Source organism: Plasmodium gallinaceum (assembly GCF_900005855.1).
Source record: "Plasmodium gallinaceum strain 8A genome assembly, contig: PGAL8A_v1_68, whole genome shotgun sequence".
NCBI lineage: Eukaryota > Apicomplexa > Aconoidasida > Haemosporida > Plasmodiidae > Plasmodium > Plasmodium gallinaceum.
Window position 1 is genome coordinate 14,479 of NW_021628229.1, and position 141,359 is coordinate 155,837.

General features: G+C 18.4%; 11 protein-coding genes across 11 annotated transcripts, besides 27 other annotated features; 6 read left to right on the forward strand and 5 right to left on the reverse strand.

Moving 5' to 3' along the window:
- Positions 1–687: 687 nt before the first annotated feature.
- Positions 688–1,381: a repeat region.
- A 73-nt stretch (positions 1,382–1,454) lies between these two features.
- On the reverse strand, positions 1,455–2,095 carry PGAL8A_00179500 (surface-associated interspersed protein (SURFIN), fragment; the record flags this gene model as incomplete). Its single annotated transcript, XM_028670479.1, has 2 exons — positions 1,455–1,733; positions 1,928–2,095. The coding sequence occupies 2 exons, from the start codon at positions 2,093–2,095 to the stop codon at positions 1,455–1,457; spliced, it is 447 nt and encodes a 148-aa protein (XP_028527227.1).
- A 177-nt stretch (positions 2,096–2,272) lies between these two features.
- Positions 2,273–2,776: a repeat region.
- Positions 2,777–3,275: 499 nt separating this feature from the next.
- Positions 3,276–3,779: a repeat region.
- A 161-nt stretch (positions 3,780–3,940) lies between these two features.
- Positions 3,941–4,519: a repeat region.
- Positions 4,520–5,212: 693 nt separating this feature from the next.
- Positions 5,213–5,835: a repeat region.
- A 6,192-nt stretch (positions 5,836–12,027) lies between these two features.
- PGAL8A_00179600 (fam-e protein) lies at positions 12,028–13,280 on the forward strand (the record flags this gene model as incomplete). The annotated part of the gene is made up of 2 exons (XM_028670480.1): positions 12,028–13,171; positions 13,267–13,280. The coding sequence occupies 2 exons, from the start codon at positions 12,028–12,030 to the stop codon at positions 13,278–13,280; spliced, it is 1,158 nt and encodes a 385-aa protein (XP_028527228.1).
- A 726-nt stretch (positions 13,281–14,006) lies between these two features.
- Positions 14,007–14,408: a repeat region.
- Positions 14,409–16,785: 2,377 nt separating this feature from the next.
- Positions 16,786–17,295: a repeat region.
- Positions 17,296–17,439: 144 nt separating this feature from the next.
- Positions 17,440–18,111: a repeat region.
- Positions 18,112–23,204: 5,093 nt separating this feature from the next.
- Positions 23,205–27,992, forward strand: PGAL8A_00179700 (surface-associated interspersed protein (SURFIN); the record flags this gene model as incomplete). The annotated part of the gene is made up of 2 exons (XM_028670481.1): positions 23,205–25,256; positions 25,380–27,992. 2 exons carry the CDS (start codon positions 23,205–23,207, stop codon positions 27,990–27,992), a joined length of 4,665 nt encoding a protein of 1,554 aa, XP_028527229.1.
- A 462-nt stretch (positions 27,993–28,454) lies between these two features.
- Positions 28,455–28,868: a repeat region.
- Positions 28,869–29,260: 392 nt separating this feature from the next.
- Positions 29,261–29,681: a repeat region.
- Positions 29,682–38,925: 9,244 nt separating this feature from the next.
- On the forward strand, positions 38,926–40,102 carry PGAL8A_00179800 (fam-e protein; the record flags this gene model as incomplete). The annotated part of the gene is made up of 2 exons (XM_028670482.1): positions 38,926–39,979; positions 40,089–40,102. The coding sequence occupies 2 exons, from the start codon at positions 38,926–38,928 to the stop codon at positions 40,100–40,102; spliced, it is 1,068 nt and encodes a 355-aa protein (XP_028527230.1).
- A 779-nt stretch (positions 40,103–40,881) lies between these two features.
- Positions 40,882–41,581: a repeat region.
- Positions 41,582–42,906: 1,325 nt separating this feature from the next.
- Positions 42,907–44,025: a repeat region.
- A 1,976-nt stretch (positions 44,026–46,001) lies between these two features.
- PGAL8A_00179900 (surface-associated interspersed protein (SURFIN)) lies at positions 46,002–52,461 on the forward strand (the record flags this gene model as incomplete). Its single annotated transcript, XM_028670483.1, has 3 exons — positions 46,002–46,018; positions 46,207–48,265; positions 48,373–52,461. 3 exons carry the CDS (start codon positions 46,002–46,004, stop codon positions 52,459–52,461), a joined length of 6,165 nt encoding a protein of 2,054 aa, XP_028527231.1.
- A 3,132-nt stretch (positions 52,462–55,593) lies between these two features.
- Positions 55,594–56,019: a repeat region.
- Positions 56,020–56,380: 361 nt separating this feature from the next.
- Positions 56,381–56,788: a repeat region.
- A 229-nt stretch (positions 56,789–57,017) lies between these two features.
- Positions 57,018–57,447: a repeat region.
- A 185-nt stretch (positions 57,448–57,632) lies between these two features.
- Positions 57,633–58,147: a repeat region.
- A 170-nt stretch (positions 58,148–58,317) lies between these two features.
- Positions 58,318–58,873: a repeat region.
- A 1,280-nt stretch (positions 58,874–60,153) lies between these two features.
- PGAL8A_00180000 (gamete antigen 27/25, putative) lies at positions 60,154–60,774 on the reverse strand (the record flags this gene model as incomplete). The annotated part of the gene is made up of 1 exon (XM_028670484.1): positions 60,154–60,774. The coding sequence occupies one exon, from the start codon at positions 60,772–60,774 to the stop codon at positions 60,154–60,156; it is 621 nt and encodes a 206-aa protein (XP_028527232.1).
- Positions 60,775–64,583: 3,809 nt separating this feature from the next.
- Positions 64,584–65,173: a repeat region.
- Positions 65,174–68,694: 3,521 nt separating this feature from the next.
- Positions 68,695–69,149: a repeat region.
- Positions 69,150–71,900: 2,751 nt separating this feature from the next.
- Positions 71,901–72,849: a repeat region.
- Positions 72,850–76,827: 3,978 nt separating this feature from the next.
- Positions 76,828–77,186, forward strand: PGAL8A_00180100 (hypothetical protein; the record flags this gene model as incomplete). The annotated part of the gene is made up of 2 exons (XM_028670485.1): positions 76,828–76,974; positions 77,094–77,186. The coding sequence occupies 2 exons, from the start codon at positions 76,828–76,830 to the stop codon at positions 77,184–77,186; spliced, it is 240 nt and encodes a 79-aa protein (XP_028527233.1).
- Positions 77,187–78,197: 1,011 nt separating this feature from the next.
- Positions 78,198–80,659: a repeat region.
- Positions 80,660–81,388: 729 nt separating this feature from the next.
- Positions 81,389–83,589: a repeat region.
- A 670-nt stretch (positions 83,590–84,259) lies between these two features.
- Positions 84,260–84,669: a repeat region.
- A 2,620-nt stretch (positions 84,670–87,289) lies between these two features.
- Positions 87,290–87,701: a repeat region.
- Positions 87,702–94,514: 6,813 nt separating this feature from the next.
- Positions 94,515–95,463, forward strand: PGAL8A_00180200 (Plasmodium exported protein, unknown function; the record flags this gene model as incomplete). The annotated part of the gene is made up of 2 exons (XM_028670486.1): positions 94,515–94,706; positions 94,825–95,463. 2 exons carry the CDS (start codon positions 94,515–94,517, stop codon positions 95,461–95,463), a joined length of 831 nt encoding a protein of 276 aa, XP_028527234.1.
- A 4,739-nt stretch (positions 95,464–100,202) lies between these two features.
- Positions 100,203–100,621: a repeat region.
- Positions 100,622–107,624: 7,003 nt separating this feature from the next.
- ETRAMP (early transcribed membrane protein) lies at positions 107,625–108,251 on the reverse strand (the record flags this gene model as incomplete). Its single annotated transcript, XM_028670487.1, has 1 exon — positions 107,625–108,251. One exon carries the CDS (start codon positions 108,249–108,251, stop codon positions 107,625–107,627), a length of 627 nt encoding a protein of 208 aa, XP_028527235.1.
- Positions 108,252–115,682: 7,431 nt separating this feature from the next.
- Positions 115,683–118,012, reverse strand: PGAL8A_00180400 (hypothetical protein; the record flags this gene model as incomplete). The annotated part of the gene is made up of 4 exons (XM_028670489.1): positions 115,683–117,273; positions 117,371–117,529; positions 117,602–117,772; positions 117,870–118,012. The coding sequence occupies 4 exons, from the start codon at positions 118,010–118,012 to the stop codon at positions 115,683–115,685; spliced, it is 2,064 nt and encodes a 687-aa protein (XP_028527236.1).
- Positions 118,013–127,213: 9,201 nt separating this feature from the next.
- On the reverse strand, positions 127,214–127,822 carry ETRAMP (early transcribed membrane protein; the record flags this gene model as incomplete). Its single annotated transcript, XM_028670490.1, has 1 exon — positions 127,214–127,822. The coding sequence occupies one exon, from the start codon at positions 127,820–127,822 to the stop codon at positions 127,214–127,216; it is 609 nt and encodes a 202-aa protein (XP_028527237.1).
- Positions 127,823–137,762: 9,940 nt separating this feature from the next.
- Positions 137,763–139,727: a repeat region.
- Positions 139,728–140,280: 553 nt separating this feature from the next.
- Positions 140,281–140,692: a repeat region.
- Positions 140,693–141,359: the final 667 nt, after the last annotated feature.

Genomic DNA, 141,359 nt, shown 5'->3' on the forward strand with positions numbered 1-141,359 from the left:
AATAAAAATAAAGATCTGTTAAGAAAAAAATGATATTAAAAAAAAAGTTGTATTAAAAAAAAAATGATAATAAAAAAAAACTTGTATTAAGATTAAAATTCTATTAAAAAAAAGTTGTAAGAAAAGTAAATTTATTTTATTTTTATTAGTATTTTATTTGATTTGTATGAAGATTGATTATTTTTTTTAAGGGAATATTAAAGATGAAACATTTTTTTTTATGAATATTTATAATTATAATCATATTTATAAATTTTAATTATTAAAAATTTAATAATTATTTAAAATTTTTATGATTTTTGTTATTTTTATATATTTATATTATTAAGATGATATTACGATTAATAATTGAATAAGTATATTAAAAAAAAAAGAGAAGGTAAAAGATAAGTTGACTGTATGAATATTATGACATAGTACAAATTTTATAAAAATTTTATTGTTGAATTTTATAATATTTATTTTGAATATGCATGTTGTGAGGAAAAGGGTAAAGGTTATGTTTAAAGGATATAAATTTATTATGATTATAGTTATTGGTCGTTTGTTGATTTAAATTTTTTGTAATTCTATTTGTTCAGCATGGATTAATTAAATTCTGGTTATCGGTATATATTTAGTGCTTACTTTTAAGATTATTTATTTTAAAGTAAACAATTTTATTTTTATTTATTATACATTTGTGCATGTTTTATTAACTGGGTGTTCGGTGACTTTACCGGAGTACCGAACAAACCAATTAATAAAGAGCATGTAGAGGTGTCTCTACTATTTTGTTGTATTTATACGTATTTTATATGCTTTGAACGAGTAACTCTTAACTATGTGCTCTACTTCGTTCAACCTTCTTTACTTTTAATAGGCTTTTATTTACTTTAATAAAAATCCTTATTTTTATTAAAAATTTAAATTCTTATTGAATATTGACTAATAATTAAATGTAACTTAATTATTTCTTTGTTGTGAGTTATATTCAGCAATTTACATATATTACTGTTGAATTCGCAAACATAATTGTTAAAAATGCAAATTAATTATATGAATATTAATTACATGAAAATTGTATTGTCATATGTATAAAATTTTCACTCATAAATTCAAAATATAAATATTATGTAAATTAAACTCTTTCACAAAAAATTATTATCTTTTGTTAAAAAAAAAATCTCTCTCTTCCCAAAAAAAAAAATTAAATCTTTTTATTTTTTTTTTATTTTTTTATCTTTATCCTCTTAAAAAGAAACATTTCTCAAAAAAAAATTCCAATAATTTTTTTTTTTTTTTTTTTTTTTTCTCGCGTTAGCACAACAAACTACGTATTCTTCATATAGCTAGTTCTTTTTATTACCAGAAAGGTTAATGAAGCCTTTTATTAACCATATATCTAAATATATACCTTTTTTTTTTAATTTTTCCAGATATATATTAAAAAATACTTTCCTGTTCTTTTTCCATTACTCCTTTTTACATTTGTCTATTATTATTATATATGTTTCTATTATAATCCTCGATTTTAATTTTTCTCTTATTATCGCAATATCACTTTTTGTTTTTATATTAATTTCTTTTTCTTCTGATTTTTCTGTAAGTGCGTTACTTAGGTTATTTTCAAATACAATGCTGCATAATGAATTATTTGTTCTGTTACATACATTATTGAGTTGAATATTACTTTCTAGTAATTCATATGGAATATCTGAAGGCGTTATTATAAAATTCATTGAATTTCCTTTCTGATATTTCTTTTTGTATGTTTTTTCTTTTTCTTTGATGCTTTACCAGGTAAAAATCTAATAGGATTATACTGTTATATAAATAGAAAATTTTAAGTATATAATATATACATTTTTAATGACAATATGACAATAAATAAGACAAATGATTAAAAGGAATTCAGTAATATATATATATAATAATTTTATTTTACCTTATAATGAATAATGAAAAGGAAAATAATTAACAAAAGTGATGCACCAACTAGAAAGGCAATTAACAGAGGGAAAGTTGATGTATATATGGAATTGTTAGTATTATTAGATGTTACATTTGCAGTAACATTTTGGACATATAGTGAATGGTTAATAAAAGGCTTCATTAACCTTTTTGGTAATAAAAAGGACTGGATATATGAAGAATACGTAGTTGGTTGTGCACATGCGGAAAAAAAAAAAAAAAAATTATTGAATTTATTTTTGATATTTTTCTAGAAAAAAAAAAAACAGAGATAGGAAAAAAAAAAAATATATTCATTTTTTTTAAATGATTTTAATTTGAGAAGAAAAAGATTGGTAAAATAAAAATCGAGAGTACAATTTAGTACCAATAAAAATAAGATCTTAAACAGATAAAAATATTTACATAAAAGAGTTTAATTTGCATCATATTTATATATTTAATTTGTGAGAGAAAATTTTATACATATGACAACAAAATTTTAACGTAATTAATATTCATATAATTAATTTGATTTTTACTAATTGTTTATGTTTGTTAATTCAACAGAAATATATTTAAATAGCTGAACATAACTCATAACAAAGAAACAAGAAATATACATTTAATTAATAATAAATATTCAATAAGGATTTAAATTTTTAATAAAAATAAAGATTTATTTATTAAAGTAAATAAATTCCTATTGAAATTAAAGAATGCTCAACGAAGTAGATCACATAATTAAGGATCACTAGTTTAAATCATTTAAAAATATATATAAATACATAAAAACCGTAGAAGCAACTCTATATGCTCTTTATTAATTTGTTTGTTCAGTACTTGGTTAATAAAAGGCTTCATTAACCTTTTTGGAAAATAAAAGGACTAGTTAAATGAAGTATACGAAGTTAGTCATGCACACACACGCACAAAAAAAAAATTGATGATTTTTTTTTTTTGTACTTTTTAAAAAAAAAGTACAAAGACTGTCAGGAAAAAAAATTTGATAAAAAAAAAATGTAAAGATAGTCAGGAAAAATTTGATTAAAAAAATGAAATTTTTAAAATATTTGTTACAAATAAATAAATAAAAAAAAAAAAAAAAAAAGAATTTTTTTTTGGGGGGAAAANACATATAGTGAATGGTTAATAAAAGGCTTCATTAACCTTTTTGGTAATAAAAAGGACTGGATATATGAAGAATACGTAGTTGGTTGTGCACATGCGGAAAAAAAAAAAAAAAAATTATTGAATTTATTTTTGATATTTTTCTAGAAAAAAAAAAAACAGAGATAGGAAAAAAAAAAAATATATTCATTTTTTTTAAATGATTTTAATTTGAGAAGAAAAAGATTGGTAAAATAAAAATCGAGAGTACAATTTAGTACCAATAAAAATAAGATCTTAAACAGATAAAAATATTTACATAAAAGAGTTTAATTTGCATCATATTTATATATTTAATTTGTGAGAGAAAATTTTATACATATGACAACAAAATTTTAACGTAATTAATATTCATATAATTAATTTGATTTTTACTAATTGTTTATGTTTGTTAATTCAACAGAAATATATTTAAATAGCTGAACATAACTCATAACAAAGAAACAAGAAATATACATTTAATTAATAATAAATATTCAATAAGGATTTAAATTTTTAATAAAAATAAAGATTTATTTATTAAAGTAAATAAATTCCTATTGAAATTAAAGAATGCTCAACGAAGTAGATCACATAATTAAGGATCACTAGTTTAAATCATTTAAAAATATATATAAATACATAAAAACCGTAGAAGCAACTCTATATGCTCTTTATTAATTTGTTTGTTCAGTACTTGGTTAATAAAAGGCTTCATTAACCTTTTTGGAAAATAAAAGGACTAGTTAAATGAAGTATACGAAGTTAGTCATGCACACACACGCACAAAAAAAAAATTGATGATTTTTTTTTTTTGTACTTTTTAAAAAAAAAGTACAAAGACTGTCAGGAAAAAAAATTTGATAAAAAAAAAATGTAAAGATAGTCAGGAAAAATTTGATTAAAAAAATGAAATTTTTAAAATATTTGTTACAAATAAATAAATAAAAAAAAAAAAAAAAAAAGAATTTTTTTTTGGGGGGAAAAGTGAGGAATTAAATGAAATTTTTGGATGATGAATTTTGTAAAAGAAAATTTTATACATATAACAATAAAATTTTCATGTAATTAAATTTTATATAATTTATTTTGTATTTGTCAATAATTGTTTATGTTTTGTTAATTCAACGACAATATATATTAATTGCTGAATGTAACTCATAACAAATAAGCTAGTAATTTACAATTAATTAATAATTAATGTTCAATAAGGATTTAAATTTTTAATAAAAATAAGGATTTTTATTAAAGTAAATAAATACCTATTGAAATAAAATAATGCTGAACGAAGTAGAGCACACAGTTAAGAGTTACTGGTTCAAAGCATATAAAAATATATATAAATATACAAAAATCGTAGAGGCATCTCTACATGCTCTTTATTAATTGGTTTGTTCAGTACTATAGTAAAGTCCCCGAATACCCAGTTAATAAAACAGTACTCTAGCAAAGTTACCTAACATCCATTTAATAAAACATCTGTTCAATGACCGTGTTAGTATGGAATAAATTAATAGAGAATATATATAAAAAATTATACTTATTTTATTTTTACTAAATTAAAACATTAAGCAAATTATTCAATTTTATTAATTAATATAAAATATTAATTATATCATTCAAATATTTTTGTTGTTAATTTACACAATATCTCATGTATGTCACATTTTGCCTTACACTTTTAATCTCTCATGAAAAAAATATTCTACATTATCGTTCCCAAAAGAAAAATTTTATTGCTTGAGATATATTTTTTTTTAATAAAATAACAATGAGAAAAATCATTACCAAAAAAAAAAAAATATTAATTTTTTTTTTAGTCAGAATTATAATAAAAAAACAAATTTAACAAAACATATCTACATTTTTTTTAGTGTATTTGTCATTAAAGCGATCATCTTTTTTTCTTTTTTTTGTACATATTTTGTATATTTATTTTTTTTTATCTTGCTCATTTTATTCGTATTTTAACATGAAAAAATGCAAATGTTTTTACTTATTTTATTTATTCAAATATCATTTAAGTTATATTGATAATGCTATTTTTACACTATTAGGAGATACTAATTATTATATGAAATATATTAAAAAATTTTATTCGTGTATTTCTAAATTAGTTTCATTACTAATTATTCTCAGATTTTTTAATAAATAAAAAGAAAATGGTTTAAATAATTTATTATATCTTTGATCCAAAAAACCGAATACTGTTTTACTGAAGTCTCTTATAATGCTTTGGGGTCGCATTAACTGAAATAGATAATGATAATGGTTGCACAAAATTTATTTATTATACTTTAAAAAAATTAAATGATGCTAAATGGAAATGGAGAATAATAGAAATAGAACTATTCTTAATAATTATATCTTGTAAAACATTTGATTATTATATTAAAGGATCTAAAGTATTTATAAAAGCAAATTGTAATGGTATAATAAAAGTTGATTCTGCTAGTACTAGGAAATTGTAAAGATGGAAATTAGACTATCCGAATTTTGCTCAGTATTTGAACACATTAGAGGAGTTTAAAATAATTTAGATTATTGGATTTCTAGGTCAATAGATGATTAAAATGTTATTCTTAATCACATGTTATATGATGATATAACGTTAAAAGAATATGAAAACTTTCATGTATTCCTTCTTGACAGAAAATAGATGTTGTTAGTGAGGATATAAAAATAATATTCCTAGAAATTTTGTGGAGAGAAATAACCTTCCTATTCATTATAAGAAAGTATGATTATATATATGATTTATTAATTGTCCCTTCAATGACTTTACTAATGTATTGGAAATACTAATTAATAAAGAGAATACAATGTTTCTCTTACAGATTACATTTAATATAGAGATATATCTGAGTACAAATGTTTATTTATTTTAAACAAAGTTTGAATTTAATTTATATACAATATCTTAAAATATACTATACAATAATTTAATAAAAAATGTAAAAATAAATCCTTTTGTTTTCTTTTTAAAACATTGAAATTCAATTTAATTTACTTTTAACATACAACCACTAAAATATTTTTGATAAAAAATTTATGATATATAGCAATAAATATTGAAAAAATTAAAAACAAGGTATCATAATCTTATTTACATTTGTGGGTATAATGGTAGTTTTAATTAAAACAATAATAAAAATGTAATTTACATAAATTTGTATTTATTTTAATTATGATTCAATTTCTTACATAACAAATTATTATTGGAGGAATTAAATTTTAGAAATTATGAAATGCATTTTAAATTATAAATTCACAGATAGGTGTGAAATGTCCTATTCAGGGAAATAATTTGAAATATATGACAATAAAAATCTGAAAAAAAAAAAAGAATTTAAATAAATATAAAAATTATCTTAATTTTTATAATTTAAGTAATAATAATATATAAAACTCAATAAAAATAAACAATACACTGAAGTAATAATTTTTATTACTTAATGATATATAATTAAAGCAAAAATGTGTGTACATATTTTGCTAAAAGTTTCTACATAAATATATTAAAAAGCAACAGAAACAATTATGAAAAAAAATATTTTTAAATATGGTGAATTTTAAGTTATAATAACAATAATTTTAACAAATATAAAAACTATTATAGATAGTATTTCTTATGAAATATGTTTAAAAAAAAAATTTATAATATATTTATTAAATTATATATATTACATATATAATAATTTTAACTTAAATTATATATATATATATCTAGTAATTGAATTATCTAAAAATAATTCAAAATATTGTGTAAAATATTTTTATAATGTTTTTTATAAATAATAAAGGTAAAAAAAAAAAAAAAAAAAAAAAAAAAAACTGTAATGTTCACGTATAAATATGCTATTTATTGTATATATTAATGTTTTTAGTTTAACTTAAATTATTTATTTTATGTTATTTTTCTACGGTTTTAAAAATTTAAATTTATTCATATTATGTGCACAATTTAACTACAGTTAAAAACAATTCAGATTAAATATAATGACAAAATATTTATATTATAAAAGTTAGAAATAAAATACAATAAAATTGAAGTGCATTTAAAAAAAATTTTTTTTTATGATTTTTTTTTTAAAATCATATATATAAATCATAAAAATTTGGTGAAACAATTATGGTATTTATTTAAAGAAATATATATATTTTTTTTTTTTTCTTAAAAAATATATAGCATAAATAAATTTTTTTTTAATGAATTAATATTATAATTTGTAAAAATAGCATGTTTAGAAATTTTCTAATTTATTTAAAATATTCACATAAAAATAAAGTACAATATTTTATTACTTTTAAATTAAAAATATACATTTTTATGTTATTAAGGTCTAGAAGTAAATTAAAGGATTTAAAATATTAATTTTTGTCTAAATTTGAGTTTTTCTGAGTTTTACTTTTTTTTTTTTTTCATTATAAATTGTAAATATTATAATATATTGTATTAATATGTATCATTTTTATATACATTTTGGGTAAACCTATTATTAAAAACTTATATTTTCTAATACAACAATCAAATTGAACACTATTTTTTTTTTTTGTTTTAAAATATATATACATGAAAATAAAAGATTTGTGATTTAAAGTAAAAGTGAAACATATATGTATATTAAAAGTAGAATTAATATTTAGATAAATTAAAATAATGTGAAAATATTTATATTAGTTAAACATTTTAAATAAATTTACATAGTTTCTTATGTTATGAAAATTCAATATTTTATTATTTTTAATAATTTTATCTTCAAAAGTCACAATGTTAATTTTTCTAAAAAATAAAAAAATATTAGAATACTGAAATAAAATATTTAAAATACAATAAATTTTATATATTTACATTAAATGAAGTTTCTTTTATTAAAATTTTATTTATTTTATGAAATATATATAAACGAATAAAATTAGGAAATACTAAAAAATATAAAAATATTTAGATACAACACTATTCTTTATAATGTTATATCTAAATTAAGAAAAAAAATATCTTAATGAAAATAAGAAAATAAAATATAATTGAGATATTAAAATATGTTTTAACTTTTTTTACCTTTTTTTTTTTTTTTTTTTTTTTTATAAAAAAATAAAGTACTTAGAGATAAAGAAAATGAAATTAGAAGTATAATAAAAAAAACAAAAAATACTATATTAATTTTAAAATGATAAGAAATNAACTTACCAAGAGACGTAGTATGGAAGGATGGTTTCTCATTTCATTATAGAACAGGAAGATTATATATATCAAAAAAATATAGAAATCATTAAAAAAAAAAAAAAAAAAAAAAAAAAATAAGAATTTAAGAAAGTGCTAATTTTTTTTTTTTTTTTTATTTTTATAGAATATAAAAAAATAACTATTCTTATTAAATTAAATATATAATTTAAGAAATGTTGTTTTTTTTTTTTTTTTTTTTTAAATTTGTAAAATAAAATAGAAATATTTTTATGAATTATGTAAATCATTTGTTTCTATATGTGAATAAATATTTTTTATATTTAATTAATTTTAGGAATAAATATTTAAAGTTTTTAAAAATTTAATAGTGATAATTATAATCCATATTTTAAATTATAATTAAACTTATATAATCATTCATACTGGTTTATTTATGTATTCTCATTGTGTCCATAAAACATATTTTAAAAAATTTTTATTATTGTAATAATGATAAAGAAATAGTAATTAAAATTTTGAGTATTTTATTTTTTTTACTTTTTATTTTAACTTTTTTTTTTTTTTTTTTTTTTTTTTTTTTTTTTAAAGTGTAGAATATTTATTACTTGTTATATATACTTCCATGAAGTTACTATATGTTATTCCAAAAATGTTAATAATATATTTTATTAACCAAATAATGAACAAACAAATCAATATTAAGTAGACTATCCTCTACAAATTTTAATAGTTTTGAAAGCATTTTTTTATCAATAATATGTAATATTTATATAATTAAATTAAATAACATGAAATATATAGCTTATATTTGATGACCTATCTTCTTAATAAATTATAAGGCTTAATATATTATTTATTCCTATTACATCAGTTAATTTAAAAAACATTAAAATAAGTTAATTAAATATAACTTATTTAAACATCTAAGCATTTAACATAGATCATTGATTGTATGTGAAATAATTTTATTACTACAGTAACTTTCTATAAAAGTTATTTAAAAATCCTTTTAATAAATTCTAATTTTTTATTCAAAATATAATAAATTCATTCTAAAAATTTTTTCTATGAACAAAAATATATAACTATTATTTTTTTTTTTAACTGCTTATGTGAAATATTTTTTCAAATGTCAAACATTTATATCTATCTTTTTATTTTATTTATACTTTACTAATATTTAAAAAATTTTAATGATATTCTTTATTAACCTAAGAAAATGCAAATATTGAGACATTGATTTGTTAATTATTTGTTCAAAAACATTTGTATAATATTGGTCAATAAAAGATATAATTAAAATTTTACGAAATGAGAGATATTAAATTGTATGGAAAATAACATATTTGTTGTTTAAGAGTTCCATTTAATTAAGTAAATAACAAAAAAAAGAAAAATGAAAATTTTTGTTCTTTATATTGTATATAAAATTTTGCTAATTATGATGATTTTATTTTAATTTAATGAGAAAAAATTATTTTTTTTTAAGTTGTTAGAAATTTTTATTCATTTAGAAATTAAATTTAATTAAAAAAACTAATTTTTGGAAACATCAAAAGTTTAATTAAAGTTTAAAAGAAAACAAAAATGATTTAATTTTTATTAACACTTAAATTTAGTGTATTTTTATAAAGTTTCTAATTACTTTGAATTTATTTATTTTAAAATATTATTTTGAATATAATTAATAGCTTTAACGATAATTTAAGCTTTAATAGAAATAAAAATAACTTTATATTAATTATATAAACGCCTATAAAACAATAAATATTCTTTTATGTAAATTATATGTATAAAATTTACTTTATTATAATAGAAATATATATTTACAACAGGTAAAACTAGTAGAGACTAAGATATATATTCTTAGTTCGTTCATTCTATATATCAGTATATTAATATTAGTGTAATATGATGTATAATGTATATATGATTTATTAATCTATTCAATTATTTCGACATATCATCGAATGAACATAATAATAAAGAGCATATATTGTGGTTCTTACTAGTTTTAACTGTTATAAAAATATGTTTCTATTATAATAAATTAAACTTTAGACATATAGTTTAAATAATATAATATTTACTGTTTTAGAGGCATTTAATTAATTAATACAAGGTTATCTTTATTAAAAGCTTAAATTATCATTAAATCTATTAATTATATTCAAAATAATAATTTAAAATAAATTAAATTAAAGTTATTAACAACTTCTAATAAATATATTAAATTTAAATATTAATAAACCCTAAATACGTTTTGTTTTCTTTTAAGTTTTCAACTTTATTATTGATGGTTTCTAAAATTGACTCTATTATAAAATTTAACCCATATACAATAAAACGTATTATTTAACAATCTAAATAAAAAAAAAAAATTGAAGAAAATATAAAAGAAAAAAAAATTATAAAATGTCAAGAAAATTTTTTTTTTCATTTATCTATTTCTTTAAATATCAATTATAACGAATAACTTATTTCCTCATAATTTACTATTAAATCATAAAAGGTTAATATCATTTATTAACCAGATAGGTATTTTAAACTATATATATTTTATAATATTTTACATGCACACAAAACTCATTTTTGCATTTTTATTCATCGTATTATAAATTCAAAAACCTCAATAATATTCTTTATTAGTCAAATGTCAAAGATTAAGGTTTAATCATATGTAACTTGGTTTTAACCTCTTTATCACAATCACTTCAACATAAATTACATTATAAATAAATAAATTTTATATTGTCATTCAATTTTTTTTTTTGTACTTTTTATATCTCTCTTGCCGATTTTTTTTAGGAAGCATTATTTTATTTGAACAATATTTATTATGTTTTCGTTTTTTTTTTTATTTTATACTAATATTTAACTTATAAATTTCTTATATAATTATAAAAATGAATTAAATATTTTTTCAATATTATCATTATTATGTAAATTCAAACTTAATTTAGGTATATTTCAATTATAATAATAAAAAAATATATATATACGAATTCTTTTATTTTATTCTTTTATTTTTTATTTTTTATTTATATATTGTTATTTGCTTATAAAAAGACTATTTGCATGTGAAATTTTATTTTTTTTCTATTTATTTTACCTAAACATTAGCTGTTATAACAAATTAATATATTATTGTTAATTATCTATTGACATTGAAACTATTATAAATTTTATTATATTATATATACTTTTAACATAATATTATATAATTGTAATTTTAATTAAACTGCAAGCACTAATACTATGCCATTTTTATTTATATTTCTTAGATAATTAAGAAAACATTTCGTTATATATATTTAAAATTATTTTTTATTTTTTTAAAAAGAATAAATTATTACTGGAAAAATCTTTGAATAAATATTGCAATTATTTTATTTTAAAATTACGATAAAAAAAAGCTTTAAAATTTTTTGTTTATGTTCTGTAGAAAAAAAATCCTAACAATAATATGTATTAAAAATATATATCCCATAAATGTTAGATTTTATAGTAACATATCTTTAAAAAAAACATATACATAAACTTTAATATTTAAATAAGAGGTTAGAAGAGTTTTGAATTTTTGTAAATATTATATATTGTACTAGAAACTATATTTTTCATAAGAAGTAAAATAAAATTTATAAGAAAATGAAATATTAAAAAAAAAAAAATGATTCTATAAAAGCTATTAAGGAAAAATTCACAAAAATCTTAGTAAAAAGTAATAAAAATATATATGCCTTATTTTAATTTAAAAAATGGCATTTTTAAATAATGACGGATGTGAAGATTCTGAAGGAGATTTCACCAAATGTTTTATGACTATATGTGAAATACAGCAAAAAAAATTTGAAGCATCATATTGTAGAATTGAGTCACCAGTAGTTGATATAAAGAAGACTTTAAATAATAATTTAAATGATCTTTCAAAAAATTTATTTACTTACGAATTTACTCCAGCAAATTTTCATTCTAGGATAATTATTCTTTCAAATAATGATAAAGATGGTATTTTGCTTCTGTATGAATATAATCCAAATCATAATAAATATCCAGATAAAACATATTTATGCCGCCTTAGAAATATAAATCAAAAGTTAACATTATGCGAATCCATTAATATAGAATATTTTGGAAGAAGTCTTACGTTTAAATCTTATGACATTTTTAATGAAGAAAATAAAAAAAATAATATGATTAGTATAGAAAACCCCAATCATAAAATTATTAAATCAAAATATGATGAGTTCATATTTAAAGAACATTACTGCCATCCTATGAAAACAAAATACATTTCATATTGTAATAAAAGGTATACCATATGTAAAAAAATGAATAATGATCAATTACATTGTTCCGATGCAAATTATAGTGGAAATTTAATTATTTTAGATAATATTAATTTTCCTGTTTTAAAAAGAGATTATGTGTATCTTCCCAGTGGTTGCTTAAAAGAAAATTTAAATCCTGTATGCACTCCATATATATGCACAAGCCGTGGTTTTGATAAATATTTTGAATGTAAATATGAAGAAATAAGTGTTATAACAAACATAAGGCCAATAAATAACATAATGCCAAAAAAAAATATAATGCCAATAAAAGACATGAGGTCAATAAATGAAATATTACCATGTAATAACCTAATACCATGTAAACACATAATGCCACATAAACACATGTTGCCACCAAATAACTTAATGCTAATGAAAGACATAAGGTCAACAAAAAACATAGGGTCAAATTCAAAAAATCCACTCGCCATATCATTAAATCATGAGGATATTTATCATGAAAATCGTTTGAGTAATGCTGAACTCTTTGCAATGTCTTTTATGTCTTTTCTAGTTCTATTCACTTTTTTTTTTTGCCTTATATATAGGATTTTTAGAAAAAAGAGAAGTAAGTTATTTATAAAACATTTTCGTATATTAATGCTTATATTATAATTATATACATTATATTTTTCAATTTTTTAATATATAAAAAATGAAAAGGTAAATATATATGAGTGTATATTAAATTAACAAAATTTTATATTTTTTTTTTTTTTTGTAGAAAAAATAAATTAATGATAAAAAAGGAAAATCATTACTTTTACTAAAAATATCAAGTATTCTTACAAAAGAAATACAAAATTAATAATAAGGAATTTATATTTTATATTTCATATATTTATTAGAATCCATAGGAAAAATTTTTATTATAATAAATAAATTATAAATATTCAAAAAATTTCATATCTAGGTATGCATATATGATATACAAAATTGAACTGAAAATTTTTTTATGGTTAAATTTCTCAATTGCTATATGCTTACTTGTTATATAAATGGGTTTAAATTGCCTATGTGTTGATTTATTAATTTTATGTTAAAATATTTTGTTAAAGTAATGAACATATGAATTAATAAAGAAGAATTAAAATAATTTTTATTTTTATCTCTTGAGAAAAATATCTTGTCATAAATAAGTGAACATTACATGATTGAGTATTAAAAGAAATTATTAATCTTTTTGACAATAGAATGTAATAGTTGTATGAAAAATTAATAGTTAGCTATGTAAACACTAGATAAAAAAGAAAAAAAATTAACAATTTTTTTTCTTTTTCTTTTTAAAAATTAAAAATACACAAAAAAGTTTATTTTTTTCTTAAGAGATTAAATAGTTGAAAAATTAAAAGGAAGATTGTTGACTAAAAAATTTTTTCATAATATATTTTATTTAAATTTATATAAGAAAATTTTATATAAACGATGATAAATTTTTGTATTTTGTATTATTAATATAATTTATTTTTTATTTTGTTAATTTAGTAGATATATATATTTGAATTGCTAAATATTACTTATAACATTATAATGCTAATATAATTAAAATTGATAATTAAAGAGGATTTAAATTTTTAATAGAAATATAGTATTTTTATCAAAATAAATAAATGTCTCTTAAAAACAATAAACATTCAATAAAGTAAAGTAAATATATACATTTTACTGGTATATAGCATTAAAGTTATACTTAGATTCATTGAATTAGTAGAGATAACTCTACGTACTTTTTATTAATATGTTTATTCAATACTTTAGAAAAATCATTGCATATGCAATTAATAAATCAATAAATGCAATATACAATATTAAATCTATAGTTTATTTTATATGATATTCTTAACACTTTAAACAAAAATATATCAACTTAATGTTTTTATTACTGTTTAATGGGTAATAAAAACTACACTAACTTATTTTTATATTACATATGCACTTAAAAACGCTGGACTTCCTGATATAGAAAAAAATCGTAAGATAAAATTATCAACATGAATTACAACAATAAATTCAAAACACTTCAGAAATTTTATTAACAATAATTATATTAACTAGTTTTTGCAGTAATGTAGTGTTTAATAAAAGATATTATTAACCTCTTATAGAATATTAAAACATTACATGGAAAATAAGTTATATATCCCAGAAAATTTCTAACAAAAAAAAAAAAAAAAAGAATCTTATTTTTATCGTTAAATGTTTTTATTAGTTGTTTGTTACTTGATTTTAATTAAAAAAAAGAAAAAAAATTGTTTTTTTGAGTTATTGATGGGATTTTTATTTATTTAGATATTAAATTTTGTCAATTGAATTGATCATAGAATAATTAAAAATTAAAATCACATTTTAAAGAAATATAAAAAATATATTATTTTTATTAATATTTAATATTCATTTACTTTTAATAACTTTAATTAAAATTATGATGTCTCTTTAAAAAAATTTCTTTTACAAGTGATCGACAATTTTAAAGATGATTAAAGTTTTTAATCAAAATATGGATAAATTTTCAATAAAGTAAGAAAATACTTCTGAAACAATAAACGTTTATCTATTTTTTAATAAAAAATATTAATAAGTTTATTTGAAACAATAGAATCTTATAGAGAAAATAGAATGGCATGAACATTCATTAAATAAAAAAAAAATAAGGCTATTGATTATTTTTATTTTATATATTTTACTCTATGGCTATAAATGTTCTGTTGAATTTTATCAGTTGATCTAATTTTTAAGCTAACAAAAAATAAATTAAAACTTTAAAAAGAAAAAGAAGAAGAAAAAGGCTTTTTTTTATTATTGTTATTTAATTTTTATATATTTTTAAAAAACAGTAACTTTAATTTTAATTTTGTTAATTTATTTTAAAAGAATATTTTACACACAATAAATAATTTTAAAGAAGATTTAGATTTTTAGTAAGAATAAGGGCAATTTTTATTAAATTAATAAATTCCTCAAAAAATCATAAATGCTCATTTATCAATTTATTAATTGCAGTTCAATGATTTGAAAGAGTATTGAACAAAAGGATTAATAAAAATTATGTATAGTTTCNAGGGAAAAAATAAAATAAAATACAAGAAATCAAATATTTTGAAATTTCTTTTTAAGAGGTTTGATAAACATTAAGAAAATAAAAATTAATGTTTTAACAGAGAATATAGGATTATTCATGCGCAAGTCTAGTAAAAAAAAAGAAAAATTAATATTTTGTCTAAATTTTTTTTATAGAAATATATTTTACCTTTTAAAAAAAAAAAAAATTAAAAGAGAAAAATTTTTTAAAAAAAAAAATTTCATGAGAATATTTTTTAATTTTTAAGAATAAAATTTTCGTTGTGTGATATTAATTTAATTAAATTTTTCTTTTTATTATTTATGTATTTTTATTATTTTTAAAAGCAGTGAACTTAAATTATTGAAAATTACTTATAAAAAGCAATAACTATTTTGTACTTAAAAATTAATAATTAATGAAAATATATGTTTTTAATAAAAATACATAATTTTTATCAATTAATTTTAATTCTGCAAACTAGTAAAATTTATATATGTAACCTACTTCAATGAATATTTATTTTTAAGAAATATTTATTTACTTTAACCAAAATCCTATACTTTTACTAATAATTAAAATTATCATTAATTATCGATATTTAATTTAACATGCCTTATTTATGATGTTATGTACGATGTTTAGAAATTCATATCTTTCTTTTAATATAAATGAGTAATTATTAGAACACAAAATTAACTTACATAAATAAAAAAAACATGAAAAATTAATTAGTGTTAATATAACATTTTCTTTTTCAAATAATAATCAGAATTAATTCTCAAAAATTATATGCATCACAAAAATTAAATTTTAATAACCTAAAATTATTCATCAATTCTCAAAACTAATTATTTCTCCTTCAAAAAAAAAAAATTTATAAAAAAAAGTTAACTAATTTTTTTTTTTTTATCCAATGCTTGTATGGTTAATTATTATTCTAAAAAAGGTTAATAAAGTCCATTATTAACCAATTATATAATCAATATGTATAAAACTTAATTATAGAATATATATTTTCTTAAACCAGCTAAAATTAATAAAATCCATTATAAATATTTTTTATTATATTGTATGTTTAATACTTGATTTATGGTTTTTATATTTCTTATTGAATGACTTTGTGAATAATTGGTTGACTGTTCGATAACTTTGTTAGAGTACTAAACAAATAAATTAGTAAATTACACATAGAGTTGCTTCAACGGATTTAATGAATTTAAGTATAATTTTAATGTTGTAAACCAGTAAAGCGTGTTATATATGGTCTACTTCATTGAGCATTTATTAGGTTTTAAGAGGTACTTATTAATTTAAAAAAAATTGCATTATTCTTATTAAAGACATAAATTCTCATTAATTATTTATTTGTACTTACGTATATTTTTAATTATAATGTTACAAATAATGTTTAACACTTAATTACATTGTATTAAAATTAACAAACGTACACAATTAATAAAATACAAATTAAAATTACATAAATAGTAAACACATGAAAATTTTATTATACTTCTTTTTTTAAAATATCTCTTTAAAATTCATAATATAAATTCCATACAAAAGTAACTCTTGTCAAAAAGAAAAAAAATACTTATATATTTTTTTTTTGTTTTTTTTTTTTTTTTTTCTTTTCAACCTATTTTTTTTTTTTTTATCTAACGCTTGTATGGTTATTTATTTTCCATATAACTATCACGTTTTATCCTCAAAAAGGTTCATAATCCTTTTTATTAATCATTCTGCTATAATATTGAACAGATTAATAAAGTGCATGTTGGTTAATAAAAGGCTTTACTAACCTTTTTGGAAGATAAAAGGACTAATTAAATGAAGAATACGAAGTTGGTCATGCACACACAAAAAAAAAAAAAATCATGATCAATTTTTTTTTGTTTGTATTTTTTTTAAAAAAAAGTACAAAGACCGCCAGGAAAAAATTTTGATAAAAAAAAATCAATAGGAAAAAGATTTGTTACCATTAAATAAAAAAAAAAATTTTTTTTTCGGGAATGAAATATGATTTTGATGAATTTTATAAAAGAAAATTTTATACGTATAACAATAAAATTTTCATGTAATTAATATTTATACAAATTTTTTGTATTGCCATTAATTGTTTATGTTTGTTAACTCAACAGTAATATGTATTAATTGCTGAATGTAACGCATAACAAAGAAACAAGTAATTTACATTTAATTAATAATCAATATTCAATAATGATTTAAATTTTTAATAAAAATAAGGATTTTTATTAAAGTAAATAAATTCCTATTGAAATCAAAGAATGATGAATGAAGTATATCACACAATTAAGGATCACTCTTTCAAAGCATTTAAAAATATATATAAGTACGTCAAAATCGTGGAACCAACTCTACATGCTCTTTATTAATTTGTTTATTCAGTACTCTAGCAAAGTCACCGAACACTGAGTTAATGAAACAGGGAGTGTGAAAAAGATTACATTGACATATAGAATAATAATTATGAGGCTTTAAAGGGACACATTATTTTCTTATGTTTGAAATGGATTGTATATGTTCTGATTATTCAAAATTTCCCCTGTAAATTATGTCATAAATGAGAATAGTTTATTTAAATGAGGGATAGAAAAGAACATGCAAAGATTTAAATACATTAAAAGAAAAATAATTGATAAATATCGAAAATGTTAATGCACGTATTATTATTTTAAATGAAATGTCAATGTATTAACAAAATCAATTAAAGGATAATGATTCTAATAATCAATTCAAGCCTTGTTTGTTCTTTCTATAATAGGTAACTAAAATTAAAATTAAAAAACTAAAAGTAGTATCTATATATATGGTGAATAAAAGTCTTCATTTACATTTTTGAGAATGCATATAATGATAATTGCATATTTTAAGGATTTTTCTACTCATGCAATACAATTAACACACATGTATATATATATATTTACGATAACATGTACAAAAAATTTCATTAGGGACAGAAAAATGATAGAGTAACTTAGAAAAATTATATCTTATGAAATGTAGTATAGGTATATTTATAAAATATGCGTGATGTAAGTGACAAGTTTACATTAAAAAAAATTAAATTTTCTTTTTTTTTTTTTCCTTTTTTTATATTTAGAAAATAGTAAAATAAATTTTATTTAGTTTTATAAGAACTATTAGTCAAATTGATGAAAATTATGAGATATAATATAAATATGTTCAATTTATTATTAACATGTAGTTATATATAAGTTATAAAATTTCTTACAGAAATTAATTTTATCATAAATAACATAAGATATCTCTACATGTTATTTGTTAATTTGACTATTAGTCTATAAGTAGTTTTATAGATATATTTTAAATGTTACTTAAGTGAATAAGATAAATAAAATTATTTTTTCTTATACATGCTAAAATGTAAAAAAAATTCTCTAATTTAAACGCATACCCCAAAAGTACTCCAAAAAAAAAAATACAAGTATATTTTGTTATATTTTTTTTTTAGGTGTATATGAACATACAATTATAAAAAAAAAATATTTTATAAAATTTTATGATATTTTTATTTTTTTTTTTATAGAACAAATCATAGTAACTTATTTTCTTTTTTAGATAACAAATCATAGTGACTTATTTTTTTTTTTGACAAATATTAAAAATGAAGTGTTAAAAATTATATTCATAGAGTATTGAGTAAATAAATTTAAATTGTAATTAACTAATGTAATTAATATTTTATTATGATTATAGTAAATAATTTGCTTATTGTTTTATTTTAATTTAAATAAAATTAGTATAGTTTTCTCCACATACTCTTTATTAATTTGTTTGTTCAACGATAGCATAATCAATGAACATACAATTAATAAATCTATCCGAAGTACTATAAATTTCATTGAATTGTCATTTAATAAACCAATGCTATAGAGGTAAATCAATTCAAATTTAACTTAATAAAATGAAATTATTACATATTAAGGCTAAAGAGATATATGAGACTCAAATGAAAAGTTCAGTATATATCACTGATTTGTTAGTTCCACATTTAGTGACCTTGCTAGTATTTAACAAATGAATTAATGAAGAAAATGTAGAAAGAACTCTATTTGTTTTATGCTTATTAAATTAAAATATTATGAAAATTGTTTAATTTTGTTAATTCCAAATATTAATTACATTAGTAAATCACTATTTTTGTTAATTTGTATAGTATTTCATGTATATCACATTTAAAATTATATTTTTAATCTTTCATAAAAAATTTCCTATTCATTGTCCTCAAAAAAAAAATATATATATTTTTTATATAGTTGTAAATACACTAAAATAAAAATATGATGAAATGTATCTACATTTTTTAGTGTATGTACTTTTAGATCAATTATATTTTTTTAATGTCTTACTTTTGGTGCAAATATTTTTTTTTAGTGCATGTACCTTTTGTGTACTTTTTTTATTAGGGTACGTGTTTAAACATATATAATTTCTCTGTATATTAGTATATATAAAATAAAATCTTTTTACGAATTTCATTTATTTAAATATTATATAAAACAATTAGATAATATTATTTATAGATCAATAACTAGATGGAATAAAAAGAAATCATAACTTATGCAATGGTTGGAACTCAGAAATTGTTTGGATATTTATAAAAGAAGAATTATAAAGCTATATGATTTGAAAGATAATAGAAATAGACGAATAGATAAATATATATGAAAATGTCTTAAGGTCGTAGAAAAGGGCAATGAATATAAAATAAAATAATATTATTATTTTTCCAAAGGTCATCTATTATATTCCATAAATGTTATTATTAGTCTATTTTAGATAATATACAAATGAATGAAATAAATATATTACTATATGTGCATACTGTATATGCGGAAAAAATGTGCACATTTAAATCCTCTCAATAAAATTAATTGCTTAAAAAAAAATTTTTTTTTTTTACATATATATAATTTTTTCTTGAGGAAATTTAAAAAAAAAAAATTACAAATTTTTTGAATGTATCTCGTGTGATATTTTAGTTAAAAAGTTAAAAACGTAACATTTAATATAATATTTTATAAACTATTGAACAAATTATCTTAAATATTAAATAGAATAATAAATTTAAATTTAACATTAACTATATTAAATAAATTGAGAAATATTTTATTTTATATTCAATAAAATAGAGTTTTTTCCATGTTCCTGTTATTAACTAATTTGTTCAATATTGCAAATTCTCTTAACATAAAATTAATAAAAAAAATAATGATAAAAAATTTTTATTAAAAGAGAAAAAAAAATTGTTGAAACTAAAGGAAAAATAAGAATGAATATAAATGATCGTATAAATATTGTAAAATAAACATAAAAACAAAGTTAAAAAAAAGAAAATTAAACAAAAACCTAATAAAATTAAGTCTAGAGAATTTACAAACATATCATTTTAAAATTATTTATGACAGAGTAACAAGATATACATAAAAATGGAATATCCTAATTTTATTTTTTTTTTTATTTTTACTTATTTTGTTAAAGAATATCTAATTAATAATAAAAAATAGAGATACGTCTTTAAAAATATAAGAATATATTACATGTTTAACAAATTTAAATATTTTATGTTTTTAAAACTATAAGTATATGAATATATTTTAAATATATAAAAATTAACCTTTTTTTTTTTTTTTATATTAAAATGATATTAAATATTGTTTATAAATTTAATTCACATGTATAAAATATAAAAAAAAAAATGAATTGCTATTTTTTTTGAAACTTGTTTTACTATACATTTTAATAAAAATCACAGTTAGAATGAGAAAAAAGGAATCATAATTTTTTTATTTTTTATTTTTGAGGTTAATTATGCGCGTACTTTTTCTAAGTTCATATCATATATGTTATAATTTACATTATTATTTTTTCAGAAAAATATATGAACTTTCATTATTTTATACTTTCATAAATTAATAGACCAGTTTTTATTTTTTTTAAAAATTATTTTTTTAATTGATTTTACGTTATTTTTTAAAATTTATCTATGTATATATTAAATAAATATTTAAAAAAGTGTAAATTTGAATTTAAGAACTTAAATGTTCTAAATAGCTAATAAAATATATAACTTACCTCTTTTAAATTTTATTAAGGTAAAAGTATACTACGTACGGAAGTTGCCATTGCATGCAAAACATTAAAAAGGTGCATATATAATATGATTATAAAGGTACATGCACAAAAATATTCATAATCAAATAGTTATAATAGAGTGTAGGTATATTTATTTACGTTTAAAAAAAAAATTATTTTTTTTAGAGTAAAACCATAAGAAAAAAAAATAACTTCAATTTTAATGTAACATTAATGTATTAATAATTTAAGTTTTAAAAATAGCAGATAATATTTTTATATGAGCAATAAAAATTGTGATTAAAAGATAAAATTTTTTTATTATATTTTATAAAGTATAATTATATAAAAGGTTTATGATTATCTATAAATTATTTTTCAGTAAATAAAAAAAAAGGAATTTTTTATTTAAGCTTTTTATTATTTTTACTGCTTAGAGCACTATAAAATAAGTCAAATTACAAATTGATGAATCACAATCTAAAAAAAAGTGTAAAAGTTATAATAAAAAATAGAGATAAAAGAGAGAAAAGAAATGAAAAAACTAGAGTAAAGTAGTTTTTGAAATAATTGAATTAAAACTAAATAATAACTCATATAAATAATCCTTAAATAATTAAAAAAAATTCATCCATAATTACACTAGTTTTCTTATATATATTTTTAGCTTAAAACAATTAAGTTTAAAATTTTTTATTCCTTATATATTTTATGATTATTAAACTAAAAATAATTTAAATTTTCCTAAATAATTTATTAGAAAAATAAAATTTTTTTTAGTAATAAATAATGACACTTATTTAGAATTTATTAAAAAAAAAAAAATTGAAATATTAATTGTTCTACACTATAAATTAAAAATATTTTATTAAATAATGTAAAATAATAAAAAAATATGTTACATTTATAAATGGAAAACTTTTATGATATTTTTTTTCTCTCTTAATTTTTTAATTTTAATTATATCACTTTGTAATTTTAACTATCATTCCATTTTTTTACTTAATTATATATATTAGTTTTATCTGAAAATAACTACATCATTATAAAATACGTTAGGTGAAAATTAAAAACTTGTTTTCATTAAAAAATACTTATTTTTATTTTGGACATATAGAAACATCACAACCTATTAATATATTAAATAATATAATGATATCTTATTAAAAAGGAAAATTAAATTAAAAATTTAACTAATTTAATTAATAAGCAATAATATGTGGAATTCAATGTTATAGTGTAAATAAAGAATTGTTCATTTTTTATTAATATGACCTTTATATTGTCTTAATTTTAATATATATGTAATCCTAATATGAAATATTCATTTAATGACAATATAAATATATATGTTATAGTTTTTTAAAATTATTTATTAAAAAAAATAATAGAACATGCCAAGATAATTACAATTAAATATATAATGGATACAGAAAAAGAACCAATTAGAAGAAAACGTAGAGACCTAACATCTCGTGCATTACCAAAGTATCATCTTAGAAATTGGAGGCAAACATTCTATAGAACTGTTGACTCAAAAATTCTCAAAATTAAAGATGAAAAGTCTCCGAAAATGAAAAAGAGACTCTGTAGATATTTTAATTATTGGATGGACGATAGGAGGGATGCATTCATGAATTTTAGAAATCAATACCGTTTATTGGGAAGTATTAATAATCTTTGGGCAGAAAATCAGGAATGTGTAGTTAATAAATTAAAATCATCAATCAGTGATTCATGTAAAAGAAAAGAGAATAAAGATAAGAAAGTTATAAGAGATAAAAAAAAAGTTATCGAAGATTTTTGTGAGGATAAAGAGGAACATTTACAAGAATTAAATGAAAATATAACAGAAGAGAAATGTACAAATTACAATAATTGGTTAGATGAGAAAAAAAAATTTTTTGTAAATAAAAATTGGATTAATGAACAAGAAATGACATTTGATGAAAATTTAGAAATTTCTGAAAATTGTACACTTAATGATATGAATACATTTGTCACTAGTTTAGACTGTATTAGAATTAATAAGAAAGAAAACGATTCTTGTGATTCTAAAATATCAGAAAACTGTAATCAATCCCAACTTTTAACTCCTGATAGTTCATTTGCTAATGCATCTGATCATTCTTCAAGCGAAACTATTACAATAAAACCAAATGCTACTACTAATTTATCTACCACTACAATAAACTCCACAACTAAAATTATAACTCAAAATACAGCAAATCCTTCAAATGAATCTACTACTCCAACACCAGGATCTACACAAAAGTTAACATCAACTATTGCGTCTATACATTCAGATCCAAATTCACCTATACCTTTACCTCTAAAAGCAAGTGTATCTGAAATCCCACAAACAGATGTGTCTCCTACTACTCCAACAACAAGTTCTACACCAAAGGTAGCATCAACTAATATGTCTACACATTCAGATGAAGATTCACCTATAGCTTTACCTGTAAAGGCAATGAATCCTACAGAAAAACCAGTTACAAATGATATTATTTTAACATCTGGAAATAATGTCGAATTGCCAACTGTTAGCGATTCAAGTGAATCTTCAATCTCTCATACATTTAGATCTACAAATGCAGATATATCTGGAAATTCACAAATAGAATTGTCTCCAACTACTCCAACATCTGCACTTAACATCACTTTACCATCCAATGCTATTCCGATAAATATACCTACAAATATTCAAGCACCTATAACTAATTCCACATCATCATCTTCTAACACCACTTTAAATATACCGCCAATTTCTCCTACATCTGCAAAAGTAAATGAAACTCAACTAGAAACTATCTTTGAAACTACTGCATCATCTGGAAATACATCCACACCTACATCTACTATCATGACTGCGAATATATCTACAAATTTATCTATAACTTCGCACGCAAATACAAATTCATCTACAGATTTATTTACACTTACACCTACAAATTCAAGTATATCTACAACTCAATCAACTATACCTAGTACTATTCTAACATCTGAAACTAAACTACAAACAAAAAATATGTCTTCTCATGTAGACAAATCCACAAATACAACTGGATTTACGTTAGCTGTATCTACAAATACAACTAAGACTATTTCAAGTACTATGGTATACAATTCCCCTTTAATTACTAATAAATCTACATTTAATTCATCTGTGAATACTTCTCTTACAAATACAAGTTATTATGTAAATGGAAACCACTCTAATGATAATATACAAAATATTGCATCTAATAACACTCTAACTGTTACTCCACTACCTGTCCAAAATGCTACTGCAAATGTAACATCTAATAACATTCTAACTACTACTCCGATACCTACCCAAAATACTACTACAAATGTAACAACTGATAATCCTAACACTCCCATATGTACATCAAATATCCCTGTGTTGATTGCCCTTTCATTGGGTGCATCACTTTTATTAATTATTTTCCTTTTCGCTATTCTTTATAAGGTAAGATGAAATTATTATAAATATATATTACTGCATTCCTTTTAATTATTTTTCTTATATATTATCTTATTATCATTAAAAATTTATATATTATATACTTAAAATTTTCTATTTATGTAATAGCATAGACGTACTAGATTTTTACCTGGTAAAGGATCAAAGAAAAAGAAAAAATATACAAAAAGGAAAAATTATAAAGAAAGTTCAATAAGTTATATAAAGACGCCTTTAGATATTCCATATGAATTACTAGAAAGTAATATTCAACTGAATAATGTATGTAACAAAACAAATAATTCATTATGTAAAGTTGTATTTGAAAATGAAATAGATAATACACTTAAAGAAAAATCAGAAGAAAATGCAATAAATATAAAAACAAAAAGTGATATTGCGATAATAAGAGAAAAATTAAAGTGGAAGATTATGACAGAAATATATACGATAGTAATAGACGAATGTAAAAAGGAGGAATGGAAAAAGGACAGGAAAGTATTTTTTGATATATGTTTGGAAGAATTAAAAAATGAAGGTATGTATTTAGATATAACATTAGAAAATGAGAAAAAGGATAATGTTACTATTATGTTAGAAAAAAAAAAACTTCTGTGGAAACAGTATAAAAAAGAACATGGAAAGATATTAGAAAAATGGAAAAAGGAAAAATGGTTTGAAAATTTGAAGAGAGAATGGAAAGAAGAGGAAGTTAACTATTCGGAAATAATAAAACAAGAAAGGATAATAAAAAGTAGAGAAAATGATTTAAATAATCCTTCTATGAAAAAACAAAAAATAATATGGAGGAATTGGGTAAAAAAGCATATAACGTGGTTGCATGATTCTGATGACCAAAAATGGTTTAATGAATTATTAGAAATATACAAAATAGAAGAAGAAATAAAAGAAAATATAGAAGGAGAAGATAGTGAAGAAGGATATATTAAAATAGAAAGAGAAGAGAAATCAGATAAAGATTCAAAGAAAAACAATTTAAAATTGAAATTATGGATTGATGTACATATGATGATATTAAAGGAATGTAAAAGAGAGGAGAGAATGATTATAAAAAATGAATTTCTTAAAACATGCATAGAAGAATTGAAAACAACGATAAATCCAGAAGAAATATTGGAAACACAAAAAGAAATAACAGGAAATATTATATTAGAAAATAAAAAAGAAGTATTAGAAAAATTAAAAAGAGAAAATTGGTTTATTGAATTGAAAATAGATTGGAATAGCAAAGAAAAAAAATATATGGAAGAGTTAATTAAAAAAAACTTACCACAAAATAATGAAGAAAGAATTAAAAATTTTATGATAAACGAGCAAAAAATTATATGGAAGAAATATTGGGAAGAAATTAATAAGAAATGGATAGAAAATGAAAGCATGGAAAAATGGCTTATAAATTTGATAGAAGAAAATGTAAATGATAATAAAAACAAAGTGAAAATAAAAGAAATAAAAGATGAACTTGAAGAATATAAAGAAAAAACAAATACGAGTAAAGAAGGACGAAAAGAAGAAGAAAAAAAAATGAAAGACGAAGAGATACAAATAAAAAATAAGAAAAATTTTTTTACATTAAAAAAAAAGCCAAAGTGGAAAACTATGATAGAAATACAAATGATTATAATGGAAGATTGTAAACAAAAGGAGTGGGAATTGAACAGAGAAAAATTTTTGAAAATTTGTTTAGATGAATGGAAAGGTGACGAAAGATTATATGGAAATATAGTAGCAAAAAAAAGTAGAATGAATACAGAAGAAAGTATTATTATTGCATTAGAAAGACAAAAAACGTTTTCTAGGAAATTGATAGAAAGACATAAGAAGATGATAGAAAAATGGAGAAAGGAAGAATGGTTTAATAGTTTAATGGAGGAATGGATAAAAGAAGTAAATATACATGTAGAAACATTAGATGAAAAAAAATCCATCGAAGGAACAAATAACATAGAGAATAATATTACATTAGAGAAGAAAAATGAAATATGGAGTCAATGGATAAAGAAACAAAGAAGATTATTTACACAATATGAGAAGGAATCATTGTTTAATAGGCTGTTAGACGAGTATAATGAGGAAGAAGATATGTATGAAAGAGAAGATGAACAAACAAAAGAAAAAAAAAATAATATAGATAACATGGAAAGGGATCCAAAAACAGATAATATAAAAGATGAGGTTAGTGAAGAGATAGAGAAGATAAACTTGATATCTGAATTGTGGATAGAAATACATATGTTGATATTGGATCAGTGCAAGAAAGAAGAAATAGAATATATGAAAAAAGAATTTCTCAAAACATATATAGAAGGAAAAAATTGCTACAAAGAGTTAGATGAACATGAAATAACAAAAAAAGAAATAAATGAAGAAGAAAAAGAAGGAATTATAAATGATATGATAGAGAGAAAGAAAGAACAATGGGAATCCTGGAAACGAGAGGAATGGTTTCAAGAAATGAAGTTAAATTGGCATAAAACAGGACATACAAATGATATAGAAGAATCAGATATATTAGATGATACAAAAGTGGGAATTACAAACTTTATATTTGAAAGACAAGTGTTTGACAGACAATGGCTAGAAAAACAGAGAAATTTTTTAAAAAAATGGAATAAACAAAAATTAAAAAAATCCATGAAAAATCAATATAAAGATGAACAAATAGAAGAAGAAAATGAAGAAAATGTTCTAAATGATAAATGGGATATTACCATATTATAAATCCTAGTACAATACATGCTCTACATGTGTATGTTTAATATATTAGTACTCTTTTTATGCACATGAATTAATATATTATTAATCCTCTACAATCTAATATCCTGTTGTATGCAAGTAGGGATAGAGAGCTAATCACACATATATTATAGTTCTAAAAAATAAAATTAATTTTTTTTCTTTTTATATAGATGTTTTTATTAATTATATTTTTTTAAATAAAATTTTAATTAAAAAAAAAAAATTATAGAAAAATAATTTAATTTACAAAGAAATATATTTTATTTAAAGGTTAGTTTTTATTGAAATAGTTTGTATTTGTCTTTTAAAAATTTTTTTTGTTAGATTAATTTTTAAACATAAAAAAAATGATTTCGAAAACTTTAAAAAAAAAAGGATCTTATCCTTTTTTGTATTTATATTAATATGTGTTTTAATAATTCACTAGTTGCCCGTTCAATGACCTTGAGTTTATTAATCGTCTATTGAATGACTTTGCAAGAGCATTGAACAAACAGATTAATAAAGAGCATGTAATGTTCTATTCATAAATTTAATAAATTTTAATTTAGTTTCAACTCTATGAACCAATAAAATGTGTTTATATAGTCTTCTTTCTTGAGCATTAATTTTTAAGAGGCATTTATTTACTTTAATAAAAATATTAAATTTTTGTTAAAAATATAAATTCTCATTAACTATTGATTTTAATTACACAAACTTTTTTTATAATTTTATGAATTATATTTACCAGTGAAAATTCGTTGCTCTCAAAATAATAAACATAAATAATTAAAAAAATACTAATTAAATTATATAAATACTATAAAATATGAAAATTTTGTTATCGTAAATATATCGTTTCCTTATATAAATTTAGATAATATTTGTCTAAAAAGAAATTTTTTTTTAAAAACTTTTTCTTCTGTTCTTCAACCATAAATCAATTTAAAAAAAAAATAAAAATATTTTTTTATTTATTTTAAATTACAAAAAGAAAGCAAAAAAAATTAATAACTATTATTTTTTTTTATCTAGAGTTTGTACGGATAATTATTTATTTTCTATATAGCTAATTCTTTTTATTCTCAAAAAGATTAGCAATTCCTTGCTGGATAATAAAAAGAATTATTAACTTTTTTAAGAGTGAAAATTGATATCTATATGGAAAATACATGGTAAGCCATGCAAGCGATAGATAAAAAAAAAAAAATATCAAAAGTATTTTTTTCTTTACAAAAGAGCATCTTTTGTATGGAATTTGTTCTTTGAATTTTAAAAGGTAAATTTTTAAGTAAAAAGAATAGTAAAATTTTCATTTGTGTACTATTTAAATAATTTTAATGTGTACTTTGTTAATTTTGTACATTTGTTAATTTTAACACAATATACATAAGTGTTAAACATGATTCGTAAGACTGTGATTAAAAATATATATAAGTATAAATAAATAATCAATGAGTATTTATATTTTTAATAAGTATAATGTAATTCTTATTAAATTAAATAAATACCTCTTAATAGCTAATAAATTTTCAACATAGTATATTAGATAGACACAGTTTACTTGTTTATAACATTGGAAATTGTTCATGAATTCATCAAATCCGTAGAGAGAACTCTACGTACTCTTAATTTGTTTGTTTAGTGCTCCAAAAAAGTCACTGAACAGAAAATTAATAAAACATATTTATAATTATTAAATATATTTGTATTAATAAATTTTATATCATTTGATTGTAATTTTACTGCAGTTACTGCAAATTCAGAGTAATTATTTTTATATATATTTTTCTTAGTTTTGAAAATTTCTATTTTTTATCATTTTTTTTTTAATTTATTGCTTTTTTTTTTTTCTTTTTTTTTTCTTTAATAAAATAGTTCACTTTAAGCAAAATTATTTTATTCATTTTCTTTTGTTTATAATGTAATATTTCTTTATCATTATTTTATCACATCATCACTAAAATATACATATTATAACTTACATCTCTACTGTATTTATTTTTATATTTATTTTAATTTTTTCTTTTTAACATAAATCTTTTAGTAATAATGTTTAAAAATGTAATGCTGTATTTACACATATAATCTAAAATTATTTCTTTATATTATTAGAATTTAAATTTCAAGTCAAATCGCTTTTTAATCAACGTTCAAACATATATAGTGTGCATTTAATATAGTTACGACAATAGTTGTAAATCATTTTTCATTATAAATTGTAATTTTAATAATTGGGTTTAATTTTTTTTTCATAATTTTTTTTATAGGATATCATTATTGTATGTACATAAGTTTCACTATATTCTTATTTTATTCTATTTTTATTGCTAAAATTGAACCAATTTATAAAATTATTACGTAATTATTAAAATAAATCCAATATGTTTTTTATTATTATCATTGTTAAATTAAATATAATTTAATTCAGATATATTTTATTTATAATAATAAATTTGTATATATTTTTTTTTTTATATTTTTCTCATATTTTTTATATAAGTAATGTTGCACGTGTAATTTTGTTTCATTTCTATTTTTTTTTTTTTTTATACAAAAATTATCTTTCATGTAGTATAATTATATCATCTCTATCTATATATAGATATATAAATAAAATTATAAATTTTAATAACATTATATATATTATTTTTTTTTTTAACATAATTTATATTATATAATTATTATTTTAATGATAGTTCTAGAAGCAATAATATTATAGCACATATTATATTTTTGTTTTCTTAATAACTCCTAAAAAAATATATTTTTTCATTGATATATTTAAAATTTTTTTTATTTATTTAAGGAAAAATATTACTCTTTGTTAAAATTTTTCTCGAATAAATGTTACTACTTTTTGTAAAATCTATAGTGAAAAAATTTTTTTTGAATGTTTCTTTTTTTTTTATAATTCAAAAAAAAATTATGAACAATAATACATGTCTAAATGAGTATGTTTTATGCACGATAAATTTTATGACAACACATTTTTTAAAGAAAGAGAATGAATATGGTTAAATTTTAATAATAAAATAAATGATTAAGAAGACTAATTTTAATCATTTTATAAATATTGTGTATTTTATTAGAAATTATATTTTTTATAAGAAATAAAAAAAAATAAAGTTATGAATCTAAGCAGATAAATCTTTTAAATATATTAAGAAAAATACTTACAGAAATATGAGGGATAAGGATTATTCAAAATAAATAAATCTTATATAAATTTTAAAAATGTCACTTCTATGCAACATGATATATATAAAAATGTAATTGAAACTTTACTATTTGCAATTGCTTGTATGTATTATACATAGCTGTAAACTTCATACCGCACATTGTAAGTCTTCTTTTGAGTCAATTAAAGTAAAACTTCTTTCAAGTGACTTTTCAAAAAATGAATTTACATATAAAAATTTAGGTCCTATATCAGATAATTCTGGGATAATTGCTCTTTCGGAAAATATTGTTTTTCCATTTGAATATATTCAAGATATTCATGTGCATTTGAGAACATATTTATGTTGCCTTAAAACAGTAAGCCAAAAAGTAAAATTATGTTATTATGTTAATGTAAATTATTTAGAAAAGTGCCTTTAATTTAATTATTTTGGAATTAACAGTAGAAAAATACACGAAATCATCAAGTTATTTTAAAAAATTTTAAAAATCCAAAACATGTAATCATTAGGTTAAAATACAACGATATATTTTTTAGTAAAAATTCCTGCCACATGGAATAGATATGATCTCTTTTAGATAATGTTTGCAGATGTTCCATGTGTAAGAAGGATCATAATGGTTATAAAACATGAGTAGATACTTAATTTAATGAAAAAGTGATTCATTTACAGGATCACTAAAAATTTCACAAAGGAAATGAACAAATGATATGTCTTTCAAATAGTTAAATAAAAAGTGATTTGAAGTTTGAATTTCTTCTTTATTTGTGTAAATATGAGAATATTAATAAATTAATTACATGCAAAAATCTAAAAATTAATTAATAAAATAATATAATAATAAAACCAGAAAGTTTAGTCATAAGGTTTATAAACTCTAGAGATACGCCTGATCAAAATAATATAAGTTTTTCCTCTTTTTTAGCATTATCTTTTAGGCCACTTTGAATTATTATAATTTTTTTTATGTGTTATATATATAAAGCTTTTGGATGAAATAGAATTAAATTACCCATAAGAAATTTATGTGTTGACGCTTTCATTGTGTTTATTTATTCATATGCATATATTTTCCTCATTTTTTCTAATATTTTGTCAATTTATAAAAAGTAAATATACGAAAAAAATTGCGTACACATTGAATTTAATAATTTTTCTATATTTTTTTAATTTTTCTTAGAGAGTCGATCTATAAGTAATACTGCAGACCTCTTTTATATGGTATTTAGATCAATAAATAGAGTTAACACATTTTATTTTGTGCATGATGAATCATGGGGACAGCGCACAATTATAAATGAGCATACTAATATAGTTACAATGTGTTCACATTAAAAAAAAAATACTTACACTAAGGTAAGTGCACTAAAAACTAAATAAATAAATAATTATTTTTTTTTTGTGTGATATATTTAAAATTAAAAAAAGAAAATGTCATATATATAAATTTTTTTTATGGTATATGACGCTGACTTAAAAAATATTTGGGAACATATTTTTTTATTATTTTCTTTTTGTTTTTGGGATTATATATGTATTACTAAGGAATATATGAGTTTTTTTTTGTTAAAATGTAATATTAAAGAAATTACATTTTATAGTTTTCAATGAACTAATTTAAAAAAACAATCAACTAATAAGCAGTATTTTATGTTTAAAAATAATAAATATATTAAGTTAAAAATTAAAATAAGTAATGTTTACATGCTCTTTATTAATTTGTTCCTTTGATACTAGCATAATCATTAAACAGACATTTGATAAACCAAGGGCGGAAATAAAAGAAAAAAAAAACATAATTATTACTTTATTAAAATCTGATCTACAAATGGTATTATCGATATATTTTAAATAATATTTAATTAAATAAAATGATTAAGAATATTTTTAATTGTACATCTAAAACTCAGAAAAATGTGCACACATGCTTTATTAATTGCCTGTTCAATTACTTTGCTAGTATCAAAAAAGAAAATTAATAAGGAACACGTAAACATTATTTATTTTAATTTTTAATTTAATATTTTTATTATTTTTAATAAACATCAAATACTACTTATTAGTTTATTTTTTTAAGTTAATTTATTAAACGCTCTAAAATGTAATTTCTTTAATATTACATTTAATAAAAAAAAAAAAATATATTTTCCATAGAAATTCACATATATTCTCGAAAAAAAAAAGAAAATAAAAAAAAAAAATGTTATCATAATATTTTTTTTTTAAGTCAGCATCATATGAAAAAAAAAAATACATATATATAATATTTTTTTTTTTAACTGCAAATATACCCACCAAAAAAAAATAGTTATTGTTTTTTTTTTTTTTTTTTCGTTAGCAAAACCAACTATGTATTCTTCATATAGCTAGTCCTTTTTATTACCAAAAAGGTTTATGAAACCTTTTATTAACCACAATAAAAATAAATGCATCTATAAAAATAAAGTACTCGTCTTAAAAATAAATACATTAAAAAAAAATGAAGATATATGTTATTATTTTTTTTTTTGTGTACATAAAATTATATATATAAAAATACATATTTTTTTTTAAAGAAGAAAAATATAATACCTTAAAAAAAAATTTCTTTTCTTTTTTATGAAAGATTAAGAATGTAATGCATGATGTCGTACACATGGAATACTGCATAAATTGTTAACAATGGTAATTAACTAATGCATTTAATACTTGATATTAATTAATAAAAGTGAATAATTTGATTAATATTTTAAGTTCATAAAAATAAAATAAGTAGAGCTTTATCTACATACTCTTTACTAATTTTTTTGTTCAATACTAGCAAAGTTATTGAAAATCCAATAAATTAAGTATTAATCAGTCATTAGGTTAAATTACATATATAGGATATAAGACAAAATTTTATTTTTATATTTCACGCATTCCTTTTTATTCCGATGTACAAAAATTTGGTATAATGATCAAATTATAAGCTTAGGTAATAAAAGATATTATAAATATTTTATAAGATAATATTTAATTATACATAAAACATAAATAATCTTTGTATAAAAAAATTACCTAAATAAAAAAAGAATTTTTATGTTTTTTTTATTAATTGATTTTTTTAATTATATTTTATTTAATTTAAATTTAAAAAAAAAATGTATTTTTTCTATTATTACCATAAAAAATTTATATTTGGTAAATAAATTATTTTAATAAAACCAATTAGGGAAATAATTAATAATTAAAATCATAGTTAAAAGAAAGAAATAAGAATTTTGTTTTTTTAATATTAAATTTCTCTTCATTTTATTTTAAAAGACAAATAGTAACTTGATTTTTAATATATTAATTTATTTTTAAAAATTATTTAACATATAACTGTTTTATTAATTAACCGATCAATAGTTTCATAAGAGTAATGAACTGATAAATTAATAATGAACATGAGGAGCTTTCCTTATTATTTATGTTTTATATAGATATATATCTAAGCTCAAGTGTTTATTTATTTTAAACAAAGTATAAATTAAAATTTTTTACTATATTTTAAAACATATACATACACGAATTTAATAACCAAAATAAATAGAAAATTATTTTTTTTTTATTTTAAAACTTTTAAATTCAATTTAATTTTCTTTTTAAATTAATTAGAGTTAATTAAATTACATGGTAAAACCAAGATATATTTCACAATAAAAATATATTGTAACCTACAAAAAATGTTTTATTAAAAATATTTTTTTTTTAACGAGCATCAAACAAAAAAAAAAAATAAATTTTAAGATAAAAATATGAAATAATTTTATTTTATTTTTTACATGCATCTATTAACAATTATTCTAAAAAGGTGTAGAAATCCTTTATTAACCAATATTAAAAAAGTAATTTATTATTTCTCTGTTTAATTAATTTAGTAGTATATTGATTTGTTAACATGATTTGGAAAGACTTGATTAGAATACTGAATAGATAAATTATAAAAGAGTATAAACTATTTCTTATTCTAATTTAATTGTTGTAAAAATTACAATGACACTACAAGATAGTAAAATTGATATTTATAGCTTATATTATTGATAATTTATTACTTTTATAGAATTTTATTTACTTTAATGAAGATTATAATAATTAATAATATAAATCTTTGTTAACTACTAATTTTATGTCAAAATCTTTTAGTAATATTTTTATGAAAAATAATTTTAATTATTTGTTTTTATTTATTTCAAATTAATTAAAATATATAAAAATAAAAACACAACTCAATTTCTTTTAACTTATATCTCTTAAAAAGAATATTAAAAAAAATCCTCATAAAAAAAAAAAAAATTAAAAATAACTTTTTTTTTTTAAACTAGAAAATGTTCATCTTCGACTTTGTGCATTTCCATGTATCTACTAGCTATTTTTCTAAAATGGTTAATAAAATATTTCATTCATCAACTAATGAATAAACATAACAAAAGGACACTAGATTCTACAAATATTATTAATTTTGAAAGTATGTTTTATTAATAATATATAATATTTATATAATTAAACTATATAATTTGAAATAAATTACATATATCATGTGACCTTACTATCTTCTAAATAAAATATATAGCTCAATATTTTATTTATTTCTAATAAAATAATTAAATTATAAGATATTCAAATAGGATTAATGAATTTAACTTATTTAGGAGTCTAAACATTTAAATTAGATCGTTGATTAAGTGTGAAATAATTCTATTACATTAATATATAAGAATTATTTAAAAATATTTTTAATATATTCTAATTTTTTATTCAAAAAGTAGTAAGTTTATTTTAAAATTTTCTTCTATTAATATATATTTAACCTTCATTTTTTTTTAATTAATTGTTTGAAACATTTTTTAATGTATCAAGCATTTATGTCTATCTTTATATTTTATTTATATTTTCTTAATATTTAAAAAAATTTAAAGATTCCTTTTATTAATCTAGGCAAATACAAATATTGAGGTATTTATTTCTTATTTAGTCCTTCAAATAATTTTGTATAATAATTGTTAGTAAAAGATATAATTAAAATTTTACGATATGATATATAATGAATAATATAGAAAATAACAAATCAGTTATTTACGCTTACTGTTTAATAAAATAGATAATTAAAAAAAGAATAGTGAATGTTCTCATTTTTTGATATTTTAAATTATATTTTTTAATTATAATTATTTAATACTATTTAAAAAAAAAAAAAAAAAAATGTTATTTTTTTTTTTTTTTGAGATGTTAAGGGGATTTTTATTCATTCAGGTATTAAATATTGTCAATGCAATTAACTTTTGAAATCGTGAAAAATCAAATTCAAAATCTAAAAGAAAACAAAAATAATTAAATTTCTATTATTATTTAAATTTTATGTATTTTAAAAATTTTTTTAATAATTTTAATTTGTATTTATTATTTTATTTTGAAGTATTATTTAGAGTATAATCAATAGCTTTGATGATAATTTAAGATTTTAATAAAAATAAGAATAAATTTATATTAATTAAATAAATTCCTCTAAAACAATATATATTCTTTATGTAAACTATATATATATAATTTGCTTTAATAATGAGATATTTCTATAACAGTTAAAACTAATAAAGATCACTGAACATACTCTTCAATAATTTTACTAAATATCCTCGTATATTTGCTGAACGATCAATTATTAGATCGGTATGTTAATGTTCGTATAATATGATGTATATAATAGAGTATATATGCTTTATTAATCTATTATTCAATAATTTCTATATATTATTTAATGAAAAAATTAATAAAGAGCATATACAGTAATCCCTATTAGTTTTAATTGTTATAAAAATATATCTCTATTATAATAAAGTAAATTTTATATATATAGTTTACATAAAAGAATATTTATATAGAGGATTTTATTTAATTAGTACAAATTTATTCCTACTTTTATTAAAAGCTTAAATTATTATTAAAGCTATTGATTATATTGAAAATAATATTTTAAAACAATATAATAAATTGAAAATGTGGTTACTAAAAAATTTTTAAAAATACATAAAATTTAAATAATAATAAAAATTTAATCATTTTTGTTTTCTCTTAAACTTTGAATTTAATATTTAATGATTCCAAATATTGATTCAATTTATGAAATATAATTCCCAAATAACGAAACCCATTATTCAATAATCTAAAGAAGCAAAAAAATTAAATAAAATATAAAAGCAAAAAAAATTAACAAAAGAACAATAAAAAATATATTTTTTTCAGTGATATATTTTCTTAAATGGCAAGTATGAGTAACAATTTGTTACTTATAATTTACTATTATTTCATAAAAAGATTACAATATCTTTTACTAATCGTATACGTATTTTAATATATGTATATTTTTGAATATATTGCATGTACATAAATAAAACTATTTTCTTTACTTTGGTCATCACATTAAAAATTCAAAAAGATTAATATGTTCTTTGTTAGTCACATATCAAAGCTTAATATTTAATCTCATTTAATTTGAATTTAATCTCCTTTCCACAATAATTTTAGCGTAAACAGCTTTACAAATAATTAATATTAAATATTCATTTAATTTTTTTTTTGGAATATTTATTTTTTATCATTTTTATTATGAGGAAACACCGTTTCTTTTAAACGAATTTTTCTATATTTGCATTTTTTGTTATTTTAATATTAATATTAATATTTTACTAATTTACAAAACAGTTACATAATTATTAAAATAAATTTAATATTTGTTCACTGTTGCCATTTTTACGTGAATTCAAACATAATTTTAGGTATATTTTATTTATAACAATAAAAATATGTATATATATATATATATTTTATTTTTTATTTATATTTTATCATTTGCTTATAAAAATAATATTGCATGTATAATTGTGTTTCATTTATATTTTTTTATTTGCCTAAAAATTGTTATAAGGTTTTAATATATCATTGTTAATTATCTATTGTTATTAAAAAAAAATTGTTAGAAATTTTATTAAGTTATATATACTTTTTTGACAATTAATATCATATAATTGTGATTTTAATTTTTATATAAACAATAATATTATACCAATTTTACGTGTATTTTCTTTAAATTATTAAAAAATTATTTTACTGTATATATTTTGAAGTTTTTTTATTATTTTTTCAAAAATAAATAATTATTTAAAATATTCTTGAATAGATATTATTACCATTTTATGTTATATATTTTATAAAAAAAATTTATTTTTTTGTTATGTTTTATTTAAAATAAAAAATTAATTATTGAAAATATTACTGAATAGGTGTTACTACCATTTTATATCAAACATGTTAAAATTTTTAAATCTTTTGTTTACTATATGTTTTATTAAAAAAATTTAATTTATTACCTGAAAAATTCTTGAATAGATATTATCACTTTACATTAAACGTATTACAAAAATTTTTTTTTTAAATTTTTCTTTTATTATATGTTTTGTAAAAAAAAAAATCTTAATGATAATATATATTAAGAAAGAATATTCAATAAATGTTAAATTTTAAAAAAATATATTTTTGAAAAAAAAAATATAAATGAACTTTAATATTGAAATAAAAAGTTAAGCCTAGTTTTAAATTTTTATAAATATTATGTATTGTATTAGAAACTATATTTTTTATTAGGAATAAAATAAAACTTATAAGAAAATGGATTTAAAAAAAAAATAGTCCAATAAAAATATAAAGAGAAAAAGTAGGAAAAACATATACATCTTATTTTAATTTTAGAAATGGCACTTTTATATAATAGAGGATGCGATGATTTTGAGGGAGACTCTGTCACATGTCATATGGCTATATGTCATATAAATCCATATAAATTTGAAACATCACATTGTCCGGTTCAATTAAATTCAATTAAAGTATATCGTCCTTTAGATAATGTTTCAAATGATATTTCGAAAAATATATTTAAATATAAACGTTATGGACCATATAAATTCTCTAGGATAATCATTCTTTCAAACAATGATCAAGATGGTATTGTGTTTCTTTATGAATTAAATCCATATATGGATAATTTCCCAATTAAAACATATTTATGCCGCCTTAGGAGTATAAACCAAATGCTATCGTTATGCGAATCCATTGATCCATATTATTTAGATAAAAATCTTTCGTTTAATTCTTATGATATTATTAATGAAAAAAATGATGTAGGTAGTTTAAAACATATAAAAAACCCCAGGCATCAAATTATTATATCAAAATATAAAGATTTATTTCATAAAGAACATTCCTGCCATTTGATTAAATCAAAATTTTTTACACAGCTTCGCTGCGTGAATTATTTATGTGAAAAGAATAATGAGGAATATAATTTGTGTACTGATGCGAATTATAGTGGAAAATTAGTATTTTTGGATTATGATCGTTATGATAAAAAAATTCAAGACCTTATATATCTTCCAGAAAGTTGCTTAAAAAAAGATTCTAATTTTGCATGTACTCCATATTTTTGCCAAAAAAGAGATATAAGTCAATTTTCTTCATGTGAATATCAAGAAATTAGTGCTATAAAAAATATAGCAACAAATTCAAAAAGTTTAGATGTTATAACAACAAATTCAAAAAGTTTAGATGTTATAACAAGAAATTCGAAAAGTTTAGACCTTATACCAAGAAATTCAAAAAGTTTAGAAGTTATATCAACAGATCCACATAATGTTTATCATGAAAATAATTTGAATGCACCTGCTCTCTTTGCAATGACTTTTATGCCTTTTTTAATTCTTTTCGTTTTTTTTTGGTGCTATATATATAAGCTTATGAAAAAGAAGAGAAGTAAGTTATTTATAAAATATTTAAGTATATTAATGCTTAAATTATATAAATACATAAAAATATTTGCATATTATGTATGTTAAATTTTATATTTTTTCTGTTTTTTTAGGAAAAATTTATTAATGGTAAAAAGTTATAATTAATACTTTTACTAAAAAGATTTTCTTACACGAGGTATACAAAATTAAAATTATAGAATTCATATTTTCTATTTAACATATTCATTATAATACTTAAGCAAAACTTTGTTATCATAAATGAATTATAAATCTTAAAATTTCATATTTGTATTTAAATACATATATACAAATATATAAATTAGTTGAAATTAAAAGTTTTTCACGCTTAAATTTTTCAAATATATTGTATTTTTTTTTTAAAAAAAATGTTTACATTTTTTTATATGTATTAATTTGTTAAAATTTTACTTTAAAAAATTTTGTCAAGATAATGATTTGTTATTTGTATATTCATTGATTTTGCTGTATTAATGAACAAACTAATTAGTAAATAATGTGTAAATTTCTCCCTACTAATTAAATGAAAAAAAAATTAATTTTAATTTTATAAGCCTGTAAACAGTTTTATATACATAGTCTACTTCAATGAGAATTTATCATTTTTAAAGGGCATTTATTTTCTTTAATAAAAATTCCATATTTTCATTAAAAATTTAAATACTCATTAATCATTGCTTCAATTATATATATTTTATTTATAATGTTGTTATTAATATTTAGCAGTTCAAATCCATTATATTAAAGCTAACATAAATAAATGACAAAATTAAAAATACATTATATAAATGCTACACAACAAGAAAATTTTATTATCGTTAATATAAAAAATTATATAAATTTAAACAAAAATATACTACAAGAAGCTTTTTGTTGAACGGTCTCTGCTTGATTTATTAACTGGGTGTTCGGTGAGTTTATTATAGTACTGAACAAACCAATTAATAAAGAGCATGTAGAGGTGTCTCTACGATTTTGTTGTATTTATATGTATTTTTAATATTCTTTGAACAAGTGATTCTTAATTATGTGATATACTTTGTTCAGCATTCTTTGATTTCAATTGTCATTTATTTACTTTAATAAAAATCCTTATTTTTATTAAAAATTTAAATCCTTGTTAAATATTGACTAATAATTAAATGTAACTTAATTATTTCTTTGTTATTATTTATGTTCAGCAATTTACATATATTGCTGTTGAATTAGCAAGCATAAACAATTATTAAAAATGCAAATTAATTATATGAATATTAATTACGTGAAAATTTTATTGTCATATGTATAAAATTTTCACTCATAAATTCAAAATATAAATATTATGTAAATTAAGCTCTTTTACAAAATCATTATTATCTTTTGTAAAAAAAATCTCTCTCAAAAAAAAATAAATTCAATCTTTTTTTTTATTTTATTTTTTTATCTTTATCTTTTTCAAAAGAAATATTTCTCAAAGAAAAATTCCAATAATTTTTTTTTTTTTTTTTTTTTTTTAGTTAGCACAACTAACTACGTATTCTCCACATAACTAGTCCTTTTATAGCCAAAAATGTTAATGAAGCCTTTTATTAACCACTGCTCTATCTTTTGACCATTTAAATTTATCTTTTAAAAAATAAATATAATTTTTTAATTTACTTAAAATTTACAATAAGAAAACAAAAAAAATTAACAACTCTTTTTTTTTTTTGTCTAGAACTAGCATAGTTATTTATTAATTGCCTGTTTAATTACTTTGCTAGTAATGAACAAGGAAATCAATGAAGATAATATAGATCGAACTCAATTTAATTCTTATTTAATTAAATTTTAAATTTTTAAAATCTTTTAACCCAAGTGAAATGTACTTTCTAACATAATTTTCACATATATCCCATTTCCCAGAAGAAAAAATATGTAAAATTTTTTAAGATTGCCATTTTTATTAAAAAAAACTATATTATCATAATATATTATTTTTTTTAATTCAGGGTCATATACCAAAAAAAATAGGTAATGTATCTTTTTTTTTTTTTTAAAATTGTAGATATACATGCAAAAAAAATAAAAATTATTATTTATTAAAAAAATTTTTTTAAGTTTACAAGCTTTTAAGTAACTATTTTAGAACATACACTTATGAATGCACATTATTTCCGAGATTTAGCATGCACAAAACAAAATGTTTTCATTCTATTTATTAATCTAAATATTATACAAAAGATGTCTATAATATTATTTATAAATCATATGGCTAATTATTTATTTTCTATTAGCTCTTACTTTTTATTCTCAAAGATGTTAATAATACCTTTTATTAATCAGGTAAAAAACAAATGAATAAAGAACTATTAAAATGGTTTTTCCTATTTTTGTTTATTGAGAAATATATTTTGTTTTATAAGAGTAAATGTTTTATAATACAATGTACAACATGAAATAGTATATTTATATAATATTCTTAATTATTTAAATAAAAATATTTTAACTTAATGTTTTCGTCATTATTTACTAGATGAAAAAAACTATATTAACCTATTTTTATATTATATTTTATATATCATATATTAATATAACATTGAACTTTGTGATATAGATAAAGATTTACAAGGTAATATTCTTCAGATCCATGGACTACAACACACATTTCGAGACACTCTAGAAGTATTTTTTTTTTGATATGTTTAAACGCTTTCAAATGTTCTTTTCTCAATTTAAATTTTGTCTTATTGTTAATAGTGGAACTAGTTTGGATATTCATTCTGAAAAACCCTTAATATAATTTCTGTAATAACTAGCAGATTCTAAGGATAACTTTTCCTACTTTTTTACATTGCATCTCTCTGCTTAGTTAATAAAAGGCTTTATTAATCTTTTTGGAAAATAAAAGGACTAGTTAAATGAAGAATACGAGGTTGGTCATACACACACAAAAAAAAAAAAGATTTTTCTTTTTTGGGGAACGAAATATGATCTGAATGAATTTTGTAAGAGAAAATTTTATACATATAACAATAAAATTTTCATGTAATTAATATTTATATAATTTTTTGTATTGTCAATAATTGTTTATGTTTGTTAATTCAACAGAAATATATATTAATTGCTGAATGTAACTCATAACAAATAAACAAGTAATATACATTTAATTAATAATCAATTTTCAAAAAGGATTTAAATTTTTAATAAAAATAAGGATTTTTATTAAAGTAAATAAATGCCTATTGAAATTAAAGAACGCTGAATGAAGTAGATTACATAATTAAGGATCACTCGTTCAAAATATTTAAAAATATATATAAATACATCAAAACCGTAGAGGCAACTCTACATGCTCTTTATTAATTTGTTTGTTCAGTACTCTAGCAAAGTCGCCGAACACCCAGTTAATAAAACACTGTATGAAGAATACATAGTTGGTCATGCACACGCAAATAAAAAAAAAAAAAATATATATTATAAATTTTTTTTTATTTTTCTTTTTATAAATTAAAAGATATAAAAAAAATGGGAGAAATATTTGTCAAAAAAATTAATTCGAAAAAGATTTGTTACCAATAAGAATGAGATATTAAACATACAAAATATATTTACATAAAATAGAATTTAATTTACATAGTATTTATATTTTTAATTTGTGAGAGAAATTTTTATACATATATTGATAAAATTTTTACATAATTAATATTCTTATAATTAATTTGTATTTTTACTAATTGTTTATATTTGTTAGTTAAACAGTAATATATTTAAATTGCTGAACATAAATCATAACAAAGAAATAAGTAATATACATTTAATTAATTATTAGTGTTCAATAAGGATATAAATTTTTAATAAAAATATGGATTTTTATTAAAGTAAATAAATGCCTATTGAAATTAAAGTATGCTGAATCAATTAGATCACATAATTAAGGATCACTTGTTCAAAATATTTAAAAATATATATAAATACATCAAAAATTGTAGAGCCAACTCTACATGCTCTTTATTAATATGTTTGTTCAATACTCTAGCAAAGTCACCGAAAACCCAGGTAATAAATCAATAGTACACAAAAGTAAATTAAATAAAATTAAAATTGTTTCCTTTAAAATAAATAATCTTCAAAATAAGTACTAAATATATACCGATAACAAGAATTTAGTTAATCTATACGCAACAAATAAAATTAAAAAAAAATTTGATCAAACAAACTTCTAATAAATATAAACTTAATAAGTTTATAACTAATGAACATAACTTTCATCCCTTTTCTAATAAATTGCATATTCAAAATAAATTTTCTAAAATTCAACAATAAAATTTTTATTAAATTTATACTACTATATCATAATATTCATATAATAAACTTATCTGTTATCTTCTCTTTTTTTTTAATATACTTATTAAATGCTTAATCATAATGTAAACTTAATAATATAAATAAATAAAAATAAAAAAAAATTACAAAAAATGCTAAATAATTAATGAATTTTTTATAATTAAAATTTATAAATATAATCACAAATATTCATAAAAAAATGTATTTTACTTATAATACTCTTATAAAAAAAATAATCAATCCTCATAAAAACCATGCAAAATTCTAATAAATATAAAATGCATTTACTTTTCTCACGGATTTTTTTAGTACATAATTTATTATAATCTACCTTGTAAAAAAGCAAATATAAAAAAATAAAATTTAATAAGATAATAAATTTTATTTTATTTTATTTTATTTTTTTTTTTTTTTTCAATATAAATAATATCTACTTTCTAAGAAATTCTTATTTTTAAATTATTGTTATTTTCATTTTCTAAAAATATTATGAGAAATAATTTTAAAGAGAATAACCAAAAGATAATTTATATTTCTTTGTATTCATATAAAAAATTCTAAAAAAATAAATAAATATTTTCTCAAATAATGTTAAATATATATATATATATAATACCAAATAAAAATTATAAAAAAAATAAAAAGTTTAATATAGTTATAACGAAAAAAAAAGTGCATTATTCGTTAAACTAATTTTTTTTTTTAATACATATGTTTCTTCATAAATAAAACTAACTTATAACGCACTAATTTGTCACCAAAAATTTAAATATTAAAATAAAAAAAATAGTAATAAGTTTAATCTGACCTTAAAATGTAATAATTCAACAACAAATAATATAGCTTTTTGTAATTGTAAATACTTCTATTAACTTAAAATAATTTATGTTAAATATATATGAAAAGCTAAAATAGTATATTATAATTACCACTTTTAGAATTTGCATATATATCTATATATATATATTTTTTCTTTTTTATATATGTTATATTTTATAAAAATATTAGATCCTTCATAATAATAAAAATTATAAATTGTTCAGATCATTATATTGTTTGAATATAAAATATATTTTAATCTTCATTTTTTTAAATTTCAACTTTACAAAAAATCTGCTGTAAAAACGTTATATAATTATCAAATTCTTTATTCAAAACGCAAAAAATAAATAATCATATTATTATTTCAAACTCATATTTATAATCATATAATTATATAAAAAATTTAAGGGAACACAAAAAAAATCCTTAAATATTTTCTTTTTTTCATACTAATTTTTTTTTTTTAATTATAAATTCAAATATAAAATAATATTTTACTTTATCTATTTTTTTCTTTTTTTTTTTCTTAATTTTAATTTTATAAATTAAATTTTTATTTTATTTATTATGCTTTTTCATGTTTTTTAAAACTAAAGTTATTATTATTACATGAAAATAATAATTTGATACTCCAAACAAAAATCAAGCAAAAAATTCCTTTTACTCCGAATTAATTATTTATATTACGTAAAATGACAATATTAAATATTAATAAATTTATGATATAGTTATCACAATACAAACATTATCATTTCTCTACAGAAATTATAACAATATCCTAACATAATTCAAGTGTATAATGATGTCACAAAATAACAAAAATAGCTATATTCAATATTTTACTCAATTTAAATTATTTTTCTTCTTTAATTGGATTAATGAATGTTTTTTTAATGTATGATAAAACCATAATATATACATATATGCGTATTACCCTTTTCTTATCTTGAAATTTTTATATTTATTTATAATTTATATAAAAATTTGTTCCTTTTAATAAATAATTTTTTAGATATTATTACAAAATATTTTGAGGAAACCTTGTGGCGATATCATAATCGTGAGAAAATTGTCAGCCTTAAGGAAGATAAGATTTTTATCACAAACAGATGAAACTTCCTGTATATTAGATCAACAAAATGGTAAGGTAAAAGAAAATCAAGGTAATTCACCTAATGAGATAGTTAAACTTAATAATGAAATTCAAGTATTTATGAATGATACTTATAATGAAGTTAATTTTTATCTCGAAAACCAAGAAATTAATAATTCTACAGAAAAATGTGAAAAGTCATCCAAATATATATATTGGAAAGGAATGGACTACGTTAATTTAATATTAAATAAAGAAAAAAATTATAATATCTCAAATCTTGTTGACTGCTGGAATGATAAACAAGAATCTTTTAAAACACATATACTTAAAGAAACAAATTCAACGTGTAATTTTAGAACGTTTGATTATTGTGCTCTTTTGAATAAAAATAATAAATGTTCTAGTCCTTATGAAAATAACAATCTACTAAAAAGCACATCATTAACATATGAACAACTCAAAGATGACAATTATGATAATAATAAAACTTATATCATTGATATAAGGCGTTCTCAATTTTACAATATTACTTATGATATGTTTAATTACTATTTCAAAATGTATGAAAATGATAGGTCTGAACTTAATTGTGGAAAATGGAGTATGTATGTATATAAGAGAGGAAAACAATTTGTTAATATGATGACAAATGAAATTAATTCCGATGAACCTTATGTGCAAAATTATGTTAATGTATGGAATTCTTTTAGTCAAAGTTTGGAACAATATACATTAGATGAGACACAAAATCAATGTAATATGACAGCATTACTTCATAAAATTAATGAGAGAGAAAATTCAGATAATCCGTATGATTTATCATGGATTAAATTAGATAAGAATCAGAAAAAAAAAAATGAAACTTTAGGTCTTAGGACCTCATTACCATATAATATACAATCCACAAATCGAACTACCAATGTTTCAGATGATGCTGCTGCAATGAATTCAATAGATAATAGTACGAGTAATAATAAAATCGCTATAAATACACATATAAATACTACTTTAGAACCATTAATTGTAGAAGATCAAACTATGCATGAAACTATAACTACAATTTCTTCAGATGTTACAACACAACCTAATTTTTTAACTTCAGGTTCTACGCCTAGATATGACTTGCATACAACTGAACCATCAGCTTCAACTTCTTCTATAAGTGGTGATACGTCTTCTGCAAGTAGTAATACATATTCTTCAAAAGATAGCTCTAAACATACAATTAGTGTTGAGCCCCCAACTAGTAGTACAACTTTTTTAACAACTGAGTATCAACTTTCACCTTCTGTAAATATAGTTGAACCTAATGAAAATGATTCTACGTCTCCTCCGGATGATAAAACTACACTCCCTACTATCACCGTTCATCCATTAACTAACAATACTACACCTTTTAAAACTAATATTACAACTACTACAAATGGGTCTTCATCTTCTCCTAAGACAGAATTTCCCTTTACAACAATGTCTTCTATGGATCCAAATTCATCTTCCTCAAATATTTCTACAACTCCTATAACTAAACCTACATTAAATAGCGCAGTAGTATCTACAAATAATTCAATGTCCACTGCAAAAGATAACACTATTCATCCTACTATTAGTAGTAAATCTTCTACATATATTAATAGATTTTCATCTATGTCTGATAGTAATTCTAATAGAACATTATCTACATCTTTAGAATCTATAATTTTCAACACAACTAATAATGTAACTAAATCTCCTATAACAAATAGTGGCATATCATCATTGGGAATAAATAATACTATAACACAGAATCCGCAAAATACATCAAATTCTTTCATACTAGCTAAACAAATTTTACCTTTAAATAATACTCAAAATAGCACATTAGGAAATAATGCAAGTGCCAATCATTCGAATTTCATAGTTCCAAAAAATACCATTAAACCAACCAAATCAGATAATCCCATTAATGATACACCTGAGATTACACCTACAGGAAATGTATTAATAACAATCGTTCCAGTAGGTATATTCATTTTGGGAATTATTTTCCTTTTAATTCTTCTCTGTAAAGTAAGATAAAATTAATAATTAAAAATACAGAAACATATATATTTAAAATCTTTATAACTTTAATAAGAAATTTTTTATAATTGCATAATTTTTAATTTGAATTATAGTACACTTTTATTGGATCTTGGTTTCGCAAGCGTAAATCAAAGAAAAAAAAAATAAGAAAAAAGATGAAGGAAATTTCAAAGGAACCCTTACTAATGTCTTTAAATGATATGGAGAGTGAACCGATATATAGTGGAAAATATTCGTTATTGAACCATGAAAAACAAATGCCTTTATGTGAGATTATTTTAGAAAGTGAAAGAAATTTGAAATATAGACAGATGAAAAAATCAAAGGAATGTGGAGATAAACGCGTATGTGAAGTTGTAGAAGAAGTATCAAAGTACAAAAATGAACTTCCAATAAAAGAGGAAAAATTAAATGAAGATGATTCTAAAAATGAAATTGAAGAAGGTGAATTAAATAAAAATAAATCTAGAAGTAAAATTAGAAAAGAAAAATTGATTAAAAGTGGATTAAAAAAAAATGCGGTTCATATTGTAGGATACATCAGGGAAAATACATTAAATGAAGAAGAAACAAATGAAATAAATGTAAAATCTGAAAAATCTACATATGAAAATGAAATGAAAAATTCAGAAAATAAAACGTCATTCATGGATGAAGCGTGCAACTGGAATACATGGGCAAATATACATATTATAGCATTACTAGAGTGTAAAAAAGAAGAATGGGAATTGATTAAAAATGAATTTTTAAGAATTTGCATAGAAGAGTTTGAAAAAGATGAAGAAACTACTTATCTAAAAGAATTGGGAAATAATTTAGTAAAGAAAGGAGAAGAAGAAAGTAGTACAGTTGTAACAGAAAAAAATAGTAGTATTCCAGAGAAATGGAAAAAAGAAGAATGGTTTATTAATTTGAAAGAGGAATGGAAGAAAGAAGAAGAAAAACATTTAGAATATTTAAAAGAACAAGAAATTGAGAAAATAACAGTAGAAGGAATAAGAAGTATAGTGTTAGACAAAAAAAAAGAAGCATGGAAGAAGTGGATAGAAAAGCAAAGAGAGCGTTCGAATGAGTATAAAAAGCAGGATTGGTTTAAAAAGATATTAGATGAATATGAAAAAGAAGGAATTCATAAAAATATAAAGGAAGAAAGAACTGAATATAAAAGTGTAAAAAAACGAGAGAAACAAAAAGATAATAAAATAAATAAATATGAAACGAAGAAAATTTTGACACAAAAAATGCTAATAGATATACATATGATGCTGTTAGAAGAATGTAAAAAGGAAGAATTAGAAAAAGAAAAAAATGAATTTTTTAAAACAAACATAGAAGAGTTAGGAATACGAGAATATTTAGATGAAGTAAATATATTAGAAAAAATAGAAGAAGAAAGAAGTTGGAATTCTATATTAGAGAAAAAAAAAGATGAAATGGAAAAATGGAAAAGAGAAAAATGGTTTATAGAGTTAATGTTAGAATGGAAAAATAATGAACAGAAATATGTAGAAGAATTAAATAAAAAAATGTTGGAAAAAAAAGATGAAGAAATAACAACAAACATTGCATTAGAAAGGCAAAAAATTATATGGAAAAAACATTGGGATGATATTCGTAAAAAGTGGATAGAAAATGATAACAGAGAAGAATGGTTTACAAAATTGGTTGATGAAGTTGAAAGTAAAGAGAATGAATATAGAAGTGAAATTACTAAAAAGAATATAGAAATGAAAAAGGAAAATGAAAAAAATAGAGAAAAAGGTGAATCAATAATAGAGATTAATAGAAAAGTAAAAGAAGTGAAAAAATATGAAAAGACTCATCTAGAAGATACAGATGAAAGGATTAATTCCATAATGATGAAAAAAAAATTAATGTGGAAGACTATAGTAGAAATACATATGATTGTATTAGAGGAATGTAAAAAAGAGGAGTGGATGTTGAATAGAGGAAAATTTTTAGAAGCCTGCTTAGAAGAATTTAAAAAAGAAGAAAAAGAGAAATATACAAAAAAAATAGAAAATGATTTAGAACTAATGGGAGAAGAAGAAGAAAACATTAGTACAATAATGTTAGAGAAACAAAAACTCCTTTGGAACAAATGGGTAGAAAGAAATAAAAGTATGTTAGAGAAATGGAAAAGAGAAGAATGGTTTATTAATTTAAAAAAAGAATGGGAAAATGAACAAAAAAGTTACGGAGAAACAATAAATGAATCAGAAATAATAGAGATTAATGTTGGGGAAAATCCTATGTTAGAAAAACAAAAAAAAATATGGAAACAATGGCTAAAAAAACAAAGAAAATGGTTTATAGAGCATAGTAAAGATAAATGGTTTAATGATTTGTTAGATGAATATGAAAATGAGGAAGAATATAAAAATGAATTAACAAAAAGAAATGTGAAGAAAAAAAACAAATTTCATAAAAATATAGAGAAATCAGAACAGGATATAAATTATGGAGTAGAAAAAGCTAGAAAAAGGAAAAAGTTGATACATAAAGTGTTGATAGAAATACATATGAAGGTATTAGAGGAATGTAAAAAGGAAGAATTAGAAAAAGAAAAAAATGAATTTTTTAAAACAAACATAGAAGAGTTAGGAATACGAGAACATTTAGATGAAGTAAATATATTAGAAAAAATAGAAGAAGAAAGAAGTTGGAATTCTATATTAGAAAAAAAAAAAGATGAAATGGAAAAATGGAAAAGAGAAAAATGGTTTATAGAGTTAATGTTAGAATGGAAAAATAATGAACAGAAATATGTAGAAGAATTAAATAAAAAAATGTTGGAAAAAAAAGATGAAGAAATAACAACAAATATCGCATTAGAAAGGCAAAAAATTATATGGAAAAAACACTGGGATGATATTCATAAAAAATGGATAGAAAATGATAACAAAGAAGAATGGCTTACAAACTTAGTTGATGAAATTGAAAGTAAAGAGAATGAATATAAAAGTGAAATTACTAAAAGAAGTATAGAAAAGAAAAAGGAAAATGGAGAAGATAGAGAAAAATTTGATTCAATAATAGAGATTAATAATAAAAGAAAAGAAAAAGTAAGAAAATACGAAGAGATCCATCTAGATGATGCTGATAAAAAGATTAATTCTATAATAATGAAAAAAAAATTAAAGTGGAAAACCATGATAGAAATACATATGATTGTGTTGGAGGAATGTAAAAAAGAGGAGTGGATGTTGAATAGGGGAAAATTTTTAGAAACCTGTTTAGATGAATTTAAAAAAGAAGAAAAAGAGAAATATACAAAAAAAATAGAAAATGATTTAGAACTAATGGGAGAAGAAGAAGAAAACATTAGTACAATAATGTTAGAGAAACAAAAACTCCTTTGGAACAAATGGGTAGAAAGAAATAAAAGTATGTTAGAGAAATGGAAAAGAGAAGAATGGTTTATCAATTTGAAAAAAGAATGGGAAAATGAACAAAATAATTACGGAGAAACAATGAAGGAATCAGAAATAATAGAGATTAATGTAGGAGGAAATCCTATGTTAGAAAAACAAAAAAAAATATGGAAACAATGGCTAAAAAAACAAAGAATATGGTTTATAGAGCATAGTAAAGATAAATGGTTTAATGATTTATTAGATGAATATGAAAATGAGGAAAAATATAAAAATGAATTAACTAAAAGAAATGTGAAGAAAATAAACAAATTTCATAAAAATATAGAGAAATCAGAACAAGATATAAATAATGGAGTGGAAAAAGCTAGAAAAAGGAAAAAGTTGATACATAAAGTGTTGATAGAAATACATATGAAGGTATTAGAGGAATGTAAGCAGGAAGAATGGAAAAAAGAAAAAGAAGATTTTTTTAAAACTATTATGAAAGAGTTAAGAATACGAGATAATTTAGATGAAGAAGTAAACCTATTAGAAAAAATAGAAGAAGAAAGAAGTTGGAATTCTATATTAGAGAAAAAAAAAGATGAAATAGAAAAATGGAAAAGAGAAAAATGGTTTATGGAGTTAATGTTAGAAATGAAAAATAATGAAAATAAATATATGGAGGAAATAAATGAAGAAATACTAGTAAAACATAACAAGGGTGGAATTGAAAATCCTATGTTAGAAAGGCAAAAAATTATATGGAAAAAACATTGGGAAAATATTCTTAAAAAGTGGATAGAAAAAGATAATTATGAATGATTTGAAACATTAATTTATTAATAACAGAATAGAGATAGGGAATAAAAATGTTAAATTTATAAATAGAGCATAAAAGAGGAAAATAGATATGAATAACTCGAAAAATATGTGAATAAAAAAAATTCTAGAAATGATCAATAAATAGAATTATTTATCTTTTTGAATATTAATTATGAATTAAATTTATATATTTTCATATGTTTCGTTATTTATTTATTAAATGCTAGTTCGAAGATTTGGTTAGAATTATTGAACTATTAATTTTCTGTTTAATAACTACCTAATATTAAATAAACAAATTAAAGAAAATCATGTAAGAATATCAACGCTTACTTTATTTAGAATAAAATAAATTATTACATACATCATTTATTTTTATTATTATTAAATTTTAACTTTATTATTTAAGTTAATTAATACGATAGAAAATAAATGTAATATTTAATGTTACATTTTTTAATCTTCCATACAAGAAAAAATAATACACATCACATCACGAATAAAAAAAAATTATTATTTTTATTTTTAATATGAGGTTTTTCCTACTATTTAAAAAAAAAAAAATAAAATTCTCACCATTTTTTTTTTTATTAAAATTTCATAAATTGTCAAAGTCATAAACCCAAAAAAAAAATAAAATATTTCTTTTCATAATGATAAATATGAACAAAAAAAAAAAAAATAAATATAATATATCTGTTTTTTTTTTTTTTTCAAGTGTAGTGACTTCTTAATTCCCATTTCAATGGAATTATGATTTATTAATTAGATATTCGAAGATTTATATAGCGCTTTAAATGGTCAAATTAACAAAAAGCATGCAAAACGATATTTACTTTTTCTTTTTATTATAAAATTAGTTTATGAGTATAATTATATACTTATTATACAAATATTAATTTGTAATAAATATAAAATACTTATTATAAAGTTCATAATTTTTAGCATTCTTAATATTTTTTAGATAAAACTACTTAAAATTGTAACGTTTACTCATTTCTCAAAAAAAAAAATTAAAAAAAAATTAATTTTTTTAAAAAATAAAAATGCATACGTAATATTTTACTATAAATTTATTACTAATATCACTCATATTAAACAAATATGCTTCTATATCTAAGATCGTATGCATTTAACCTCAAACTATTTTGTATTTTCTCATTATACATGCAAAAATTATTATAAGTTTTTTCATATGTATATCTCTGCACATGCCTTTTAATTATTTTACATGTGTCAGCAATACTCTTAAGTAAACCTCTGTTATTTTATAAGTTATTAAAAAAATCAATAAATTCATTTATTTATCACATTCCATGTATTGAGCAAAAAAATTAACAAAGAGAATATAAAAAGTACTTTATTCATTTTATTTTAGTTAAAATAAATACTCTATGTGTATCATATTTAGTATAACATTTTTAATATTTCATAAAAAAAAATAATACTCCACGTTGTTATAATCACAATTAAAAAAAAAATTATATAATAATGTAGAATATTTTTTTTTTTTTTTAAATTGGTTACACATGCAAAAAAAAAGATAATATAAAATATATCTTCATTTTTTTTTTTGTATACTTACTTTTAGAGAGAGCATTTTTTTTTAATGTACATACTTTTTGTGTGCTTGTTTTTTTAATTTATACATTTGTAAGTGAATATTTTCCCTGTTTTTTGTCGTGCACAAATAAAAATGTTTTTACTCATTTTATTTATTTAAATATTATTCAATGTAAATTGGTTATATTCTTTTTAGAACAACCACTATAAGAAAAATAGTTGCGCTATTTAATTTTATTTTCTTTGACTTATTTTATAATCTCGAGCTTTTTTTTCATATCTTTATTTTACAGTATCCATTATTTACAATTCAACTCATATATTATTGTAACATTTCTTTTATAAAAATCAGAATAGTTTTCTGGTTTTAGTTCACGTATAAGTTCACACTTTTTATTGCTCTTTTTAGTAATTTCTACTAAAATATTGGCTAATAAAAGGAATCATTAACCTTTTTTGAGAGTAAAAATTACTAGCTGTGAGGAAAATACATAGTTAGCCACTCAAACGCTAAATAAAAAAAAAAATTATTTGTTAATTTTTTTTGTTTTCTTTTTATAAAGGACATACGTAAAGAAATATATTTATTTTTTTCTAATAAAAGATTTAATGATCGGAAAAATTATCTTCGAAAAAAATAATTTATTGACGACTGAGTTTCTTTGTAGTGAATTTTTATTTTGAATTTTTTTTTTCAGAAAATTTTATATATATAATAATAAAATTTTTATGTTTGTAATGTTTATATAATTTAATTTGTATTTTATTAATTATATTTGTTAATTTGTAAGCAGAAGACTTGATAAGCTTGACATTATTCATAATATTATAAGTAAAGATATATTTCATTAAAATCATTGTTCAATGAAAATTTAAATTTTTAATAAAAATATATATTTTCATTAAATAAATATCTCTGGGAAGTAATGTATTATCAATGATGTAGACTACATAAATGCATATTACTTGTTTTATAGTATTTAAAATTATATATAAATTCATTAATTTCATAGAGGTAAATTTACATACTAATTATTAATATGTTTGTTTAGTACTCTAACAAAGTCTCCTAACAAGCATTTAATAAATCACTTCTATAAGAGAAAAACAACGCACATGTTTATCCCCTAAGAAAAAAAAATTTTTTTTTAAGGCGTTATTTTTTTTTTTAAAAAAAAATAAAAAAACAGTAAAATATTTATCATGAAACTTTTTTTTTAAGTCATCAATATATACGAAAAAAAAATATAAAATATATCTATATTATTTTTTCAGTTCACATATTTTTTGTATACTCATTTTTTTTAGTATGAATTTTTATTTGTGAACATGTATCCTCCTGGTTAAGGTATTATTAACCCTTTTGAGAATAAAATGTAATAGTTGTATGGAAAATAAATAGCCTTACAAGTACTACATAAAAAAAAAAAAATTAGCTGTTAATTTTTTTTTGTTTCTTTTTATAAATTTTAAAATTACTAAAATGTATTTTTTTTCTTTAATAATCATTTAATTATCGAAATATTATAAAGAAAAGTTGACTAAAAAGTTTCTTGTAGTATGTGTTGTTTAAATTTATATAAGAATTTTTTCTATTAGAGATAATAAAATTTTCACATTTTGTAATATTTATATAATTTATTTTGTATTCTGTTAATTATTTATGTTTGTTAATTTTAAAGTAATGGATTTGAATTACTAAACATTACTCATAATATTATAAAAAAAAATATATGTAATTAAAATAAATAATTAATGAGTATTTAAATTTTTAATAGAAATATAGGGTTTTTATTAAAGTAAATAAATGACTCTTAAAAACAATAATCGCTTAATAAAGTAAATTATTTAAATAACATTTTACACAATTATAACATTAAAATCATATTTAAATTTATTAAATTAATAGAGGCAATTTTATATACTCTTTATTAATCTGTTTGTCCAATGCTTCATCAAAGTCATTGCATGGAAAGTTAATAAATCAACATGCAAGATAATTGATAAACATATACGGAGATGTACATAAAGACATGTGCACTAGTACTTCAGATACTCAGGAAAAACACAAAATGTTTTACCAAAAATTTATGTCTTTCGAAATTGGCTAATAAAAAGAATCATTAACCTTTTTTGATAATATACATAACTAGCTATATGGAAAATATGTATTTATCCAGGAAGCCTTTGCATAAATAAAAATAAAAATTTTTTTAATTTTTTTTGTTTTATTAATACAAAAGATATACGTAATATAATATGTCTATTTGTTTAAGAAAAGATTTAATGACCAAGAAAAAATAATGCTCCAAAAAGATAAGAAATAATTTGTTGACAAGTTGTTTCTTTGCGGTATATCTATCAATTACCTGTTCAATGACTTTGCTAGAGCACTAAACAAACATATTAACATAAAGCATGTAAAATTATTTCTACTAATTTAATGAATTTATTTATAATTTTTAATGATATAAAATATGCAAACTGTATTTATGTAGTCTCCATCGTTAAGCCTTCCTTATTTTCAAAATATATTTATTTACTTTTATAAAAATCTCTATTTTTATGAAATAATTTAAATCTTCACTGAATAATGATTTTAATAAAATATATTTTTATTAACAATGTTATGAATAATGTTCAGCAACTTAAGTTCACTGCTTCCATGTTAACAAGTATAATTGATGAAATACAATTTAAATTATATAAATATTACAAAAGAGAAAATTTCATTATTATGTTTATAAAATTTTCTCTTAAAAAAAACTATAAAAATTCTTTTGCAAGGTAAGTCGTCAACAAATTACTTATTTTTTTCGAAGATAATTTTTCCCACCATAAAATTTTTTTTTTTAGAAAAAAATAAATATACTTCTTTATGTATATACTTTATAAAAGGAAAATAAAGAAAATTAACAAATAATTTTTTTTTATTCATTTAGCACTTGCACTACTAACTAGATATTTCCCTCAATGCTAATTATTTTTATTCTAAAAAAAGGATAATATATCTTTTTATTGGCCAGTAAGGAACTTTTATTTTGAATTACTTTTTTAAAGAGAAAATTTTATATACATAATAATAAAATTTTCATTTTTTGTAATGTTTATATAATTTAATTTTTATTTCATTATGTTTGTTAAATTCGAAACAGCATACCTGAGTTTTTCTTGACATTATTTATAATATTGTAAGAAGAAATATATTTTATTAAAATTAATATTAATGTGAATTTAAATTTTTCAATAAAATGGAGATTTTTATTAAAGCATATAAATGCTTCTTAAAAATAAGGAATGCTCAACCAAATAATCCATATAAATACATTTTACTTGTTTTATAGCATTTAAAATTATACGTAAATTTATTAAATTAATACAGATAACTCTACATTATTTTTGCTAATATGTTTGTTTAGTACTTGGTTAATAAAAGGCTTCATTAACCTTTTTGCTAATGAAAAGGACTAACTATATGAAGAATATGTAGTTGGTAACGCACACGCAAAAAAAAAAAAAAAAAATTATTGAATTTTTTTATTTTTCTTTTAATAAAATGAGATACGTAAAAAAAATATATTTATTTTTTTTTTAAAAGATTTTAATTGAGGAGAAGAAAAAGATTGGTAAAATAAAAATCGGAAGTAAGATTTAGTACCAATAAAAATGAAATCTTAAACAGATAAAAATATTTACATATAAAAGAGTTTAATTTGCATAATATTTATATTTTTAATTTGTGAGAGAAAATTTTATATATATGATAATAAAATTTTCACGTAATTAATATTTATATAATTTATTTGTTTTTGTCAAAAATTGTTTATGTTTGTTAATTCAACAGCAATATATTTAAATTGCTGAACGTAACTCATAACAAAGAAACAAGTAATTTACATTTAATTAATAATCAACATTCAATAAAGATTTAAAATTTTAATAAAAATAAAGATTTTTATTAAAGTAAATAAATGCCTATTGAAATCAAAAAATGCTAAATGAAGTAGATTACGTAATTAAGGATTACTCATTCAAAACATTTAAAAATATATATAAATACATCAAAATAGTAGAGGCAACTCTACATGCTCTTTATTAATTTGTTTGTTCAGTACTTTGTTAATAAAAGGCTTCATTAACCTTTTTGGAAAATAAAAGGACTAGTTAAATGAAGTATACGAAGTTGATCATGCATACACACACAAAAAACAAAAAAAATTGATGATTTTTTTTTTTGTTTGTACTTTTTAAAAAAAAGTACAAAGACTGTCAGGAAAAAAAAATTTGAAAAAAAAAAAATGTAAAAATAGTCAGGAAAAAAATTGATTAAAAAATCAATTTTTTAAAATGTTTGTTACTAATAAATAAATAAAAAAAAAAAAAAAAAAAAAAAAAAATTTTTTTTTTAGGGAAGGAAATGAAATAATTTTTGGTGATGAATTTTGTAAAAGAAAATTTTATACATATAACAATTAAATTTTCATGTAATTAATATTTATATAATTTATTTGTTTTTGTCAATAATTGTTTATGTTTGTTAATTCAACAGAAATATAATTAATTGCTGAATGTAACTCATAACAAATAAACTAGTTATTTATAATTAATAATTAATCTTCAATAAGTATTTGAATTTTTAATAAAAATAAGGATTTTTATTAAAGTAAATAAATACTTACTGAAATAAAAGAATGCTGAACGAAGTATATTATAATTAAAGATCGCTCGTTCAAAGCAAATAAAAATATACATAAATATACAAAAATAGTAGAGACACCTCTACATGCTCTTTATTAATTGGTTTGTTCAGTACTATAGTAAAGTCCCCGAACACCCAGTTAATAAATCAGTACTCTAGCAAAGTCATCGAAAACTCAGTTAATAAATCAGTACTCTAACATAGTCACCGAAGAGGAAGTTAATAAACCAGAAATGCAATAAATATTTTAATTATAATAATAATAAAAAAAAATATAAAAAAGCTTATGCTTTTTTTATATAGTTTTTCACAAAAATTGTAGAGAATAATGATTAAAACTATGAAATGTAATGCAGATATGTTTATTTCACTATGAATTGATATGTACGTAAAAGTTATATGATTTTCCTAGTGTTTTCTATAAAAAACATTGGTTTTTTGAGAATAATAATAGATGAATAGAAAATATAGAATTAGCCATGCGCAATCCTTAATTAAAAAGAAAAAAAATATTATATTATTAATTTTTTTTCATAAGATATTTTCATCCTTTTAAATATTATTTTTTTTTTTTTTTAATATTTAATGAAAAGCTTCAAATATTTTTTAGAGAAAATATTATATTTTCAATATAAAATATCTGTTGATAATAATACACTTTGTATTTATACTTTGATAATTATTTTTTCCTGTTAAAAGGAAATGACTTGAGCATATGTTATTCATAACATTATAATTAAAATATTTTTACTCAAAAATAGATAATGGAGACTTATGTTTTTAATAAAAATACAGTTGTTTTTATTAAAGTAAATAATTACTTCTTAAAAATAATAAATTCCCAATGAAGTAAACTATAAAAATATACTTTACTGATTTATAGAATTAATTTAATGTATAAATGAAATTAGTAGAGGTAACTCTATATGCTTTTTATTAATTTATTGATTCAGTATTCTAGTAAAGTTTTCTAACAATTATCAATAATATAATATACATATAAAAAAAAAAAAATAAATAAATTTTCATTTATCATTCTAAAAGAAAAAAGAAATCTTCATTTAAATGAAGACTCACTTCTTTTATATGAGATATATAATAAGGTGATGTTATAAAGTTAAATAAAAACTAAGATGAATTACTTAAAATAAATTTTACATTTTTAAATTACATAACTACATTAAATGTACAAAAATATTTTTAAGATTTAATTTTTTCATGTATTATGTAAGTAGATTTATTTCCACATGCACTTTATTAATTGAACTACTTTAAATACAACAGACATGAAAAAAAAGGTTAACTAATAAATCATTTATCTAAAATAGATTGTAATGATTATTAAATTGCAAAACATATTTTAATATCATTTGATAAATTTTTTCATAAATTGAATATTATTTGAAAAATAAAAAATTATTCATAGAAAGTTAATTATGAGGTGGTGGATTATCGTCATCAGGATGTAAAGGAAGGTCTTTCGATGGTATAATATTCAATGCACTCGTAAAGAACATAAACTTACTCAATCTCACTGATATACTATGTAATTTTCGTTCGGACAAATCAATCTTCGCAGCTTCTGCTTCTTTAATAACATATGATTTTATTAAAGTTAAATTACTCATTAATAGTCTTCTTTCTAAATCACCTTTATTTGGTAACACTTCCTTAAAATACTTTAAAATTACATCTTTCTCTATCCAAAAAGCTTTAATAATTTTTGCGCAATATGTTTCAGTTAGTGGTTCATCATAACAATAGTCACTAAGGCGATCAGCTACTCTATATGCCACATCGTCATGTAAAAATGACTTATATCTTGTATGTTCATGTTTCTCAGTTTCAACAATTTCTTCAACAATAGCTTTATGATCTTCTATAATTTTTCTTATTTCTTCAGCAGTTTTTCCCTTCTTTACCTTGTCTAAATAACGAACTGTTACCGTTATATCAAATTCTATATCCATTTTAGCCAAAATATAATTTGTATTATCATCTCTCTTAGGGGCTCCCTGTTCTACAAGGTTATTTTCTTGTAATCCAACCATGGTTAAAGTTTCAAATAAAATATATTTATGTATATATGTTATTTATATATTTATATAAAATAAAAAAAAAAAATAAATAAATAAACTTCCTGTGTTCTCACTTTAAGAAATAAATAAACGTAAAATTATAATTTAATAAATTCTAAAATTTATAACGTATATTTGTATATCTATAATGCAAATACCTTATTAAAAAAATTAAATAAATAAATAATGCATAATTATTTATATTACTAAAATAAAATTTATTTTATTAAAAGTTATTTTAATATTTTTTAAAAAAAAAAAAAAATATGATTTGAAAAATGTTTTTTCAGTTAACTTTTTTTTTCAATCTCTATTTATAATAATTATAATTAAAAAAGTTCTAATAATATAAATTTCTAAAATAAGCTCAAATTATGTACACATTTAATTTTATTCTTAATTTGCATGCTGACATACTAAAAACTTTACCTAGAATATATAAATTTTACCTAGCATATCAAAAAACTACTTTTACATTAGTTTTTTAAAAAATAGTTTTAAAAAAATAATTCATTCCATTAATACTATTTTTAATTATATTTGTAAAATTAAAATATTGTAAATTTAAATAAATAATGCAAATTCTATTTCATTTAAATTAAAATACATTCAAATGCTTTGTGGATTTAAAAAGATATTTGTTAGAATAGAGTAAATTAAATAAAAGAATTAAAATATATATTAAAAAATTATATAAAAATTAAAGATGCGTTAATTTTAAATAAATATTAGAATAATAAAATGGATATAATTTCTAATACATAGAATGTAATGTAAAAATTATATATTTAAGAATATTTTTTGTTTTAGTTATTTTTATAGAAACTATTGTTTAATATACATATTTTAAATTTTCTATTTTGTATTTTTATATAGATTTTTTAAAAATACACATAGGTGGTCTATAAATTGCTGATCCATCGAATTTTTTTCATTATAAAGCAAATTAATAGAGAACACCTAGAGAGATTCCTCTATCAAATTAGTGAATTTATGTATGATTTTAAATTCTACAAAACATTAAAATGTATTTATGTAGTCTACTTCAATGATAATTTATTCCTTTTAAAGGGTATTTATTTACTTTTGTAGAAATTTTTTTTTTTTATTGAAAATTTAAATTTTCATTATCAATTTTTAATTAAACTATATTATATATAAAATTATGAATAATAATTAATTATTAAAACTCATTACTTTAAGTTTAACAAAAACAATCAATCCATAAAACTCAAACTCAATTATTGATTTATTAATTACCCATTCAATAGCTTTACTAGTAATGAATTAGCATATTAGAAAGAATATGTAAAAAAAATTTACTTATTTTTATTAAAGTAAAATATTAAAAAAATCATTTATTTTTGGCAATTAATATCAAATGTTGATTACATTAGTAAATTACTATTTTAGTTAATTTATACAAAGTTATTTAAATGTAATTTTTAGCATTATATTTTTAATCTATCATAAAAAATTTTTTTTAGAAATAATAAAACCACTGTCATTATATTCTTTTTGAGCCATTGTTATATGCAAAAAAATGTAATTTTTTTTTTTAATATATAACCGTATGTACACACAAAAAAAAAAATATAATAAAATATATCTATTATATTGTTTTTATTTTTATTTTTTTTTTTTTTTGCATATACTTAATTTTTGTTCAAGTATTTTTTTTTTTTAGTATAAATTCATTTTGTGTACTTACTTTTTTTTAGAGTATTCATTTATGTGTGTGTATTGTCTTTACATATTAGTATGCACGAAATATTTTTAGTCATTCTATTCATTAAAATATTATTTAAAATAGATTTATAACATTACTTATATACTAATTAAAGAACAGTTATAAACATGAAATTTTATAATCTTCCAGATAAAATTTTCTATTAAAAATTCAAATAAAAATTAGCTACAAAGATGGTTTTTGTCAACAATTTTCCTCAATCCTCGATCTATAAATATTTTTGAAAAAAATAAATGTATTTCTTTCTTATATATATTTTAAAAAATTATAAATAAAAATAGGATTTTTTCTTTTATTTTAATCTACTGATTTGTTAATTATATGTTCAATGACTTTCTAATAATGAACAAACAAATAAAAAGCATGCGGAGAAAACTCCATTTATTTTTTTTTTAATAAATTAAAATATTAATAAATTGTTCTCTTTAATTAATTAATATCAAATATTAATTTCATCATTTAATTTCTATTGTTTTTAATATATACAATATTTCATTTGTATCACATTTTACATGTTATTTTTAATCTTTCATAAAAAATTATTCTATTGTCCTCAAAAAAAATATATTTTTTTTTTATGATATCATATACTTTTTTCTTAAAAAAAAATAATAATAATAATTCATTATAAAAAAAAAAATTAATAATATTTTTAAGTCAAAGTTACAATAAAAATAATATGTTTTTTTATATAAGTACACAAAAAAAAAATAAAATATAATGAAATATATCTACATCTTTTTGGAGTAATTACTTTTAGAGCGACAATTTTTTTTTTTTAAATGTACTTTTATTGCAAATATTTTTTTTTTTTTAGTAAACATGTTTATGTGAGTATATTTTGTACGAATTTCAAAATTCACACATAAAAATGTCTTATTTTATATAATTAAATGTTATTTAAAATAAGTTGATGACACAATTTATATACCAGATATTTAAATATTATTTTGTTATAATAACTTTTTTTTATCGTATTCAATAGAGTCTTACTATTTAGGAACCATGAAAATTCAAATTAACTTTTTGTAAATCTCATTATATAAAAATCACAAAAAAACTTTTCTTTTCTATGAAAAAAAATACTAAAATCATATTCTCCTTCACTATTTTTTTTGTGTTATATACTTTCAAATGTTCTTTATAATTCTTTAAAAATATTTAATATTAATAGTAATTCCATATTTATTAACTCTCAATATAGAATAATATTAACATTTTTGAACTTTTAATGAGAGGGAATAAAATGTAACTGAAAGTTCAATTAGTGCAAAGTGTTTGTGGAAGTACCAACATTTTAATAAATATTCTCAATTTAATATGTTATAATGCATACATTAAAACATACATAAGTACATAAACAAAGAAAAAAAACAATAAGTATGTAATTTTTTTTCGTATTATATTTTTCTTTTTTTTCTAAAAAATATACTATTTTACTTTGTTTTTTACTATATAATTATTTAAAATAATAATTTTTGTAACAAATATTAAATATAAACTATATAAACATAATAATAAGTTCTTAACAAAAAAAAGATAACTCTAGACATTCATTTAACATATCATTAATTAAAAAATTTCTAAAATAAAATTAAATAATTTATTTATCATATTTTTATAGCATAATTACATAAATAGTACATAATTATTTTTAAATGCCATTATAATAAATAAAAAATGTAGAAATTTCCACATATGCTCGTTCTTAATGTAGCCATCTAAAATTCTATAAAAGTATTTAAAAAGTTAACTAATAAATCAATTAATAAAAAACTTGTTCAATTTACCATGAATCAACTAGAAAATATAAAAAATAATCAAAACAAAAATAATACATATTCTCAACACTAATTACAAATATAATAATTTAATATAAAAATAATAACAAAAGAAAAAATGCAATGATTATAAAAAAGCACCTATCTATAATACGTACAATACTTCTGAAGTTATAATAATACAGAATTCCTTAAATATTAAATAGACATCATAATTAAAATAGAATTTTTCATCATTAATATATACACATTTCCATATATGATTTATTAATTGGGTGTTCGGTAACTTTGCTAGAGTACTAAACAAACAAATTAATAAAGAGCATGTAGAGTTGTCTCTACGGTTTTGATGTATATATATATATATATATTTAAATGCTTTGAATGAATGATCCTTAATTACATAATCTACTTCATTCAGCATTCTTTAATTTCAGTAGCATTTATTTACTTTAATAAATAAATCTTTATTTTTATTAAAAATTTAAATCCTTATTGAACATTAATTATTAATTAATTGTAAATCACTATTTTATATATTATGAGTTACATACAGCAATTAATATATATTGCTGCTGAATTAACAAACATAAACAATTATGTACAAATATAAAAATATTATACAAATATTAATTACATGAAAATTTTATTGTTATATGTATAAAATTTTCTTTTACAAAATTCATCACCAAAAATTATTTCATTTCCTTCCCTAAAAAAAAAATTTTTTTTTTTTTTTTTTTTTTTTTTATTTATTTATTAGTAACAAACATTTTAAAAAATTGATTTTTTAATCAATTTTTTTCCTGACTATCTTTGCATTTTTTTTTTTATCAAAAATTTTTTCCTAACAATCTTTGTACTATTTTTTAAAAAAAAGTACAGACAAAAAAAAATCATCAATTGTTTTTTTTTGTGTGTGCGTGTATTACCAACTTCGTATTCTTCATTTAACTAGTCCTTTTATTTTCCAAAAAGGTTAATGAAGTCTTTTATTAACCAATATAATAACGTCTAAATATTTTTAAGAATAAAAAAATAAAATCATAAAAGTAAAAAAACATTCCCTTCTTTCATAAACATAGAAAATATATATAAAATTTAGATATAATATAAAAAAAAATAACTATTCCATTTAATCATTTCTAAACAAAAATAAAAAACGAATATATTTTTTTGCTAAGGTTTGTCGAAAAAATATTATTCTTAGAAAATTTTTCATTATTGTTTAATAGCAAATTATAACACATAATTAAATGTTATGATAGTGACATATTTAACTTTTTACTTTTCAATTTTCACATATTAAATAATTTACTTTTATTTCTATTTTTTTCCACTGTTTTAGAAGCTAGTTTAATTGATTCTCCTTTTTTCATGCTATTATGTTTTTTTTAATAATACTTTGCATGAATTATAATTATACAATTTATATTCGATAAAGCTAATATATAAAAAGAAAAATTTTACCTCGCGTTCTTTTTTCGAAAATTTACATAGAGATATAAAAAAAAAATTTTTAAATAAACAGATTATGTAATTGCTTCTATAAATGTAACTAAAAAATACTCTTATATTCATAATTTATATTATACATTTTGTTTATGAAATATTAAAACTTTATTATTTAAATATTTTTTCAATGTTTCTTTATTTTTTATTTTTATATTTATTTTTATTATATATTTTAATTATTTTTTTACTGTATTTTAACAAAATATATTTTTAAATTTTCAATGTATTTAATGCATCTGAATTTATTTTAACTGAAATGAAATTAGCACAATTTAATGAAATATTCAATGTTTTAATTTTACAAATATAATTTAATTAAAAATTCCCCAATGTATGCTATAAAACATCTTTTTTTAAGCTATTATTTAAAAATTACTACAAAAATAATTTTTTGATATTCTAGATAAAATTTTAAAATTATGTGTAAAGTTTTTGATATGCTAGATAAAATTTAAAAATTGTGTGTAAAGTTTTCGATATGCTAGATAAAATTTAAAAATTATGCGTAAAATTTTTGATATGCTAGATAAAATTTAAAAATTAAGTGTAAAGTTTTTGATATGCTATGTATGCATGCAAATTAAAAATAAAATAAAATTATATGTGCATGATTTAAGTTTTTTTTAGAAATTTACATTTTATCATAAAAAATTCTTCTAATTATGTTTAATATGTACAAAAATTAAAAAAAAAAAATAACCCAAAAAAAGTGTTTTTCATGTATAAATTATTTCTTTTTTTTTAACAGAAATATTAGAAGTAATTTTTAACAAAAAAAATATTTATTTAGAGTAACAACAATTATAAAACATTTATATATAATTTAATAGTGTAAATGCATTTCAATACTTTATAGATGTACGGATATACATTATGAATTTTAGAAACCTAATATAATAAATTGTATTTTAAATATTATTCATATATTTCTTAAATTAAATTGGCGATTTAGAAAACATTTTCTTTTATCTTTTTTAAATATGTAAATAACATATAATAAGAAATATAGTTTGTACGAAATTTTAATTTTGGATGAATTACAATGAGATGACATTTGTTTATTTTTAAATATAAAAGAATTTAGGTCCATGTTTAGAGTTAGGAGCAACAAATAAATATTTAAATAGGGTTACAACACACTGCTGAAAATATAAAAAAAGTTATAAATAACAAAGAAGATGTGGTAAAAGATGTTATTGCAATTGCATATTGCTCAAGGATAAAACATATTTTTTGGTTAGAGAAAAAAGTAATTGAATTTTTTTTTTTTTTTTTTGATGTAGAAAAAGAGAAGAGTGATACAGAGAAAAAATTAGTAATAAGTAATATAGATTTAATAAAAATGTAAGTTAATAAGAATGCGGAAAAAGAGAAAATTAAATTACCTGAATAAAAAATCCATAATGATACAGTTAGAATAAGTCTTTATTTTGTGTGAATTGAGTATAATATTTTCTAAAGATATTTCTTTAACTTGTGATGATAACCTACCCCATAGTTAACTATTTATAAGTTAATTTTCTTAACAGAGCTCACTTTTTTATGAATAATTTTATCAAGAGGTAGTAGAAGTTTAATAATTTAATTATCACTACCTAGTAAAAAACACTATAGTAAATGGAAATTAGGGAATTTATTTTGAAAATTTATCGATAATATTCATCAAAAAATAAGATAAAATAAAAAAAAAACTATCTTAATTGAAAATTTAGTCACTACATTAGATTATTTTGTTATTATTTATAATAAACTTTGTATATTCAAAATTTCTCTATTGTGAAATTCTTTATATACTTGGTTTATTAATTACCTGTTCAATAACTTATCCAGAGTGCTGAATTATTATCTGTTCAAGGATTTGTATAGTACTTTGAATAAACAAATTTATAAAGATCATTCAGAGAGTTTTTTATTTGCTTATTCTGATATAAATTTCCTTAATTTATATAATTTTATTCCTTTAATAAAATTATTCACTATAATATAAAGAGGTATACACGTAGTAATTATATACCTTTTTATATAACTATCTATTACCATAAATTAAATATATATGTTTTATATTTCATAGTTTTAATCGCATTTTCCAATAATTATATCTAAAACGAAAATTCTTAAAAGTCATTTATTTTTCAGAAAATTTAATGCACATTAATTTTTTTTTTAATTTTTATTGTTATTCATATATTTATAAGAATAACACTTTTTGTAAAATATGAATTTTTGATAATATATTTAATGATTTTAAGTATAAAACTTTGTTATATACATCTTTAGATGTGTCTCCATGCATGTCTATTAATTATCTTGCATGCATAGAAACTCTCTAAAATAATCTTATTATATAAAATCTCAAAAAGTTCAATGATATCGTTGTTTAAGAATTTAACAGAAAAATTAATAAAGAGAATATATAATTGCATTAGTAATTTAATTATTGTAAAAATTGTATTGATGCTTCAAATAAGACAACTTTATACATGGTATGCATTATTAAATACTTATTTTTTTAAAAAGAATTTATTTGCATTAGTAAAAATCACCTTATTTTTATATTAAAAATTCAAATCCTTACCTATTATATGTAAAAATCTCTTAGTATAAGAAACTATTTAACAATTTTTTTCCATTTATTTTGAATTAATCAAATATATTTCTAAAAAAAAATAGAAATGCAAATCAAATCCTTCATTTCTTTTAAAAAAGATAATTATATAAATTGAAAAGAAAAAAGAAAATTCAACAAAAAAAATAGTTCACAAAAGTAAAAAAAATAGAATTTATTTTTTTCATTATAATCTACAATATTTACATTTAGAACTTACTACTTTTAGGGTAAGTCACTAATACTTTATAAAAAGTTAATAATATAGTTTATTAGCTATATTCCATTATTTAGGGTAACTAGTAGTATTAGTTAAGGTTGCTTTTTTCAGATAATTTTTTCAACTTAAAATCCTCATATCTTTGAATATATTTTGTTTATAATTTCAGAAGGTGAAATATTGCGTTATTCATAAATATCAAAATAAATTTTAGGTTTCAATTAATGTTTATCATTTGACTTCCTTTTATATACATTAGTTACATGTATAAAATTTGTTAAATTTTGTTTCGTTTATCTCCCTAGTTTTATTTTTTAACAATTTAATTTTCCATTAATCAATCTGAATTTCCTTATTTTTATAAGAAATAAACGTTCTTTTTGAATTTTTATCTTCAATTTTAGTCACTAGATAAGGGAAAAGATAATTTGTTCTTTTTTATATATTTCCATTATAATGATTCATTTTACTTCCCTTATAAAAATCATAAGATATTTTTATTTTTAATTATGGATTTTTCATTATCATTATTTAAATTATTCTAACTATTTCCATAGATAACTTAAATGATTATAAATTTCACTGTGATTTCCAGTAATGTTTTTGAAAAACTTGTGTATATCCAATAAACTCCAAATAGGGAAAAATATGGTTTTTTTTTTATTATACTATGCGGGATATTATTATGTGCTAAATTACATTTTATTCTATTTTTTTAAAAATTAAATTTATCTTTTAATATAAGATTTTAGGTGTATAATAAAAATTTTAGAATTCTCATTTATATCTATCCCTTCTTGATTTATTAACAAGATATTTAAATAATTTTAAAGTAATAAAATAATTATACTAATAAATAACAGGTATATTTAAATTTACTCATTTATTATATCCAAGTATGAATTACAAATAATTTTAGACTCTTTATAATATTATCTTTATTTTAAATAAACTTTTAATTTATGTAAATTAATCTTAGTAAATTGATTCTACAGAATGAATTTAGTACTAATTTTCTTTATGAGAAATTAGTATTAACTACTTTTTCTTTTAAAAATAAAAATTTATATTTTTAAGAGCACACTCTAGAACAATAAAAGATTTATGTGACTTCAAAGAAAAAATTTTATGAAGCTTTCTAAATTAATAAGGAAACATTCCACAATATCTTAGATTTTATTATTATGAATAAAAACAAATAAAAAATATTATTTATTATTAACATGTAAATAATATACTGTAGTATTATATAATTTTACTTACTATACCATAATAATATATTTTTGAAATTCTAAACTTATATAAATTGTAATATAACCTATTAGTATGCTTCTTGGATATATTATTTATTAGTTAACTATATAATAACTTTCGTAAAATATTAAATAATCGAATCAATTAAGGCATATAAAATGATCTCTGATTAATTAATAAATTTAACATAAAATGTTACTTACATTTTAAATGTTTAATTATTTCAATTAATATAACTTTTAAAATATAATAATAAAATATATTTTATTGAATATTCATTTAATTATTCTTTTAAATTCTACTCATAAAAAAAATTTTTATGACAAAATTAAATTTTATAAAAATATTTACCTAAATTTGCACTAAATTTAATGAAAAAGAAATAATTAATTAAGATTTATAGCACACTTTCTATTTCCAAAATTCTCCACTAAAAAAAAATTTTTTTTATATTTTTTTTTTCTTCACACTAATAAAATTATATCTTAAAAAATATATATTTACCCTTTTAAATGTACAAAATACATAATTAAATATCCATCTATATTAAATATGTATCATTAAATGTTCAAAATGGTCTATAATATTAGTTATTAACTAGTGGCTCAATATAGATTATGATATTGAAAAATATATTACAATTTGTTTAGTTTGTAAAGTAATGGACAATAAAAAATTTAAGAGTGATAAGAACCAAAATTTATAAAAATCTAATTTATTATGATTTCAATAAATATTTTGGAACAGAAAGCATGAAGAATTGGTTAATAAAAGATATTAATTTTTCTAAAATAATAATTAGTAACTATAAAAAGAATATAAAGATACATATGGATGTTCACTAGTAAAAAAAAAAATATTTTTTTAAAAAAAAAACATATATTTTTTTTTATTTTTTAAAAATAGTTATGTCATTTATTTGAAAAAAAAATGAACTAAGAATTTAAGATTCCACTTTTTTTAAAAAGAGATTTGATGAATTAAATTCAATGGAAATAAATTGTTAAATAATTTCTTATAAAGTATTTTTAAGAGATTTCCATATATTATCAATAATTTAAAGAGTATTTCTATTTTAAATAAAGGCAAAGTTATTTTTATTGAAGTAAATTAATGTTCCTAAAGGAAAAAAATTATTATTAGTAAAAACTTCGTGTATATGAAATTGATTCATTTGTATGATTAATGTTATTTTTACACTATTAAATTAGAAGAGAAAATTCGATGTATTCATTATTAATTTTTTTGTTCAATACTACAGAAAAGAATTTGAGAAATCATCTAATAAATCAAGAAAGAAATGTTTTATACAAGTAGAACTAAATCGTTATTTACGTTTTATCATCACTAAACGAATCTATTCAGTCAATGCAATTTTTATGATAAAAAATATTTGGCTATGTTTAAATGTCCAAAAAATATTTTAACATATTGCGTTTCTATTTACATGAATCAGTAGTTTCAGGAGTATTATACTAAGGAAAAAAGATAAATTATAATACACAAGTTCTTCTTATCATGAAATAAATCATATCATTGAAATATCTCATAAAATTATTGATTACATACTTAAAATTATATATATATAAAAAAAAATACCTTTAAGGAAATAGATTAAATGAATTATTGATCCATAATAAGATACCTTATGGATATATTAGAAAAGTGATTTATTAAATGCCTATTCAATTACTTTACTAGAATATTGAACAAATATATTAATGAAGAGCATATTGGAAGTTAAATGGCATTTAGCGGATATGGAACACTATATAAAAAGAATTATTTTCAATAATTATAGCTGGATAAACTTTTGATTATTATGTTAAAGGATCAAAAGTGTTAATCAAAAATGACTATAAAATCATAAAAGGAGTAAAATATATTAGTACAAAAATATTACATTGATGGAAGTCAAGACAATATGAATTTGATTTAGAATTCGAATACATAGATTGAATTCGAATACATAGATAGAATTCGAATACATAGATAGAATTCAAATATTTTAGTTGATTGGATAACTAGATCAATATATCATGAAATTTATCCCCCTAAATACTTGACACTACTTTATAATAAACCATTGGAGAAACATAAAAACTCATATGTTATTCCTTCTTTCCAAGAAGTATATAATGAAGCCCTAAAAGAGGGGAATAATATATCCAGAAATGTAATAGAGATAAATAACTTACCTATTAACAATAAAACAAAACTGTTTTATATACAAGAATGACATAGGATTCATTTAATGAACTTATTTTATATAGTAAATTTTCTTTACATTGTAGAGTCAATAAAGCTTTAAAGAAAATTCATCGCACCTTTTGAGTCCCAATATTATTTGTAATATTAAAGAATATATTATAAATTTTTTAGTTTGTCAAGTAATGCATAATCAAAATTTTAATCCTAATATTAATTATCATCTAAACATAATATATTTAACATGGTGTTATTAGATATTTCTGAACCATAATCATGAGGATGGTAAGAATGCTTTATATTGGTAGTAGTATATCATTATTTACATTTCATCCTAAATAGTGTTATTATAAACTCACTAATTATAATGCAATTTCTATGATGAGAAACATTTCGATTTCTCTATTTGGATGCCCTACAAGAATTCTTATGTATCGTAGTTTTATCTATATGAGTCAAGAATTTCGAATATACTTCAGAAGAATTTAAAATCAAATTATACTACACTAGTGCTCATTATCCTCAAAGGAATTTAACGAACGAAAGTTCTCATAAACGTCTCGACTATATACTTAAAGTTATATGATGAAAAAGATATATCCATTGAAGAAATGGTGAAAAATGAAATGTATATATATAATAATACATATCATGAAACTTTAGGAGAAACATATTATTTTACTATGTTCCGAATATAATGCATATATTCTTGATTAATAAATCCATTACTAACCTTTTTGAGAATAAAGAATTAATAGCTGTATGGGAAATATTTAGTTAGCCATAAAAGCACTAGGTAAAAAATAAATAAAATATTTTATTTGAGAAGATAAAAAAAAGAATAATCCTGATTATTTTGTTGAATATTTTGAAAGAAGATTTTATATAAATAATTAAATTATTCTATTTTTTAGTATTTATATAATTTATTTTGTGATTCGTTAATTATTTATGTTTGTTAATTTGAGAGCAATGGATTGGGGTTGCTAAAAATTACTCATAATATTATAGGTAAAATATATGCAATTAATAATTAATGAGGATTTAAATTTTTAATAAAAAAATAGGATTTTTATAAAAGAAAATGCATCTTAAAAACAATAAATGCTTATTAATGTATATTATATAAATACATTTTACTGATTTATAGCATTTAAAATTATAATTAATTTCATTAAATCAACAGAGATAATTGTGAATGATCTTTATTAATACGTTGGTTTAATACTCTAGCAAAGTATTTTAATGAGCATTTAATTCAAAAATGAAAAATTTAAAGTAGTATTTATTCAATATGGAGATAAGAGGATTTAAATTCCACTCTCTAAAATTAATCTACTAGGTAGTAAAACTAAGAAAATATACACAACTCAAGAAATTTGTTGCATATCACTGAAAAGAATAAGAAAAAATCATAACTTATATATGAATTAGAAATAAAAACTATTCTGATATTTATAATAGAAATATTACTATATCATATGAGTTGAACTGTAATGGAAACTGTAAAATAAATAATGGTATAAAAAAAGGGATGAATATTGCAAAACAAGCCAAGGAAAATAAATTTAATAATATCATTATTTTTAATAAGATGGTGGAATGTGGTCTATAAATAGAATTATCAACCCATTTTAAATAATAATTGCATAAACAAAATTTGTAAAAATGTATTTATTTGTGCTACTAAAATGTGAGGAATATTCGCACACATATGCACGTATCCTAAAAAAGATGATGTTAAGGCATTTTTTTTATTGAAAAAGTAATGCTAGAGAAATTTACATAAATAAAATATCGTGTAAATTAATTAAAAATAGTAATTAGTTAATGTAATTATTGTTTGATATTAAAAAAAAAAAAAAATAAATAATATGCTTAAAATATTATTATGATAAAAACAGAACAAGTAAAGTTTTCTCTATATGTTTTTTATTAATTTGTTTGTTCAATAATAGTAAAGGCATTAAATAGAAATTGATAAATTACTACATTTTTTCTATACCACTATTGACCTTTTGTTCCGAAAAAAGATAATAATTTTTTTTATTGACTTATATTAAATTACTTTTTATTTATAATAGGAGAATTATTTAATTAGTATACATAAATATATATTACCTTTTTAGAGAGTTAAAATATATTTAATTTTTCAATAGAAAATTTCCTTTTATTTATGTAAACATTTATATATTATTTTTCTTATAATATGTAAAACAGTAAATTTTTCTATAAAAAAATATAAATATGGTTTTATATTTTAAGATAAATTAATTATGCATTTCAATAAAAAAAAATAACAAGAAATCTTAAAAAAAACCAGAATAATTATCATTTAGAATATTCATATATATAAAGTATTAAGTCTTCAAGGACAATAATGTTACTGTATTTTATCTATAGAGTAATATGTAATAAAAAAGATACATAAATTTTTTTATATGCCAAAAATAAGAATTCTTAACAATCAGTGGATAATTATGATCTTTGTATAATAAAAATAAAAGGTAATCAGTATTAATCTTTCTATTACTATTATTAAATTATTAAATATCATAACAATATAATAATATTGTTATTTTTATAAAGCTATAAGCATTTTCATTAATATTTCTACGAAATATGTTTCCTAATCTTATTAAAAAGAGTAATGCATACAAAAAATTTATGTTGCATTTGTATTTCCACATATTTCCAAGTTTTAAGTAATAATTATGTCATAACATTAAAATAAAAATAAAACATCACTAAATATTATGTTTTTAAAAAGTGTTTATTATTATTAATTTTATAATTTTCACTATTACTAAACTATTAAATTTTATAATGTTGAAATTCCACTTTTATTTTTTTATATAAAAATAATTATTAGTGTGTTTCCATGATATCTATGTATCACTTTCAAATTGTAAAACTTATTTACAGCATTATAACAACATTACAATTTCAAAATAAAATACTCAATAATTCAGTACTATCATTAATTATATGTAAAATTATTCATGCTTTATCATAATATTTGAATATGAAATAATTTTTAATTTCCCTTAATTTTATAACCATATTTATATATGTATTCATTATTAGTAATTATTTTTTTTTTTTGCTTTTTCTTTTCTCATTCTTATTTTTCATTACAATTTTTTATATTTTTTTTTTTTTTTTTATACCTATCTTGCTTTTTTTCTTAAAATATTTTTGATTCTTATTTTTCATGTTTTTATTTATTTATATTTTTTTATACATTTTTATTATATAGTTATCAATTTAATTATTGCAATTTTAATAATTTTCATATATTTATAAAGAAGTTTTTGCATGCATTAAATTACATTATTAAAAAATTTTTTTTTATTAGATTATAATTGTACATGCACATGTTTATTTATGCTCATAATATAATATTATTTCTTTTATTATTAAAAGAAAATTGTTATAATCATTTTAAAGAATAAAAAATGATCATAAATTATGACATTTTTATTTTTATTTAAAGAAAGTTTTTTTTTTTAAATTTTATTATATATAAAATTAAATTCTTCTATATGTTATATTGTTATATCCATATTAAAAGGAATGATATTTAAGAAATATTTAAGATTTTATATTATTATATTTAAAAAAAATTCAGGAATTATTTCTATTTTTTTTTTTTCTTGTGTTAAACTAAAAAATTTATTAAATTAAATTTATATTCTATTAATTATTTATGTTAATTTAATATATCAAAAACATTTTATTAAAAAAAATTTATTTGGTTAATAAAAGAAATTATTAACCCTTTTTAGAATAAATATTAATATGTGTATTTAAATTCTATAGATAGTTATGCAAATGATAGACAAAAAAAAAAATTTAAATATTTCTTATATTGTGTTTATAAATTAAGAATATAAAAGGAATATGTACTTATTTTTTATTTTCTACTATATTTTTTTCGTTGTTGAAAATTCGAAGTACAATTGTTTATAAAAACAATTTCTTCGAAAAGTGAATTTTATTTGATAGTTTTTTAGAAAAATCTATACATTCAATAATGAAATTTTTGTGTTAATAATATTTTTATAAGTTAAATTTGTGTTTTAATATTTATTTATTTTTGTTAACTTAAAAGCAATAAAGATTAATTAATTAATATTATTCTTAATATTTTCAGTAAAATATATTTAAGAATCAATAATTAATGAAGATTTAAATTTTTCATATAAATTAGGGATTTTATTAAATTAAATAAATAGATCTTAAAAACATTAAATATCCATTGAAGTATATTACATAAATATAATTTATTAGTGAGTAGAATATAACATTATATTTAAATTCATTAATATAGAAAAAGTAATTTTACTTGTTCCTTATTAATTTTCTAGTTAAGTTCTATAATCATAAAGTGGACAATTAATAAATCACTGCTTATATAATATTATATTGTAAGAAAATCTATTAAATTAAATATGAATTTTAAGAAACCCTAGTGGTAAAAAGAAATAAAAACAAAACTATAATAATTAGAATTAAAATTTTAAAATAACTAAAAACAATGCGTTCAAACAGATTTCCTATAATTTTCTTTTAAAAAGTTGAAAATATCCATTTATCCTAAAAATAAATACAATATTTTTATATATGTATAAAACAAGTGAAGGATAACATATTAGTAAAAAAAAATTTTATATGAAGAAAGAAATTAGACATGGATCCAGAACATAATAAAAATAATAGTTTTAATAAATCAACATGTAATATTTCTAAAATATATGATATGTTATCTCCATATTTAATTCCTTTATTAGTTGGAATAAGTTGTACAATTTTGGGATTGTGGATTTACATAGCATATGTAAGATATAATCAATTATAAATACATAATACTTTTATTTTTTTTATAACACAATTGAATGAAAAGTTTAGTAATGTTAAAAAAAAATTCCTTATGTTAATTTTTAATTTTTTCTATAGAAGAAAATCCAAAGAGCTAATAATAATATGGATAATTTATCATTAGATTCAGGATTTGCAGAATATGAAGTTTATGATGCTGAAGTAGAATAAGGTTCCATGCAAGAAAAATATTGGAGTACATTTTGAAGAAGGTAACGTTTCACTTATCTTTTTATATGCAAAAACACAGTAAATATATTATATTATGTCTTTTACAAGTAAGTGTATTATTTTTATTATTTTAGTTATCTTTTTCCTATATAATTTTTAGAAAACTATTAATTTCTGTTATACTAACAAAATAAATTTCCTTTTTAAGATTTTCAAGTATTAACCTAACAATTTCATAAGGAGTATATATAAAAATATTTGTTACCTTTTTTAATTAATACTTTTTCTACGTTTTTCCAATTGTGTTATTTAGCTATTTGTTTAATAAGGAATACTATTAATCTCTTTAAATTCATAATATGGAAGTGTAAATCAATATAAAGAGCTTTCTATTCATCCATATTAAGAGAATACCTAATTAAGAACTTAAAAATATTATCTTATATTTATATAGTCAATAAAATAGATGTTAACCTTTTTATTTGAACAAAATTACAATATTCTCCTAAACCTCTATATTTTAGAATTCCAAAAGTATATGTAAATTTAAATACTCTATATTATTGAGATATTTAAATTAAGTATATGCATTCTATTTACATATATTTTTTTTTATGCTAATTCTAATTTATACTTTATACTATCATTGAAAAAAAATAAGAATAATTATTTTTACGTATATTACATAAAATAAAGATGAAAAACAAAAATATTTAGGGATTGGTTAGTAAAAGGTATTCTTAGACTTTTTGAGAATAAAAAGTAGTAGCTATATGGAAAATAAAGTATTATACATATAATAGCTAGATAAAAAAAAAATTAGTTAATTTTTTTGTTTTCTTTTTGTAATTTAAATACATGAAAAAATATATTTTTTTTTTTTTTTTTTTATGATTTAATTGTCGAAAAATAGAAGAAAGAATTGTTGATTAAAAAGTTTTTTGTAATATATTTTTGTTTAAACTTATATAAAAAAACTTTATATTAACAATAAAATTTTCTCTTTTTGGAGTATTTTTATAACTTATTTTTTATTTTGTTAATTATATTAATTTGAGAAAAATGTGTTGAAATTACTAAACGCAATTCATAACATTATAAATAAAATAAATGTAATTAAAATTCATAACTAATTAGGGTTTAAATTTCTATTAAAAATAGTGATTTTAATTAAGGTAAATATCTCTTTAAAAATATTAGATTCTTAATAAAGTAAAATATATAAATACAGTTTATTTTTTTATAACATTAAACTAATTTCATTAAATTAGTAAAGGAAACTCAATATGCTCTTTATTAATCTGTTTGTTCATTACTTTAGTAAAGTAATATAATAGATATTTAATAAATCAACTGGAAATAACGGAAGATATCGAACCTCTTGATATGAACTCAATAGTTCTGAAATCTTAATAATTAACAAAGAAATAAATTAATTATAGCATATTGTATTTAATGGTGTAGTACCTCAAAACAAAATATACGTATCTAGAATAAAGATAGATAAGAAAATCCTAAAATTACAATGCCTGAAAGACTATCAAAGTTGAGGGAAGTATCTTCTGAAGAGCATTCTAAATGGTTTGATAATTTTAAAAATAAAGCTAAAAAGTAAAGATTGATCAAGATAGAACCCGTATGATATTGGAATCTCTGTTACCAAAAACTTAGAATGTATAAATGAATTATGATATGACAATGAGATACTACAATGTATGAGTTAAAGATTAAATTATTCAGAAAATTATATAAAAATGGAGATTAATGTGTCAAGCACATAAGAAAATTATTAAAAGAACAAAAAAAAAAAACCCTATTAGAGGGTGTGAATTAATTCAATGCATACTTTAAAAGGTATTTTGATAGTTATTTATGTTTTGAAGAATCTGATGGATTTAATATTAATGATCTATTGAAATTCTTTAGATTAAGAATTACATATAATTTTTTAATAAAGTCACCCATTAAATTATCTAAAAATGAGAATTTCATGGATAAAATATGGTTAATACTAACATTGTATAGTATGTAGAAAGAAGATAATAATCATTTTTACTTGAAAATATGTTCAGTGAGTAAGGGGAATAATAAAAATTTTGGAAAAAGAATAAATCAATATTATAATAAATGTTATTGTATCGAAGAAAAAGGTCAGCTTAAAAAGGATTTTATGCATCATAAGAAAAAATGTAATAATTATAGCAAGTCATTTAGTATCACTATTTAAAAATAAAGCAATAATGGATAAATAAGGTGAAATTAGAGGACTAATAATGAATAAGAGGTATAATATTTGTTTTTAGTTAATTAAAAGTGAAAACAATTTAAAAAAAAATTTTATTAATGAGAAAATATTTATATAAGAAATAGGAGATCTTTTGAAAAAAAAAAAACAGAGAGCAAAAGAAAAATCTCAAAATAACAAACTTAAAGCGATGAAGAATTTTTTAGAAAAAGAAATAATATCAATAGGATACATAAAGAAAAAGAATATTAAATGAAAGTACAGATTGAGAAAGATATTGAAAATCCGGCAGAGAGTGTATTATCTGTTAATAAAGTACAAGATGTTGAAAGTGTTAAAGGATTTTGTATTAATGCAAAACACATTTTAGAAATTAATGGAAAGAATTCTAATGCGTCGTTAGATACCTTAGTAAAATTATGTACTATATTATTTTTCTTGTCAAGAAAACTAGATATAAAACGGGGAATTTTAATTCCACTAATTAAAGTAAGTGAAACACTCAATGGAGAAATGGAAAGAAAATTCAAGAAGATTATGATTCATATAAAATCTACTAGTAAAAAGGCATAATCATGTTTGCTATTATAAATATAAAAAAATCTTTTATATTAGTGGTTTTGTAATGAATAAATTAGGATATTATGTTGCTAATTATAGAAGTAATCATATTTATATTATGGAAGTCAAACGTAAAAAAGAGAAGAAAAATGAAAAAATTGAATAAAGAAATTATTCGGGGCTTTATTGAAAAATTTGACTTATCTGACCAGAACAAAGACAAGTTGAAAAAAGTATCAGAGAATCACACAAGATTTTGGGAATATGGAATTATAAAAGCTACAGATAAATAAAAGTTTATATTAGAGCACAAGGGAAACCTTGGCTTTATAACCTTATACCTATAAGTAAAGAAATGTTACTTGTGTTACATAAAAAAAAAAAAACAAAGTGTATCTATTAAAAATAATAAAGAGAGTTATTAATGTTGACCGGACTTCATCTATTATAATGATTATCAAGAAAATTGGTCAGCGGAGAGTTATACTAGACTGTCGCCATTTAAATAAGTTTATACTAGGTGATTTAAATGTCATTCTATATATGATATATATATTTCAAACTTTTCATGGTACTAAATGGTTTTCTAAAATAAATCTTAAAAATGGATCTTGAAACATAGAACTAGATGGAAATAGTAAAAGGTATACATGATTTATAGTACCGATTTGTTAATTCCCTGTTCAATGACTTTTCTAGTATGGAACAAACAAATTAATAAAGAGAATATAGGGTAAACGCTAATTAATTTAATTATTGTTTAATTAAAATTTTAATCTAAAAATAAATATTTTTATTAATAAGCATCAAATATTACTAACCAGCTATTTTTTTTTTACATGAATTTACATAATATTTTAAAATGTTATTTTTTGAATATTAAATTTTAACTTAAAATAAAATATAAACTCCATAGCAATTCACATATACTCATTTCCCCAAAAAAAAGAAAAAAATTATTATTTTTTTAAGATTACATTTTTTTTAAATAAAAAAGAAAGAGAAAATAATAAAAAAAAATATTATCACAACATACTTTTTTTTTAAGTCAGAATCATATTCCAAAAAAAAAAAAAAAATAAATAACATTTTTTTTTGGAATTATGGATACAATCATAAGAAAATAAAAAAGAAATAAAATAAAAAAATTATTATTCCTTATATAATTTTTTTTTTCGTATACTAACTTTTAGTGCAAGTAAATATATATATATATATATACACATATTTTTAGTGTGCATACTTTTCAATAACTATTTCAATTTACCCATTTATGATTGCACATTGTAGTCATGATTTAGCACGTACAAAATAAAATGTTTTAATTCTATTTATTTATCTAAATATTATACAAAAGAGATATATAATATAATTTATAAACCAAGGACTCATACTCGGGATACTTGTATTTAGTATACTACCATTTGGGTTAAAAACTAGTCCCATATAATTTCAAAGAATAATAAAAAATATCTTTATGGACTTAACTCGAAAAAACTATGTAATTGTGTATATTGATGACTTTATCATTCTAACAAAAATTATATTTGAATATTTTTATGTATTAGGAAAAATAAATAAACTTCTTATTGACAACAATTTAGGGATAATTGCGGACAAACATAAGTTAAAACATTTATAACGTATTTAGAATAGATTATAAATTATGAAGGAATTAGATTTTTGTTATATAAGATCAAAACAATCAGCAAAGTAGATGACCTAGATCTAAGAAACAAATGAATTTATTTTTGGGAGCTGCTAATTATTATAGAATTATATTAGGAATTTTTTAGAATAAATATCTAAATTAATTTTATTATGAACTAAAAGGAAAATGTTTATTTAGAATGAAGAACCACCTCAGGTATTTGAATGAATAAAAAAAAATATGGTTGAAATAACTTATTTATCCTTTCCTAAACCTCGAAAATCCAATATCATTTATACTGACTAATCATATTATACTATAATAGTTGTGTTAATCCAATTAAATGATAATGGTCAGAAAAAACTTATCCATATAAATCAAGGATATTAAACATCCAACGAACATAGAGTAATGTATAAAAAGAATTATTTTTAATAGTTATAGCTTGTGAAATATTTTATTATTTTATTAAAGTATCTAAAGCATTAACCAAAATTTAAAGGTTTTAGAGGAATATATTTTATTAATATTGGGAAATTATATTGGTGGAAATTAAGGTTATCAAAATTTAATTTGGAATTTGAACATATTGTATAAATTCAAACTAATCTACTAATTGGATAATTAGATTAATATATGATGAAACTAATATTCCTAATTACATGGCTCCAATTTGTAATAAACTGTTGGGAGAATATGATAACCCTTATGTTATCTCATCTTTCCAAGAAATACTTACTCCGTTCAAGAAAGAAAAAACAATATTTCAACAGATGTGATATTGACAAGTGGATTTCCTATTCACTATAGCATAGGACAATTATTAAGCCATAATGATTCAAAACTCATTTAATGAATTTACTTCATAATAGTATATTTTCTTAACATTTTGGAATTAAACTTTAAAGAAAATCCATCTGCATCTTTGGTGACTAAATTTTAGTATTTATATGGAAGAATATATCACAAATTGCTTAATTTATCAAGTAGTACGTAATAAAAATGTTTAAACCTAATAATAATCAGGCTTAATCAAAACCTAATTTATTGACATGGTTACATTAGGTCTTTTTGTACCTAAAACACGAAGAGGAGAATATTTTATGTAAGCAATAGTGAATCATTATCCTCGGATTATGTTAACTAGTGTTATTATAAGAATAACAATTGCTAGTGATGAAATTTCTATTATGAGGAATATTTGGATAACTATATATAAATACCCTACAAATATTCCTATAGATCATGGTTCTATTTATAAGTAAAAATTTTCAGAAAATATGTCATAGAAGAATTACAAATAAATCTATACCACACTAATTCTCATTATTCTCATGAGAGATGTGTTAATGAAATTTCTAATAAAAGTCTTTGTTATATACTTAGGACAATATATAAAAAAAAGATACATCTACTGAAGAAATAATGAAAAATGAAGTATTGATATACTATAACATTCCTCACATAGATTTAAGAGAAATATCTTATTTAATACGTTTGGAATACATTATATATATCCTTGTTATTCAAAATGATTACTTGAAAATACCCTATAAATTAGAACCATTTATTTAAATAATATATGGAAACAAATACATTAAGATTAAAATAGATTGAAAGAAAAACCATTGGTAGAGACTGAGGATATCAGTACTGAAAGTATTATTTCATATGATTTATCATATTATGAACGAAATAAATTGAAACGTTATGGTAGTAATAATCAATAAAAGTTTACTAGTTGCTTCCACATAAACTAAAATTGAAAACGAAAAATTGAAAGTAGTACCTATTTACTATAAAAATAAAGAAATAAAAATACCACCTTCTAATTTTAAATTGTTACGTTAACTAAGGAAATTTAGGAATTTAAATTGAAAAATTAAATACAAATCAATTAAAAGAATAAGAAAGAATTAGAACTTACACATGAATTGAAACCTAAAACTATTATGATATATTTGGAATAAATATTACAAAACCTTATTAAGAGACAACGAAGATAATAATTTAGATGAAGGTGTACAAAAAAGGATAGAAATTATCAATGGAAATAAAATAAAATAAAATAATATTATTATTTTTCCAAAGGTGTTGGAGTATAGTCTATAAATATTATTATCAACATAATTAAATAGTATTTACATAAATTTAGTAAAAATATTTTTATTTGAGCTAACTTAGGTAGAATAATAAAACATTAACATGAAAATGAATATTTTAAAAATATGTAGATGCACATTAAAAAAAAAATTACTTACACTAAAAGTACACAAAAAAAAAAGGATATATATTATTTTTTTTTTTGTTATATGTGTATTTACAAATTTAAAGAAAAATATATCTTATTTTTATTTTTTTGGAGGTTCATATGACTCTAGTTAGTAAAAGACATTATTAACCTTTTTTAAAATAAAGAGTAATAACTTCATACAAAATAAATAGTTAGACATACAAATGCTAGATAAAAAAAAAAAAAAAACTGTTAATTTTTTGTTTCCTCTTTGTAAATTTAAAATACAAAAAATAATTATTTTTTTTAAAAAGATTTTAAATTATAAAAAAAAATTAAAAAGGAGAATTATTGACTATAAAGTTTCAGGTAGTATACTTCATTTAAATTTATATAAGAAAAATGTATGTTAACAATAATAAAAATTTCTTATTATGTAATATTTATATAGTTTAACTTCTATTTTATTAATTATTTATGTCCGTTAACTTGAAAACAATGGGAATGAGTTGCTAAATATTATTCAAAACGTTATAAGCTAAATACAATTAAATATAAATCAATAACCAACAAGGATCTAAATTTTTAATAAAAATAGAGATTCTTATTAAAGTCAATAAATGAATCTTAAAAATAATAAATGTTCAACGAAATATACTATATAGATTCACTTTACTGGCTTATAGCATTAATATTATATTTAAATTCATTAAATTAATAGAAGTAACTACACATGCTCTTTATTAATATATGTGTTCAATACTCTAGCAAAGTCGTTGAATAGACAATAAATTAGATTTTCACTTAAAAAAAAATTTTTATAATAAATAAAAAAAATATAGTGATAATTTTTATTTTTATTATATTTTTTTAAAAAAAAATCATCTTAATTTTTTGTTCTTGAAAAGTGTAAAAAATGTAATGCTTAAAGCTACATTTAAAGAGTACTGTGTGAATTAACTTATATAATAATTAATGTGATTAATTTATAATATTAGTTAACAAAAGTAAATAATTTACGTGATAATTTATTTTATTTTAAATAAAATAAGTAGAGTTTCTCTACATCCTCTTTATTAATTTATTTGTTCAATACTAATGAAGTTACTAAATGGGCAAATAATAAATCAGGGACATATCTATTAAAAATTTTCCAAAGATCTTTTCTATTACTACTATTTACTTCATTAAAACAGAAACATCTAAGGGAATATACACTAAAACATTTGTTGAGTGAATTCATAGCTTCCTATATTCTTGTCTTTCTTTCAATGGTATACGACTTTATCATTTTGTTCTGTGTATAATATTACAAACCCTATTTGTATAATATTTAGATAAATAAATAGAACAAAAAAATATATTTTATTTTGTGCATTCTGAATCATGGAGACAGTGTGCAACCATAAATGCAAACAGTAAAATAGTTATTTAAAAATTATGTACACTAAAAAAAAAAATATTACACATATAAATTTTTTTTTTTTTAATGATATATGGATTGGTGTGAAATGTATATTTTAAGTTAAAATGTAATATTATAGAGAGTTTACATCTAGGAATGTTGTATGAATTAACTTAAAAAAAAAATAACTAATAAATAGTATTTGATGTTAATTATTAAAAATAAAGATTTTTAAATTAAAATTTTAATTAAATTAAAATTAAATTAAGTAGAGTTTACAAGGTCTTTACTAATTTGTTTGTTTGATACTAGCAAAGTCATTGAAAAAACAATTAATAAATCACATTCGAATGAATTTCTTATCCATGTCTTCAAAAAGAATCCAGCTATCTCAATTTGCAAATGTAACATATAAACCATTTTATCATCTACTATTAAATTAATTATCCCACTAAAATATATGCTTGGTTATGAAGCTTCCAATATTATACATGCTTCTATATTAGTTAGCTCTAACGTTATACTCTTATTCTAAAATGAAATAACCATTTAGAATACTCTTCTAAATATTTTAACTATATTTGAAAACTTCTTTTGGTATCTTAATTTTAACATCTCATCGTCTTTTTCAATTTTAAACTGATATAATTGGTTGAAACCTATTATATCCAATAGTACATTTAATCCAAAGGTTGACAATTCTTTTTCCTATGTTGATAATTAATCCGATGATGTTTTTGCTTGCATCATTTTCTAAAATCCTCTCACTGTTACCAGTGATTTATTAATTGAATGTTCAAAAATTTTGGTAATACTTCAAACGATCTAATTAATAAAGAGTATTCAGAAAAATCTCTATTTATTCTATTTATTATAAAATTAATTTAAGTTGATAATTATATACCTTTTATATAATCATCAATTTATATAATTATAACATATTTATTATATATTTCATGTTTTCATCATATCTTTCAATATCTTCTGTATGTAAAACCATATAAAAGAAATTAAGGAAAGCACACACACACTTTCCTAAAAAAAAAAATATATTTTTTTTTTAATTCGATATTAATATTATATATATTCTACTAACATATCTCAACTATACTTCAGAAAGTATGCATTTTCTAGTTAACTATTTTGTGATTTTTCTGTATGCACAAAATGTAGCTATACTTGTTTTCATATATTTCTATACACATCTGCTAATTATCTTACATGAAAAGTAATTACTATAAAATGAATCACTATCATCCTAAAAATTATCAAAAAGGAAAAGGGTGTCTTTTATTAATCATGCATTTACTTTTAATGTTAATATTTTTTATTTTTTTTGTGTATATACTTTTTTTAAGCATTTTGAATATTCTCATTTAAGTGTTCACATTTGTCTTACATACATATTATTCACAAAAAAAAATATATTTTTATTTAAATATTATTTAAAATAACTCTATAGACCAAATGTATATATTGCGTCAAATTAGAAGTAAATAATACAGATTATATTAAGTAGAAAATTATTAAAAATTAAATAAACATAGTAAATTTTATTAAGATATGATAAATTTTAAGTTAAATTAAATAATATAATTTATAAATAATTAATTATTAATTATGATAATTAATGTTATAATATATAAAATAATTATAGATCTCTTTACATGCCCTTCATTTATTGTTCAAAGTACTATGAAAGTCTTTTAAATAAAAAAACTAATAAACTAGCTATTAAGTAAACATATACCCTATCATCATATATTTCAGTATAACTGGTTAATAAAAGTCATTATTAACCTTTTTGAGAATAAGATGTAGTAGCTGCATAGAAAATAAATAACCTTGAAAATGTTAAATAAAAAAAAGAAAAAAAATTAGTTGTTAACTTGTTTTCTTTTTTTAGTTTAAATCCATAAAAAATATATTTATCTTTTTTAAAACGATTATTTTTGTCGAAAAATATGAGAAAAATTTATTAACTAAAAAATTTTTTGTATATTTTTATTTAAATTTATACAAGAAAATTTTATTTTAACAATAATAAAATTTTCGTGTTTTATAATGTTATAAAATTTATTATGTATTTTTTTAATCACTAATGTTCGTTATTTTCATAAAAATCAATTTGTATTTTTAAACATTAATCATGACATTAAAAATAAAATATATGTAATTAAAATTTGATAACTAGTGAGGATTTAAATTTTTAATAAAAACAAGATTTTCATTAAAGTATGTAAGTATCCTTTGAAAATAATGAATTCTCAATGAAGAATACTATATAAATACAGTTAACTGGTTTATAACAATTAAAATTATACTTAAATTAATTAAATTAGTAGAGGTAACTCTGCATGCTCTTTATTAATCTAGTTATTCATTACTCAGCAAAATTAATAGACAACTAATAAAATAATGACTACCTTCGTTTTAATATTACATATAAAATAAATAAATTAAAAAAAATATATAAAGTTTACTAAAGTCATTACAATAATTATTTTTTAATCTTATAGATATTTTAAGTAAAAAAAATTCTGTTAGCATATGTAGTAGAACTATATATTATATGTATCATTCTATTATGTTTCTCTGATTATAATGAAATATTCCGTGCTTGTAAATTATTAGAAAAAATATTGTTTATAGATTCTATCTTTTTTAAATCTGCTTGTGATTCTCTCCCATTAGAATTCTTAAATTTATCAATAGCAAGTTTTATAATAACTATTTTTTCTATAATCCCTATTTAAATCAATTATTAGTTCCAACGATAGATTTCTTTTATTTAAATTAAAATATCTTTTGATCATCTAAAATTTATATTTTAAATTATACATACTAATTAATTTCACTTAATAAACCCTGTGAATTTTACATATTATAAGATTAGAATCATGATAAATAGGTTCATCCCTTTGGTACAAATAATTATTGCAGAAATTAATTTAAGAAATACTTTATATTCCAAATCAAGATATTCTTTTATATAATCTTTATTTATTTTTATTGTTTCATGAAATCTTTCGTTATAATATTCAACATCATTAATAATATTGCTTATAATAGTACTAAAATCGAATTGATTTTAAATGTAGAACGTAAGGAAAACGATTTTATTTTTAAGTAAATATAGTGCTTCCGATATTATAGATATAACATATTCTATTTTGACTTATTTTTCTTCAGTATTTACACGCTTCAATAGTTTCTTTGATACATATTACCCTACGAATAAATATATTTCAAAAAATCATATATATTATGAGATAATTTGAATTTAAATAAAAGATTACATCTAACTATTCTTTTATATACATTCTTCAAATAGTTAAGTGATAATTTAATTCCTTTAAAATCAAATCTACTATAAATAATATAAAGGTTTCTTTCCATTTGATCAAAAATTTTATGTGAATTATATCCAACCTCTAAAAGCTCAATAATTTTAAAGATGTTAAGTGATTTGCAAAAATAATTTTTTTTATGAATTTTCCTCTAATTAAAATTATTGTTTTCTTATTAACATTTTAACAATATTTTAATCCTTCTGGAATTATTTCTGAAAGATTTCTCTTGATTATTATCTTTAGTTTATAAACATTTAATAAAATCGAGTCTTTAATTAAATTTTTATAACAAACATTATACATAAATATTATTAAGTTCGAAACAACAAATTAAAAAAATTAAATACTTTCAGAAATTTTATTTAGACAGTATATGAAAGTAAAAATGAATTTTGAATTTTCTTTTTAATGATATTTTTATAAGTGTTAATAAAGATTATTAATATTAACAGCATACGTAACTCTTACTATAGAAAATATTGGTGAACATTAATTTAAAAACAATAATTATTTTTATAAAAAATTTTATAATAATTATTCATTTTTAAATATATTTATATAATTTATTTTATAAAAATAATATTCATTTTTTGTTTCTAGTTTTTTTTTTTTTTTTTTTCATTGCATCTTTAATTGTATACTACATTGAAGTTTTAAATAATTGTGCATATTCAAATATTTATTAACTTTATTTTAAAATATATGAAACTACAAATAAAAATATTTTTAACAGATTTCCTTTTATTTGAATTCCTTACAATAAGTATTTTAATAAACTTATTTGAAACATTCATGAAATATTGTTTATACAGAAAAGTTATTTTAGGTAAAGAAAAAAGTGAGCAATAAATGAATAGATATTTTAATAAGATGAAATGTTTTAATTCTGAATAATGTATAATTTACTGAGTACAATATTATATTTTTATATTTTAAAATTAGAATTTATTCATACATCATAATTTATTTATTTTGTCTCAATAAAAAATAATATTAAACTAAAAAGAATGTTAAATCTTTTAATTTTATTATAAATAATAGTCAATTAATTAAATGAATTATATAATAAAAAAATTAATAAATGAATTATTAATAATGATATTTTTAAAATTATTACACATAAAAAAACTAAATGAAAGGTAACCTTAAAAAACAAATTAACAAGAATAAAATAAAGTTAAATAAATAGATAATTAAGAAATATAATTCATTAATAAATATAAAAAAGTAATAACTATAATAATGTAACTTATTTAATTTCTTCACTATAAAATGATGGATAAAAATTTAGTACGAAAATTTTTTCTTTATAAAATGAATTTTTATTTTACTTAAATAATTTCAAAAGAAAAAGTAAAATAAATGAAACTATAATAGAAAAAAAAAGTTACATTTTCATATCTCATTGCATTAGTATTCAAAACGAAAATAAATCCTGTATTTTATTTATTTATTTATTTTTTTTTTTTTTTTTTTGTCTTTGGTCAATAAAAGGTTTCATTGACATTTTTGAAATTTGCACATAATAAAATGAAAAGGTTAAAGAGTTACTCATATATAGTTTCATTAATTCCTAGTTCAATGGTTTCTCTAATATTGAACAAAGAAATTAATAAATAACATACAGACAAAACTATAATTGTTATGTTTTCAACAAAATTATATTTTAAGCAAATTATTTACCTTAATTAATTAATATCAAATATTAATTCCATTAGTTAATTACTGCTTTTAATTATTTTACACAATATTATATGTATGTAAATTTTTCTTGTACTACATTTCTAATTAAAAAAAAATACTTCACATGATCCTTTTTAGTGCAGGTATTTTTTTTTACTGTACATACTTTTTATATATACATTTTTTTTAGTGCACTTGTTTGTGTTAAGATTTTTCTTGTATTTCAGCATGCACAAATAAAAATGTTTCTACTTTATTTATTTAAATATTATTGAAAATAGGTTGATAGTACCATTTATAGGCTATACTCCACCATTTTAGCATAAATAAATATATTATTCAAATTTATTTTTTTTGACTTGTTTTACAATCTCGACACCTTTTTGTATATTGTTATATATTTTACAGTCTTCATTATAGTTCAGCTCATATTACGCTGTAATATCTCTTCTTTTAATATCAGAACAGTTTTTAGATTGTAATTCATATATAAGTTCTAACTTTTTCTTAATCCTTTCGTTATTTTCATCAAGTTTTTTATTTGAGTTTTGTATATCCATCTAGTTTTATTACATAATAATTTAATTTTAGAAGTGAGATTCGAATGTCCTTATCTCCATAGTTGATTTATTAATTACCTGCCCAATAGCTTTGCTAGTATTGAATAAACAAATTAATAAGGATCATTTAGAGAAAGCTCTACTTATTTTATTTTTATTAAATTAAAATATAAAGTAAATTATTCACTTTTATTAATCGATATCAAATATTAATTACAATAGTTAATTGCTATTATTGTTAATTGATATAATGTCCCATGTATCACATCTTACATTTTTAATCTTTCAAAAAAAAAAAATATTTTTTTTATAATTTTAAGTTCACACACAAGAATAAAATATAATAAAATATATCTATATTTTTTTTATAATATACTTTTAGATCATGTAATTTTTTACTCAATATACGTACTTTTTGCATACTTATCTTTTTTAGTGTACGTGTTTATAGGTTTATATATTCGCCTCATTTTAGATTGATAAATAAAAATGTTTTTACTCATTTTATTTATTTAAATATAATTGAAAATAATTCTATAATATTATTTATATACCATGGATTCAAGATAATTAAAAGGTGTGTAAAAAAAATATACAAATAAAGTTATATATATCAAATAATTTGTATGTAAATATAACCATAAGAAATCTTATCATAGATTTGTTTATTTAGAAGCTTATCTAAGTATATCCTTTTATATATATAAATAATAGCAATAATATAATTTAAAAAACAAAAATAATTGCTACCCTCTTTTTTTTTTTGTGATAACTTATATGTATATTTTAAATTAATTTTTTTTTTTTTTTTTTTTTTGATGTATAAATGTTTATTTTTTTTTTAAGTAATAATAATTTATAACAGACAATATCGAAATATGTTCTTAAAAAAACAAGATATAAAATAAATTAGTTCATTACATACCATACAAATAATTTTATAAGAGGTACAAATTATGTAAAATAAGTGATTAAATAATAAGCAAACTAAATGTAAATTTCTCAAATGTGATATATAAATATTATTACTAACTTATATATAACTGTAATAAGAGGGAATGTAATATAAATTCAACTTCATTTTTGCAAATAAAAAGTCCCAAAAAATGTGCATTAAGATATTTACACTAGAGAGTATGTCTCTAGTATTAAAGTACATAAAAAAAAAAATGTTTTCAGACAAATAAACGTACACCAGTAATCAATTTTTTTTTATATTTAATATGAGGAATAATATTTCTTTTTAATTATTTTAAAGATATCAATGTTTAGGATATTTGAAGAATAACTATAATAATTTAAAATTATTTTTATTGTAATAATGTATACAGAATATAATGAATTATTTAATTTTATATAATAATATTACTAAATTAAATATTAGCTTATTATTAAAAAAAAATGAAGAATAAATGTAAAAATTAACTAATGAATTATTAATAGATATATTGATATTATAAAATTAGTTTTTAAAAAGAGGTAGTCATTTCTCTACATATTTTTTGTTATTTTAACTATTCAAAGTTCAAAAAAGTATTTTAAGGATCAATTAGTAAACCAATACATTAAAATGAGTATACTGAATATGTATGCATACATATATATATTTATAATAAAAGAAAACTTTTTTTTGATATATGATGATTTTCTTTAAGAAACATACAATCAACGAATGTCAATATTTTCTATTATGAATAAATTATGAATGAATAAAAATTAAATTTAACATAATATTAAAAACTTTTAAGTAAATTATAAATGCTATATATTTAATATTTCATTAATTTAAAAAATTCAAACTTAAAATAAATTAAATATTTTATATTGTATAACATAATTTCATGTGGAGTGTATTATTATTTATAATTAGTAAAGTAATAATAAGTAAAATATAAATATTTCTAAATTTTTTTTTATTAATTTTATTGTTCAAATCATTATAAATATATTTAATTATGGTTAACATATAATTTATATTTATACTTTAGCATTACTATGTTGTAACTATAATCGTTTCTTAGCCTATATTATTTTTATTTTTTGTTAATTATGTTAAATATAAAAATGTTTTCTTGTGAACATGAAGAAAAAAAATATCAAAATAAAATTTAAAAAAATCATTATACTTTTATTTAATGATAGATTTAATAAATCTTCAATAAAGTTTATATGAAAATATATAATTGAGTCAAAATTTTAGTTGATATGTACGATATTTCAGATTGTACCTTAGCAATTCAATTTTAAAAAATTACATAAACTTATAAATATGTTTAATAAAAAAAATTAAAAAATTTTTTTTTTTGAACTTTTCTTCAATCACCATTTTTCTTACATATGTAGACTATCTTTCATACTAATGTATTATTTTAAACATATATTTTCTTATGCATATATAAAAAGGTAACAATAAATTTTTTTTTTAACAAATTATGAATTAATCGTTGTAAATCCCAATTTTATTACAGAAAAAAACTAACATGGCTTCAAATAATTGTACATATAAAATATTTAAGCCTTAATAAAAATATATGAAAGTTTTTAATAAACAACATGAACAATTTGTTAATTGACACATTAAGAATAATAAATTTATTCAATGTTATATCATATAATTAAATAAGTATAATACATTAAATGCAAGAAGTATTTTTTTAATGGACAAAATTTGTAGATATTAGCTTACATGCATTTCGTTAATTTGATTAATGAATACTCTAAAAAAGTTTACAACGATTCAATAATTCATTTTTTGCTAATCATATTAACAAATAGCAACGAAAATTTATAATCTTTTTATTAAAAACTGCATGTATTTTTTCTAATTTATATATATACAAAATGTTTATGTTTTTCTTTTTTTTCACTTATTCAATTGTCATACAACAAATTTTTACTAAAAGAATTTTAATAAAATTATTACAAAATTTGTCATTCTTTAAATAATAAATTAGAACAGAATAAAAAAATCAAAAAACAATTTTATATATGTGAGTTCTAATATACCACTAGTTACCTTTAAAAACGTATTTTTATACAATATCATTATTTTTATAAATAAATTAATGATTTTTTATTTTCATACCAATATATATACTATAAAAAAAAATAATTTAAATAGGTTAATTACATTTTAAATATAATCTGGTTATATGGAAAAATTTTTTTTGATTTTAAATTAATATTTAACAAAATACATATTAAAAATCCATAAAATCGAATTTTAAATGCTACCATCATCCTAAAAATATGTAAAAATAAACATAACCAAAATGTACATTTCACATATAGATTCAAGAAATGTTCTTAAATGTTTTAATTAATAAAATGTTTATATTATTTATTTGAAAAAAAATAATAATTAACATTTAGTACTTCAGTTTTATTGTATGTATTATTTTATAATCAGGTTTTAACTGAATGTTATATAAAATAACTATTTTTTACTGTTTATATGATTGTTAATTTTATTTTCATTTAAATTTTTATAGTTTTAATTATTATTTATAATCTTAATAAAATTAGAAGTTTTAATATTATATATAAAAAATAATATCATAAATTATCTGTAAAAAAGTTAAGTATAAATTTTTTCTTAAAAAAATTATCTTATGTATTAATAACATAACAACTAAATATGAATTTTTACATTGAATCAAATATCTCTCCAAAAATACCTCTTGCCAAAAGTGTTGTAAATAATGACCATTATTCTAGATATTCATATGAAGAAAAAGAAAAAAGTATTAAAAAGAGAAATTTCATAAGCATTATGTCTTCAAAACTTTTCATTTTATCATTTTTTACTCTGTTATATATCCTTTTAATAGTAAGATGAAATTCAGAAGTATATACACTTTTTTATTTTTTTGATATATAAATTTAAATTCTAATTATATTAATTTACAAAATTTTCGTATGAACTATATTTTTGAACTTTATTTCAGAGTATACATAAATCTTATGTTAAGGTAGGTTCAGACTTAAAGTCATGTAATATATATTCAAGAAAACTTGCTGAATTCATCCCAGGATTATCCAAAGAAGAAGAAGAATTAGATGTGGCTGAAAAATTGGAGAGTATGAATTTAAATGATAGTTCAAATAATGATCCAGTGGTAAAACCTAAAAAAAAAAGTAGAAATAGAGGATCAAGGCGACAAAGAAGATATTTAGTGTCCGATAAACCTTTAACAGAAGATGAAATAAATGATGAAATTGAAAATTTGCTAGAATGTACTTTTAAGAAGTATGCTAAATTATCTACAGTTATTGTAGACGAACATTTAGAAATTCTTGATGAAACATCAACTAAATTAAATGCATTATATAAACGAATGAAAAATAGCAATTCTAATGAAATGAAATCAAAAAAAGATATTTGGGATTGTCTTGATGTAGATTATTTTACTGAAAAAGCTATAAAACAACAAAAAGAAAATTTTAAGTTACTAAAAGAATTATCTGAAAACAATTCAAGTAATATCCAGGAAATATCAAAACATACACGTAACATTATTGAAACATCATATAAAATGACAAAAGAAATGATTGAGTTATGGAAAAGTATTTTTACTTCTAATTGAAAAGAAAAGATGATAAAAGGTAATTATTCAATTTTAGAAAAAAAATGAAATGCATTTTAGTTATAACAGAAAATAAAATTATAAGTAAATTATTGATTTGTCAATGAAGAATATTATTTTTCTTATTAAGTACTCAATAAAAAAAATTTGCATAGATCTATAAAATGTAGTTGTCCAGATAGCACTTAAAAAAATAAGGTAACGATATAATTTTTTAAAAATTGTGAAATATAAGAGAATATGTAAAGAAAAAAATTTATACTTAAAAAGAAAAAAACTTTTTTTTTCTTTCTTAATATTTTTACTTATAGAGATGATTCTACATTTATATACATATGTAAAATAAGGATAAAAAATTTTTCTTTAAGGAATAATCAATGAATGTTTAGTATTATTAAAAAAAAATTTTAATCACGAGAATTAATTTTTGATGAAAGATAATACATATATTTTTTTTATATAAGAATTTTAGGTATTAATTATTTATGTTTTAACAAAAATAAAAATTTCTGTTAAACTATATGAATGTTTTATAAATCATTTAAGATATTAAATATGATAAAGTATTGATTTAATATATTTTATTTAAATAATTATAAATTCTATATAAAATAAGTTGGATATTTTACATTATGTAATTTAATTATATAGGGGTAATGTATTATTTGTAATTAGTAATAATGTAATATTAATTACTAATTGACTATTTAGTATCTCTCTATAATTATTAAATAATTAAAATAATAAATATCATATATATCCATCACTACGTAATTCACTAATTATGACTCTAATAAAAAAATATATCTGCTCTTTAAATGTAATTGTTAACATTTTTAAATGATATATAAGTAAATAAATTCTATAAATATATTCTTTATATATGCTTGCTATATATGTGGGGAAGGGGAGGGGAAATGTACGTATTCAGATTCTCACACTTAAAACGTGTACAATAAAAAAACATTACATCTTTTTTGTGTATAATATTGGCTTAAAAAAATTGTGTAAAAACCAGGGGATAAATAAATTAATTTTTTTTTTATTTTTTTTTTTTTTAGAGGGTGTGAATGGCTTTATATGGAATTTTAAAAATGTAATATGAGAATTATATTTATGGAATATTGTGTAAATTAACTTAAATAATGAATAATAGAATTCATATTTAATAAAAATTATAAAATATAAATAATTTATGTAATAAAATATTTTATAATAAATAAAATAAGTAGAGTTTTCTCTACATATCTTTTATTAATCTTCTTTTTTAATAGTAAAAAAGTCACTTAACAATAAACTAAAAAATTACTTTATGTGATTAAATTATTTTATATGATATAATTATTTTATATATTATAACTTTAAAAAGGTAATAATTAGATATATTTTTAACTCCATGTATTTCATTATTACTTTATTTTCCAATTATTAAGGAAACGTTTACATAATTAAATATAGGAGAATTTTCTAAGAATAAATATAATATATTCAACTTACCTTCTCATTTTGAAATAAATAATATATAAACATTCTAAAAAATTATGATATCTTAGAAAATTACAATTTTTTTTATAAATACATCAATTTTATCTTATGTTTTTTCCTAAAAAAAAATATTTTTTTTTCAAATATATAATTATCAGTAAATAAAAACATTTAATCCTGAAAATTTTTCCTCATTAAACACAAAAATTTAATTCACAAAAAAAAACTTGTTCTAGAAGTAAAATTATATATATATTCAAAAATATTTTCTAAATATAGTTAACCTTATATTTATATTACAAGTGTTAATAAATATTCAATATGTTAACATATTCAGTAAACATATAAAATAAGGAAAAATCAATATACATTTTTTTATTAATGTGATCGTTTAACAAACTGCAAATCTATTAAAAATCTATCTAAAAGTAATAATGAAATATATGATGAAAATAGAATAAGCAGATAAAAAAATTAAAAACATATGTTTTAAGATGATAAAATAAGGAAAATTATTTTTAATAATATATGTTTTAAAATCAAATTAACAATAAAAGAGCCAAATGTAATAAAAGTAATAAAAAATGAAGGATGTTCCCAATAATATATGGTTAGTACAGTCTTTTTGAAAAGTGAAATTTAAAAAGAATAAATTATTATAATATTAGAAATTTCATAATTATGGCATTTAATCTAACCTTAAAATAGTCTTAATAACTTTGTAATCTTCTCAAATGTTTAATGAGTTTTGATAATTATAATTATAATCAATTTAACTCATAACATTAAAATAATACATAATAAATCTTATACTTAATGTATAAATGTGATATCTTAATATTTTTTTCTATGCTATTATTATCTATAGTGCATTGATATAATTTACATATGACATTTTTTATCAGAAAAATTTGATTTTATATTACAATTAATATTCTTTTTATTTTTTTTTTTTTTAATCCAAATGCATATAAAAGAAAATTATCACGAAAATAGAAGTTAAATGCAAAGCAAAATGATGCGTAAAAAATAAATGAAAAATATTAAAATAAAATAATCACAAAAGAATTTTTTTTTTTTTTTATTGTTTTTGAAATTTTTATTTGTGTAAATTATCATTATTTTGTTACTTTGTTTTGAGTAAATTTTCTAAAGATATTTTAATATACATAAAAAATCTTGTTTATTTGAAGTGCATCGTTTGGATCATTGGTTATATTACACCATTATATTGACTTATTAAACTACACATTAGAAAATTCTATTTCTAACAAGAAATTTAAGAAATTATCATATAGTTTTTTGTTAAGTTTTATATAACTCTTTCCACATTTAAATTTTAATAGAAAAAATTAAAACGGAAAAAAATGAATCCTAAATTAATATTACATAAATATGTGACAATTTTAATATATCTAATTTTTTTAGTGAAATTTTTCTAAATGCCTAAAGTTATACCGAAAAAAATTAAATCTAATAATTTTTATAAAAAATTTTTACTAATAAAAAAAAAAATACAATTTTATCTATGTTATAAAAAAAATTAAAAATAACATTTTTTTTTGCCATTATCTTATTGAAATACATTTAATAGTTGTGTGTTTATTAATATAATAAATATAAGAGTATATCATAATTTGCATCTTTTAGTTTTTTCCTTAAGTTATGATAAAGATGATTAATCCTATGTAATCAATACTTCCCTAATTGAATAGAAGTAAAAATGAGACCCTGTAATTATTTTTATTTTTTGTATAATATTAAGACTTTTCTGCATTTGTTTTCAATTATTTCGTTCTTTTTTTTATTCTTTTATTAATTTATAGATATATCAATGATTTATTAATTGGTTTTTTAATGATTTTTGATAAGTATTAGATAAATAAATTAATAAAAAATATATGGATAAATTCATTCGCATTCTATTAATTATAAAATAACCTTTATAAAAAAAAAGACTACCTTCTTTAATTAAAATATTTATTATGAAATAATTTCCTTCATATAAATTTTTAGATTTAATGATAAAAGATAACGCAAAATTTTATTATTCTTTAAAGCTCTAATTAAATGAAGCTTGTGTAATCCATTAAAAATCTCTAAATAATATAAAATATTAATCATATGTTCTCTCTCAATAACAATGAATACATTATAATACATAATATTATTTGTTAAAATAAATCATTATAAAAAAATGATTATCACTTTATCCTTTAAATAAAATCATTCTTATAATAAAAAAAAAAAATTCTTTTTAAAAAAAACAGTGAAACAAACAAAAATACTTTTTTATTTCTACATCTAAAAATATATTTTTTTTAATTTTTTCTCTTTTTTATATATATACTGTCTCATATATCTTACATACGTAATTAACTACCTGGATATGTTAAATTTGTGTCTTATTAAGAATTCACAAAAGCTGATAATTTTCCTTTTTTATAAATCAAGAAAATAATTTTTAGTTTTATTAAATAATTAATCTGCAAATTAGTGTAAGATAAAAATTAGAACATTTAATACACTAAGGTGAACATCTTAATATTCTTTTTAAAAATATTATCATATGCAATCATAAATACGTACACTAAAACATCCATTAAGAAAGTACGTTCATTAAAAAAAAAAAATATATGCATATACACTAAAAGTGAGTACACTAAAAAAAAATAAATAAATAATAATAATTTTTTACTTGTGTGTATATTTATAATTTAAGAAAAAAAAAAAAGGAAATTTTATGATCTTATATTTTCTTATTATTCTCTTTCTTTTGTTCAAAAAAAATATAATTAACTAATAAGTAGTACTTGATAATGATTAATAAAAATAAAGACTTTAAATTAAAAATTAAATTAAGTAGAGTTTACTCTACATGTTCTTTATTAATTTGTTTTTTTGACGCTAGCAAAGTCATTGAATAGGGAATTAATAAATCACATGCATAGATGCTACATTAATTAACCTGAAAATATTAAAAATGAATCTAAATATGAATATTATGTATATTTGATTAATAAAAAGAATTTTTAACCTTTTTGAGAATAAAAAGTAAAAGCTGTACGGAAAATAAAAAATTAACCATATAAATGCTATATAAAAAAAAAAAAAAAAATTTTTTTTCGTTTCCTTTTACATGTTATAGATACAAAAAAAATAAATTTTTTTTTGAGAGATTTAATTGCTAAAAAATTAAAAAGAATGTTTGTTGACTAATAAATTTCTTGTGGTATTTTTTTTTTTTTTTTTGCTTAAATTTATATAAGAAAATTTTATATTAGCAATAGTAAAATTTTCGTGTTTTGTGATATTTATATAATTTATTCTGTATTTTGTTAATTATTTATGTTTGTTAATTTGATAGAAATATGTTAGAACTGCTAAGAATTACACATAACAGCATAAATAAAATATATGTAATTAAAAATAGTAATTAATGAGGATTTAAATTTTTAATAAATATATAGGATTTTTATTAAAGTAAATAAATTTCTCTCTAAAAGTAACAGTGCTCAATGAAGTAGACTATATAAATTGAGTTTACTTGTTTATAGAATTAAAATTATATTTAAATAAATTAAATTAGTTGAGGAAACTCTACATACTCTCTTTATTAATCTATTTATTCAGTACTCTAACAAAGCTATTGAATAAATCACTAATAAAACAACATTTTACATTTTTTTGGTTTTTCTTTTAATCTTTAACTGATTTCCTATGTATCTTTTTACATTGTAAGTGCTAGAAATATGAATATGAAAACATCTATTATTCTATTAAAGTTTTTACTGAAGTCATAATCTAAATAATAAACTTTTTTTTAAATATTTAATTTTTAAATAATGTTACAGTGATCATCAGAATATCAAGGAAATACAAATATAGAGTTATATTTCTTAAAATTGTTTATTCAGCTTCAAGAAAGTGTTAAAAAAAATTAAAAAAAAAATTCATTGATTTTACATCACAGTTTCGAAAGAGAAAATAATGAATTTTATCATAAGAGAATAATTATTTCTATAATGATATTCAATATAAAGTACGAATTGTATAATACTCTTTATTTAAAAAAAATTTACTCTTTAAGATTTATTATGGGTAATATATACTTCATTTTCTTAAATGTAATAATTTCAGACTTAGATATGAAAGCGATTTAATAATTTTCTTCTCAAATGCTTTTGTTGTATGTTGAGTAATCAAATTAAATAGGATGTAAAACGATCTATACCTATTTTATTTATTATAAAATTACTTACAGATAATATATAACTATAACATATGGTTTATAAATGGTACAACCAACCTATTTTAAAAAAATATTTAAATAATTAAATTAATAATATTTTTAATAGTGCATACCTATTATACGAAGAAAATGTGCACATCTAAGTGTGTTAATTAAAAGTATGTATATAAAATGTATGTACACTTAAAAAAAATATATTTTTATTATAAGTATACTAAAAAAGATGTGCTAAATATATAAAAAAAAAAGATAAATTGCATTTTTTTTTTTTTTTTTTTGTGTTTATACATACAATTATAAAAAAAAATATACCTTAATATCTTTTGGCGGAATTTATAATACTAAATTAAGAGATTTTTAATAAAAAAAAATGATAGCTTTATTTTTTTTTATTTTTATTTCTTTTTAAAAATTTTATCCAAAAAAAAAAAATATATTTTTTTTTGGGAACTAACAATGTGGTTATTTTTATTACAATTTTAAAAAAATTTAATGTTAAATGTTACATTTATAGTGTATTGTATGAATCAGCTTAAATAATAAATAATAAAATTAATATTTATTTTAATTAAAAAAAGTAAGTTTATAAAATAAATAATTTTATTTCTAATAAAACAAGTATGTTTTTTTTTTTTTTCATAACCTTTTGTTAATTGGTTTTCCCAATCTATCAAAATCATTACACAAATGATTAGTGAGTCAGTATATTAGAAAAAATAAATAGTTTATTCTATATAAAGTCCTATAATTAATGCTATATTAAATATATATTTTATTATTCTTAATACATTAAAAATTTATAAAAACGTTCATATAGATTAATAAAAATTTTTATTCATTCAATAAAATTTATGTACTTTATTTATTAATTGACCATTCAAAGACTTTTATAATATTTTTAATAGTCAAGTTAATAAAAATAATATAAACAAATCTCTATTTATTTTACTCATTGAATAATAAAATTTATAATATTTATATAACTTTTATTAGTTTATCAATTTATATTTTAGAATTTACTGTGTACATTAACATCATTCAGTAAATTACATTCCTTAAAAAAAAAAAAAAAAAAACAAAATTAAATAAAAAACACAAAAAATTTATCATTCAATTACCAAAAAATGTAATGCAGTATTCATATTTTTAGTGTAAGCATTTCATTTTTTTTTTTTCATTTATATGAGTGGTTTATTAATTACATATTTAATAACTTTGATAGAACAATAAAAAAAAAATTAATAAAGAATATGTAGAGAAAACTCTATTTATTTATTAAAAATAAAATAAATGCTTACATAAATTATTTGTTTATTTTAATATTAAACATTAACTCTATTATTTATTAAGTTAAATTACACATTACTCTACAATATAATATTTAACATTTCATTCATAAAATTTTTAAAAAAAAAATATATACAATATCATCCTCCAAAAGAAAAAAAAATTACTTTTTTTTTTTTTTTTACATTAAAAATTTCTCATTAAGTGGGATTTATAATACACAATAAAAAGTACAAAAATAATTATTTTTATGATTCTAAATTGATATAAAAAAAAACAATATAAGATAGTATATATATATTTTTTTTTATTATACTTTTAATGTAAGAACTTTTCTTTTATAGTGTTCGCATTTAGAAGTGCATAATTTTCTCTCATACCTACCATTAACAAAATAAAACATTTTACTTAATCTATTTGTTAAATATAATTTAGAACATGTTGATAATACCATTTATAGACCATATTTTGAATAGACAAATAAATAAAGAGCATGCAGAGAAAACTCTACTTTATTTATCATTAAATTAAGTAGATAATTATATACCTCATAAATAATTATGTATTTACAAAAAACTAAACATATTTATTTTATATTCCATGGCTCTTATTCTATTTCTTAATAGGTTTTATAAAACTATTAAAAAAAAATTATTACATTATACATTCCACGAAAAAAAGAAAATAAAAATTATTTTTTTAGAAAAAAATATAAAATTAGTTTTTTTTATAATTTTATTATTACTATTATCATGCATATTTTATAAGCATAGCTCTGATATATTTCAGGAGATATATGTTTTTCTTGTTAAATTATTTGTGTTTTTTTGTGTATACAAAATACTGTTACATATGTCTTTATATGTATCTCCACACATGTCTATTAACTATCTTGCATACATAGATAATTATTTAAAATAAGCCACTATCATTATAAAAATTCTTAAAAAGGTTAATGAACTCTTTTATTGACCATTACATCATATGCACAAATGATAATTTAATTATTTTTATATTCATTCTTATTTTAATTAAAAATAGATCCATAATACTAATTATTGATCAACACTTTTTAGGATACACATTAAAACTTTATTTTATTTTTCTTTTGAATCACATTTTTATTTATTTTTTAAACGCTATTATATATATATATATATATATATATATATATATATATGGAACGACAATAATAATTTTTTATTGATAGCAGAATTAATTGATAAATGATTAGTTATAATAGAAATATGAACATTTACAAGAATTAATTTTTTTATAAAATATAAAGTTTTCATATTATCAAATATTTGTAGATATTAAATATTTATGTTTTAATATATATAAGGATTTTATCAAAATATATAAATAATATAAACTGGATAATGTATTAAGCATAATAAAGTGGTGAACTAATATTCTTTTCAATTAAAATATTGTGAATATCATATAAAATAATCTAATTATTCTATATTATGTAGTACAATAAAGTAAATATTATATATTACTTACTAATTTTGCAATAAATAAAATTAATAGATATCTATCTATATTAATTTGAATGTTCAATATATGATTTATTAGTTGATGATTTAATGACCTCTTCAGATTGTCAAATATTCAAATTAATGAAAAGGATTTATAGTAATCTCTAATAATTTGCTTAATTACAAAATAACCTTTATTTGTAAAAATATATATATACATCTCCTAAGTTAAGAAAAAAATTACTGTGAAATAATGTAATTATTTCATACAATTTATATAATCTACCAATAAAATATATATTAATATTTTATTATTATTTTAGATATTACTTAATTAAAGAAAAATCTATATAATTCAATAAAATTTTCTGTACTTATATAAAAAAAATACAAAAAATACTTAACATAAATTTTCAAAGAGCAATTATTAATACATTACGAATAATAAAATTATAATTAACCCCAAATATTATAATTTTTTCCATAATACATAACACTATCCCTCATTATAAAAAATTAATAATAACAATTTTTAAAAATAAAAAAAAAAAAATTTTCTAAGCACACAGAAAAAAAATCTCTTTAATAAACACAAGAAGAATTTTTTCTTCCTTTTTTTTTAAATATATTCTTTTAAATATCTTATATAAATAATTAAACTTCTCTGTTGCGATTCATTGTATGAGCAATTCAAAGGAGTTGATGATATTTCTTATTAACTATAATACTTCATTGATATTTAAGCAAGTAATTAATATATTATTAATTTAATTTTTAATTACAAGTTATTAGTTATATCTTTATTCAAAGTTATGTCACTTTCTCTTGTGAATAAACTTGTGGTAAGGATTGCAGTATATTATATATACCAACCTTATATAAATCATACATTTTTACCTTGTTAAAAAAAATTAGGAACATTTAAAATAAATTTCTACAAATTTTTTATGTAAACCAGGTGGTACATAAGACACTTTAATCTTTATAATATCAGTGTTCCTATATATATTATACTCATATAACTAGTCAAATATAAATATATTAATATATTTAACTATATTGTTTCATTACTTTATTAATTATGATACACTGCTAATTCAATGGAATTGTTCCAGAGTATATTCAATTACTATCACTTTTACCAATTAGATAATCATTTTACTTTTTCGATATATATAAAGGAATGGATAAATCTTGTTAAAAATCAAGGAGAGAATTTTTTACTGTGTTTATTTTGTAATTAATATTTTTATAATGATATTATAGCATAAATTTGTTAAATGTTCAACTAATTTATGTAAACTTCTACATATAGTACTTATATAACTTATAATAACCATTTTATGAAATTAAAGATATGATTAATTAATTGGCTTCTCAGATATTTTTATAGTAATTTAAACAGTCAAATTAATAAAGAATATATATGGAATTTCTATTACTTTATCTATTATAATATCATTTACTATCAATAATTATGAATTTCTTATTATATTTAACTACATAATATGAAATAACTTATTTGGTTTTATACTGAGAATCCTTAAATTAATTATATGTTAAATAACTATTTAACATTTTAATATCATGAAAAATTTATTACTATGTTTATAATGTTTTTACAATTAATTAATTACTCAAAATATATTATTACTTTTTATCGCTTGTCATTTCATCATTCACAAAAAAAAATATATCTCAAGTGTAAACAAAAAAAAATTAAATATATATAAATATATATATATATATATATATTTTTTTTTATTGTTTTTAATATGAATAAAATATTTATTTAAATGCATATATTTTAGGAAGTTCATTTTAATGCATGTATTTTCTCAATTTTCTTACATACACAAACGATCAACTTTTAGCTATGTTCTATTTTATATTATTAAAATTTCAAAAGTTTAGTATTAATATTTATTGTTCAGAATGAATTATATCTAATATTAATATTTTTCCTTGATATATTTTTTTTTTTCTAATTACAGTACAACTCAAATATTTCTCTTTTTATACTTTTTTATTAACAATTTTTAATAAAAAAATAATTTATCAGGTAAAATATTTTTATTTTTAGCTATGATTTGTTAATTATCTGTTCAAATCTTTTGTAGAATATTAAACAGTCAAATTAATAAATATGTATAGTGTTATAATTTTATTTATTATCTAAATATCTTTGTAATGAGTACTTAAATTCAAACGTTAATTCAAATAATTAAGTAAATTTTATGTAATTAAATCATATAATATGAAATAAAGAATTTGTTTTATTTAATATTTATTATTCTTAAATAAGAATATCTTCTATATTTTTTTTATTCTTAATGCATAAATTATTTTATTGAGAAATTTATTTAATAAAAAATTCTTCGTATTCTTATTAACATCTAAATTATCAATATAAAAACCTTTAATTATATGTAAAATAATTTATATTTTCTAAAAATTTGTAATTTTCTAATAAAATAAATATTAACTTTTATAACATTTTATATCAAAAATTAATTATTTCTCAGTTAATTTATTAAAAACTAGATAAAATAAAAAGCAAATAAAATACTATTCTTAACAAATATAACACAATAAAAAAAAAAAAAAATAAAAGACTGTTTTAACATATACAACTAATAAAAAAAGCAAATAAAATTCTTTCAAAAAAAAATAACATTTATATAAGTATTAATATCAGTATGATAATATTTTTAAACTATATTATTAAGATATTTTCTTAAATATCCCTAAAAAGTACCTAACTCTTTGCATTATATTACCACTTTAAGTATTTAAAAAAGTATATAATATTTTTACTAACAAAACTAAGATATTATCTGTTTATGCGTATTTTTGCAAATGGTCCATGTATTTAATTGAATTTACATATTATACTATTAATTTGTTAAATAAATGTTCATGTACTTCGATAAAATATTCAATAAAAAATTAATAAAGAGCATATATAGTGGTGTCAGCGATTTTTATCTATTGCAAATATTATTTTATATATAAATATACTTTATATAATTGAATAACATAAAATAAATAGTTAATTTCATTCAGAATCTATAATTTTTTAAATAAAAGTATGTTAATGTCTGTATTATTCTTCATGTAGTACTTTGTAATATGCATTTATTTAATTCAATAAAAATTTATAATTATTTTTGTTTAATCTTAAATATTTGTATTAAAAATCTGTAATTCTCCTTATATTAATATTTATATATAAAATAACAAATTTCTATTAAAAATTGTTAATGCCACTTTTAGAAATTCTTCAATTAAAAATTAAAAATAAAAGCTCTTTTAGTTCATTTTTCAATAGCCAAAAAAAAAAAAAAAAAGGAAAAAATAAATCCTTATTTTTTTTTTTTTTTTCTTTGAATATTAAACGAAATATTAATAAAAAGAAAGGTATAACATAAATAAAAGAAATTAAAATTTTTCTTCTTCATGAATTCAGTGACCTACCATTATTTCTTCTTTAAATTATCAATTTAAATTAATTTTCTAAAATATCAACGTTTATAGCTAATTTTTTATTTTATTTACAATTTATTAACTATTATATTATAAAAAGTAATATCCTTTATTAACTAACTAGGCATCATAATTTTATGTATATAAAAAAACCAAATAACCCCATTTTATCTCATATGGCTTTTTATATAATCTCTATATGTTAAATACATTACCTTTCTGAACGAACTGATTGCTTTTTCCTTATCTGCTTCGGACAAAATTAAACCTCGTTGCTTTGCCTCTCTTTCAACTGTAAGTTCTGCAAATTCTCTTGTTATCATATTCTCTTTTACAAAAAGAGAAGATTTATTAAGTTTCTCAATATTTTCATCTTGTATTTCATGCAAAAAAATGTAAAATTCATTTAAGTGTTTATATTTTGATAAATCATCTTTTTTTTTAGGTAAATCCGATTCTCTTGGTTTCTTTGGTTTTACCCAATGTTCATCTTCTTGATATTCTGGATGTTCATCTCGTTTTTCTTCTTCTATTTCTCTCTGTTCCTTTCCTTTTTTTTTTTTTATATAGAGACTTATTCCTACACCTGAGGCAATTGCAAGTGCCAACCCAGTAACTAAACATGATATCAAAATTATTTTCTTTTTTTTTTCTCTTCCTTGAAGTATATGATCAATCTTTTGTAATTCATCATTTTTGGAAGAGTTAGATGTGTGGACTTTAGATAAACATGATTCAAGCAAGTTGATAACTAGTAATAAATTAAAAAAATAAAATACCTTTAAAATTTTCATCGTAATTTAATTAAAAAAAAAATAAACATAAATATAGTTCTTTCTTACAATGATTATTATGTAAATTGATAATGTATTTTTATAGTTACATATATATATATATATAGTTGTAAAAATTTTCACTTTATTAAGAATATTTATGTTTTAAAAAACAATTCAATTGTCTATTTCATTTAATAATATTTTATTTAAATAAAAAAATTTTAAAATAAAAAAAAAATATTATATTATTATAAAATAATTTAACTTTATATTTCATTAAAAATATTTTTCTATTTGCATGAAAAAATTTAAAAAAAAAAAAAAAATTTTTTTTTATTATAGATATGTTGACTATCTTATTAAAAATATTTATTTGCATGAAAAGATTAAAAAAAAAAAAAAATTAATACTACTATAGAATAATCTAGTTTTTTATTTTATTAAAAATATCTTTTTATTTGCATGACAAAATTAAAAAAAAATTTATAATTCTATAAAATAAAATTCTATTTTATTAAGAGTATTTTTTTACTTGCATGAAAAAATTAAAAAAAATTTATATTATCTTAGAACAATTAAACTACTTTATTTATATATACCTTTTATTGTTCTAATAAAAACATTTAAAAAAAAAAATAATTGATAATTAACAAAAATGTTTATTTTTTTCCCCTCATAATAAAATATAAAACAAATTTAACATTTTATAAAAAAAATATACTTTTAAAAAAAAAAAAAATTAAAATTCATTATAGAAATTAAAAATATATAAAATTTAACCTTTTTTTATATACAATAATCTATATGTTTTGCATTTTCATTCATGCATTTATAAATATTTTATAGAAAGATATGGCTTAAAAATAGTTGTAACGAAAATTTTTTTTCATTACAACTATATCTAGAATTAATATAAGTAAAAAAATATAATTATAATAACAAATAAATTATGTTAACCATATTATAAGCAAGATATTTTTTTAATTTTTTCCTTTTTTGTTTTTTTAATTTAATTACCAATTATTTTAACCAAGGAAATAGAAAATAAAAAAAATTGTATTAATTTAATGTAATATGAAATGTTATTAAGAAAAACATGTATGTTGTATATATTTGAGGAAGATGCAAAAGCTTTTAATATATATATATATATATATATATATATATATATATATTTATTAAAATATGTTACTTATAAAGTATAAGCAAAAATAAAGTTATATATTTTCAATGAATAAATTATGAATTGCAAATATTTCGAAGTATACATATCTTTTCAAAAATAATGAACAATCAGAATTATTATTTATATAAACTTCATGTAAAATCTTATATGTTTACAATTTATTACAAAATTTATATTTAAAACATAAATAAATAAAAATAAAAAACAAAGGTGTTATTTTATGATTTTTTTTATTAGTTAAATTAAAAATTTTATTTCTTCAAAAGATTAAAAATTAAGAAAAAGAATTAAATTTTACATGATTTAAAAATATATTCCCTACCTCTAAATTTATTTATGGTATATTTTTCAATTTTCAAATTTAATATTTTATAAATTAACCCTTCCAATTTTATTTTAAGTATTTTTATTTTTTTAACTAGCATTTTTTTTTTTTTTTTTGAAAGAAAAATTTCATCTAAATAAAAATTAAAATAAATCTAATAAGCTAAAATATAATAGAAGTTAAAAAAAATATATTTATGTTATATAATATATAATAATAAAGTTTTATTAGTATTTTATAATTTTTTGATTAAAATATAATATTTTCTTTTTTTTTTTTTTTTTTCTTATTTTCTATAATTTTCATAATTTTTTATTATATAATGAGGAAATTATATGAATTCGACATAAATTTCAACAGCTTTATTTCTTAGTAATAATAAGGATTAACTTAAATTTCATAATTTTATTACATACAATTCATTATCATCATTGTAATCAGGTTTATTAGATAAATCATAACGTCACTATAATAAGATAATTTGCATCATTATTACTTTTATATTTTTGAAGAACGTATATAATTATCAGTGTAAATGTAATTTTAACAATTATTATAATTATTGAAGTTGCATTATTTTTCATCTATTTTACACTTTTTCCATCTTTCATTATAGAAGAAAAAAACTTTTTTCATTTTAGTAGAGCATTTGAAATAATTATAATTTTATATTTATATAATTATACGAATAGCTCAATATTCTATATTTTTTAAATCTCTATATTTCATACAATTGTATTTATTATTTATATTGTTTTTTCTATTTTTTAAACGATTATTTTAATTATTAGAATTATTTATGAATATAAATAAAAGAGCATAATCTCTAAAAAAATTAATATATTATAATAACATTATTAAATCTTGGAAATAAAAAAACTAAAAAATAGTATTCATATTATTTTTTTTTTTTTTTTTGTATATATTAAGCTAGTTGTTTTATTGAATTCACTTTAAAAAAAATAAAAAATCTGAGTTTATTTTTCAATTCATGTTTTATTAATTACCCATTCTAATGTTTTTGTAATGTTATGAATAGTCAAATTAACAAAAAGTATTAAAAAAATTTTCCACTAATTTTATTTATTATTAAAAATTTTATATATAATATATAAACCTTATAAGGGTGTACTATGTAAGATGAAATAAGTAATTTATGTCATATAAAATTTATTGTTTTTTAATTTTGCGTTAAATAGATATTTTATTATTCTTAATATATCAAGAGTTTATAACAGAACTCCTATTTTTTAACAAAAACTATTATTTCCTTTTATGAAAACTAAAATAATATTTACAAACATTTGATAATACAATATACATTTCCTGTTGAATTATTAATTAATTATTTAATTACTTTAAGTATTAAACAATAAAAATAATAAAGAGAATATCAAACAAATTCTATTTTATTTACTAATTATAAAATTTCTTATAAAAAAGGATATATATATGGGAAGTAATTAAAATACTGGATATGAAATAGTAATTTTATTTCAAATAACATTTACAATACAATAATGAAATACATTTTAAACTTTATTTTACTATTATTTTAAATTCTAATTATTAAAGAAAGGTTTATATAATTCATTAAAAAAAACTTAAAAAAAGTTTATAAAATACTTAACATACATTTTCACTTAAATCCTTGTTATAAAAAATAATTATGATTTATTAAACATAATTTTGTAATATTAATCAAATATTTGTTTCCAAAAAGCATATACTTATAAAAAAAATATTGAGAAAAAAAATTTCTCCTTGATACACAGGAGCATTATTCACTTTAATAAAATATTTCTTATAAAAAAATTATACCTATATAATTGAATATCATACACACGTAATTAAACATTTACCTATATTTAATTTGTGTATTATTAACCATAATAATCGATAATGTTATTAAATGACCAATAGTAAAAAGTAAAATAACATTAAAACTATAATAGTGTCTACTTAATTTATTAATTACTTTCTCAAAAATTTTATAAAATGTTGAACAACAAATTAATATAAAGCATGAAAAGTGGCTTCTTGAGATAGTATTTTTATAAAATTATTTACTATAGATAAAAAATGATTTTTATATAATTTTGATAGATAACTTAATTTTATATTCAATTTAAATATCTTTTAATTAATTTTGTATTAAACAAATATTTTGATACTCTTAACATCTTAAAATATTATAGAAACGTTCATATTGTTTAACAAAATTATTATTTAATCTTATTAAAATATAAATATTCAATATTTGCATATGTCTTATAAAAAAATATAAATAAAAAATGATCAAAAATTGAACTTCATGAAAATTTTATTTCTCTCTTTCACCAATCATTTATAAATTCTAACAATAAAAAAATTATAAAAAAAAAAATTTTTCTCCATATGCTTTGTGTATTCCTTTTCATAATTATTAATTAATGGCTCGTTTAATGACTTTGATAATATTGAATATACAAATTAATAAAGAAACGTAAAGAAAACTCAATTTAAAATATAATAAATTATTATAAAAATTATTTTTTTGTTAATCAATATTAATTTTTAACTTAATTATTTAACCTAATTTACAAAATGCTCTATAAATGAAATATTTAACATTATATTTTTAATTTTTTACAAAAAATATATACACACTATTTTCATAAAAAAAATTAAAAAAAAAAATAATTTATTTATGCATTATTTTTTTTTTTTTAAATTATAGTCATGTATCAAACAAAAAAAAATATAAAATACATGTTTGTTTCTTTTCATTGTAAATTCACAAAAAAAAAAAACGATATATATATATATATATATATATATATATATATATATATATATATATATATATATTTTTAGTATATATATTTTAGTTTAAAAAGTAAATATTTTTTTCTTTTTTTTTTTTTTTTTTTGTATATATGTTTAGCTATGGAAATTTTTTTCCCCCATATGTATTACATATAAATAAAAATATTTTTACATTATTTTTTTAAATATTATTTAAAATATGTCAATAATACCATTTAAAGGCAAAATGACTAACGTTTACAACTTAACTTTTAGCTATATTTTATTTCATTATATTGAAAGATTAAAAAGGTATATAATATTCTTTAATGATTATTACTTAAATTAAAAAAAAAATAACAATAATAAAAAATACTGAAATAAACATTATATATGTAATTAAAAAATAATAAACTATATAAACAAATGAAACTAAAAAAATGGTCATTGTGAAGACAAATTCATTTGAATTTTCTATAAATTTTCCTATGAAGTTCTTTTTTTTCTTATGGAAATTCAATCTCTATAATTAAGTTTATATTATAAACGATTTATATGCTAATAATGTGTTTAAAAAGTTATATTAAATCAAATACTTGACCTTAAAAAGAGTTTAAACGTTGAGAAAAAAAAATTTTCAAGTAATTGCAATTAATGATAATTCCACGTTAATAATATATGAAGAATATAAACAAAAAACAATAGGGAAAAATCATTGATAATTTCTCAATAATATTATTTCTTACATTTTTAGTTAATATGTTTAAAACAAAACAAAACTTTTTTCTTCTTTTAATCCTTTAAAAAAAGTATAAAAATATTCAAAGGATAATTAGAAATAAAATAAATAAAAACATATAATTTAGATTTAAAAATTTTTAATTTTATAATTTTAAAATTATTTATTGACCATTTTAATACATTTGTAGTATTTTAAATATCTAAACTAATAAAGAAGACCAAGAGAAATTTAAACTTCTTATAAAAATAATTATTATGGGTAATTATATATTTTTTATAAAATTAAACTGTATAAGGTATGTATATTTAATTTTTATCTTATTTTTTTTGTTAATCATATATTCATTTGTCTTTTATTATTAACTGTTGTTTGTTGTATTTTTAAACTTAAATCATTAAAACTTCAACGTTATATAAAAATAAAGAAATAATGTCTTTTTTTTAAAGTTAGTAATCACATGTTTTTATTCATTTTTTCAGAAATTATTATATATATATATATATATATATACAAATATATTTTAATATAGTTATCTTACTATATATATCTTTAAGTGTTTTTACAAACATATCTATTATGCACATCTTTAAGAGTTTACTTTTAGAATATCTTACATGTGCTAGAAACTTTTATACGTAATTTTTTATCATATGAAAATTTCAAATAAATAAATTATATCTTTTATTCACCAGTTAATAAATATAATATCATTAACTTATATTTTATGTGAAAAATGGCAATTATTTTTTTAAATATTTATGGCGCTATAGGCTTTTTTTTTTTTTTTTTATAATGTAGGTTATTTTGTAATTAAGAAAGTAAAAAGGTACTATTTTATATTCTCTATTAATCTATTTAGCATTTATGAAAACCAAATGAATAATCAACTAGTAGATAAAGTGCTCGAATATCAAACTGTTTATTTTATATACAGCTATTATTTTTTATTCTTCTCAAAAACGTTAATAATACCTTTTATTATCCACTGTGAGATTAAAATTTTAATTTATATTATTTTTACTTTAATTTTTATTTTTTTAATCTTCATTACGATTATAAAGGGATAAAAAAAAAAAAAAAAAATTAAAATATAATTATTTTTTTTTTCTATAACTACTAATAAGTAATTTTAGTAATTTATTTATTGACTATTCAAAAAATGTTACATAGAGAAAACAAATTAATAAATATTTTGCTAGTGGTACCTAATAATTTTATTTATTATGTATATACTTTTTCAAGACATAATTTTGTGTAATTATTATATATATAATGAAATAAATAACTTATATATAATGTTTATAACTCGTATAATATGTTTAATTAATATTTTATTTATTCTTAATACACACACTAATTTATCAGACATGTAAAAGTTTTTATAAAAATATCACTTAACCTTATTAAGGCGTAATACGTTGTTTTTATAAAAACAATTGATTGTTCGTAATATAAAATCCTATAACAATTAATAATTTTCGTAAATAAATTCTTAAATTTTTTTGAATATTTCTCATTTATTTTATGAAAATTCTCTTTAGAATTTTTTTTAGGATAAACATAATATTACCTAATTTTTTACCGTTTTAAAATTGCAAAAAATATAATTAACAAAAATTATGTTACAACTAAAAAAATAAATTAAAATTTTGTTTATACATAAGAATATAGAACAATTTTTTCTATAGTTAATTGAAATATTATCTCATTTATGATGTATGTACAGCTAACTTTTAATTATGTTTACATTTTTATATTTATTATTTTATAAGATATTTATGATATCTTTTGTTATCTTTTATATCTTAAGTATATATATTAAACTTTTGCTTATTTTTTTTTTTATAATTTTCACGTAAACCATGATATACTCCACTAAAATTCATTAGTAATATTTAGTCATAATGCTACATATCAGAAACATGAATCTATAATTTTAAAAAATTATTCTAAGTAAATTTTATTTTGTTCACGGTATATATTTATAGAAAGATATTAAAATTGTCTATTTTTTAATAGAAAGTCTTTTAAATAATGTTTTCATATGTAAAGGAATTAATTATCAAAAAATAATTTTTGCAAATGTAATAATTCAACGTTATTTTATTTTATTCTTTTTTTTTATGAAAGTTCATTAAAAATTTTAACTCTTCATATTTAATCAATAGTATGTAATATCAATCTCATATATATTTAACATTAAAAAAAAATAAAAACGATTATCTTTTTTATAATCTTAGACAATAAATATTCTTCAAAATATTTTTATATAAAAATTAACATATATACCTATATTTTGCAAAAAATATTTATATAGAAGGTATTCTTATTTCCATATATATATATATATATATATATATATATATATATATATATATATATATATATAATACAACTTTGCTGAATCTCTTATTTATTACATATGTCTATAGCTTTTTTCATATAATATAATGAAGACAATATAATATATGATTTATGACTCTTGTTTCCATTAAAAAACTTTAAATTAAAATTTGTTTCATCAAGTGAATGTTCAATCATCTTAATGCCACTTACAATTTTGGTTAACTGATTTAGTTTCCGTAATACTTTAGAGTGTATATCTAATATTTGTAATTTTACATTATTTAAAGAATAAATAGATTTTATATTTAATTTGACTTTTTTAAGAATATTTTTAAGATTGTTCAATTGCGTTAATAAAGTTAATTTCATTTTTGCACTTAATATTTTATTTGTTTTCCGTGAGATACTTTTCTGTCTAGAAAAATTCATTTTTTTCAGAGAATTTAATACAGATATAATATTTCCTACTTCTCTTTTAAGAATTGCTATTCCAAATAGTTTTTCTGTTTTTATTAAAATATGTCTCAATTCTCTTAATGTTTCGGAATCCACTGTAATTCTTTTTAAATCAGTAGTATTTAAATTAAAAAGTGAAAAAGTGTGATCACGCATTTCTGAAAAGTGTTTTATTTGTATTAGTAACAAATCATGCGTCATTTTTACAGAACTTTTATTATTATGTTTATCCATAATGTTTTCTATAAATTTTACGTACATTTTATTTTCTCCATTAAGGAAGTAAAAAATATGTTCTATTAATATATCATTGTCTTTTTTTGAAAAATTCATCATATTAAGATATCTTAAGAACGTATATGAATGTGCATATAAAGATCTATTCAATTTAACGTTAATTTTAGATAAAGAACTTTGAATATTATCTATCATTGTTTTTTTTTTATATATAAATCCATTTTTAATTGATGATTCAATAGAGGTTATTAAATTATTCGTATTTTTAAAAACTTCCATAATAGAATTTGAGTTTCTTTCTTCTAAAAACACTGAATCACAAGAAAAAATATCAATAGAATTCATATTATCTATAGTTTTTTTTAAACTAAAAATAGTTTTTTCTGAAATTATAAGTTGTTCTAATAGTTTTTGATAAAATTCTGAAGAACTCTTTATAATATTAACTAGTTCTACTTTTTTATTAATTGAATAATATGTATTGCCTTTAAATAATAAATATTTATCATAACTATCTAGTAATTTTTTATCTATTATGTCAGGAAAATTATTATGTTTTTTTTCCATTTGCAGCAAAATATTAAAATCTATTTTTTCTATTTCCTCATTTATAAGTAACTTAAGTGATTGTATTTTTTTATTAAATTCTTTAGTAATGTCATTATAATCTATTTTTATAGAACTCAATATATTCTCAGAACGTGGAATTACTTCATTTGAAATATAACTAAATTCATTTTTAAAAGAATCATGGGAAAATATGTGGACAAATTGTTTAAGATCAGAATATTTATATATGTCTGTTGCTGATTTATTAATTAAACAAGTTGAAGTATTTTCATCTTTTTTATTAATATCCTCTTCATTACTGCAATTTGCTTCAAATGCTTCGTTACTTTCTATTTCCTCCATTGAATTGCTCATTTCTGGTTGTATGTCATTGGAATTGTCTAATACATAACTAAAAATAAAAAAAGAGTACATTAATAAAAAGTTTGTAATTAAGTAATATAAATTATGTAGTAATATATTTAAATAATAAAAAAGTAAATAAATACCGATTAATAAGTGAATCTAGGGAATCTTTTAATCCCTCAATAGGTTCTAGGAAATTAAGATTAATATCTTTCAAGTCATCAGATAATTCATTTTGTATATCTTGTAAATCTCCTGGAGATCTCATAATTTCACCATCATTTGCATTATTTATATCATAACTAAAAATAAAAAAAATTATATGTATAAGTAAAATATTTAAATCAAAATGATTTGTAAGTTAAAATATTTACTTATTTGTAAATAAATCAAAAGAAAAATTGTCCAAGAAAAATTCCTTATTTATATCATTTTCTTTTTGATTGAAAGTTTTATCATCACATATTTGACTTGTAAGGCATTTTTCAATTAGCATTTTATTTGGACTCATATTTGATCGTTCATAATCGATATATGTATCATAACTAAAAGTAAAAAGATATACAAATATATGTAAAATATTTAATTTAAATAAAAAATATTAAAATTCTAATACAAAATTAAAAATTTTTGAATTCATACATAACACTTCTTGAAGTACTACTACAACCTGGAGTATCTTTATTACTTTCATGTGATAAATTTTCTACATTTGTATCTTTTTTTTTATTAAAAATATTTCCATCTATTAGATCTTCTACATTTTCCTGAGAATTTTTTTCCATTGAAGCTTTGTAATTTTCCTGTCCATCGTTATGGCTAATATCTAAGTAAATACTAAAAATAAATTGTGTTATACAATTTTAATTAAAAAAATAAAGAATTTAAAATAATACACAAAAAATATACCTTTCTAAAAATGAATCAACAACAGGTATTTGAGAGTTATTAGATGAATTTTCCAAGTTAAAAGAAGGATTTAATTCCTTATAAAATTCATCATGATCTTCTATTTCTGATCTTTTATCCAATAAATTGGATTTCTCATAACCATTAATAATTAAAGAGTCATATCTGCAAACAAAAAAAAAAATATTATATATAATAAAAAAAACATGTCAAAATATCTAAAAAATTATAGCTATTTTTAATTACAAATCTAAAATTTCTTTGTGTATTTGATCTTCTGAAATGCATATGTTAGTTAACACAAAAAATTGTAAAAATAAAAAGAATAATCTATACATGTTCAATTTAAATATATAAAATTTCTATTTTATTATAAATAGTTAATAAGCTAAAATTGTTAAAATTATTCTTTCTTATATAATTAATTGAATTTAATTTTTATTTTAATATTTAACAAACTTTTACCCTTAATTAGAATTTTGCTCTTTACATTTTACACGAAAAAAAATAAAGAAAATTTTTCTTATTTTTTAAGTTATTTATATAATTATATATAAATTGTTACATTTTTAGGTCAAAACATTTTTTAAGTTTGAACAAATTTTAAAAACCAACATGAGGATATTTATATTAATGAAAAAATTTAATATATTTATTTACCTTTTTAGATCTAATAATTTACTTTCTTGAGTTAATGCAGAATATTATATAAATATAACTGAAGGAGTTATATGAATTTATTTTTTTTTATATAAGCATAATTATTATAAGTAACATACAGAGATCGCACAAAAAAAAATAAAGAATTTTTTTAAAATAGTATTTCTGCCTTTTTTTCAAATGTAACTGATATTTTTATATTAATTATTGTGTTTACTTTTTTTTTAAATAATATACACTATTTAAAAGAACTATTTATTTTTACTTAATTTTTTTAAGTTTTTTATTTCATAAATACTGTATTTGTAACTTTTTTTTTTTAACATTTTTCCATAAAAATTAAATAATTTATTCTATAAGAATAGAAGTAAAAAGAAAATTTAATAGATTAATGCATAATCAGAGTGCATGCGATATAGGTTAATTGTAAACTATTTGTTTATTCTGAATGTTGCAAAATATAAAATAATCAGATGCAAAATGTTCGACTCAAGTATATATAACATAAAAAGTAATTTTTTCTTTCTTTTTTTCCAATACTTTTATATGCTTATAGTCTCTTTAAATCTGTTACTACTACTTTTACTTCATGATGAAGGTATAAATAATTTTGTATTATCATTGTATAATAGGAAAAATATGAATAATTTATATTCATCTTCATATGTCATTAAGAAAGCACTTATGTTGGTAACTTGAAAGAAAAAGTTATATTTCATTTAAAAAAGTTTTTAAAATATAGTTTCATGCTAATATATTTTTTAATAATAACTTGCTATTTATCCCTCATAATTATGTTAATATCCTCAAAAAAAAAAAAAAAAAAAAACAAGTTAATTTTTTTTTTTTTTCATATCTACATAAATAAAAAATATAAATATATATTTTTTTTTAATTAGTATATATATTAATGTATGTATTGTGATATATTGTTGTAGTACACATATTTTAAAATAGACACCTTAGTGTGTATATTTTTTACGTATACAATATATGAACAACTTTAAGTTACATCCTATTTCTTTTTATTATAAATTTATATATGTGAATAGTGTTATTTATTAGCTACTAAAATTAAACATGATATATTTAAGAAAGTTATTCCATCCAAGTTATATCTTTATAAAACATAAATATGAAATATCTTTGATATAAAATGTTCAATTGCAATATTTTTATCCTTTATCATATTTCAAAATATTCATTATATATAAAATTTTTTAAAGAAATAAGTTTTTCTCTAAAAAAAATTAACTCCATAAATTTTCCAATTTAAATATTTCTTAATAATTTCACATTACTTAACAAAAAGAAAAAATCATTGTTTCTTAAAAAGGTTTAACCAAATTAAAAATCAAAAATTAAAAATAAAATCCAAAAAAAATAATAATAATAATAGTTAAGATATTTTTTTTTTTATTCCATAGCTAGAAAAAAATTTAAACCTCTCGAATATCTGATTTTTTAGACGTTTATTCAAAGACTTTTGTACAATACTTCCATTATATAGTTTAACAAACCTATATTTGATTGCAATAAGTATGAATGTAAAATAGATAAAATTTCATTTGTTTATTTAAGATATGCAACAAAAATATTCATAACAAAATGCATACATTAGACTAAAGTATACAAATTTTATAAAATATGTATACTAAAATACATACACTACACTATGTGTTTTTTCATATACACGTAAAAAAAAAATTATACAAATATATGTGTACGTTAATAATAATTTTATATTGTTTATTTTTATTTTTTTTTTTTTTTTTGAATCTAGGGAGAAAAAATTTAATTTTTATTTTTATGATAATAATGTATAGTGTATGTATGTTAGAAATTCACTAAGCTATGTATTATTTTAATTTCATAGATTATGTGTTAAGTTAAAAATAAATAACTAAGTATAAATTAAGTGATAAATTATTCGAAGTTAAATTAATTTAACATAATTTATTCTATAATAAACAAAATAAATAGAGATTTTTCTGTATGATCTTTATTAACTATGCAAAGAACTATACAAATTTCTGAATGTGTAATTAATCAAGTAATGAATAAGAAATTTAATAAGGAGAATGCAAAGTAGATTCACACTTTATTATTTTTGTTTATTACTAAAAATATTTTTTAATAAATAAGAAATTTTATATAATTATTACATATAGCATGAAATAAATAGTTTAATTCAAAAGAAATATACAATTCCTTAAAAATATTTAAAATTCTTATATGATTCTAAATATACTATAAAAAATATTTATATAATTTAATATAAATTAATCCTCATTCTTATTAATAATTAAATATTCATTATAAAATCCCTTGACTATATCTAAAGTAATTTACTATGTAAAAATTTATAAATCTTTATAAAGAAAATTCCCATCCAAAAAGAGGGCAATCATCCATCAAAAATTAATTCCCATCATTTGTAATGTAATTAATTTAAAATTATAAATTAATTAATTAGATAAATAACTTCAAAGAAAATAAACAAAATAAAATTGTAGATAAATGTGATCCCACAAAAAAAAATGCTTTTTTTTTATTAATATAAATATCTATATAGTCAAATTTTAACCTAAGTTATTAAGGAATTTTCTTAAATACTTAGCTTGTGCATTTAATTCTTTTTAAATTATTCTATCACTTTATTTACTCAAAAGTATTAATACTTTTTAATGATCAAATGTTGAAAAAAAAAGGAAATTTCTTTTTTTAATCTTTTAATAATTAATGAACTTAGTAGTAGAAGATTTATGTATTGTAAAAAATAAAAATGTTAAATAATTTATTTATTAATAAGATACTATTTATTTTATAAAGATATTTTTTTTTTATAAGTCTAACATTTTTAGCTTATATAAGTGCTTAATAAAAAGAAAGTTTCAATTTTTTTTTAATTTTGAATTCGTTACACTAAATAAAATATAATTTTTATAAATCATTGTGTTAATAAAAAAACTATATATAAAAAAAAATAGAAAATTATTTTATTTCTTTATTCTATTTCCTTTAATGGACCATAAAAATTTTTGTTAAATTCAACAACTTTAACTAGACAGGTTATTTATTCTTTGATATATTAATGATTTATTAATTGGACATTCAAAGTCTTTTGTAGTGCTTTGAATACCCAAGTTAATAAAGAGCATTTAGAGAACCCTCTAATTGTTTTATTTGTTGTAATATTAATTACTATAAATAATAATTAATCCCTTGTAAATTATACTACATAAATTAACACAAAATCTTTTTAATTTTTTAAATAAAATTTTTTATATTTATATAATTTTTAAATAATTTAACCCTTAATGTCAACTTTATTTTTTAATTCACAAATGAATGAACGTATACATTGTTCAATTAACATTATGCTCAATAATAAGGAATTTCACATCACACTATACATTATGCAAAAATCAGTTAATCATTTTTAAAAAAAAAAAAAAAAAATTAAAAAAAATATATTTCTTAATAAGTAACAAAAAAAAAATAAAAAAATTATTATTCACATATCAAAATATGTGATGTAGAATACTTATTTATCTAGTGTGCACATTTTTTTAAATTTTTATATTTTACTCATTTAAATGTACTTATTTTATTCGAAAATCATGTATGTACATCTAAAAGATTATCTATTTTATATTCATTTTTATTACAATTAAAAATATATCTATAATACTCTTTACTAATCAATTGTGTATGCATTATTGAAATTGCTTATATAACTTCTTAAAATTAATTAACATACATAAAGAAGTTTATTGACTTTATATATGATAAGTTTCATTTCATATAATTTTGTAATGGATTCAAAAGTCTAATTTTATTATCCTATAAATATAATATTTATTCATTATCTAAATTATTATTAAACACTACAAAGCATTCTATAAAATATAAAGCGAATAATTTTATAAATAATTTTTTTAGATATATCAACTACTTTTTTAAGATAAGTAGTATTTTTATAATGAATCTAGAACTTATATTGTTAAAATATTTAGTATGTTAAAATATATGAATTTTAACACATAGTTTTTATGTAAGGTACTATAAATATTTTGAGCATATATATATTACCTTTAATAAAAATATTTTCTGTTTATATACTTATTATATGTCCTTGTATTTACATGAAATATGTTACTTTAATTTTTCTTTTACACAAAAGAAAGATTTCTCTATCAAGAACGAAAAATTCTTTACGATTATTTTTTTTTTTTTTTTTGTGAAAATTCTTTTTCATTGATATAATATATATATTTATAGGTGGGTAACTATATTTTTTTTTTTCATGAAAAATTTATTAATTATTAATAACAAAAAAGAAAAATATTATCATTAACCATAATCAATTTATAGAAAAGATAGTATATATATATATATATATATATATATTATTTAATTATATGTCTGAAAATATGGAATATTCAAATTTTAATAAAAATAAAAGTTTTTACTAAACATTATGATCCTTTTATAAATTAGTTAATGTTTTAAGAATAATAAAAATAATTAATATAGTGTTAATTAAAGGATTACAAACAATATATAAAATGAACTATTTACTTCATTTTATGTTGTATAATTACATAAGAACTATACTTCATCTATAATAATTAATTATATGATAAATAAAATTAATAAACCTTCTCTAAATGATCTACATTAATTTTATTTTTCATGATATTATAAAACAATTTAAATAAATAATTAATGAATAAATGATATATTAATAGTCTTTTTAAATACTTTTACAGTATTCTAAGTAGATGTGATAATAAAAAGTATATATAGACGTCTTTATTTAATAGCTTATTATAGAGACACTTGTCATATATAATTATTGAGTCTTTAAAGAATTATATATATTTTATAAAATAAAAAAAAATTTTATATATCTTATTTTTTCAATTGTGCCTCTTAATGATTTTATAACCATCTATTATCTCTAAAAAATCAAATAATTTACACACAAAAAAATAAAAAAAATAACAATTATATTTATTTTTTTTTTTTCTAAAAAGTACAACCTTGTAAAAGAAAAAATTTTAAAGAAGGATAATTTCTTTTTTCAAAAGTTAATATCGACTTTTTCTATATAATTTTTTTTTTAATATTATGCACATCCTTAGATATTCTTTTAAAGATATATATCTTTCAAATGTTTTTCATGCAATGAAAACTCCATTGCATAATACTTTTGTTATATTAGAATATCAAAAAGGTTAATTATATCTATTATTAACCAATTAATAATTTTTTTATCTACAGCGTTATTACAACACGCGGAAATTAAATAAATATTAAAATATCTAATATATAAAAATATTATAATTTAAGATTTTTATGCACATTATAAAAATAATTTATTGCTAAATTCATTATTTACAAATCAAATGAAAAAAGTACATTATTTTCTCTAAAAAAGGAAATCATTTTTTTATCGTGAAATAAAAATTATAAAAGTAAATATTTTTCATTTTATTCTAGTTGAGACATATTTATATAGGGAGTTGTTAACTACTTTCAAAATATTATACATATTATTTTTTTTTAACTGTCTTTTTTAATAAAATATTAAAGAAATATAAAAAAGTTAAAAATATTTTATCTTTAATTTATAACGTTAAATATTACACCATTAGTGTATTTCATTTTTTTGAAATTATATATATTAATGCAATTTATTTTGCTTCACTTTTTTACTACATATGGCAAGTGTCTTGTATATATATTGGAGTTACACTTATTCTAAAAAATATAACTTATGTTAAAAAAATTTATGATTTTTAAAAATATTTATTTTAATAATTTCATTATTACTTATATGGTTAATTAAATTAGCTATTAAAACTTCTATATTCACAGGTTTATTTTTACTATATGATATTAATAAAAATACGTTAGCTATTCGTTAACACCAACCATTGAAAAAATATTATTAAATGATCTATAAATAATATTATATACATCTTTTTTCTAATATTTATATGAATAAATAGAATAAAAATATTTTATTTTGTGAATCCTAAATTGTGTGGACAATGTGCAACCATAAACACATAAAGTAGCTATTCAAAATGTACACTAAAAAAAAAAAAAGAAATTTTATATAATATTTTTTATTATTATTAAAAAGATAGAAAAAAATGTAATCTTTAATAGAAAAAAATTTTTTTTTTTTTGATAATGATATGTGGATTGATGTAGAGTGTATGTTTTTAAGTTGAAATGTAATATTAGAGAAATTATATTTTGGAGTATCATATATATTATTTTAAAAAATAATAAACTAATGAGTAGCATTTAATGCTTATTAGTAAAAATAAAAATTTTTAGTTTAAAATTTTAATTAAATTAAGTTTATTCTAACGCCATTTATTAATTTTTTTGATACTAGTAAAGTCATTAATAAGCAATTAATAAATAATACAAAAAAAAAAAAGTATTTTTTTTTTTTTTTTTTTTGAATGTCTTTTATTTTCAATGCATATTATTTTTTACTTATTTTATTATTTTTTTAATGATGTATATATTTTTATTTATGTATATTTTTTTTTTTAAATTTACAAAATAACATAAATGATTTAAGAAATTTTTCTTGAATGGGACTTTTTTCTACGTTGCAACGTTAACTAAATATTGAGTTGGTAAGAAAAGTAGAATCAAAATATTAGAATAAAATATTTTTATTAAAAGTATTGAATTTTCATGTAGTATAAAAAAGGAGTGAGTTGATGCAATAATTAAAATATTTTTTTTAAATTACTATGAAAGTGTTAAGTAGGAAATTTAATTATTTGTGAGTCAATAAATGAAAATTAGAAGATTTTATTTTTCATATTATTTGGTAAAATAAAGAAAAAGAAAAATAATCATATGATTAAAATGTATTTCAGTATATAATATTAAATATATTTTTCTATAACTATTATTTTTTTTACGCTTAATTTATTTCCATCTTCCTTTGATGGTTTTATGATAACAGTGCGGTATGAAATAATAACGTAAACAAAAGAGACAGGTATAATAATAATGATATATTAAAAAATATATAACTTTTAGATTTTGCATTTTAATTATTCATCAGAATAAGTATATATACAATGACATTCAAAATTAATATCATTCGGTAACAATAGTGTTGCTAATTTTTTCTCATATCTTTTAGATGCTGTTAAAAGTATAACATAATACAAATATGTATGCACACACAGCATTTATATTTACTTAACAATTAACCATATATTTAACTTTAAATGGAAAAAAAAAAAAAAAGTTCATTTAAAAAATTTTCTTTTAAAAAATTTAACTTTTTTCTAATAATTTAACTTTATTATATTGGAATTGTTTATTTTCAAGAAATGAATAAATTTTTTTCTGTGTTTAATTAATGAATTTATTTAAAAATTATTTTTATGTGATGAAAAGTGAAAATATTAAAGTATAACATTTATATTTGTTAAATATCTTATTGTTTTTATTCTTTTTAATGTTTTACATATGTTGTTGGTAAAAATATAAATAAATATGATATTTAAATAATTATAAAATTTAACTTTCTAATTTATTAAAATGTAATAGAATTAACAATTTAACAAAGTTATAATTGGTGTAATAATATCAAAATTTCATTTTTATTTTTTCATTAGTATTATTTTGGAAAAATATTTTAAAATTCATTATGTAAAAGCATAATATGTTTTTCTCCTGAAAAATATTAATATAATGAAGTAAATTAAAACCTTCATATTAATTTATATAATTCAACCATTCTATGATGTGTAGTATTATTTGGTTCCTATATATATTTGATAATTATATGTTAATTTTTTTTTTTTATTAGTACCATAAATTTTATTTTTACATATGAAATATATTAAATTAAAATGTTTTCAAATGCTTCATAACTGTTTAAAAAAGAAAAAAAAAGTGATAATGATAAAAGTTAAGGTCTTGAGATATAATGAAAAATCAAAAAATAAAATGAGAAAATTTAAAAAGAGTTTTAAGTCAATGTACCTAATGAGCTAACAATGCCACTATAACACTTATAAAATAAAGAAAAAATGATAACAAATGAGGAATCAACATATTAAATGTGTATTATTTAAAATAAAAATGTGAATGTAGAATAATAACAAAAACATAGAAAAATATAATTTAAGTATATTTTATAAAAAATGCTATTAGAAATACATATATATATTCTTAACTTAAAATAAAGACAATTTCTTTTATTATTCATTTTACCATAATTAAAAAACACATACTTATAATCTTCAATCTTCATCCTCAACATAGAAAATTAAAAATAGACAAATTTTATTAAAAAAAGAAAATATTGTTCTTCTTATAATTATGCATCTTCATTTATCAGTCGTATTGTTTCACCTTCTTTATTCAGGTTCAGGAACCATACTTAGTTCTCTAATTTGTTTAGGAAGCGATATAAATTTGATATTATATAAGCAATAATGTGCCATATTTTCTATTTCCTCCATTTGTGATTTAGTAAGTTTCAAGAATCTATCTTCTGCACCTTCTCTTATATACTTTTTTATGGATTCAAGAGACGGACATGCCAAATTTTCATCTAATATTCCTTCCTGAAGAGCTTTTTTCACATCAAGCTCTCCTCTTTCTATTGCTTCATCTAAAACATCAACTGCTACTTTTCCCAAATGTTTGTTATCCCAAACAGATGGAGGAATTTCCCTCTTACTTTCTGAGATGTCATATTGCAAATCAGATAAAGGTTTACCTTTTCTTTTTTTCCATAAATAAAAGTGTATTCCCAATGAAGATGCAATAGATACTGCTAATGCTGTAGCTATAAATGAAAACAAAATTAATTTTTTTCTTTTTTTTTCCTTAGACTTTGAATGAACTTCTACATTTGAATTTAAGTTTTTCAAAAAATTAAAATTATTATTACACAAATGTGGCGTTAAGAAATTGACAACCAACAAATAATTAAAAATATAAAATATTTTTATAATATTCATTTTGTATAAAACTTAAAGATGTAGTAATTAAATTCATAATAATGTTTATTTGAAATATAAAAATATTAGACACTTGACAATAATAAATAATTATAAGTTAAAAAAAATTAGAATAAATAATATTTAAAAAATATATTTAATTATTTTTATTATTTTTATATTTTTATTTCATTTTTATTAATTTTTTTATTACTATTTCATTATTATTTGCTATATTTTGTTTTAATTAATTTTTTAATTTTAAATCTATTTTTATTTTTTTATTTATATTATTTTTTATTTTTTATTTTTATTTTTTATTTTTATTTTTATTTTTATTTTTATTTTTTTTTTTTGTATCTTTGCTATTTTAATTACTACACCATTATTTTTATATTTTTTTTTAATTAATTTTGTTCTATTTTATTAAATTTCATTTTAATTTACTTTATTTTTCTTTTTACTTTATTTCATATAAATCTAAAAAAAATACTGAAACTCATACTTAATATGAACTAACAAAAGTTCTTAAAATATTAACATTTTATTTTATGTATGCATTTAGTGGTTTTCTCTTTATAAATATAAAAAATAACATTAAAATTTAGATTATAATAATTTTAATTTATAAATAAATTCTAAATAAATATAAAATGTATTTAAAACTACATAAAATTGAGAAATTATGTTATAGTTTACATCTTTTAATAATAGAAAATTTTTTTTTTTCAAAAATGAAATAATCTGAATTATTCTACTTTTAATTAAAATGAAATAAATTTAAGTAATATAAAATAAGATTTAAAATAAAAGATAATATATTAATTAACAAGTTGAAACATATTAAAGAATTTAAAAAACTCATACATACTATTTTTGAATGTATTAAGTTTATGTGAGATTAAATATATAAAAATAAATGTATAATTTTATGGGTGGAAAAATAAAAACAGTGTTACATAATTTTTTTTTTTTTTTTTTTTTTTTTTTTTTTCCAATATTTATAAAAAATTACAAGAAATAATTAAAATAATAGGAAATATATTTTTCTTAATACTTTTTTACATGTAATGTATTATGAATTTCATAGATATCTTTTAAAAAGAATAAAAAATATTAATAAAAATAAAAGAAATATAGAAGTTTTTTCTTTATATTTTGTTAGAAAAACTAAAAGATATATTTTTACTTTTTAAGTAAAATTATATACATGTTTATAAGATAATCTATTTAGAAGTATTAAAAATAAATGATATATTTTTACCGAATAAAAGTAGATATTCATCAGATTATAGAGACTTTTACTACTACGGAAATAAAAAGAAAAAATAAAAAAAAATATCGGTCCACTTAGAATTTAAATTTATTATATTTACATTATCTTTATTTAAAAATAAAAGAATTAGAATATTACTTAATATATCTAATAATAATTTCACGATTTTATTTATGTGATATTAAATAAATTATAAATATATAATATTATATTTTATGATAATAAAATTAAAATAAAGTTGCTATAATTTGTTTAAAATTAAATAATTTGAATCTAAATAAAAATTTAGTATATTTACTTTCTCTACCTTAGAAAAAAAAAAACGTCAAGAAGAATTACATGCATATATATATTAGTTTTAAATCAATGTGAAAAATAATATATTTATTGCAATATTCAGATATAAATTATGTAAATAAACAATTTTGTTTTACTTTTAAAATTATTATTCATATAATTATACAAAATTTAAAAGAATAATATTTTTTATTGAACACTAATAATCTTCATCTTAAATATTAAAAAGTATTTTTTTATTTTTTTTAAAATTATGTAAAAATAAAAATATTTTATTATTTTTTTATTTCTTAAATAACTTATATTTTTGTTATGAAATTAGAATTGGTTCTTTTACATAATAAACAATATGTAAATTTTTATATAAAATTTTAATTTCATTAAAAATTTTTTTTTTCAATATTTAATTAATCAGTAAAAATGTATTAAAAAAAATTATTAAAATAAAAAGATGATAATATTCTTATAAATATGCCATTTATTGCACATGTTTTTATAAGATATTTTAGAATTTTGTTTAAAGATTCTATTTTATAGTCACTTAATAAAAATATTAATTTATGTCATTTTCATATATATTTTTTTTATTTTTTTTTTTTAAATTTGCGCTTTCTTAAAATTTCTTTTTTATATTTTAAATAAATATAACTCATTTTTGTGTAAACTTTATTTTTATATCTCATAATTAAATCTTTATTAAAATTGTTTGTAAATATAAATAACACATATATCATTTACATTTAATTTTATTAGTTGTAAAATCATAAGATTACAAATTATATCAAGTATTGCTAATCATTGAATTTAAACAAAACCGAGAGTTAACTAATTTTTTATGAATTACATATATTTTGTAGCATAGATTTCTATTCTAAAAATAGATAATGAAGAAAAATTCAATATTTAAAAAAAAATTTGAAGTATCTTATTAAAAGAAAAATAATATTTATGTACATAATAATTATCATTTTTATTTTTTATTTAGTTAGTTAATTTTTATAAAAAGTTAAAGCTTTAAAAATCATAAAACATCACATTTTATTAAAATTAAGTAAAATAAAATGAAAAAAAATAAATAATATTAATTTATGTTGATTTTTAATAAAATAGAATTATGTATAAAAAATTCGATGAATATAAATCAAGCAATATATGGAGTTAAAGAATATTTTTGAAAAATTAATAAAAGTACTGTATAACTGCTATTATTTTATAGTATATAATTTTTTTCTTTTTCTTGAAAATTATTTATAAATTTATATTTACTTCAAAGTTTATTGAGCAAAACAACATAAGAATTTTATTTAGAAGAAAAAAAATAATATATGAATGATTTATATAAAAAATAAAAAAAAAAATTTCTATCTATTATTTTTTATTATTTAACTAAATGTCTATCAATTTTTAAATATATTATGGTTTTTTATTTTTTTTAGTTTTTTTCAAAGAAAAATCCATTAATATTAAAAAAAAATAAAAAAAGATATACATTCAAAATTTAACCATTTAAAAATCTTTATGGTTATCATTAAAAATAAGGAATATTTAAATAATAAAAATTAAATAAATAAAAAAAAAATGGATAATGAAATCATAAAATGTAAAGAAAAATTAATGATATACAAAGAATAAATGTATTAACTATGGAATAAATACATTGAATATTCTATAAACTTAGTATTTTTTTTAAAAAACTTAGAAGTTCTAACATCTCTAAATTACAAAATGTAATTATATATTAAGAAATATTTTACAAAAATCATTTAATTAATATAAATATTTAAATAAAAGGTCTTAAAGAAAAACTCAATTATTTAAAAAGAAAATATTATTTCTTATAATTTTAAGAAGTTATATTTATATGTCTGTCGTTTCTAAATAAGATAGAAAGAAGGGAATGTAATAATTTCATTAATATTTCCACTAAAGGTTTCTTTGTATTATTATTTATATGCACTTAAAGCCTTAATTTTTTTTTTTTAGATGAAAATGGAAAATAACGAAAAAAAGTTAATAAAAAAAGAAAAAAATGTAAAAATATTTAACAATGATTATTTTTTGTAGAAACCTTAAAATGATTAAAATTAAGGTGAAATCATTTAAAATTTTGTTACATTTTATTTTGTAACTTTATAACGAGAACTTAATATATACTCTTTTGATTTTATTTAAAAATAAAATTATAATTTCAACATTATATAAGATTACAGATAGTAATGGAAATTAATTTAATAACAAATTCTCATTAAGAAAAAATATTTTTCCTTTTAACGATACAACATTAGTATATGAGATATTAAATCAGGTATAAATTACAAAAAATAATTTTAATTAGATTCATCGTGAATACACAAAAGTGTGTTAAATACTCATTTAAAAATTAAATAATAAAGCCATTAATTAAGAAATTTACAAACCCTAAACCTTTCAAAATGTTATCGAAAATTTTCTTTCTTCCTTTATATCATATATTATAACAGAGTTTTTATATCATAAAATGAAAAAAAAAAATTTCACTATTTTTTTTTTTTATATATTTGAATTAAAAATTCATTAACTCTTTAGGATTCTTTTAATTTATAATTTGAAAAATGAACTATAACATATATTCAAATAATATGGAGAAGCATTACTTTAGTTATTATTTAATAAACATAGTCTAAAAAACTGAATAGGAAACAATAAAATTAATGGATGATAAAGGAAATATAAAAAATCGAAAGAAGAAATAAGAGAAGTAAAATATAAAAAGAAGTAAATAAAAAGATAATGCTTATTTGATAGATGAATTAAAATAAGGTTAGTATGAGTTTATTATATTGACCTTTTTGTTAACAAGTCTTTTAAAAAGTGTTACATGGTAAAATAGAATTTATCTATAATTAAAAAATTTAGAATGGTAAAACATAAAAAAAAAGAATTGAATTATAAAGTGAAATAAACTCCATAAAAAATAAATTAATTCATGAAGTGAGTATGTTTAAATGAAAAAAGAAAAAACAAAAAGGAAAATATTTGTTAGTAGATATAACTTTTTATATAAAATAAAGAAGAATCTTATTTATATATTGATGAAAATTTTAAAATAAAAAAATTCGCAGAAAAATGTGTATATATCATAGTTTAAAGTAGTGGGATGATAAGGTTTTTTAATCTTTCATTGAAAGCATAGTTCATTAATTGAATAATAATGATTCAAAAGGATTGAATAAATGAATGTACAAATATAGAAAGAAAATTAATTGTGTAAATATATAATCCATAGTTACTGTGTTGTTATTACCTAATGTATTCCTATTTTTACTAAAAATATTTCAACTATAATCAGTTAAAATTACAACATATGTAAATAAAAAAATAAATATATAAATTGAAGTATATACCTATATAAGTATATGGTCAATAATAATATATATTAATCTGCATATATACTAGTCCAATATATATAAATAATGTACTCTACATGAGTATCACAAAAATTTATGCATTCTAAAATACTCTAAAATTATGAACTTCTAAGATTAATCATATGTGTTTTATATATATACTTGTATTTTTTTTTTTTGAAATGTTCATATTATTTATATATTATAAAATAAAAAAAAAGAACACATAATTTTATTAAAGTCACATTTTTGGAGATAAGGAAAATAAGTAACAAAATATCTCGAAATTTTTATATGAAGATAAAATGTACCAAGAATGAAGATAAAAGCAACAAGAAATAGAATATTTTTATTATAAGTATTAGTTTTATGTGAACATAAAGTGTTTTTTTATGTCTATAAACTCCGTATTAATGTTTAAACATTTTTAAATAATTAAAAATTCATTTAGCTTAAATACTAATTTTATAATAAAAGAAATAACTACAACAGTTTAACTTTGTAGATATTTTTCTAAATGACATTTATTATTCAACATGTTCAATACTTAACAAAATTCTTTGAGTAAGAAATAACAAATTAGGATAATTCTATTTTTTAAAACGTTGCATTTTATTCATTTTTTTTTTTTTTTTGTATATATTCTTAAAGATAAAATATTATGTGTTATAATTTTTATAATGTAATGATTAGTATTTTTTCTTTTACAATACATTTTTTAATTACATAATTTAATAATACAACATTAATATTAATATGCGCGTCTTTTTTCAAAAAGTTTTTTTCTGATTTTTATTTTATATGAGTGATTAACAAAAATATATATAACCTTTTTAGATATGAAATTCAGCTAATAAATTAAAGAACTCTACATGCATATTGTTTGTATGTTAAGCTTACATATACTTTATATAAATACCATTCATTTTATTACTGATATGAATTACCTTCTAATTAATAAGAATATGCTTTAACCTGTTTATATATTAGTTCAACATAAAAAATGAATTATTTAGCTTTTCAATATTCACAAATGGAGTTCACACACTTTTTTGTTTTTCTTGTATTCTTATTGTGTTTATACTATGTTTATTTTTGTTTATTTTGTTTAGAAGCATACAGTTTAATAAAAAGAAAAGCATGAAAGAGATTTACATGAAATAATTAGAGAAATAATAAAAATAATAAGAATGAATATTTTTGTTTAGAGTATTGTACTTATAATTACTTAAAATGCTTGTTATACTTTAAGCACTGTGTTCTAAATCTAATATATTTTTAATAAATTGAACACCTAATTAATTATATAATTAACAATAGAACAATTCTTGTAGTAAACTTAGTAGAAATTTTTCCAAATATTGTTTATTAACGTATATATTCAATACTTCAAAAAAATCATCAAATAACTAATTAATAAATATTTTATTGAGTAAACAAATTATTTCATATAACAAATATAATCCTTTAAATAAAAATATGCTAATTCAATATATTTTATTATTTTTAAAGGGTGATATATTTAATAAAAGATATTGATATAATATAATTAAAGTTCCTTCCAATTTTAATTAAAAATTAAATTGGCATTATAAAAACAATTGATTAGAAATAAATTAAAATTTTCTATAAAAATTGACAATTCTCCTTAAGATCCAATAAAAATATAAAATCATTTATTAAATATTAATTCTCTCCAATAATAAATATGATTTATTAAAAACTATTAGTTAATTAATTAGAGATATAATTAAAAAAAAATAAATAAGATAAAATATAATTATTAACAAATTAAAATTCCACAAAACAAAAAATTTTTCCCTTCATTAATATATATGTCAATACAATAATACTTATGGATAAATTGTTAAAATGTTTTCTTAAATGCCTTGAATATACGACAAATTCGCTACATCATATTACTAATTCAGGTATTTAAAAAAGTTAATACTCTTTAATGAATATAATCTAAAGTTTTACTTTGGGAGTTTATCGTATTCCTTAATGGAATATCTATACTTACATGTTATAATCACTATTTTTATCTTCTAAAGATATCAATTGAATTATAATTCTTTTTGAAGTTCCTAATTAATTATTTAAGAGGTTAAACTAGTTTTATCAAGGAAACATAGAATAAACATTTTATTTATGTCTTTATATCATCAATTTTGTTTTAGATTAATTCCCATTATCTGTATCTGTATATATATATATGGTTTATTTATTGTTGAATGACTTTTCTAAAATATTGATTTATCAAATTTTCATTTAAAAAATTTAATAATACATTGGGTGATTATTTATTAACTGACTATTCATTGACTTTGTTAGTATTGAACAAACAGATTAATAAAGAGAATGTAGAGAAAACTCTATTTATTATGTTTTTTGGAAAATAATTTATCAATTAAATTATTTATGATTTATATTAAATATCAACTATATTAATTATTTATTATTTAATTTATACAATACCCTATATACATAATATTTCATATGACATTTGTAAATCTCGATATGGACAAACAAAAAAAAAAAAAAAAAGTAGTAAAAATTATCATTTAGCTACACATATATTTTTACGTAATTTTTTTTTTTTTAGTGTACACATCTATACGTGTATATTTTTCATTGAATCCCTAGTATATACAGATAAAGAATATATTTTCCTAATTATTTATTTATCTTTTAAAATAGGATGATAATATTATAAATTATATATTCAAGCTAATTAGGATCATGCAGAGTAATTTCTATTTATTTTATTTGTTATAAAATAAATTTTATATTTACATAAGTTTTAATATTTTATCACTGAATTACTACTTTATTATTTTTTATAAACATGAATTAACATTTGAATTATATAATTAACTTCGTATAAAACATTAAGCATTTCTATTATGAGTAACATCATGCATTATACAAATGAAAATTAAAAATTATTTTTCTTACATGCAACAAAAAAAAAACAAAAAAATATATTTTTTTTAAGGTCTAATCATAAAAAAAAATTAAATGAAATTATCATTAACATACGTATGTTGTATTATTTTTTATTTTTTTTTTACACGTTCATACGAAATATATAGATACATTTTTTTTTTTAGTATACTAGTTTTAATATATGTATTCTTTTTGCATGCTTATTAAAAAATATATTATTGACCTTTTTAGTTATAATAAAAATGACTGTAAAATATATTAAACTTTATATATTTAGGTAAAAAGTTGCAAGGAAAATGTATACATTAAAGCATTTATACTAAATAGTATATGTCTAGGAATAACGTATGTGAAAAAAAATAATTTTTTTTTGAAGCACTGTTCTATATGTATATTTTTACGTACATTGAAAAAATAAAAAAATTATTACTTATTTTATTTTTTTTCTTGAAGTTAGCGTAATGTGTACAATGTATAACAAAATAATTTTTTTTCGTTTGCTATTAAGGAAAGATAACCTATGTTACTGATTTATTTTTTGGATATTCAATGACTCTGCAAAAGTACTGGTAAATAAATAGTGTTATTGATATGTCTTAAATAATATTTAAATAGATAAAATGAGTAAACATATTTTTACGTGTGCACGTTCAAACATAAATAAAATGTTTGCACAAACATTTACGCTAAAAAAAAATGTAGATATATTTTTTTATATTTTTTTTTTTTTTTTTCTGTACTCACAATTATATAAAAAAATATATTTTTTTTATTGTGATGCTTGCTTAAAAATAAAATTAATTTTTTTTTTTTGATAATTATTTTTTTTATTATTATTATTTTCTTTCTTAAAAAAAAAAATTTTATTTTTTTTTGAGGATGATAATCCAGAGTATTTTATTTTTTTTTTATGAAAGATTAAAGAGGAAGTAGGAACGTGATACACATGGAATATTGTGTAAATCAACAACAATTAAAATTAACTGATGCAGTTAATATTTTATGTTAATAAAAGTGAATAATTTGGTCAGTATTCTTAATTTAATAAAAATAAAATAAATAGAATTTTCTCTACGTGCTCTTTACTAATTTGTTCAATACTACTAAAATTATTGAACAAGGAGTAAATAAATAAAATATTGAACAAACATATCAATAAAGAGAATTTTAACTTAAATAAATTTTTATTTAATTAAAAATTTTATTTAAAAATATTCATTTTTTTTAACACCAAATAGTATTATTAGTTAATTATTTTTTTCTTTTAAAGTCAATTTAAACATCTTTCCAAAATGTAATTTCGCTAATATTATATTTTAACTTAAAATATATACTTCGTAGTAATTTACACATAATCCAAAAAAAAAAAAATTAAAAAAAAATTATTTTTTTTTTAAGATAACCTTTTTCTTTTTATATATTTTTTTTTTTTTTTTTGATGTACTTATTTATGATTATACATTATATCTTCAATTCAGCATGAACATAATAAAATGTTTTTATTCCATTTATTCATCTAAATATTATACAAAAGAAGTCTATAATATTATTCGTGGACCATATTCTACCATCTTGAGGCAAATATGATATTATTCTATTTTATTTTCTCTGACTTTTTTTACAATCACAATCCCTTTATGTAGCTTTTTATTTGTCTCAATCCTTCATTATAATTTAATTTATATGTTGCTGTAATATCTCTTCTATTAATATCAAAATAATTTTTAAGTTCTAATTCACGTATAAGTTCAGGCCTTTTCTTATTCATTTCAGTAACTTGCATAAATTTTCTAAATTGAATTCCATATATTTCTCTAGTTTAATTTCCTAGTGGTTTAATTTTAAAAAGTGGAATTTGAATTTCTTTACCTGTACAAATATATAGGTATGGTTAATAAAAGGCTTTATTAACCTTTTTGGAAAATAAAAGGATTAGTTAAATGAAGAATAAGAAGTTGACCATGCATACACACAAAAAAAAAATATTGATTATTTTTTTTTGTTTGTACTTCTTTTTTAAAAAAAAAAAATACAAAGACTGTCAAGAATCAAATTTGATAAAAAAAATGCAAAGATAGTCAGGAAAAAAATTGATTAAAAAATCAATTTTTTAAAATATTTGTTACTAATAAATAAATAAAAAAAAATAAAAAAAAAAAAAAAAGAATTTTTTTTTTGGTAAAGAAATGAAATAGTTATTGTGATGAATTTTGTAAAAGAAAATTTTATATAAAATAACAATAAAATTTTCATGTAATTAATATTTATATAATTTTTGATATTTGTCCATAATAGTTTATGTTTGTTAATTCAACAGCAATATATATTAATTGCTGAATGTAACTCATAACAAATAAACTAGTAATTTACAATTAATTAATAATTAATGTTCAATAAGAATTTAAATTTTTAATAAAAATAAGGATTTTTATTAAAGTAAATAAATGCCTATTGAAATTAAAGAATGCTGAATGAAGTAGATCACATAATTAAGGATCACTCGTTCAAAGCATTTAAAAATATATACAAATACATCAAAACCGTAGAGGCAACTCTACGTGCTCTTTATTAATTTGTTTGTTCAGGATTTTAATAAAGTCACCAAACACCCAATTAATAAATCAGATATGCCATTATAAGAAAAAACGATACATATATATATATATCAAGTTAAACCCGAAGTAAAAGAGGATAAATTAGAGAATTCGAATAAAGAAATTATTCAGAATTTTATTAAAGGATCTGACTTAAAAGATCAGAATAATAAAGAAGAGTTGGAAAAAGTATTAAGAAATAATACAAGACTCTGGAAAAATAAAATCATGGAACCCGACAACAAATACAAAGTTTCTATTTAGGTACAAGGGAAACCTCAGCGTTATAACCCTATACCATGGAACAAAGAAATGTTATCAGAATTACATCGAAAAATACATGAAATGATAAAATTAAAAGTAATAAGTCATTAATGCAGATTAGACCTCACCAGTCGTAATGGTTCGGAAGAAAACAGATCATCGGAGAGTCACGTTAGACTATCGATATTTAAATAAATTTATACTCGATGATTTATATGTCATCCCACATATGAAACACATATTTCAAACGTTTCATAGAACAAAATGGTTCTCGAAAATAGACCTTAAAAATAGATTTTGGAATATCGTAATGGAAGAAAGTAGTAAACCATATACTGGATTTATAGTTCCTAAGAGAAGAACATTTGTATTTGACGTATTACCATTTGGACTAAAAACAAGTTCTACACAATTTCAAAGAATAGTGAAAGATATTTTTATGAAATTAATTCAAGAGAATTATGTAGTTGTGTGCATCGATGACATCATCATTCTTACAAAAACATTATTTGAGCACTTAGAAGTATTAAAAAGAGTATTTGAATTGCTCTGTAATAATAATTTAGGAATAAATACAGAAAAGTGTGAACTTTTTAAAACATCTATAACTTATCTTGGCCAAGAGATAGATCGAAATGGTATAAGACCTTCATTAGATAAGGTAAAAACAATTATTGAGGCAGAACGGCCTAAATCTAAAAAGCAATTAAGATTATTCTTAGGAGCTGCTAATTATTACAGGAATTATATGAAGAACTTATCAGAGTGGACTTATAAACTAGTTCCATTGTTAACTAAAAAACAGAAATTTGAATGGAAAGAAGAGCATTCAAAGGTTTTTGAGCAAATCAATAAAAAAATTACCGAAATTACATATCCATCATTCCCAGAATTAAGAAAACCCTATACTACTTATACTGACGCATCATATTATGTTATAGGAGCTGTATTGACTGAAGTTGATAAGGACACAGGTTAAACTAGATTCGTTCATTATACATCGAAGAAACTAAATGAAATACAACAGAGATGGAGAACTGTTGAAAAAGAATTATTTGCTATAGTAGTAGCATGCGAAACATTCGATTATTATATTAAAGGAACTAAGACATTAATTAAAACAAATTTTAAAGGTATTATTGGAATGATGATTTATTAATTGGGTGTTCGGTGACTTTGCTAGAGTACTAAACAAACAAATTAATAAAGAGCATGTAGAGTTTCCTCTACGATTTTTTATGTATTTATATATATTTTTAAATGGTTTGAACAAGTGATTCTTAATTATGTGTTCTACATCGTTCAGCATTCTTTAATTTCAATAGGCATTTATTTACTTTAATGGACATCTTTGTTTTTATTAAAAATTTATATCCTTATTGAACATTGATTATTAATTAATTATATATTAATTATTTCTTTGTTATGATTTACGTCCATCAATTTAAATATAATGCTGTTAAATTTCACATAGCTAGTCCTTTTTATTACCAAAAAGGTTAATAAAGCCTTTTATTTACCAAATATAAATTAGTCATGCAAGCATTGGATAAAAAAAAAAAAAAAAAATTAGTTATTTCTTTTGTTTTTTTTTTTGTAAATTCTAAAACACATAAAAGAAATATATTTATTTTTTTTTTAAAAAGGTTGTATTGTTGAAAAATTAAAAAAAGAATAGTTGCTAACTAAAAAGTTTCCTGTAGTATATTTTGTTTAAATTTATATAAGAAAATTTTATATTAATAATAATAAAGTTTTCATATTTCATAGTATTTATATAATTCAATTTGTATTCTATTGATTGCTTATGCTTGTTTATTTGAAGGCAGTGAATTTGAATTGTTAATGATTACTCATAATATTATAAATAAAATATATGTAATCAAAATAAATAATGATGATTTAAGTTTTTAATGAAAATATAGGACTTTTATTAAAAGATATAGATTCTTCTGGAAAGAAATAAATACTGAACTAATTAGACAACACAAATACAATTTACTGGTTTACAGTATTAAAAAAAAATTTAAGTTAATTATATTAGTATAGACAAATCGACACGCTCTATATTAATCTATTTGTTCAACACTAAAAAAATCATTGAATAAGCAATTAATAAATTAATAAATTACTAACATAAATGTATAATATATTTTAATTTATTTGTGTAAGAAAAAAGAAAGAATATATATAATTAAAATAAAGAACCATAAAAGCTAACATATATGTTGAAGAATATTCTACAATAAAAAGTAAAAATGATAAATATAATATTTAATTTTAAATACAAAAATATAAATATATAGATATAAATGTAACACAATTATAAAGGATTTTCATATTAAAGGAATGCATGCATTCATTATACAATGTATTACATAAAACATATATCTCAAGATATATTTATTTTTATATAAAGCTACTAAAGCTTCTTTTTATAATTTTCTAACTGAAAGGGTAATGATTATACATATATTTGTTTCGTTTTATTAAAGAATAAAGAAAAAATATTGATATATTTTTAAGATTCAGTAGCAGAATGTAGATAGAAGTAAATATAATAATAAAAGTTGTGAGAAATTTTTTATTATCTTAGTTTCATGTCTTATAAGTAGAATAACAAATGAATGAAAATAAAATTGATGAAAAGTAAAAATTTTCATAAAAATAATATATAACAAATTGTTTTTTATTATATTTGTAGATTTATAGATATAATAATATTAAAGATGATATAAACATAAAAAATTAATTTATTTCATATTACTATTATTAGAAAGGTTAAAAATTGC